At 43.7% G+C, this 144,179-nt stretch overlaps 1 protein-coding gene across 1 annotated transcript; it reads right to left on the bottom strand.

The window, feature by feature from the left end:
• Positions 1 to 89,801: 89,801 nt before the first annotated feature.
• LOC123404564 (pectinesterase inhibitor 8-like) lies at positions 89,802 to 90,636 on the bottom strand. Its single transcript, XM_045098501.1, has one exon. The coding sequence runs from the start codon at positions 90,567 to 90,569 to the stop codon at positions 90,027 to 90,029; it is 543 nt and encodes a 180-aa protein (XP_044954436.1). The 5' UTR covers positions 90,570 to 90,636; the 3' UTR covers positions 89,802 to 90,026.
• Between the last annotated feature and the right edge of the window lie 53,543 nt (positions 90,637 to 144,179).

Below are 144,179 nucleotides of genomic sequence, written 5' to 3'. Positions count from 1 at the left end.
GGGGAGCTCGAGTTCGAGCTCGACTCTAATGGTGGCCGAGAGAAGGGGCGCAGGAGAGCGAATGGAGACGGGGAGAGCACGGGAGGAGGTCGCGAGAGGCTTATCCCTTCCTCGCCAGCGCGAAGCAGCGACCAGGCAGGCACGCAGGTGCATGGCCGCGCCGGAGGAGGCGGCGGCCACCTCCTGCTGCCGACTGGTAGAAGGTAGACGACAGGGGAGGCTGGGCCTGGGCCAAGGTAAGCGTTAGATAGGTATTTTCTATTTTCTTCCCTTTCCAATTTCTGTTAATTCCTTTCTAACTTTGTTTTATTTTCTTTTTGGCTCCAAACTATTTCTAAAATAGTTTGAAACATGCTGAAATGTTATTTGGAATATTTCCAAACATATATAAAAGTTTTAGTATTTTTGAAAACTTTGAATTATTTGAAATCAATTATATAATTGATTTCAGTAGCTTTTAACTTAAATTTAAAATACCAAAAGCACTTTGAAAATATATTTCACCCCTGATATTTTGTTTTCAACATTTATGAGAAATGATGAACATTTCTATTGTCCATTTTGGAATTTCTAATTTGCCACAAAAATTGAAAAGCTTTTGCATATAGAGTTGCTAGGTTTTGCTTTGGTTTTCTTTGCTTTGCTTTTGGATTTCATTTCATTTTCTTGGATGCAAAGAAGAAGACATGAGCACAACTTGCCAAACTCTAATAGGGATCAGGGATGTGACACATTATAAGGTGATCCCTCACTAAAATTTCAAGATAAAATTGTGTTCTCCCCGAGGTGCACCGTTGCGACAGTTCGTCATTTCGAGACACCACGTGATGATCGGGTGTGATAGACTCAATGTTCACATACAATGGGTGCAAAACAGTTGCACACGCGGAACACTCGGGTTAAACTTGATGAGCCTAGCATGTATAGACATGGCCTCGGAACACAAGAGACCGAAAGGTCGAGCATTAGTCGTATGGTTGATATGATTAGCATAGAGATGTTTACCACTGGAACTACATTCATCTCACGTGATGATCGGACTTGAGTTAGTGAATTTGGATCACGCCACACTCAAATAACTAGAGGGATGTCTATTTGAGTGGGAGTTTATTAGTAATATGATTAGCTAAACTCTAATTGTCTTGAACATAGTCTAAGTAAACTTTACAATATTTTTATGTTGTAGATCAATTGCTCTCGCAGTAGCAACCCTGAATTTCAATACGTTCCTAGAGAAAGCTAAGCTGAAAGATGATGGTAGCAACTTTGTAGACTGGGCTCGTAATCAGAGGCTTATCCTACAAGATGGGCAAAACAATTATGTCCTTGATGCAGCGCTAGGAGATGAACCACCCGCTACGGCTGATCAAGATGTTTTGAACGCTTGGCAAGCACGTAAGGAGGACTACTCAATAGTTCAATGTGCAGTCTTGTATGGCTTAGAACCGGGACTTCAACAACACTTTGAACGTCATGGAGCATATGAGATGTTCCAGGAGTTGAAGTTTATCTTTGAGAAGAATGTCGGGATCGAGAGGTATGAGACCTCCAGTAAATTCTATGCTTCCAAAATGGAGGAGAATTCGTCTGTCAGTGAACATGCGGTCAAAATGTCTGGGTACTCAAACCGTCTGGCTGAGCTGGGGATTGAACTCCCGCAAGAGGCTATCACTGACAGAATTCTTCAATCATTGTCACGTAGCTACAAGAGCTTTGTGTTGAACTATAACATGTAAGGGATGGATAAGTCACCCTACGAGTTATTTGCGATGCTAAAAGTCGCGGAGTCAGAAATCCGAAAAGAACATCAAGTGTTGATGGTCAATAAGACCACTGGTTTCATGAAGAGCGGCAAAGGCAAGAAGGGTAACTCCAAGAAGAGCGGCAAAACTGTTGCCCCTTCGACGAAGAAACCCAAGATTGGACCTAAGACAGAAACTGAGTGCTATTATTACAAGGGGGTGGGTCACTGGAAGCGCAACTGTCCCAAGTATTTGGCCGAGAAGAAGGCGGCCAACGCCAAACCAGGTATATGTGATATACATGTTATTGATGTGTACCTAACCAACTCTCATAGTAGTGCCTGGGTATTTTATACCGGTTCTATTGCTCACATTTGCAACTCGAAGCAGGAACTACGGAATAAACGAAGGCTGGCGAAGGATGAAGTGATGATGCGCGTGGGAAATGGTTCCAAGGTTGATGCAATCGCCGTCGGCATGGTCGCTCTTCAGTTACCATTGGGATTAGTTATGAACTTAAATAATTGTTATTTAGTGCCCGCGTTAAGCATGAACATTATATCTGGATCTTGTTTATTGCGAGACAGTTACTCTTTTAAGTCCGAGAATAATGTTTGTTCTATTTACATGAGTAATATCTTTTATGGTCATGCACCCAATGTGAAGGGTTTGTTCATATTGAATCTTGATTGTGATGACACACGTATCCATAACATTGAGACCAAAAGATGTAGAGTTAACAATGATAGCGCCACCTTTTTGTGGTAGTGTCGCTTAGGTCATATTGGTGTAAAGCGCATGAAGAAACTCCATGCTGAAGGGCTTTTGGAGTCACTTGATTTTGAATCACTTGACACATGTGAACCATGCCTCATGGGCAAGATGACTAAGACTTCGTTCTCTGGAACAATGGAGCGTGCAAGTGACTTGTTGGAAATCATACATACTGATGTGTGCGGACCAATGAGTGTGGAGGCGCGCATCGAATATCGTTATTTTCTCACCTTCATTGATGATTTGAGTAGGTATGGATATATCTATTTGATGAAGCACAAGTCTGAAAGATTTGAAAAGTTCAAACAATTTCAGAGTGAAGTTGAAAATCATCGTAGCAAGAAGATCAAGTTCCTACGATCTGATCGAGGAGGCAAATATCTGAGTTTCAAGTTTGGTGGTCACTTAAGAAAATGTGGAATCGTTTCACAGTTCAAATCTCCTGGAACACCACAGTGTAATGTTGTGTCCGAACATCGTAATCGTACTTTGTTAGATATGGTGCGATTTATGATGTCTCTTACCGATTTGCCATTATCGTTTTGGGGTTATGCATTAGAGACAGTTGCATTCACTTTAAATAGGGCACCATAAAAATCCGCTGAGACGACACCATATGAGCTATGGCATGGCAAGAGGCCAAAGTTGTCGTTTCTTAAAGTTTGGGGATGTGATGCTTATGTCAAAAAGCTTCAGCCTGAAAAGCTGGAACCCAAAGCGGAAAAGTGCATCTTCATAGGTTACCCAAAAGAGACAGTTGGGTACACCTTCTATCTCAGATCCGAGGGCAAAGTGTTTGTTGCTAAGAACCGAGCTTTTCTTGAGAAAGAGTTTCTCTCGAAAGAATTGAGTGGGAGGAAGAAATAACTTGATGAGGTTGTGGAACCTCTGCTCCAACAGGATGGTGGCGCACGACAGAGGGAAATCTCTGTCGAGGCAACACCAGTTGAGGAGGAAGCTAATGATGATGATCATGAATCTTCAGATCAAGTTACTATCGGACCTCGCAGGTCGACAAGATCACGTATTGCTCCTGAGTGGTACGGGAATCCTGTCTTGTCTGTCATGTTGTTAGACAACAATGAGCCTACGGATTATGAAGAAGCAATGGTGGGCCTAGATTCCAACAAATGGTTAGAGGCCATGAAATCCGAGATAGGATCTATGTATGAAAACAAAGTGTGGACTTTGGAAGTATTACCTGAAGGTCGCAAGGCTATTCAGAACAAATGGATCTTTAAGAAGAAGACGTACGCGGTTGGTAATGTGACCGTTTATAAAGCTCGACTTGTGGCAAAGAGTTTTTCACAAGTTCAAGGAGTTGACTACGATGAGACATTCTCACCGGTAGCGATGCTTAAATCTGTCTGAATCATGTGAGCAATAGCTGCATTTTTCAATTATGAAATCTGGAAGATGGATGTCAAAACGGCATTCCTTAATGGGTTTCTTAAGGAAGAATTGTATACGATGCAACCCAAAGGTTTTGTCGATCCAAAGAATGCTAACAAAGTATGCAAGCTCCAGCGATGCATTTATGGACTGGTGCAAGCATCTCGGAGTTGGAATAAGCGCTTTGATGAGGTGATCACGGCGTTTGGGTTTATACAAGTTGTTGGAGAATCTTGTATATACAAGAAAGTGAGTGGGATCTCTGTAGCGTTTCTAATATTATATGTGGATGACATATTGCTGATTGGAAACAATGTGGAGTTTTTGGAGAGCGTAAAGGATTACTTGAACAAAAGTTTTTCAATGAAAGACCTAGGAGAAGCTGCTTACATATTAGGTATTAAGATCTATAGAGATAGATCGAGACGCCTGATAGGACTTTCACAAAGCACATACCTTGAGAAAGTTTTGAAGAAATTCAAAATGGAACAATCCAAGAAAGGGTTCTTGCCTGTGTTACAATGTATAAAGTTGAGTAAGACTCAATGTTCAGTAACTGTAGAAGATAGAGAAAAGATGAGTACTGTCCCCTATGCTTCAGTCGTAGGGTCTATCATGTATGTAATGTTGTGCACAAGACCGGATGTCAGCCTGGCCATAAGTATGGCAGGAAAGTTTCAAAGTGATCCAGGAGTGGAACACTAGGCGGCCGTCAAGAATATTCGAAAGTACCTGAAAAGGACTAAAGAAATGTTTCTCGTTTATGGAGGTGATGAAGGTGACGAAGAGCTCGTCGTAAAGGGTTACGTCGATGCAAGCTTTGGCACTGATCCGGATGACTCTAAGTCTCAAACCGAACACGTATTTATTCTTAATGGGGGTGCGGTAAGTTGGTGCAGTTCCAAGCAAAGCGTCATAGCAGATTCTACATGTGAAGCAGTGTACATGGCTGCCTCGGAGGAGGCTAAGGAGGGTGTTTGGATGAAGCGGTTCATGACGGATCTTGGAGTTGTGCCGAGCGCACTTAATCCAATAAGTCTATTCTGTGACAACACTAGTGCCATTGCTCTAGCCAAGGAACCAAGGTTTCACAAGAAGACCAGACACATCAAATGACGCTTCAACCTCATCCGCGACTATGTCGAAGGAGAGAACGTAAATATTTGCAATCACACGGATCTGAATGTTGCAGATCCGTTGACTAAACCTCTTCCACGAGTGAAGCATGATCAACACCAGAACTGTATGGGTGTTAGATTCATTCCAATGTAAATCACATAGCGATGTGAGACTAGATTATTGACTCTAGTGCAAGTGGGAGACTATTGGAAATATGCCCTAGAGGCAATGATAAAATAGTTATTATTATATTTACTATTTCAAGATAATCGTTTATTATCCATCCTATAATTGTATTGAATGAAAACATAAATGAATGTGTGGATATATAGACAAAAGTATGTCCCTAGTAAGCCTCTAGTTTACTAGCCAGTTGATCAAGGATGGTTAAGGTTTTCTGACCATATACAAGTGTTGTCACTTGATGACTGGATCACATCATTGGGAGAATGATGTGATGGACAAGACCCAAACTATAAATGTAGCATGTGATCGTGTCATTTTGTTGCTATTGTTTTCTGCGTGTCAAGTATTCATTCCTATGACCATGAGATCATGTAACTCACTGACACCGGAGGAATACCTTGGGTGTATAAAATGTCACAACATTACTGGGTGACTATAAAGGTGCTCTACAGGTATCTTCAAAGGTGTCCATTGAATTAGCATTGATCAAGACTGGGATTTGTCACTCCGTGTGACGAAGAGGTATCTCTGGGCCCACTCGGTAATACAACATCACATATAAGCCTTGCAAGCAATGTGACTAAAGTGTCAGTCACGGGATCTTGTATTACGGAACGAGTAAAGAGACTTGCCGGTAACGAGATTGAAATAGGTATAGGGATACCGACGATCAAATCTCGGGCAAGTAACATACCGAAGGACAAAGGGAATGGTATACGGGATTATATGAATCCTTGGCACAGAGGTTCAACCGATAAGATCTTCATAGAATATGTAGGATCTAACATGGACATCCATGTCCCGCTGTTGGATATTGGTCGGGGAGTGTCTCAGGTCATGTCTGCATAGTTCTTGCACCCGCAGGGTCTGCACACTTAAGGTTCGGTGACGTTTCAGTATAGTTGAGTTATAGGTGCTGGTGACCGAAGTTTTGTTCGAAGTCCCGAATGAGATCATGGACATCACGAGGGTTTCCGGAATGGTCCGGAAATGAAGATTGATATATAGGATTGTTTCATTTGCCTTCCGAAAAGATTTCTGGCATTACCGGCAGTGTATGAGGAGTGACAAATGGGTTCCGGATTTTTACCAGGAGGGGCCACCCACCCGGGAGAGAACCTAATAGACCATAGGTGGCGCACCAGCCCTTGGTGGGCTGGTTAGGCTAGCCCAATAGGTCTATTTCGGGTAAGAGAAAAAAATCAAAGGAGAAAAAAAAGAGGAGGTGGGAAGGAAGGAAGGGACTCCTTCCTCCAAACCGACTTGGAGGAGGATGCCTCCTCCCTCTCGGTCGGCACCCTAGGGCAAGGACCACCCCTTGGCTCCTCATATATATACTTTAGGTTTAGGGCTTTTTGAGACACAACTTTGCCACGTGCAACCCTAAACCTCTACTTCATAGTTCTTCCTCTAGATCGGTTTTTTGCGGAGCTCGGGCGGAGCCCTGCAGGAATAGATCTTCACCATCACCGGCGCGCCATCACGCTGCCGGAGAACTCATCTACTTCCACGTCTCTCTTGCTGGATCAAAAAGGCGGAGATCGTCATCGAGCTGTACGTGCGCTGAACGCGGCGGTGCCGTCCGTTCGGTGCTAGATCAGGACAGATCGTGGGACGACGGTGATTTGAATCACGAAGCTGTTCCACTACATCAACCGCATTTCTTAATGCTTCCCTCTTAGAAATCTAAAAGTGTATGTGGATCTGATCTCCCTCTCGTAGATGAACATCACCATGATAGGTCTTCGTGTGCGTAGGAAATTTTTTGTTTCCCATGCAACGTTCCCCAACAGATGCCCCCGTGCAGCCCCAAAGTTTCAAAGTGATCCAGGAGTGGAACACTAGGATCACTGAAAAGGACTAAAGAAATGTTTCTCGTTTATGGAGGTGATGAAGGTGACGAAGAGCTCGTCGTAAAGGGTTACGTCGATGCAAGCTTTGGCACTGATCCGGATGACTCTAAGTCTCAAACCGAACACGTATTTATTCTTAATGGGGGTGCGGTAAGTTGGTGCAGTTCCAAGCAAAGCGTCATAGCAGATTCTACATGTGAAGCAGTGTACATGGCTGCCTCGGAGGAGGCTAAGGAGGGTGTTTGGATGAAGCGGTTCATGACGGATCTTGGAGTTGTGCCGAGCGCACTTAATCCAATAAGTCTATTCTGTGACAACACTAGTGCCATTGCTCTAGCCAAGGAACCAAGGTTTCACAAGAAGACCAGACACATCAAATGACGCTTCAACCTCATCCGCGACTATGTCGAAGGAGAGAACGTAAATATTTGCAATCACACGGATCTGAATGTTGCAGATCCGTTGACTAAACCTCTTCCACGAGTGAAGCATGATCAACACCAGAACTGTATGGGTGTTAGATTCATTCCAATGTAAATCACATAGCGATGTGAGACTAGATTATTGACTCTAGTGCAAGTGGGAGACTATTGGAAATATGCCCTAGAGGCAATGATAAAATAGTTATTATTATATTTACTATTTCAAGATAATCGTTTATTATCCATCCTATAATTGTATTGAATGAAAACATAAATGAATGTGTGGATATATAGACAAAAGTATGTCCCTAGTAAGCCTCTAGTTTACTAGCCAGTTGATCAAGGATGGTTAAGGTTTTCTGACCATATACAAGTGTTGTCACTTGATGACTGGATCACATCATTGGGAGAATGATGTGATGGACAAGACCCAAACTATAAATGTAGCATGTGATCGTGTCATTTTGTTGCTATTGTTTTCTGCGTGTCAAGTATTCATTCCTATGACCATGAGATCATGTAACTCACTGACACCGGAGGAATACCTTGGGTGTATAAAATGTCACAACATTACTGGGTGACTATAAAGGTGCTCTACAGGTATCTTCAAAGGTGTCCATTGAATTAGCATTGATCAAGACTGGGATTTGTCACTCCGTGTGACGAAGAGGTATCTCTGGGCCCACTCGGTAATACAACATCACATATAAGCCTTGCAAGCAATGTGACTAAAGTGTCAGTCACGGGATCTTGTATTACGGAACGAGTAAAGAGACTTGCCGGTAACGAGATTGAAATAGGTATAGGGATACCGACGATCAAATCTCGGGCAAGTAACATACCGAAGGACAAAGGGAATGGTATACGGGATTATATGAATCCTTGGCACAGAGGTTCAACCGATAAGATCTTCATAGAATATGTAGGATCTAACATGGACATCCATGTCCCGCTGTTGGATATTGGTCGGGGAGTGTCTCAGGTCATGTCTGCATAGTTCTTGCACCCGCAGGGTCTGCACACTTAAGGTTCGGTGACGTTTCAGTATAGTTGAGTTATAGGTGCTGGTGACCGAAGTTTTGTTCGAAGTCCCGAATGAGATCATGGACATCACGAGGGTTTCCGGAATGGTCCGGAAATGAAGATTGATATATAGGATTGTTTCATTTGCCTTCCGAAAAGATTTCTGGCATTACCGGCAGTGTATGAGGAGTGACAAATGGGTTCCGGATTTTTACCAGGAGGGGCCACCCACCCGGGAGAGAACCTAATAGACCATAGGTGGCGCACCAGCCCTTGGTGGGCTGGTTAGGCTAGCCCAATAGGTCTATTTCGGGTAAGAGAAAAAAATCAAAGGAGAAAAAAAAGAGGAGGTGGGAAGGAAGGAAGGGACTCCTTCCTCCAAACCGACTTGGAGGAGGATGCCTCCTCCCTCTCGGTCGGCACCCTAGGGCAAGGACCACCCCTTGGCTCCTCATATATATACTTTAGGTTTAGGGCTTTTTGAGACACAACTTTGCCACGTGCAACCCTAAACCTCTACTTCATAGTTCTTCCTCTAGATCGGTTTTTTGCGGAGCTCGGGCGGAGCCCTGCAGGAATAGATCTTCACCATCACCGGCGCGCCATCACGCTGCCGGAGAACTCATCTACTTCCACGTCTCTCTTGCTGGATCAAAAAGGCGGAGATCGTCATCGAGCTGTACGTGCGCTGAACGCGGCGGTGCCGTCCGTTCGGTGCTAGATCAGGACAGATCGTGGGACGACGGTGATTTGAATCACGAAGCTGTTCCACTACATCAACCGCATTTCTTAATGCTTCCCTCTTAGAAATCTAAAAGTGTATGTGGATCTGATCTCCCTCTCGTAGATGAACATCACCATGATAGGTCTTCGTGTGCGTAGGAAATTTTTTGTTTCCCATGCAACGTTCCCCAACAGATGCCCCCGTGCAGCCCCTTCTCAATCAACAATCACCAGTTCGTCCATGTCCATGCTATATTTTTATCACTTCATATGTTATGTGCTATGCTTGGAGTGTCCCGCTCTTTACTTTTTTAGTTTGGTTTAGTTTTGCTTGCTGTTCATAACAAGTCAGAACCTAGCCTACTTTGTTTGGGAGAGAGACACGCTTCATTCCACTCTAGAACACAACATAGGTTTTCATGATTATGTTTTTTTAGTGTGTGTTCTTCATCTTTCCATAGCTACTGTCATGCTTAGCTCTTAGCTTTCATGCTTATATTTTAAGAGCTTTTATTTAGGTTGCTTTTGGAACTCTCTTGAGTTATCATGCTTGTCTTGTTTAGAGAGTTGGCTCGTTGCACTGAGTTGTGTGTCTTGCATGAGTAGGTAATTGAGGTTGCTATTTAAGTATAGTAGTAACTTGCAATAGTTTTGAGGTATTGATTTGAGTAATGTTTGGAATATTGGTGCCAAGAGCTTAAGCCTATTAGTGATAGGTGTCATATTTTGGGAAATTAGTGTATTTTTTGAAAACTAAAAATTAGTTGAGAACTCTAGCTACTAAATTGATCGCTAACCTCTGGAGGGGTTGGAATATATAGAGTAACCTCACGTTACCATGAGTCGAGGATGCGCAAGGATAACCAAACCCCCAAACACTCCTCCTCGGGGTACTTGTCTCTTTGTGAATTTCCTTACTAGATAGAGAGTTACCGATAATAAGTGTATGAGTTCTTCGGACTAATGTGAGTATTCGATTGTTGGCACTTCCACCATCCATATTTTGCTAGCCTCTTTGGTACCGTGCATTTCCCTTTCTCACATTGAGAGTTGGTGCAAACTCCGCCGGTGCATCCAAACCCATGACATGATACGCTCTGTCATACATAAGCCTCATTATATCTTTCCTCAAAACAGCCACCATACCTACCTATTAAGGCATTTCCATAGCCTTTCCGAGATACATTGCCATGCAACATCCACCATCTCATGACTTGATCTTCATGTCATACATGCTTTTGCCTTGGCCCAATTATTGCTACATGACGTGCTAGTATCATTGCATATCCTGCTACACTCGTAGAGTCATACATTTGCATACATCATGATAGTTTTCACTTGTCTTTATGTTGAGTACTTCTTATAAAGTGTGATGATCTTCTTTTTATTCACGTAAAACATAGAGTGTTGCCCTTAAGTGAGGAAAAGATCCCAAAGAGGAAAAAACAAAAGATCCCAAAGATGACAAATGAGAGATAAAAAGAAAGAGCCAAAGAGGCCACAAAAAATAAATAAAAAGATAAAAAGAAAAAGAAAAAAAAGAGAGAAGGGGGCAACACTACTATTCCTTTTGAAAGATCCACACTCGCATTCCATTGCTATATTTGTACTACATAGAGATTATCACTCTGCATGACTATGTGGGGATCCTTACACTATAGAACTTGGTTTGCATATTCCAATGATGAGCCTCCTCAAATGAGCTCTAGTTATTCATGAGCAAACAAGTTGGATGCACCCCCACTAATTCCATTGAAGAGCTTACCTTAGCTCGTATGTGCATCCGTGTGGGGACCCCGACTTACGAGTCGAGATCGCCGAATGAACGCAGTCAGTGATCCCAGAGATCAATGCTCACCGAACACACAGATACTAAATAATAAGAGTCTTACATCCAAGTACCGAATTATTACATCACATGACCGAATGGTCAACTTCACAAGGTAGGGCCTATAAGGTCAAATCACACTGATACAACTAGTAGATGTATTCATAGGGCTAAGAGGGTACCCATGCCATCAGCCTACACCAACATGCATTCTAACTGCGAAGCGTCCTAGTTCGCAGGGGCGTCTCCGAAGACGTACTCATCTCCAAACTCCGGTCCTTCCATGTCTGGTCAATAATATAACCAGTGGCAAGCCAATGAGTACTTTGAATGTACTCGCAAACAGCCCATGATATGATCAATGAAAGTGAAGGATAACAATAACATGCATCTTTGGTGGAATTCTTCTTGGTGGTAAATGATCATGAATATGCATCAAGTTAAAGAATTACTTTTGAAGAACAAGTTAGAGATATTAATATATCTGACACGGGCTGAACCTTTCGGGTTCTCCCAATATGCCAAGTCACCAAACTTGGTCATATCCACTATTTCATAAAACATGATGTAACACACACTCACACGCACTTGGTTTACGCGGAAACGACTGGACGTAGTTTAAGCAGGATTACACAACTGTCCTTGACCGTGGACACGGCTATTTGAATAGTTTTACACTCTGGAGAGGTAGTACGCTGGACCCACGAGATCCGGGAAACTTCCGTGTTATCCACGACTCGCGGTATATAACATACCCGAGGTAAGTGCCTGATCAATGCCTTTCCCCTGACGATACTAGCCAAAGAGGTCCACTAGATTGGTACCCAACCCACATGTTGTACGTGTTACGAGCACCGACTCTGGACAGTACCAACCATGTGGGGACCAACGGTGTGCCTGGAACACGTAAAAACGGCCTCATCACGAGAGTGATCACACATCACTCCCGCCACTAGTAATGTGGCTCTTTGCTAGCATCGACAAAAGTAATCAACACGGCCCCATCCCATAAGGGGTAACGTGTTTGTACATGTAAGGTTGGGACGGTCGACACATCATAAATCTAATCCCATCTCCAAAACCATACTCACACAAATACCCGGTGCACCACTTCACCAAAAGTGGCCACCTAACTCATCATCACCCTCGGGCATTAGTGGCACCCGACGGGGTTTTCATAAATCTTTGATTTATTCCAACAACATGCTCATGCTAATATTACTCTAACTTTACTTGTCAACATGATACTAGCATGATCCTCACAGGTGGTATGATCATGCTCAATGCATGTGCTCCGGAGGAGCCATCGGTAACATCACTTCAATAATTTACCGACACTTATGATCATATGCAACGGAATACACTATCATGCAATATAACATATGCTCAGTCATGGTCAAAGGGCTGCTTGACTTTGCTCTCATAAGTTCTCGGGGTCTTCTAGGTCTTCCGCTCCAACTCTGAGTACTCTGTCTATCCGTCAACTATCGTCAGAAACAACCACGGTAAGCCACACATCAAGCAAAATAAAAGTGCTACAGAAATAGGATTATATTTTTCTTGGACCTCTCTGGTCATAAGAAAAATACCTAAAGCTTGCCATAGGAGAGTTGAATCATCAAGGATTTTTGAATGGATGAGAAGAGGAATAGGGGATCCTTTATGAATCCCACAGAAAATATTATGATAAAAATGAGTGGAGGCACTCACTTAATAAAGAATAATTGTAGAAATATTTAGGAACTTGTTTCACTGGATTTGGAGTTGAAATGAATATTCTATGGATTTCTAACACTATATAAATAGCAATAGGAAGCTATTTATTTGATGCAACAGAATAAAGCCTGATAAAAATGTTGACCAGGGCTTCAAAAATAAGGCGTGACCTAATAAGTCTCTCGAAATTGGAATCACTCCACTTGGAGCCGATTTGGATTCTCTAGGAATTTCACATGGTGGGGTTTAAATTATCCAGATTTGGATTTAAATAAAAACACCACGGAAAGGCTGCTTGGAAAAATGTGCGAAGCACATATTCGGATAGCCCTTGATTTTAGGAACATGCGGGAATTTGAATCAAGCAAATTGGAGTTAAAATGAATTTGCTATTGATTTTTGAAGTTGCTGATAAAAGAAAAACAACAGAGAAAGGCCACCAAGAATGCTATCAAGCGCTGAGGGCGACTGATAGGAAGGTGGGCCGGCAATGCTGCGCTAGGTGCCAGCAAAGTGGCGACGCCAAAGGTGCACAGTGTCCTTTATGCTATCTAGCGCGGGGAGGCGCATGTGGAGGAACCCGCCTCCACTTATGTGTCTTGGGCCCGGCTGGGAGAGGCTTACAAGGGGCCCCCTTGCGAGGCCTTCTTCTAGCTCCTGCTTGACCTGGTACGCACAGGGTCCGGCTGGTCGATGCACGGGCCGGCATTGGGCGGCTCTAGCCCCTCTCCGGTGGTGCCCCGGCCATCAGGGCTCGGGGCAAGACCTCCCGCGCCTGAGGACGAGCCTAGCCCCGCAAGGGGATCCTCGCGGCGACGTAGCTCCTGCCATGGCGGAGGCCGACAGCGATCTCAGCTGGGGCACGGCGGCTCGGCCAAACAGAGGGGAATTGGGGGCACTGGGAGGATGCGGAGGGGATGCACGGCCTTCGGGACACTCCTACGCAACTGGATGGGGAGAGGGAAGGAGCTGGAAAGCCCGGCTACAGGGGCCACAGCGGCTCTACGACGCCAATGGGAGGGATGAGGAATCCTTGGACGAGAGGGGAGCTCAAGGGGAAGCTCTACATATGCTCTGGGGAAGGGACAAGTGAGAGAGGCTCGCGGGAGTGGAGAGAAGAGAGGAGGAGGGAGAGAGAGAGCTCAGGGCTCTCTGGGGCTCCGTGTGCATGGATGACACGCACCCCAGAAGATGTTTGGAAGTTAGCTGGTGATGGGGGGTGGTTTGAACGGTCAAAAGAAGGCTCTGAGACATACTGAGACAACTTGGTTCGATTATAAATGGACAGGAGAAAATAAACAAGATGCAGAGCACCATTTCTGCACTCCACGGAGGTGGTCGCCACCCCACTTGGTGTCCCGGGCCACCCCTTGGCCAGGCTAAGGTGTCAAGCATGCAAGGCATGTGTGACACAATGCACTGGTGGAGCTTGGACCAATTTGGAGCTGGTTAGGTGGGGTTTTGACTAGGATTAAATTTGCAACAGGAAACTAGGGGCTGACAAAAGTGGTTTTTAGAGGGGGAGTCTTGGGGAAACATTATGTCTGGTAGTGTTAGCTATGCAGGAACTACAATACTGCCAAATATGAGATCAGGCAGAGGTGTATAGCTAGTACTTGCTGTAGAAAGCTACATTTCAGCCACAATTCAACTTCAGGATGTGCTGCTTATTTTCTCCACATGAGCATGCCATCTTTTGGCTTGAAACAAGGATTTGGGTTGCTAGGAACCCTCTGGCAAGAGGTGGGGGCTTTGGCTTAAACAGAAGTGGGGCAAGAGGGGTTAAAATGGTGATTCCAAGGGTAAATGAGGACTAGTTACATGGAGCCTCTTTCCAATAATTGACCAGTGGCCATGGAAAGGTTACTGGAGGTAGATGTAACTATATGAATTTGTGGTAAAAAGTTGAGCTCAAGGGTTAAAGTGGAAAGGGCCAAAGTAGCCAATAAAGTGAATGTACACAAGGTGTTTGATGGGTGGCAGAGCAACCAGATGGATTTCAATAGATTTGAAACTTTGCATGATCAAATAATAGATGAAAATAAGCTTGGACACCAAATTTGGGATTTGATGGGCAAGGTTTCCGATGTACACTTGGAAAACCCATGAAATGGGCAGAAATGGCGTTCTGCTTACAAAACTATTCAAATCAATTCCCACAAATCCAATATTTGGTGTGGGGGCATTATTTGAGCATTAAATCATGCCCAAAAATTTTGGGCTCAATTGGAGAAACTTTATAATGTAAAGTTTCCCAAAGTCAGAAATCAACACAAAGGGTTTTGAGGGGCTTTGGACAAGTTTTTCTATTCTCCTTGATGCACCACTTGATGTGGATGCATTATTGGAGCTTCAGAACATGTCCACCAAATTTGAGCACAAAAGGAGATACTTGACAATGTAGAGCTGCTCAAATTTGGATCTAGACAGATAGGGTTTTAGAATAATTAGGGGAGTCAAATCAACTTGGATTGAGATGAAACTTGGCAAGATCATCAAACATATCATATGTGACATGCTCGAATTTTACAGGAATTTGTGGAGAGTATTTCCAATAGAAATATTTCAAAAGCTTGAAATAGGCAGGAATGGTTTTGAAGGGGTTTGCCCAATAATTTGAACATGACCATGTGTTGAAACTCATATATATGGAATATATATGTCCAGTGAGTTTCCCTAAATTTTCTTAAATATTTTGAAAGCAATAAAAATAACTTTCCTTCATAAGAGACCATTTCTTGCCTCAAAGAAAGGCATTTAAATAAAATAATAAAATAACTTTTAAAATAATAATATTGTGGTTTTGGGAAGACATTTTGATAATAGGTTTTAAATAAAATACTTGGTGCAAAATAAATTCCCTAATTTGAGGACTTGTAGTACAAACCTCATCTCAGGGGTTTTGAAAGCTTAATTCAAAAGAAATGCATTTTGGTGAAAATAACATTTGGTAAAAATAGTTTCTGGTCCTATACACATGGCATGATCATTAGGCAGGAGTTTTGGGCTAAGGAGGTGAGTTTGGAGAATAGCAAGAATTATTGAGAACCAACACAAGCATACCAGCAAGCAAGCAAACAACAGTCACATCAAGCATCTCAGGCATTCACAAATTTTTTTAATTGGCCCTAATTTTTGAAATAAGTTAATTAGTCGGGAAAGTCAAACATAGGGTGTTACAGACCTTACCCCTTAAGAAAATCTCGTCCCCGAGATTTGTTAAGGTGTATACAAGGGCCTGCTCCTGCTATACTGCTGAACACATTGATATCAATTTCTAAACACATGGTCCGGTGTGGTCACCTCAAGAATGCCACTTATTGGTGCATCTGCGTTCCATGAAGATGTTGGAGGAAGGAAAATTGCAATACCTGATTGCTAATCGTACCCGGTGCTTGGCACCCACTCCGGTCGACAGGTGGGCCCAGGGGCCGCCGTCAGCCTCTTCTTCTTCCTCTGATTCTTCTTTCCTAGGTGAGTCCCATGTGCTGCCTCCACTTACGGTGTCTAGGGCGTAGGGTGTCCGGGGCCGCCCTGCGGTGGTGTGGGGTGAGCCAACTGCCGGCGCAACGAGCACTCACCTTGCGGGCCTGGGCATGTCGGCACTGCTCTGGGTTTCCCAGCGAGCACCGACGGTCGAGCGGAAAGCGGGGCTGGTGGCCTTGTTAGTGGCTCACCGAACCTGGCTATAAATTGGCCAGGGGTCCTTCTCGTTCTCCCACACGGCCTCGTTCGTTGCTGCGGCCCCGGTCCTCTTCCTCCTTCTTCTCCTTGCAGGTGCTCCAGGAGGGATGCCAATGGCGGACGAGCCCCCGGGGTGGATCATAATCTTCCTGTCCGGAGTGGTGGCGTTGCTGGTCGGGGTCTCAACGATGTACTGCGCGATCGTCCATGATGATCGTCATGATGCCGTTGCCCGCACGGCGGCTCTCCGTGGTCGCAGGGTTCATGACGATTAGGCAACTGCTCAGTGTACGTGTTGTGTTAGTGTGTTGGTGGTGTCCCCACGAATAAATACATGTGCAGTTTCTTCTTACGAAGGAACCGAGGTGTGCCATTGTGGCAAGTGGTTAGGTGTTGAGGTGTGTGTGGCTGTGAACCTAGTCGTAGTCTGGGTGAAGGTTGCTCTCGGTGCGTCTGTCCTTGCTGGTCTTATTGCCTTGCATGTCGTAGTCGGCGTAGTTGACGTAGAAGCTGCAATAAAATGCGGTGTTTCTTCTTCGTCGTCGTGGCTCCTTGGTCATGTTGATGCTTCACCATGCTTGCGGAAATTGTCTTCGGTTGCCGAAGGGTTGCAGTCTGCGGAGTCTGTGGCTCATCTAAATAAGACTGAGGCGTTCATCCTCTTACTAGGCGAATATGTATGGCATCCGCTAGGACAACAACATATTGTCCCCCAAGCATCACATCAGCATAGTGTTCAAGGTGAGGGGGATCGGGATCTCGCTACGGGCGGGGTACTGGCCATATTCCAATGACTTAGAGCCATCTTCCATGGTCGTAATCCATTGATCTTGTGGCTTGGTGAAGCTTAGGGTCTCAAGGAACTTAGGATGTGGATGAACAGTTATCATCTTATCGCTAAGCACAATCCATAGATGCCAATAGTTTGACCTCTAACTCGGGACGACATCATCCTATCTCACCAAAGATACCATCTCACATGGGTCAACTCCATACTGCTCATGCTAGTCAACTCCGGGGTTGAGGGAAGAACTAAACCTAAACACTACAAGTATGGTGTAGCTATTATGCACATGCATTCCTATGCAAGAAGCTCGGGGAGACATACAAGCTCCTAGGCTTGAATTTAAGACACCACAAATCCAGATGTCCCGCCAGATCATCAATTGACAGGGTACTGCATTACCATACCAAGGAAACAAGTAGTTTTCCAATCCAAGATTTGGTCTCCTTTCTACCAATCCGATCAAGTGGTCCACCAATCCGATCGATCACCACTGGACCCATCACTCCTACAGTCCGATACTGATGGGGTTCTATAGGATCACTTGGAGTCTTCATAATTCACATATTATTGCAAGGATTACGTCATAGTACATCTACCAACTTCAGTACCATGGCCATCTAATCTCCAATGTCAATTCACATAGGCTCGAAAACCAATTCGACAACTCCAAGCATACACCCTTATCATCCACCGAGAAACATGGTATCACGATTAAGATCATCGGGCTAAATCCAATTCACTTTGAACCATGTGGCCTCATATATCATTAATAGTCTTTCAGGTCTACCTATTTAAATCCAAACTCAAGTCCAATAAGTATTCTTTCTCGATACTCCAAGTCATTATGGCAAAATCATCAAACCATGTGAGCTACTTGATAAAGTCGATTATACCACCAAGAATTTTTGCTCGTGATTATAATCACCCTACTAAATCCAATCTTACTCTAGGAACATGTAGGTTATGCTACTATATCAACTTGTTCCACCAAGTTCATCTACCTTTATAAGGGTCTTATGATCCACCAAGATAATCTAGTTATATCTTCAAGACAACTATCATCATCACAACAATCTTTAGTCTAATACTCTTATATCAGAGAACGGACCTCCTATGGCATCAGGGTTATGGTGCTAGATTAATAATGAGGGATACTCGTTCACCGTGATCACTTGTTCCATAAGGAACCCGGTGCTATGTGGGGTTTTATCGGGGATCTACGGGTGTTCTCGCAAGTCCGTGTACTTGACACGTGACCAGAAAATTTGAGTCGGAAAGGCTTGTGGGGTTTAGTCTGGTCTAGAGTGGTTTCCCAATCTTGAAGGAAAGGAATAACTCCTACGGGTTGCGTGGTTAAACATGGCATAATCAGTGTCTTCAGCGTCAGTTGCCCGTCGAAGTGGATTCCCGATGCATCCCATCTTGTTGCTCTTCAGTTGTCGAGTGGGGTGTGTGGTGTGAGAGAGAGAGAGAGAGCGAGAGAGAGAGAGTAGCACAGAGGGGAGTGTCTAAGGGTTTTTGTGCAATCAAACAAGCGTTGGAAGGTCAACTCAAACAAGTGCCAAAAATCATTTCGAACATCAAAATAAAACAGATGATATAACCGCATGCTTGTTGCTTAAGCAAAGGTGCGACATATATCAAAGCACAAACAACAAAAACAAAAAACACACAACATGGTCCATCCGAACCATTTCACGGACTCGACTTCGCATTGGGGATTTATGACACATCCTACCCTAGGATTCTCGGACTTGACATTCATGCTTGCTTCGTGCTCCGGGGAGGAGTCCGCTAAGTCTTCTCGACCTTCTCATGGCGTTGTCACGCCTCTTGTTGTTGCTAGCCGAAGCAACTCGGTTAAGTTGTAAAGAGTTCTCGATGTCTTCTCGTCTCGGGAGTTGCTGACGAAGGTGGTTCTTCATGGCTGTCATTGACAGGGTTTTCCTTGTCTTCATAATCTTGTCATTGTCTTCTTGTCTTCCGAGGCTTCGAGAGTGTCAAGTAGACGACCATTACGCAATGACGTCAGGAAGGCACGATAGAGTTCCGACCTGTCAGTCATAATGATCGCGATATCGACACCTAGAGCGGGAGATGAAGAGAACCATTTTCCTGCTCACTAGGGTGAGGCAGACCAAATGGCGAGGTTCTCATGCACCGGCGGTGGTCGACACAATCCTTATTGTTCACAGGGTCGCTCTATTGGTGATGTAGATCATGGCTTGCATATATTATGTCCAGATTATTGATGACCCACAAGTATAGGGGATCTATCGTAGTCCTTTTGATAAGTAAGAGTGTCAAACCCAACGAGGAGCAGAAGGAAATGACAAGTGGTTCTCAGCAAGGTATTCTCTGCACGCATTGAAATTATCGGTAACAGATAGTTGTGTGATAAGATAATTCGTAACGGGTAGCAAGTAACAATAGTAACAAAGTTGCAGCAATATGGCCCAATCCCTTTTGTAGCAAGGGACAAGCCTGGACGAACTCTTATATAAGGTAAAGCGCTCCCGAGGACACATGGGAATTTCTGCCAAGCTAGTTTTCATCATGTTCATATGATTCGCGTTCGCTACTTTGATAGTTTGATATGTGGGTGGACCGGTGCTTGGGTGCTGTCCTTACTTGGACAAACATCCCACTTATGATTAACCCCTCTCGCAAGCATCCGCAACTACGAAAGAATAATTAAGACAAGGTCTAACCATAGCATTAAACTAGTGGATCCAAATCAGCCCCTTACGAAGCAACACATAAACTAGGGTTTAAGCTTCTGTCACTCTAGAAACCCATCATCTAGTTATTACTTCCCAATGCCTTCCTCTAGGCCCAAATAATGGTGAAGTGTAATGTAGTCGACATTCACATAACACCACTAGAGGAAACACAACTGTAACATCCCAATTTTCCTAATTGGGAATGTTTTACATTGTAGCTAAGCATCTATGCATATTTATTGAAATAATATTTAGCACGTGAAATTCTTTCGCCTTTTTGTTTTGCATTCCCATTTTTCCTCGCACGAAAAGCCCGGAGAAAATACTCTCTTGCACGCAAGAGAGAGAGCGGAGGAAAATGACCCTCCAAAGTGCGGGCAAATTTCTGAAATATTTGAGCCAAGAAATACAAAGTTCGTTTGCAAAAATAATTGCAAAAAGAAATAAAGCAAATTGGGACTTTCTCAAAAAAACATTTTTTTAAAGTTTTTATTTTTGCTTTGGAAAAATGTTATTCGGGTAGAGGATATTTTTCTGATTTTTTTGGTATATAATACCCTATGTTAATATTTTGATTTACTTTCCTTTTATTCGCTTTTATTTTCTGATTCGGAAAAAGTTAGAAATTAGGAAGGTATTCTTTTTTTTCTTTAGAACCGCCCCCGAGCGCATTATAGGCTGGGCCGAGATCCCACCGCCAGGGAAACAAATCCCTTAACATCAGGCCGACCGACCGAGCCCTTCCCCGCCTCCACTCTATGACGCTGGGCCCCACTGGCCAATTTTTTTCCTAGCCCTCGGCCACCTTTCTTCTTCCTCCCCTTCCTTTCTTCTACCGAGACCGAGCCCGAGCAGTACTCGGGATTTCCTTCTCCGTTTACTCTCTCCCCTTTCCTTTCCTCACCGCCCCCATGGCCTATAAATACTGCCACCCTCGCCGCAGCCCCGTTCCCACCCCTACCCCGACGAGCCGTCGCCCCGTCCCCTCGCCACTGCCGCAGCCGCCGGAGCAGTCTTGCTGCCACCTTCGGCCCTCCTGGAGCAGCGCCACCCGAGCCCCTCTTTGCTCCGCCGCCGCCTCCCCTCGGAGGAGGACCACCGCCGCCGCCTCCTCGACATCTCCACCGCCCCCCGGAGCTCTCCCCTCGCCGGCGACGCCCCACCTTGCCGGAGCTACCCCTCCCAGCACGGTAGCTTCTTCTCCCTTCTCTGTTATTCTCTTTTTTGTTTTATAGCCATTAGATCTTTACTCAATGGCCTAGATTAGATCCCGGAGTACCTCTTCGGTCTATATTAGAAAACCAGCGGTTTTTATTCACTTAACGTTTAACCAGCAAGTTTTGCTTAGCTTCGGCCGTTTGCTCCTAGCCTTGCAACAAACGCCCTCCGCAGCCAATAGTAGCATGCCACGTGTACCCCTCTGTTAGTTACTAGTTAGTTTTATTTTTTCTGCCTGTTTGCAAAAAACAGAAAGTTTCTGTTTTGTTTTGGCCACAACTGTTTATCCTGAAGTCCAATGACATTGATTCTTTTCCGAGTAGCTCACAAATTTCCTGTAGTTTTTAAAAACATATAATTTGTCTATGTTTGAAATTTTCAAATATAAGTTAGAGCAGATTTAGTGTAAACCTGGTTTTTCCTATTCCAGGAGTTTCAAAAATGATTTTGAGTTGATTCTTTTTGCTACTGCTTCCTAGTGATAAAATCTTACTGTGGTAGAAGTTTCAAAATTTTTAAAGTATTTTTACTGGTGTTTTGAACAGAAACAAGTTTCTGCCATACCGGCGCGTGATGAATTCTTTTGCTTAGGCTTAAGCAAATCCTTACTCGTGATGTTATTTCTACTTGTGGATTGATTGAAGTCCTTATGGTGTGCTTTGTGTTTGTATCGGTAGATCATCCGGAGTGCGAAGCGTGTTACTTAGAAGCACTCGAGCAAGACAACTATCATCAAGGCAAGTCATGTTGATCATGTTATTTTACCTATGTTTTCGATGCATGGTAGATCACCTTCTTTGCCCAATTGCATGCTGCCTAGGTACTTGGAAACTTTAGTATAAGTTGTAGTATCATGTGGTAGGAACACAACAACCCCGATACTTGGCCCCCGGAAGACAATTTCTTAATGCTATGCTTGAGTAGACGGGTTATCGGTTGAGTGTATATCACGAGTGATGCGAGGTTGATATAATAATCAAGACCGGACTAAGACAAGATTTTCAAGACCTCGGACGCAATGCAACTCTGGGTGAAGGACGGTTGATCGGCTCCCTGGAGAACCCAGTGGATGCCCGAGATGCTGGAGAGGCCATGTCATCCTGCGGAAAGCTTCACCCAGGCTCGAAGAGACGGACGGAGACTTCAAGACTCAAGGCTTACCTGCACAGCCACAAGTCATTATGGGCTCTGGCTTGGTTGGACAACGCGGTGACTCTGGACAGGCGGTGCTAGCAGATGTAGAAGAACGGTAGGAATGGATGGGCACCGACAGGGATTCAGAGGGACCCGTTGAAAGACCATGTTTTGATCATCCGGTCTTCAAACACCCTGAAGTAAGAAGACAAACCCGGAGGCGATCAAATCTTGTGGGGAACGTGTGCAAAACTCTGCAGAGTGCCCAACCTAATCGATTAGCCGTGTCCACGGTCATGGACAACTTGAGCCGAAGGCATTGAATTTCCCCTGAACTCTCGACACAACTTAATAATGATGTGGGTATCAACAACTATTCGGGTACGAGAACCGGTTGGCGGAACCATCTCGTTAACAACAAACAATGTAATAATATTTTGCTTTCAACCCCTCTTGGTGTAGGATAAAACTGGCTTTATGCAAAACTTAGCCCCACCGGCCAAATATGCATGTAGAGATAGTTGATTATTATTTTACTCCTCTCTTTGATGACTTGCCGGCATATTCAATATGCTGACCTACACGGCTGCAACGTATCATGTTGCAGAGTACTTTTCCGACCAGGAGTGAGGCTACGATCTACGCTCAGCGACATGCCCTTGGAGTCGGATGGACTCATCTACCTGATGCTTCCTCTAGTCTTCGTTAGATATCTCATGAGATGGCCTTCAGCCACTTTATTGTAATCCTTTATTGTAATAAAGTACTCTTTATGAGATTTCGATTAATAAAGCTGTGTGATTGAACTCTTGAATATATACATTATGTACTGTGTGTGTACCAGCATGATCTTGGGATGGTACGGAAACACCAGAGGCTTGACTCGTCTTGAGTCGGGTCGCTACAGAAATGGTATTCAGAGCACACGCTGACCTTAGGACGTAACCTCTAGGAATGGAAAATCCTTAGGAAGAAAACTATTTTCTCTTATGTCTATAAATCTTCTATTTCCTCTTCTGATCATTTCTGACTTCTCTCCGATTTTCCAATGTTTAGATGGCCACCTTCATCCCTGTTAAGTTCACGGAGTTTTGCCAGCCCGACACCACTATGTCGTTCGGAAAGGAGCTGGTGCAGATCACCAAGGACTTGAGGATTGCTGTGCCGACTATCACAGGGAAGCCAACTTTCATCTTACCCGGAGGATTCACGCTACAGGATCGAGGTGCACATTCCCAGAAGGACATTCCAGCCGCGCACTGAGCCGATGGATTTCAAGTTCATCGCACCCAACTGGATTCTCGGAAGGGACATGGCGATCCATTGTGCACTCGGACGTATCAAGGAAGAATACAAAGGCTGCCCTATTTCTCCAGACCTATTCACCGTATCCCGGAGAAACGAAGACGGAGGTATCATCCAAGCAAGACCAAGGACGCTCTCTTGTCTTATGCCCAGACCTTGGAGAAGCACAGCGGGACTCTGGAGTATCACGTGATCAAGGACGCCAGGAAGATCAAGCAACTGTCACTCCGCGAGCTTGAACTTGAAGATGCAGCCCAGGAAGCCCACTATGAGCATGAGCTGGAAGTGAAGGACTTTCTGGAGCGGATCGAGAAGCTGAAGACTCGAGTTTCATACCTGGAGGAGGAACTGGACATGGGCGAGAACCTTCATCCCGAAGGAGACGTAGCCCCCTTGATCAGCAACGACGAGGACTATGAAGGAAGCTCCACCGAAGGACCCATCACCATGCTTTTCTGAGGAGGACACTTAGACTAGACCACCAAATTTACTTTATCGTTATACGTTTTAGGCCGATGTTTAGGATTATCGAATTTTGTATCCCCGTGTGAACCTTTGTGATGGTATTGAATAAATGTGTGGTGTGATACTTGTGTGCTGCATTCATATGGGTAGTGTAATTACTCTTAGACCATTGTTCTATGCTAAATCTCACCCCTCTACAAACATCAGATGCCTGTGAGACGCGCCCCTGAGTCCAACTTTCCACCGGAACTCCACCAGTTGATCCAGCAACAAAACACCCTGATGCAGCTGATCATCCAGAACCAGAACAACAACAACCATCATCCACCCCAGGCTGACAATCTCACCCGTTTTCTGAGGTTGAACCCTCCAACTTTCTCCAGCAGCATTGAGCCCATTGTGGCAGATGATTGGTTCCGCAAGATGGAGCGTGAACTTATCACTGCTGGTTGTTCTCAAGCTGAGAAGGTGCGTTTTGCCGCGCATCAACTTGAAGGCCCTGCAGCTGCTTGGTGGGAGAACTACACCACCACTTATCCCATTGCTGGGGTCACTTGGGAGCAATTCAAGCAAGCCTTCCGCACCGCGCATGTCTCAGCTGGTGCAATGAATCTGAAGAAGCGTGAGTTTCACAACTTACGCCAAGGGAATCGCTCTGTGGCCCAGTACGTTGATGAATTCAGCATACTTGCCCGTTATGCACCTGGAGATGTGGCCGATGATGCGGCCAAGAAGGAAAAGTTGTTGGAAGGACTGAATGATGAGCTGAGCATTCAGTTGACTGTAGCCACTTCAACAACTACCAGGAGCTGGTTGATAAGGCCCTCATCTTGGAGGGGAAACACCAGCAGATGGAGAACCGCAAGCGAAAGTATGGGGTTGGAAAGTTCAACTCCGACACTCAGCAGAAGCCTCGCTACACCCCTTATTCAGGGAATACCGGGACTGGATCCGGTAAGTTTGGAGGACACGTTCAGCATAACCACCCGGTGCACAACCATGGAGGCCACAACCATGGAGGAAATGGGAACCACCGCAACAACAACAACTTCAAGAATGGCGGTACTGGCACTCAGCAGCATTCAGCTCCAGCTCAGAAGGATCTGACTCACATCACTTGCTTCAAGTGTCAGAAGACGGGACACTATGCCACTGAATGTCCCCAGAACAAGCAGGGAAATGGAAACGGCAATGGCAACTCTGCAGCAAAGAAGCCCAATCCTTTTCCACGAGCTCAGGTGAACCACATTGATGTTGAAGAGGTCTATGATCACCCCGATACTGTGGTTGGTAAGTTTTTGCTAAATTCACATCCAGTATTGGTACTTTTTGATTCTGGTGCAACACATTCATTCATATCAAGGGTAGTTGTGGAAAGGTATAGTTTGCCAACTAGAACCCTCAGCCAGCCTATTAAGGTCAGTTCCCCAGGAGGCATGATGACAGCCGGGATAGGATGCCATGCTTTGAGTCTCAACATCGGGAACCATAATTTTCCCACCGACCTCATCGTATTAGAGTCCCAGGGATTGGATGTAATCCTAGGCATGGATTGGTTGGCCAAGTATGAAGGGAATATCGATTGTGCCCTTAAGTCTATTTTGCTCACCACCCCCGAGCAGAAGCGGATTAAGTACGTGTCTCAGCGCCCGACACGGAGTAAGCGAGTAAACTCTCTCACGGGAGTAGTCCAGGAGGAAGTACCAATTGTACAGGAGTACCCAGATGTATTTCCGGAGGAATTGCCGGGCATGCCACCCGATAGAGAGATTGAGTTCTTGATTGAGCTATTGCCCGGAACAGCCCCGATATCCAAGAGACCCTATCGGATGCCCGCAAATGACTTGATAGAAATCAAGAAGCAAATTAAGGAGTTATTGGACAAAGGGTATATTCACCCAAGTTCTGCACCTTGGGGAGCCCCAGTGCTCTTGGTTGAAAAGAAGGACAAGTCCTTGAGAATGGTTGTCGATTATCGTGCATTGAACGATGTGACCATCAAGAACAAGTACCCCTTGCCGATGATCAATGATCTGTTCGATCAGTTAGTTGGAGCTCGCGTATTCTCAAAGATCGATCTTCGATCCGGGTATCATCAGTTGAAGATTCGTGAACAGGATATACCCAAGACAGCCTTTACCACTCGGTACGGCTTGTATGAGTACACGGTCATGTCATTTGGACTGACTAATGCTCCGACATATTTTATGAATCTGATGAACAATGTATTTATGGAATACTTGGACAAGTTTCTCGTGGTGTTCATTGATGACATACTGATATTCTCCAAGAACGAAGAGGAACACAAGGAACATCTGCGTCTAGTTCTGGAGAAGCTTCGAGAGCATAAGATATATGCAAAGTTCAGCAAATGTGAGTTTTGGTTGAAGGAAGTCGGATTCCTCGGACACGTCATCTTAGGAAAAGGAATAGCAGTGGACCCTGCCAAGGTCGCAACAGTCACCGAATGGGTAGCACCCACTTCAGTCAAGGAGATCCGCAGTTTCGTCGGACTTGCCGGATATTACCGGAGGTTCATTGAGAATTTCTCAAAGATTGCCAAGCCCATGACAGAGTTATTGAAGAAGGAATCCAAGTATATTTGGACTGAGGAATGTGAAACCAGTTTTCAAGAGCTGAAGAAACGTCTTGTTACAGCCCCAGTGCTGATATTGCCGAACATTCGGAAGGATTTCCAGGTTTACTATGACGCTTCTTGTCAAGGACTCGGAGGAGTGCTCATGCAAGAAGGCAAAGTTGTAGCCTATGCGTCCAGACAGCTCAGACCTCATGAGTTGAATTATGCCACACATGACTTGGAACTAGCAGCCGTAGTGCACGCTCTCAAGACCTGGAGACATTTCCTGATCGGAAATAGTGGTGATGTTTACACTGATCACAAGAGCCTGAAATATATCTTCACGCAGAAGGAGTTGAACCTCAAACAGAGGCGATGGCTAGAGTTGATCAAGGACTATGACATGAGATTGCATTATCACCAAGGCAAGGCAAATGTTGTAGCCGATGCATTGAGCCGCAAGAGTTATGTGAACACGCTCACAGCTGGAGAATTACCCCAAGAGTTAGTCGATGACCTCCGAGAGCTCAAATTGGAGATAGTTCCAAGAGGATTTGTTGCCACTCTGGAAATTCAGTCAACTTTGACGGAAAAGATCCGCGAAGCACAGAAAGCAGACAAGGAGATAGCTGAGATTAAGCAGAAAATGGAAGACATGAAGGCTAAAGGTTTTCGTGAGGATGAACACGGAACTTTATGGTTTGAGGATCGCATCTATGTGCCGAATGATCCCGAACTCAAGAAGTTGATACTTCAGGAGGCCCATGATTCCCCGTACTCGATACACCCCGGCAACACCAAGATGTATCTGGATCTGAAAGAAAGTTTCTGGTGGACAGGATTGAAGAAATACATTGCCGAGTTTGTAGCAATATGCGATGTTTGTCAGCGAGTAAAAGCCGAGCATCAGAAGCCAGCAGGTTTGCTCCAACCTCTGCCAATAGCCGAGTGGAAATGGGAAAAGCTCGGTATGGACTTCATCACAGGATTACCCAGGACCCGTTTTGGCTATGATTCTATTTGGGTTGTGGTCGATCGTTTGACCAAGGTAGCTCACTTCATTCCGGTGAAGACTACTTACACGAGTGCCAAGCTGGCCAAGATATATATGACGAGGACCGTATGTCTGCACGGAGTGCCGAAGCGCATTGTGTCCGATAGAGGGACTCAGTTCACATCAAAATTTTGGCACCAACTGCATGAAACCTTGGGAACAAGATTGAAGTTCAGTACAGCTTTTCACCCGCAAACAGATGGACAGACCGAGAGAGTTAATCAGATTCTGGAGGACATGTTGAGAGCTTGCGCACTAGACTATGGGTCTAGTTGGAACGACAATTTACCTTACGCCGAGTTCTCATACTACAACAGCTACCAGACCAGTTTGAAGATGGCCCCTTTCGAAGCTCTATACGGAAGGAGGTGCAGAACACCGTTGATGTGGGATGGAGTTGAAGACCGACAACTTTTTGGTCCCGACCGTATCCGAGATTCTGAAGAGAAGGTCAAGCTAATTCGTGACCGACTCAAGATAGCCCAGTCCAGGCAGAAGAGTTATGCCGACAGCAAATGCAAGGAAGTAATGTACGAAGTGGGAGACCGAGCATATCTTCGGGTGTCTCCACTTCGAGGAATCAAGAGATTCGGTGTGAAAGGAAAATTAGCACCTCGTTTCATTGGCCCCTACAAAATTCTTGAACGTAGAGGCGAAGTGGCATACAAACTGTAACTGCCGGAAGGATTGTCCGGAGTTCATGATGTCTTCCATGTTTCCGAGTTGAAGAAATGCCACGCTGAGATGGCCAATGTTCCGTTGAGAGATACAGTGCCCCTAGAGGCCATACAGCTTGACAGTGATCTGACGTATGAGGAGAAACCCGTCAGGATTCTCGAGACTGCCAACAGAGTTACCCGCAGCAAGATCATCAAGTTCTACAAGGTGTTGTGGAGCCACCACAAAGAGGAAGAAGCCACCTGGGAACGAGAAGAGGATCTTCGTCGAGACCACCCGCACCTGTTTTCTAGCCAACCCGAATCTCGAGGGCGAGATTCATCTTAAGGTGGGTAGGTTTGTAACATCCCAATTTTCCTAATTGGGAATGTTTTACATTGTAGCTAAGCATCTATGCATATTGATTGAAATAAAATTTAGCACGTGAAATTCTTTCGCCTTTTTGTTTTGCATTCCCATTTTTCCTCGCACGAAAAGCCCGGAGAAAATACTCTCTTGCACGCAAGAGAGAGAGCGGAGGAAAATGACCCTCCAAAGTGCGGGCAAATTTCTGAAATATTTGAGCCAAGAAATACAAAGTTCATTTGCAAAAATAATTGCAAAAAGAAATAAAGCAAATTGGGAATTTCTGAAAAAAACATTTTTTTTAAGTTTTTATTTTTGCTTTGGAAAAAATGTTATTCGGGTAGAGGATATTTTTCTGATTTTTTTGGTATATAATACCCTATGTTAATATTGTGATTTACTTTCCTTTTATTCGCTTTTATTTTCTGATTCGGAAAAAGTTAGAAATTAGGAAGGTATTCTTTTTTTTTCTTTAGAACCGCCCCCGAGCGCATTATAGGCTGGGCCGAGATCCCACCGCCAGGGAAACAAATCCCTTAACCTCAGGCCGACCGACCGAGCCCTTCCCCGCCTCCACTCTATGACGCTGGGCCCCACTGGCCAATTTTTTTCCTAGCCCTCGGCCACCTTTCTTCTTCCTCCCCTTCCTTTCTTCTACCGAGACCGAGCCCGAGCAGTACTCGGGATTTCCTTCTCTGTTTCCTCTCTCCCCTTTCCTTTCCTCACCGCCCCCATGGCCTATAAATACTGCCACCCTCGCCGCAGCCCCGTTCCCACCCCTACCCCGACAAGCCGCCGCCCCGTCCCCTCGCCACTGCCGCAGCCGCCGGAGCAGTCCTGCTGCCACCTTCGGCCCTCCTGGAGCAGCGCGACCCGAGCCCCTCTTCGCTCCGCCGCCGCCTCCCCTCGGAGGAGGACCACCGCCGCCGCCTCCTCGACATCTCCACCGCCCCCCGGAGCTCTCCCCTCGCCGGCGACGCCCCACCTCGCCGGAGCTACCCCTCCCAGCACGGTAGCTTCTTCTCCCTTCTCTGTTATTCTCTTTTTTGTTTTATAGCCATTAGATCTTTACTCAATGGCCTAGATTAGATCCCGGAGTACCTCTTCGGTCTATATTAGAAAACCAGCGGTTTTTATTTCACTTAACGTTTAACCAACAAGTTTTGCTTAGCTTCGGCCGTTTGCTCCTAGCCTTGCAACAAACGCCCTCCGCGGCCAATAGTTGCATGCCACGTGTACCCCTCGGTCAGTTACTAGTTAGTTTTATTTTTTCTGCCTATTTGCAAAAAACAGAAAGTTTCTGTTTTGGTTTGGCCACAACGTTTTATCCCGAAGTCCAATGACATTGATTCTTTTTCCAGTAGCTCACAAATTTCCTGTAGTTTTTGAAAACATATAATTGGTCTATGTTTGAAATTTTCAAATATAAGTTAGAGCAGATTTAGTTTAAACCTTGTTTTGCCTATTCCAGGAGTTTAAAAAATGATTTTGAGTTGATTCTTTTTGCTACTGCTTCCTAGTGATAAAATCTTACTGTGGTAGAAGTTTCAAAAAATTTAAAGTATTGTTACTGGTGTTTTCAACAGAAACAAGTTTCTGCCATACCGGCGCGTGATAAATTCTTTTGCTTAGGCTTTAGCAAATCCTTACTCGTGATGTTATTTCTACTTGTGGCTTGATTGAAGTGATTATGGTGTGCTTTGTGTTTGTATCGGTAGATCATCCGGAGTGCGAAGCGTGTTACTTAGAAGCACTCGAGCAAGACAACTATCATCAAGGCAAGTCATGTTGATCATGTTATTTTACCTATGTTTTCGATGCATGGTAGATCACCTTCTTTGCCCAATTGCATGCTGCCTAGGTACTTGGAAACTTTAGTATAAGTTGTAGTATCATGTGGTAGGAACACAACAACCCCGATACTTGGCCCCGGGAAGACAATTTCTTAATGCTATGCTTGAGTAGACGGGTTATCGGTTGAGTGTATATCACGAGTGATGCGAGGTTGATATAATAATCAAGACCGGACTAAGACAAGATTTTCAAGACCTCGGACGCAATGCAACTCTGGGTGAAGGACGGTTGATCGGCTCCCTGGAGAACCCAGTGGATGCCCGGGATGCTGGAGAGGCCATGTCATCCTGCGGAAAGCTTCACCCAGGCTCGAAGAGACGGACGGAGACTTCAAGACTCAAGGCTTACCTGCACAGCCACAAGTCATTATGGGCTCTGGCTTGGTTGGACAACGCGGCGACTCTGGAAAGGCGGTGCTAGCAGATGTAGAAGAACGGTAGGAATGGATGGGCACCGACCGGGATTCAGAGGGACCCGTTGAAAGACCATGTTTTGATCATCCGGTCTTCAAACACCCTGAAGTGCGAGGACAAACCCGGAGGCGATCAAATCTTGTGGGGAATGTGTGCAAAACTCTGCAGAGTGCCCAACCTAATCGATTTGCCGTCTCCACGGTCATGGACAACTTGAGCCGAAGGCATTGAATTTCCCCTGAACTCTCGACACAACTTAATAATGATGTGGGTGTCAACAACTATTCGGGTACGAGAACCGGTTGGCGGAACCATCTCGTTAACAACAAACAATGTAGTAATATTTTGCTTTCAACCCCTCTTGGTGTAGGATAAAACTGGCTTTATGCAAAACTTAGCCCCACCGGCCAAATATGCATGTAGAGATAGTTGATTATTATTTTACTCCTCTCTTTGATGACTTGCCGGCATATTCAATATGCTGACCTACACGGCTGCAACGTATCATGTTGCAGAGTACTTTTCCTACCAGGAGTGAGGCTACGATCTACGCTCAGCAACATGCCCTTGGAGTCGGATGGACTCGTCTACCTGATGCTTCCGCTAGTCTTCGTTAGATATCTCATGAGATGGCCTTCAGCCACTTTATTGTAATCCTTTATTGTAATAAAGTAGTCTTTATGAGATTTCGATTAATAAAGTTGTGTGATTGAACTCTTGAATATATACATTATGTATTGTGTGTGTACCAGCATGATCTTGGGATGGTACGGAAACACCAGAGGCTTGACTCGTCTTGAGTCGGGTAGCTACAACAACATACAACACATCAAAATATCGAACGAATACCAAATTCACATGACTACTTATAGCAAGACTTATCCCATGTCCTCAGGAACAAACGTAACTACTCACAAAGCATAATTATGTTCATGATCAGAGAGGTATTGAATAGCATTAAGGATCTGAACATATGATCTTCCACCGAGTAATCCAACTTGCATCAACTACAAGGAGTAATTAACACTACTAGCAACCTTACAAGTACCAATTATAGTCGCGAGACGGAGACTGGGTACAAGAGATGAACTCGGGTTTGGAGATGAGATGGTGCTGATGAAGATGTTTATGGAGATGAGTCCCCTCCAATGAGAAGAGTGTTGGTGATGACGATGGCGACAATTTCCCCCTCCGGGAGGGAAGTTTCCCCGGCAGGACTGCTCTGCCGGAGCTCTAGATTTGTTCTGCTCAAGTTCCACCTCGTGGCGGCAGCGTTTCTTCCCGAAAGCTCTCCCTCGATTTTTTTTGTGGGACGAAACCCTCCTTATAGCAGAAGATGGGAGCCGGAGGGGTAACAGGGGGGCCACGAGCCACTTAGGCGCGCCCAGAGGGGTAGGGCGCGCCTGGCAGGCTTGTGACCTCCTGGTGGCTCCCCTCCAATATTTCTTCCACCCAGTATTTTTTATATATTCCAAAATAATTCCTCGCTGATTTTCATGGATTTTGGAGTTGTGAAGAATAGGTATCTCAAACTTGCTCCTTTTCCATCCTAGAATTCCACCTGCCGGCATTCTCCCTCTTCATGTAAACCTTATAAAATAAGAGAGAAAAGGTATAAGTATTGTACCATAATGTGTAATAACAGCCGATAATGCGATAAATATCAATATAAAAGCATGATGCAAAATGGACGTATCAACTCCCCCAAGCTTAGACCTCGCTTGTCCTCAAGCGGAAGCCGAGATCAATAAATATGCCCACATGTTTCGACATAGAGGTGTCGATAAAATAAAATACGGACATGTAGGCATCATGATCATATTTAGAACAGCAATATCGTCATATAATCTCTTATGCTAAAGTGACAATTCCTTCACAATGTAAAGTATGGATCAAGAACCTTATTGAGAATTATCAACCAATATTCTTTAGTCGTTGAAGCAATTGCAATTTATCATAACATCGGAAAGAGTCAAAATAAGAGCTTGTAAAGCAAATCCACATACTCAATCATCTTTTAGTCTTCTACAATTGATAAAACTCACGCGGTACTCATGAGATTAAAGTTTGAGTTTGACACAGAGAAAGATGGGGACTTATAGTTTTGCCTCCCAGCTATTTACCTCAAGGGTAATGTCAACAATAATAATTCATGATTACTTACTTCCAAGTTTATATATGAATATAGATCTTTCCCTAGCACATGACGCTAGCCAAGATAATGGCAAAATAAGGAATTGGTGTCGATCACTATTGACGGACAACTATTCCTGACTTGATGCCTCCCCGGCAACGGAGTCAGAAAATTGCCATGATACCCCACAAGTATAGGGGATCCCAACAGTTTTTGAGGGTAGAGTATTCAACCCAAATTTATTGATTCGACTCAAGGGGAAGCGAAAGGATATTCTCAAGTATTAGTAGCTGAGTTGTCAGTTCAATCACACTTGAAAGATTTAGTGTCTGCAGCAAAGTTTCAGTAGCAAGGTAGTATGATAGCAGCAGTAGCAACACTAACCAGTAGCAGCAAAGTAACAGCAGTAGCACCAGAGTAACAGCAGCAGCAGTGACAGCAGTAGCGGCAAAGTAACATAGCAAGGACCAGTAGTAAAAGACTCGAAGGCATTGGATCGGTGATGGATGATTATGCCGGATGTGATTCATCATGTAACAGCTATAACACGAAGAGATAAGTAACTAGCTCCCGTTCGTCAATCTAATGTAGGCATGTATTCCGTATGTAGTCATACGTGCTTAGGGAAAAGAACTTGCATGACATCTATTGTCCATCCCTCCCGTGGCAGCGGGGTCCTAATTGAAACTACGGGATATTAGGGTTCTCCTTTTAATAAAGAAGCGGACCAACGCATTAACACTTGGTGAATACATGAACTCCTCATACTATGGTCATCTCCGGGAGTGGTTCCGACTATTGTCACTCCGGGGTTGCCGGGTCATAACACATAGTAGGTGACTACAACTTGCAAGATAGGATCTAAAACTCACATATATTGGTGACAACATAATACGTTCAGATCTGAAATCATGGCACTCGGGCCCTAGTGACAAGCATTAAGCATAGCCAAGTAGTAGCAACATCAATCTCAGAACATAGTGGATACTAGGGATCAATCCCCGTCAAAACTAACTGGATTACATGATAGATCTCATCAAACTCATCACCGTCCAGCAAGCCTACGATGATATTACTCTTGAACGGTGAAGAGCATCATGGAATTGGCGATGAAGGAAGGTTGATGATGATGATGGCGACGATTTCCCCTCTCCGGAGCCTAGAACGGACTCCAGATCTGCCCTCCAGATGAAGAACAGGAGGTGGTGGCGCCTCCGTATTGTAAAACGCGATGAATCCTTCTCCTTGATTTTTTTTCCTGGGCAAAACGGAATATATAGAGCTGATATTCGAGGCGGTGGAGCCTCGTGGGCCTCACAAGCCCTCACGGCGCGGCGAGGGGGGGTGGCCGCGCCCCCTGGGCTTGTGGCCCACTGGCTCAGCTCCTCCGGTGGATCTATGCGCATGTATTTTTCACTAATTCCAGAAAAATGCTCTGTAAATTTTTAGGTCATTCCGAGAACTTTTATTTCTGCACAAAAACAACACCATGGCAATTCTGTTGAAAACAGCGTTAGTCCGGGTTAGTTCCATTCAAATCATGCAAATTAGAGTCCAAAACAAGGGCAAAAGAGTTCGGAAAAATAGATATGACGGAGACGTATCAACTCCCCCAAGCTTAAAGCCTTGCTTGTCCTCAAGCAATTCAGTTGACAAACTGAAAGAGACAAAAGAAAAACTTTGACGAACTCTGTTTGATCTTGTTGTTCTAACTATGTCTAACTCATAACCAGAATTTCAGCAAGATCACAAGCAAACCACATAAGCAAATGATATCTAGGTCTCACGGTAAACTCATATCAATGGCATAATCAGCTAGCGAGCAAATAATAATAAGCCTCAAATGTCAACACTTCAATCAAAACAACATCAAGCAGTATGAACAGATGGTATCTCGCTAGCTCCTTTTGAGACCACAAAACATAAATGCAGAGCACCTTCAAAGACCAAGGGCTGACTAAACATTGTAATTCAAGGCAATGAAGATCCAGTCACAGTCATACTCAACACAGTTAAAAGCAAAGCATAAAAACGATAGAGGTGCTCTCTAATTGGTGCTTTTATAAGAGGAGGATGACTCGACAGGAACATAAATAGACAGGCCCTTCGCAGAGGGATGCATTGATTTGCAGAGGTGCGAGAGCTCAAGCTTTTAAAACAGAGGTAATAATTTTGGGTGGCATGCTCTCATTGTCAACGCAATGACTAAGAGTTCTCAACATCTTCCACGCTACACATGCTATAGGCGGTTCCCAAACAAAAAAGTAAAGTTTGACTCCTCAACCACCAATCAATCACACTCCACGGCTAGCGGAATCCTCGGGTACTGTCCATACCAACATCAATCCTGGGGGAGTTTTGTTTGCAATTATCTTTTCGATTTGAGCATGGAACTGGGAATTCCAATTAACGCCCCCTTTCTCGTGAATGATCGTGAATAAAATCATATCGAGGATAACGCGCCTAGAATGGAAGATACTGATAGCCCCCTGTCACCACATGAGCGGTTCGGGCACGCAAAACAGATTATTTCTTGAAGATTTAGAGAGTGGCACATGTAAATTTACTTGGAACGGCAGGTAGATACCGCATATAGGTAGGTATGGTGGACTCATATGGAACAACTTTGGGTTTATGGGAGTGGATGCACAAGCAATATTCCCGCTTAGTACAAGTGAAGGCTAGCAAAAGACTAGGAAGCGACCAACTAGAGAGCGACAACAACCATCAAAATGCATTGAGATTAACTAGCATTGAGTGCAAGCATGAGTAGGACATAAATCACCATGAACATGAACATCATAGAGGCCATGTTGATTTTGTTTCAACTACATGCGTGAACATGCGCCAAGTCAAGACACTTGAATCATTCAAAGGAGGATACCATCCTATCATACTACAACACAGTCATCTCAACATTCATGTGGGCATCCAAGACAAACCAATATAAGCTACTAGCTAAGTAAGCATGGCATAAGCAACTATGATCTCTAAGTTGTCATTGCAAACATGTTTCTCTCACAACAAAGCTGAATCAGGCATGATGAGCTAGTCATATTTACAAAAACAAAACAGATCGAGTTCATACCAGCTTTTCCACGCTCAGTCACTTCATCATATATCGTCATTATTTCCTTTCACTTGCACGACCGAACGATGTGAACAATAATAAGTGTGCTCGTGCATTGGACTAAAGCTGGAATCTACAGGCAAACACAAAGGAGAAGACAAAGTAATATGGCTCTATGACAGCTAAACAGGTATGCATGCGGGAGCCACTAAACATTGTAACCATGGTCTTCTACCTTGACCCAAAGGAAAAGAAAACTATTTACACGGGAAAGCTCCCAACAAACATAAGAAGAAAAAGAAAATCTTTTGTGTTTTCTCAAACTAGACAGACACACGAAAAGAAAACGAGAAAAGGAAAATAAACTAGCATGGATGATACAGTGGCAAAGTGTGAACACCGACGAACAAAGTGAAAGCATAAGCAAGAATGTAAAGTCGGTGAGAACACGTACTCCCCCTAGCTTAGGCTTCTGGCCTAAGTTGGTCTACTCCCATGGAGGGAAATAACCAGCTCCGGGGTACTCCAGAGTGGACCGAGGATGCCACTGCTGTGTGAGATCCTCTGGCTCCCACTGATAAACCGGCGTGTGGTACTCGACTGGTGGCTCGGGCACGGGCACCTGTGGTTGGGCTAAGCCCCAATATGCGTAGATGTCCGAGGGCATAATAATGTACCTGCCTGCATGAAGATTGAACAAAGAAGGAGCAGGCAAAGTAATAGTCTCACGAGTACCCTCACTAAATACCAGGTTATAAATCATCCTTCTATTTATATCTCTATCAAGAAAGTCATGGCGAACCATGCTATGGTAATCTAGATATCTCTCGAGAAGAAGAATCTCTTCTTCCTCTTCTAGTGTAATAGGTATCTCAAAGTGTCTCGCAAGACGAGTAGCATAGATACCTCCATAGACAATGCCCTTAGAACAGTTCGTGTTCAACCGTTGAGCTACTATGGCGCCCAAGCTATACGTTTTATCATTATAAAGGGCTTCTCGCAAGACCGCAAGATCTGGGGAGCTAAGTGACCCAGCCTTCCCATGGCCAATCAAACATTTTCCCACAAATAATGAGAAGTACCTAAGCACGGTAAAATGAATGCTAGTAGCTCTACCGCAAGACACTCCTCTCCCCTCTCCTACAACAATTGTGTCGGTGAAAGCTTCCAAGTCCCGTGGACGAGGTTCATGAATATCCCCAACGTAAGGTAATTTGCAAACATTGCAAAAATCCTGGAGTGACATGCGCTGGGGAATATCATAAAGTTTGAACTCAACCATAGGAGGATTCTTCCTCAGATAGAAGTTAAAGCTTTGTACGAAGATATTAGTGAGGAGGAGGTATTGCGGACACTTATCTTCAACGAAGGCAGTAAGGCTTGCGTTTTCCACCAAGTGATAAAAGTCCTCATAAATTCCAGTGACGCGTAAGAACACGTCGCTTGGCCACTCGCATGCTCGAACTTCTGCGAGTCGAGGGACCAAATACTTGGGCATCTTCTCACTTCCATCATCTTTGGGGTCACGGCTTGAAGAGCCTCTTAAGAACCTCCTCATCTTTTCCCTTTTCTATCTCTGAAATTTTCTTAAATTTTTAGTGACTCTAAGGAAAAGTGAACAAGGCTCAACAAAACTTGTAGCAACTACTCCCACAAGTGCGTAGAGGCCATATTACGCATCAAAACTACTTGGGACCAGCTAAAATCAGCATGCAAAGCTCAAGAACATGGTCACCAAGGCAGCAAAAATATGCGGAGTATAAGGCACTAGAGCAAAAACTAGTTGGACCAATGGAGGAGTCACTTACCAAGGGGTAATTTCCCCAAAATAGTTCGGAGAATGGTGATTTGAGCAAAGAGATCAAAAATCCCAGCAAGAGGAGCAAGATCACGGGTTTGAGCTGCGAAACAATTTTTTTTGGAGGTAGGTGAACCAAATGAGAGCAAGAATGAGTGCAGGTGGTGCCTGTGGGCCCCACATGCCTGGGTGGCGTGGCCAGGGGGGTGCCCGCGCCATCAGGGCTTGTGGCCCACTGGTACAGCCCCCAGACAAGCTCTTCGTCTCAGTATTTTTCAAAAAATCCAGAAAAAATCATACTTGATTTTCCGGACGTTCGGAGAACTTTTATTTTCAGGGTACTTTTCTACCGGACGCTAAAACAGAAAACAGGGAAAACTAAACTAAACCTATCATTTTTCTTCTAAGAAATCGAAGGTGAAAGCTTGGAACAGAGGTTTGTGACTCCTCGGTTCATCCTTGTCATGGTCATCGAAAGAAATCCGTCAATTAGGTTGATCAAGTCTCCTTGACAAACCTTTTCGAATCGCAAAAGAGAACGGAGAATTTTCGAATAGTCACTAGGTCATCTCAATGGGGATATGTATCTCGCCAACAAGCAAATCATACTTCATCTTGACACGAGGTATAGGGAATTCAAAGCTCCCAATAAGATTCGATGAAGTTTTTTCGATAGCATTGATGCAATGTACTCGATATTGTTTCTTCGGAAAGTGCACCGTATGCTCATTACCGTTGACATAGAAAGTGACATTGCCTTTGTTGCAATCTATAAGAGCCCTTGCAGTGTTTAAATAGGGTTTTCCAAGGATGACCGCCATGGCATCGTCCTCAGGAATATCCAAAATAACAAAGTCTGGTAAGATGGTGACGTTAGCAACCACAACACGCACATCCTCGCAAATGCCGATAGGGAAAGCAGTTGATTTGTCGGCCATTTACAGAGATATTTCAGTGGGTGTCAATTGTTGCGGCAACACAAGTCCTTCCCTGGCGCGTAGGAATTCTTCTTGTTACTTCTCTGGTTTGCATCGGTTTTTCCCTTGAAGAGGAAAGGGTGATGCAGCACAATAGCAGTAAGTATTTCCCTCAGTTTGAGAACCAAGGTATCGATCCAGAAGGAGGGCCTCGTCAAGTCCAAAGTACCTGCGCAAACACATACAAGCTTGCACCCAACGCTTCAAAGGGGTTGTCAATCCCTTCAAGATTGTTTGCAAAGTGAGATCTGAAGGCGGAAAGTGCAACGAAATAAAAAGTGTAAGGCTGAAAATGTGGTGTGGAGTAGACCCTGGGGGCCATAGTGTTCACTAGAGGCTTCTCTCATAATAGCAAATATCACGGTGGGTGAACAAATTATTGTCGAGCAATTGATAGAACCGCGCAAAGTCATCACGATATCTAAGGCAATGATATAACATATAGGCATCACGTCCGAGACAAGTAGACCGATACTTTCTGCATCTACTACTATTACTCCACACATCGACCACTATCCAGCATGCATCTAGTGTATTGAGTTCATGACGAACAGAGTAACGCTTTAAGCAAGATGACATGATGTAGAGGGATAATCTCAAACCAATGATGAAAACCCCATCTTTTTACCCTTGATGGCAACAACACGATACGTGCCTCGCTACCCCTTCCGTCACTGGGTGAGGTCACCGCACGGTATGAACCCAAAACCAAGCACTTCTCCCATTGCAAGAATCATAGATCTAGTTGGCCAAAAAAACCACAACTCGAAGAGAATTACAAGGATATTAAATCATGCATAAGAGAGATCAGAAGAAACTCAAATAAGATTCATAGATAATCTGATCATAAATTCACAATTCATCGGATCTCGACAAACACACCGCCAAAGAAGATTACATCGGATAGATCTCCATGAAGATCATGGAGAACTTTGTATTGAAGATCCAAGAGAGAGAAGAAGCCATCTAGTTACTAGTTATGGACCCGTAGGTCTATGGTGAACTACTCACGCATCATCGGAGAGGTCATGGTGTTGATGAAGCAGCCCTCGTTTCCGAATCCCCCCTCCGGTGGGGCACCAGGACGTGCCCCAGATGGGATCTTGCGGAGACAAAAGCTTGCGGCGGCGGAAAAGTAATTGCGACCGTCTCTTGATTTTTTGGGAATATTTGGGAATATATAGGCGCAATATCTAGGTCAGGGGACCTCCAGGGGGCCCACAAGCCTGGATGGCGTGGGCCCCCTGGCCGCGGGGTGGGGGCTTGTGGGGCCACTGGGGCTCTTCTGGCTTGGCTCCCAAGTCCTCCGATCTTCTTCCATTCCACAAAAAATCTTTTCAGGGATTTTCTTCCGTTTGGACTCCGTTTCGAAATCTCCTCTGAAAGGGGTCAAAAACATGGAAAAAACAGGAACTGGTACTTGGCACCGAGTTAATAAGTTAGTCCCAGAAAAAATATAAAAGGTATGCAAAACATCTGAAGTTTGACAATATAATAGCATGAAACCATGAAAAATTATAGATACGTTGGAGACTTATCAAGCATCCCCAAGCTTAACTCCTGCTCGTCCTCGAGTAGGGAAGTGATAAAGAATGAATTTTTGTTGTGGAATGCAACCTAGAATATTTGTCCTTTGCAACTTCTTTCACGTGGCATGAACGTCAGATCCGTAAGATTCAAAACAATAGTTTGCTATTGACATGAAAACAATAATACTTCAAGTAAACTAGCAAGGTAATCATGAACTTTCAAAATAACAAGGCCAAAGAAAGTTATCCCTACAAAATCATATAGTCTGGCTATGCTCCATCACCCTCACACAACTAATGTAAATCATGCACAACCCCGGAATTGGCCAAGTAATTGTTTTCTCACTCTTACTTTCTCAAACTTTTTATAACCATCACGCAATACATGAGCGCGAGCCATGGATATAGCACTATAGGTGGAATAGAGTGTGGTGGTGGTTGTGAGACAAAAAGGAGGAGATGGTCACATTGACTTGGCGTATCAATATCAGTAGTAACAGAGTAACACCAGCAGAAGTGACAGCAGTAGCGGCAAAGTAACATAGCAAGGACCAGTAGTAAAAGACTCGTAGGCATTGGATCGGTGATGGATGATTATGTCGGATGTGATTCATCATGTAACATCCATAACACGGAGAGATAATTAACTAGCTCCCGTTCGTCAATCTAATGTAGGCATGTATTCCGTATGTAGTCATACGTGCTTAGGGAAAAGGACTTGCACGACATCTATTGTCCATCCCTCCCATGGCAGCGGGGTCCTAATGGAAACTACGGGATATTAAGGTTCTCCTTTTAATAAAGAAGCGGACCAACGCATTAACACTTGGTGAATACATGAACTCCTCATACTATGGTCATCTCCGGGAGTGGTTCCGGCTATTGTCACTCCGGGGTTGCCGGGTCATAACACATAGTAGGTGCCTACAACTTGCAAGATAGGATCTAAAACTAACATATATTGGCGACAACATAATAGGTTCAGATCAGAAATCATGGCACTCAGGCCCTAGTGAAAAGCATTAAGCATAGCCAAGTAGTAGCAACATCAATCTGAGAACATAGTGGATACTAGGGATCAATCCCCGTCAAAACTAACTCAATTACTTGATAGATCTCATCCAACTCATCACCGTCCAACAAGCCTACGATGAGATTACTCACGAACGGTGAAGAGCATCATGGAATTGGTGATGAAGGAAGGTTGATGATGATGATGGCGACGATTTCGCCTCTCCGGAGCCCAGAACAGACTCCAGATCTGCCCTCCAGATGAAGAACAGGAGGTGGCGGCGCCTCCGTATCGTAAAACGCGATGAATCCTTCTCCTTGATTTTTTTCCGGGCGAAACGGGATATATAGAGCTGAGATTGGAGGCGGTGGAGCCTCGTGGGCCCCACAAGCCCTCACGGCGCGGCTAGGGGGGTGGCCGCGCCCCCTGGTCTTGTGGCCCACTGGCTCACCTCCTGTGGTGGATCTTTGCGCTCGTATTTTTCATTAATTCCAGAAAAAATCTCCGTAAATTTTCAGGTTATTCCGAGAACTTCTATTTCTGCACAAAAACAACACCATGATAATTCTGTTGAAAACAGCGTTAGTCCGGGTTAGTTCCATTCAAATCATGCAAATTAGAGTCCAAAACAAGGGCAAAAGAGTTCGGAAAAGTAGATACGACGGAGACGTATCAATCACCATGACTCTTTTTTAAAGATAAAAAAGTAAAGGTACAAGATAGGCCCTTCGCAGAGGGAAGCAGAGGTTGTCATGCGCTTTTGAGGTTGGGATGTGTGATCTTTTAGTGTGAAGGAACGTCACTTTATATTGCCTACTGTGATAAAGAACTTTATTATGTAGTCTATCGCTTTTATGTCTTCCTCATCACATGTTCATACAAAGCTTATTTTCCACACACTAATAGACCATACATATTTAGGGAGCAATTTTTTTTATTGCTTGCATCGATGATAACTTACTTGAGGGATCTTATTCAATCCATAGGTAAGTATGGTGGACTCTCATGGCAAAACTGGGTTGAGGGTTTATGGATGCACAAGTACTATCTCTACTTAGTGCGGAAGTTTTGGCTGATATGAGGTGGAAGCAAGCATCACATGCTAAGGGATCTCTAGTCATATAACATTGTTCGGAACCAAGCAAACATAATTCATTACGTTGTCTTCCTTGTCCAACATCTACTTCTTAGCATGTAATAGTTTAATGAGTGTTCACAATCACAGACGGTGTCAAAGATAATGTATTTATATGTGAACCTCTCTTTCTTTATTACTTCCTATTAATTGCAACAATCACCAAGGTCTACGTTTGTCCACCCACAACAAGTTTCAATCAACATTCTTTCATATGTGATGCCATCACTTCCCATAAGATCATTACATGATCTTTCAAGCTTTTGTTCTTTTATTATTCTTTTTCTTTAGATCATGGCATGAAGCAAGGCCCTTAACTACAACACTCCTTATTATATAACTCACGAGCTCGATTACATTGGGGGTAACACAAAGCAAAACTCAAGCCTATATCATACTAAGAACTTTATTCTACAAGAAAATATATTACCAAAAAGGATCGAACTAAGAAAAAGGTAAAGGCAAAAGATGTGATGGTGATATGATACCGGGGCAACTCCCCCAAGCTTGGCACAAGCCAAGGGGAGTGCCCATACCCGTGTTTAATTGTCTTCCTTCGAGGGTGATGGTGATGAAGCAATCCTGTCTTTTAGTTCCAAGAGGGCCATCAATCTTTGATTTATACTTTGGAGCTCTGTGATTCGTTTCTCCAGCAAAATAACTTCACGGGTGAGATAAGTATTGCTAACATGAGTTATTTCACATAACCTCAAGAGTTCGATCAAGAATGGAGATAGCAGGTGGAGGTAGGGTTGGAGGAAATCCTCTTCCTCAGCTTCTTCCTTGTTGAGCACAGATTGCCCTTCGTCCGACGCCGGATTCTCCTCCTTAGTTTTGGCCTTGGTTTCTTCCACCAGCCCTTCTTTGGCCTCCGTGACTTCCACCCTTTTCAAATCAGCATTTACTTCTTCATATACTTGAGGGAAATCATTCTCCCCGACAGATTCCTGAGACGACATCCTTGCCTTAAATCCGCTACTGAAACAGCCTCGAAACAGAAACAGAGGATATTTGCGTGATACGAGGGTCAGACCTTTCGGGAGATTATATAATGAATTTTTACCGACCAAAAGGAGTATTCCACCAGAAAACGGAGTTCGGGAGGCACACGAGGTGCTCACGAGTCCCCCACGCGTGCCTAGGGGGGTGGGGCGCGCCTGGCAGGCTCGTCACCTCCTCGTGCGCTTTCCGGACTACTTTAAATTTTTCTATTTTTCTAAATATTCCAAAATAGAGAAAAATTGCTATTGGAAAAGTTTTGGAGTCATTTTACTTACCGAATCACATACCTCTTCATTTTTGGAGTCTCAAACAAGCTGGTAAATATCCCTTATGTACTCCTCCGGAGTTATGATATTAATAATATTGCTTTCAACATTTATGGGAGTACGTGAGATATAATGCTTGATTATTTGCTCATTCACAACTCTCGTAAAATTACCTGGGCGTTGTTGAATTTGATGGCACCGGAACGATACACTTCTTCGACAATGTAAGGACCTTCCCATTTAGAAAGAACTCGCCTGCAAAAAATCTTAAACAGGAATTGTATAGTAAGACATAATCACATACATTGAACTCACGTTTTTGTATCCTTTTATCATGCCACCTCTTAACTTTTTATTTAACCAAATTGGTATTTTCATATGCTTGAGTTCTCCATTCATCAAGTGAGCTAATATCAAATAACCTCTTCTCACCAGCAAGTTTGAAATCAAAGTTGAGCTCTTCGATTGCCCAATAAGCCTTATGCTCTAGCTCAAGAGGTAAATGACATGCTTTACCGTAAACCATTTTGTACGGAGATATGCCCATGGGATTCTTATAAGCAGTTCTATAAGCCCACAGTGCATCATCAAGTTTCTTAGACCAATTCTTTCTAGACCTATTGATAGTCTTTTGCAGAACAATTCTTTCTAGACCTATTAACAGTCTTTTGCAGAATTAATTTAATTTCTCTATTACTTAACTCTACTTGACCACTGGACTGAGGATGATAACGAGATGCAATTCTATGGTTGACATCATACTTAGCAAGCATTTTACGGAAAGCACCATGAATAAAATGTGAACCACCATCAGTCATTAAATATCTAGGGACTCCAAATCTTGGAAAAATGACTTCTTTAAGCATCTTAATAGAGGTGTTATGATCAGCACTACTAGTTGGGATAGCTTCTACCCACTTAGTAACGTAATCAACATCAACTAGAATATGAGTATACCCGTTAGATTTTGGAAAAGGCCCCGTATAGTCAAAACCCCAAACATCAAATGGTTCAATAACAAGTGAATAATTCATAGGCATTTCCTGATGTTTACTGATATTACCTATTCTTTGGCATTCATTACAAGACAAGACAAACTTACGAGCATCCTTGAAGAGAGTAGGCCAATAAAACCGGATTGCAATACCTTGTGTGCAGTTCTATCTCCCGCATGGTGTCCTCCGTAAGCCTCGGAGTGACACTTCTATAGGATGTGTCTCTATTCATGCTTAGGTACACAACATCTAATAACGCCATCTACTCCTTTATAAAGGTGAGGATCATCCCAAAAGTAATGTCTCGGATCATAAAAGAACCTTTTCTTTTGTTGGTATGTGAAACTAGGTGGTATATATTTAGCAAACATATAATTAGCATAATCAGCATACCAAGGTGTACTACATGAAGCATTGATGACATTCAGTTGTTCATCAGGAAAGCTATCATCAATAGGTTGTGGGTCATCAAGAACATTCTCTAACCTAGACAAGTTATCTGCTACGGGGTTCTCAGCACCCTTCCTATCAACAACATGCAAATCAAATTCTTGTAGCAAGAGAACCCATCTAATAAGTCTAGGTTTAGCATATTTATTTTCCATGAGGTATTTAATAGCAGCATGATCAGTGTGACTAGTAACTTTGGAGTCAACAATATAAGATCTGAACTTATCACATGCAAACACAACTGCTAAAAATTCTTTTTCAGTAGTAGCATAGTTTCTTTGGGCACTGTATAGAGTTTTACTAGAATAATGAATAACATTTAATTTCTTATTAATTCTTTGTCCTAGAACAGCACCAACAACATAATCACTAGCATCACACACAATTTCAAAAGGTAGGTTCCAATCAGGTGGTTGAACAATAGGTGCAGTTATCAAGGCCTTCTTAAGTATTTCAAATGCTTCTTCACAATCATCATCAAAAATAAATGGAATATATTTTTGCAAGAAATTCATGAGAGGCCTAGAAATCTTAGAGAAGTCTTTAATGAACCTTCTATAGAAACCAGCATGACGAAGGAAACTTCTTATACCTTTAATGTTGTAGGGCATGGCATTTTCTCGATCGCATCAACTTTAGCCTTATCAACTTCAATACCTCTTTCAGAAATTTGATGTCCTAAGACGATGCCTTCATTAACCGTAAAGTGGCACTTCTCCCAATTTAAGACAAGGTTAGTATCTTTACATCTCTGCAAAACTCGATCAAGGTTGCTCAAGCAATCATCAAAAGAAGATCTGTAAACACAGAAATCATCCATGAAAACCTCAACAATCTTTTCACAAAAGTCAGAGAATATAGCCATCATACATCTTTGAAAGGTAGCAGGTGCATTACATAAACCAAAAGGCATACGTCTATAAGCAAAGGTACTGATGGGGTTATAGTCCCAGGGTAGGGTCATAGGTCTGCCCTATAGGTCCTACCCAAGGACTACCCTTCATAGAAGACAAGGCCCTGAGACAGTTCCAACTAAACTAAAGACGCCCCCATCATCCAGTCAGCGACGATCCACTCGGTGCATATCTAACGTACCAACTGGAATTCACTCTGTACATCGTAACCTCCCAGGAGGGCAATGGTCACACGTTTTCATACACCATTATTAGCATTTAAAGCTTAGGTTACCTGTAACATAGGCATTTATTCGCCACTATTCCAACCTTGTCCACCGGGCCATTATGAAGGGCAGCGCACTCTATATAAGCCGCCCTTCCCCACTCGTGCAAGGGTTGGCACTTGCTGTAATCCTATAATCCACTCGACACGAAGCTCCCAAGAGAACTAAGACGTAGGGCTTTTACCTCCACCGTAGAGGGGCCTGAACTCATACATCCTCGCCGTAGCTAAGGCTGTGCCCATACTTTCGTACCCCATACTTCTACTATCAGACTTATACCCACGACAGTTGGCGCCCACCTTGGGGCGGGCGTCTAAGCGACTTCCGGCGAGTTTGCAATTTCATCTTTTCGTCATGTCGTCCGGCAGAGATCTGTGCATGGGTCATGAGATCCTCTTCGGTGCCCTCTCCTTCATCATCGACGATTCGGCATGGCTTTGGGATGCGCCCCTCGACGTCGAGGTGCTTCCCAGTCGCGGGGCTACGCACTTCCGTGCCAGTTCCTGTGGTGTTCTTCTTCTCCAGCCATCGACCCTGGTGTCAATCTTCGCCCCCGTCACTCGCCGCAACAAGCGATCCCGTCGTCCGCGGCTCCAGCGTTGGGTGCGACACGCCCAGGCGCGACAGAGTGCGTCCTCTCAAGTGGCGGTGCTCGAATCGGTTGTGGTCCCACCGCCGTCCTAGTGCTTGGAGTCAGTTCCGACTGAGCTACCTTCCGAGTATCCGAGTCACGGGCCTGCAGCCGAAGTTCTCATGGCCGATTCCCATGAAAGTCCCCTCGGTACTGGTCGGAATAAGCGTGAGTTTGGAGAATCATCCGGCGCTCGTCGTCAACACCATCGTTCCTCCAGTCGATGCACTCGCCAGAGCAACGTCGAGGTGTTCCGCACACCCATCCTCAACTTGGCTGCAGCCGCCAGGATAGCCGATTCTCTCCAGCCGACTGATTCAGAGGTTGGTAGAGGAATCGAGCAGATCCGTGCCCTGTTGCATATGGCGCAGCAGCAAAATTCGGCGGTCTCCCAGTCGCACAACAGGATCCACAACAGTTCTGTTCAAGCGAACACGCATCGGTCGGTTTTCAGTCCCGACTCTCATCAGCGACGTAGAGGGGGCAGCCGTTCCAGGGACCCGAGTCGGAATCCGCTTCCCATTCGGTCTCATCCAGAAGATCGTCACCGTTCACGTACTCCTCCGCGGGGTGGGCCTTACGGGCCCCGGCATCACGACAATCGTCGTTCGGGCGGTGACGCGCATGATCCAAGGCCCGATGCAAGAGGGTACATCGCCCAAAAGAAGGTCGACAGAAGTCAAGCCCACTGTGATGGTCACGACAGAGACCGTCCGAGTGGAAGCAGGACCGTTGTTTCCGGCCCCGAGTGCTTCAGTCGGGCCATCCGCTCAGCTGACATCCCTCCCAACTTCCGATTGGTGATGGGAATCAGCAAGTTCACAGGAGAGTCCAAACCAGAAACTTGGTTGGACGACTACAGAGTGGCGGTCCAGATCGGTGGCGGAGATGACCATGTCCCCATGAAACATCTCCCACTGATGCTCGACGGTTTGGCGCGAGCCTGGCTGAACCAGTTAGCTCCGTCAAGCATCTACAGTTGGGCAGATTTGGCCCGAGTCTTCATCACGACCTTCGAGGGTACGTGCAAACGCCCTACTGGTCTCGTAGAGCTCCAGCACTGTGCCCAGAAGCAGAACGAGCCCTTGCGCGATTTCATCCAGCGCTAGACGACCCTCTACCACACGGTGGAGGACGTCACGGAGCACCAAGCAGTCTGTGCCTTCAAGGCAGGCGTGCGGTATAGAGATTTGTACCTGAAGTTTGGTCAGACAGGCGACATCTTCATGAGCAAGATGATGGAGATAGCCGCGCGCTATGCAAATGGAGAAGAGGAGGACCGCATACGTAGCGGCAAGCATAAGTCAGTCGCCGATGGAGATGGGAACAACAACTGGAAGCAGAAGCAGAAAGCTCAATCCACTCCGCAGGCAGAGGCAGCAGCCGTTACGAATACCAAGTTCAAAGGCAAGGGGAAAGCTCAGTACAGCCCCAAGAAGAGGCAGTCAGGAAATTCCATCCTGGATCAACCGTGTCCAATCCACACGAAAACGGATGAAGAAGGCAATGTCATAGTGCCGAAGCATACCACTCGGCAGTGTCGCCTCCTGATCCAAGGATTCGGCGAAGGACAGCCATGTGAGAAGGACACCAAGCAGGATGATGAGGACAAGGAGGATCCGTTCCCCCAAGTCCATGCAACGTTGATGATTTTTGCTGATGTGGAAAGAAAAAGTCGACTGAAGCTGGTCAACAGGGAGGTAAACATGGCAACCCCATCCACTCCCACGTTCCTCAAGTGGTCACAGACTGCGATCACCTTTGATCAGTCAGACCACCCGGCACACGTACCCACTCCAGGCAGGCAGGCTCTGGTCGTCGACCCGGTGGTGGAAGGAGTTAGGCTGCGCAAAGTCCTCATGGACGGCCAGAGTGGCTTGAATATCATGTACGCCGACGCTCTCAAGGGAATGGGCATTCCGATGTTCAAACTTAGTGAGAGAAGTATGCAGTTCCACGGAGTCGTCCCAGGAAGAAAGGCCAAATCACTCGGCCAGATTGCGTTGGATGTCGTCTTCGGCTCTGACAAGAACTTCCGCAAGGAGAAGCTGACATTCGAGGTGGTGGACTTCCAGAGTGCATACCATGCGATTCTGGGCCCTCCGGCGTATGCGCGTTTCATGGCCTGTCCATGTTACGTCTATTTGAAGCTGAAGATGCCAGGTCTCAAAGGTGTGATTACGGTCACAGGAAATCGGCAGCGGGCCGAGGAGTGTCTGCAGCCGGGGTCGAGGATTGCTGATCAGCAGATGGCTATTCTCGAGCTGGATGAGTACAAGAAGACCGCCGACCCTGCTGACCTGATGCGTTCAAAGAAGCCAGCTTCCGAGTCCGCATTCCAGTCGGCGGGAGACACGAAGAAAGTCAGCATCCATCCGACAGACGACACCGCCGCCCCGACAAACATCTCCACCACCCTTGATCCAAAATAGGAAGCCGAGCTCATCCAATTCCTCCGTGAGAACTGGGACATTTTTGCATGGAAGCCTGCTGACATGCCAGGTGTACCCATGGAGTTGGCTGAGCACCGACTGCATGTGGATCCTGCTGTTCGGCTTGTCCGAGAACGCCTGCGTCGGTCCGCCGCGCACAAGAGGAAAGCAATCGGAGAGGAGGTGGCTAAACTTTTGGCAGCCAACTTCATTCGCGAGGTACACCACTCCGAGTGGCTCGCTAATGTTGTCATGGTGCCCAAGAAGGACAAGTCTCTCCGTATGTGCATCGATTTCAAGCATCTCAATAAGGTCTGTCCGAAAGATCACTTCCCGCTCCCCCGCATTGATCAAATTGTTGATTCGACTCCGGGTTGCGAGCGCTTATCCTTCCTTGATGCCTATTCGGGCTATCATCAGATCCGTCTGTATGGTCCAGATGAATTAAAAGCAGCCTTCATCACCCCATTCGGGTGTTTCTGTTACATCACTATGCCATTCGGTTTGAAGAATGCAGGAGCAACTTTTATGCGCATGATCCAAAAATGCCTCCTAGACCAGATCGGTCGAAATGTGGAGGCATATATGGATGATATCATTGTCAAGTTATGCAAAGGTTCTGACCTGCTAACTGACTTGGCAGAAACATTCGCCAACCTACGTACGTACGATATCAAGCTCAACCCAGCCAAGTGTTCATTCGGCGTTCCTAGCGGGAAGCTACTCGGTTTCTTTGTTTCTGAACAAGGGATCGATGTCAACCCCGAAAAGATCGGGACCCTTGTCCGAATGGAGCGGCCGGTAAGAGTACATGATGTTCAAAGGCCCACAGGTTGCCTAGCGGCTTTGAGCAGGTTTATCGCTCGACTCGGCGAGAAGGCGTTACCTTTGTACCGACTCATGAAGAAATCAGATACCTTCGAGTGGACAGACGAAGCCCAAATCGCATTCGACGATCTCAAAGCCCTGCTTTCCACCCAGTCGGTTCTTACTGTCCCGCTCAGTAAAGAACCCCTTCTTCTGTACATCGCGGCTACAAATCAAGTCGTCAGCACCGTTCTGACAGTCGAACGCGAAGAAGAAGGCAAGGCGTACAAGGTTCAGCGGCCAGTCTATTATGTTTCCGAAGTCCTGACTCCTTCCAAGCAGAGGTATCCCCATTATCAGAAGCTTATTTATGGGATCTACATGACTGCAAAGAAGGTGGCTCATTATTTCCAAGACCACTCGGTATCTGTCATATCTGATGCTCCGTTGTCGGAAATTCTCCACAATCGGGACGCCTTAGGCCGAGTGGCAAAGTGGGCAATGGAGATGCTATACTGCGACATCAAGTTCGAAGCCAAGAAAGCTATAAAGTCTCAAGCTCTTGCTGACTTCATAGCAGAATGGGTAGAACAACAGCAACCGACTCACATCTACTCGGCTCATTGGACCATGTTCTTCGATGGGTCCAAGATGTTGAATGGCTCCGGCGCCGGCGTAATGCTCATATCCCCGGAAGGTTATAAACTCAAGTATGTGTTGCAGATCCATTTTGATTCCTCCAACAATGAAGCAGAGTATGAAGCTCTCCTTTACGGGTTGCGCATGGCCATCTCACTCGGCGTCCGTCGCCTGATGGTCTATGGCGACTCAGATCTAGTGGTTAATCAAGTAATGAAGGAGTGGGATGTAAGGAACCCCACCATGACTGCATACTGCAACGCAATAAGGAAGCTCGAGAAGAAGTTCGAAGGCCTGGAACTTCATCATGTTCCCCGACTGAAAAACCAAGCAGCAGATGAATTGGCAAAGCTTGGATCCACTCGGAGACCGGTCGCGAGTGATGTCTGCCTCGAGCACCTATACCTCCCCTCGGTAAAAGAAGATCCTTTTACAAAGGAACCAGTACAACCGAAGAGCTCAACAGATCCGACTGAAGTCAAGGTCCCCGCTGTGGTTGATTTGATCATGGAGATTCTAGCTGTCATTCCCGAATGGACTGTGTCGTTCATTGCATACATCATGAGGCAAGAGTTACCAGAAGACGAAGTCCAAGCTAGGCAGATTGTTCTCAGGTCAAAGTCCTTCACCGTCATTGATGACCAGCTATACAGGGAAAGTGTTTCAGGAGTCCTTCGGCGGTGTATCTCTCCTGAGGAGGGGCAGTTAATCTTGGAAGAAATTCACTCGGGAACCTGCGGTCATCATGCCTCCTCAAGAGCAATCGTCGCCAAAGCATTCAGAACTGGTTTGTTCTGGTTGCAGGCGAATGAAATGGCAAAAGATATGGTCGACCGTTGTGAAGGTTGTCAGTTCTATTCAAACAAGTCTCACAAGCCAACGTCTGCGCTGAAGACAATTCCTCTTGCTTGGCCATTCGCCATGTGTGGATTAGATACAGTCGAACCATTCAGAACAGGCCAAGGAGGATTCACTCATATGCTGGTAGCAGTTGACAAGTTTACCAAGTGGATCGAAGCCAAGCCCATCAAAAATCTTGATGCCCTTACGGCCATCAAATTTATCAGAGACATCATAGCCAGATACGGGGTTCCGCACAGCATAATCACCGACAATGGCACAAACTTTGACTCGGACCGGTTCAAAGGTTTTTGCATAGGCCAAGGTATCCGAGTGGATTTTGCATCCGTGGCGCACCCCCAAACAAACGGGCAAGCAGAGCAGGCGAATGGACTTATTCTTCAAGGGTTGAAGCCTCGACTCCTGCGAGAAGTTGGACATGCCGCCGGCGCATGGGTCGCCGAGCTGCCTTCGGTGCTGTGGGGCCTCCGCACAACTCCGAATAGATCGACAGGGCGATCTCCGTTTTTCCTCGTTTATGGAGCAGAGGCAGTCCTTCCGAGTGACTTGCTTCACAACTCTCCACGAGTCAAACTCTTCTGCGAAGCCGAAGCAGAGCAAGCCAGGCAAGATGGAGTGGATCTTCTAGAAGAAGAGCGTGAGATGGCACTGATCCGTTCAACAATTTATCAACAAGATCTGCGGTGATTTCACGCGCGGCACGTCAGGAGCCGCACATTCCAAGCAGGCGACCTGGTGCTCCGAGTGGATCAGCAGAGACCACACAAGTTGGCTCCCGCCTGGGAAGGACCGTTCATCATCTCTAAGGTGCTGAACAACGAAGCATATTGACTCTACAACCTCAACAGGGAAATGGACGAGCCGCGAGCATGGAATGGAGATCAACTCAAGCGCTTCTACACATAACCGCCGACGGAGACGATGTAAAGAACAAGTATCATTGAAGTAATACAAAGTAGATTGATTTCTTGCCGATTCAAAATTCTTCCGCGTTTGCAGACTCCGGTCTAAAAAACTAACTCCGAGTGTGCACTAAAAGTCACACTCGGGGACTTAGCTGCGACCCAGAGTCGCCTAAGTACCAACTCGCTCCGAGTGTGCACTAAAAGTCACACTCGGAGACTTAGCTGCGACCCAGAGTCGCCTAAGTACAAACACGCTCCGAGTGTGCACTAAAAGTCACACTCGGGGACTTAGCTCCGACCCAGAGTCGCCTAAGTAACAACTCGCTCCGAGTGTGCACTAAAAGTCACACTCGGAGACTTAGCTGCGACTCAGAGTCGCCTAAGTAACAACTCGCTCCGAGTGCGCACGAAAAGTCACACTCGGAGACTTAGCTGTGACCCAGAGTCGCCTAAGTACAAACACGCTCCGAGTGTGCACTAAAACTCACACTCGGGGACTTAGCTGCGACCCAGAGTCGCCTAAGTAACAACTCGCTCCGAGTGTGCACTAAAAGTCACACTCGGAGACTTAGCTGCGACTCAGGGTCGCCTAAGTAACAACTTGCTCCGTGTGCGCACGAAACGTCACACTCGGAGACTTAGCTGCGACCCAGAGTCGCCTAAGTACAAACTCGCTCCGAGTGTGCACTAAAAGTCACACTCGGAGACAAGCTGCGACCCAGAGTCGCCTAAGTACAAACTCGCTCCGAGTGTGCACTAAAAGTCACACTCGGAGACTTAGCTGCAACCTAGAGTCGCCTAAGTACAAACCCGCTCCGAGTGTGCGCTAAAAGTCACACTCGGGGACTTAGCTGCGACCCAGAGTCGCCTAAGTAACAACTCGCTCCGAGTGTGCACCAAAAGTCACACTCGGAGACTCAGCTGCGACCCAGAATCGCCTAAGTAAACAACTCACTCCGAGTGTGCACGAAAAGTCACACTCGGGGACTTAGCTGCGACTCAGAGTCGCCTAAGTAAAAAGCTTCCTCCGAGTGTATACTCGAGATACACTCGGAGGCTTAGCAGACCCTCATTGAGGCTCATGTGGATGTGAAGACAACTCACAACTACATGAGTAACAACTCACTCCGAGTGTGCACGAAAAGTCACACTCGGGGACTTAGCTGCGACTCAGAGTCGCCTAAGTAAAAAAGCTTCCTCCGAGTGTATACTCGAGATACACTCGGAGGCTTAGCACACCCTCATCGAGGCTCATGTGGATGTGAAGACAACTGACAACTACATGGGTAACAACTCGCTCCGAGTGTGCACCAAAAGTCACACTTGGGGACTTAGCCGTGACCCAGAGTCGCCTAAGTAAAAACTCGCTCCGAGTGTACACCAAAAGTCACACTCGGAGACTTAGCTGCGAACCAGAGTCGCCTAAGTAAAAAGCTTCCTCCGAGTGGGCACTCGAGATACACTCGGAGGCTAAGCAGACCCTCATTGAGGCTCATGTCGATGTGAAGACAACTGACAATTACATGCTTTGCATGCTTTGCCATTGACTTCACCAAGAGACACCCAAACAAAAACCACGAGCCAAAATCGTGTAAAAAGACTCAGCGAAAGAAGAGCAAAAGATCCGATTCGAATTCAAGTTGGATCTACGATCAGTCGGCTCGGTGTGAATCAAGTTTATCCACACCGAACCACGAATGTACCGGCCAACAGCAGTGGACAAAGTTTAATACAGATTCCACTCAGCATACCGAGGTAAATGTGCGTTCAACATAAAGTTTATCAAGCGTCGTCGGGACTGGCAGGCTCCACAAAGGTGCCCAGGTCGATTCCGTCTGCAATCCGAGTGGCTGTGTCGAGGAAGGTCTCCATGAAATCTTCGAATCGAAGCTTCTTGGTGTTGGGGACCTGCAACGTCTTCAGCTTGTCTTCGCGGGCTTCCTTGCAGTGCACTCGAACCAGAGACAGCGCCACGTCCGCACCACACCGAGCAGCAGACTTCTTCCATGCCTGCACTCTACTTGGAACATCCTCCAGCCGAGTCATCAACCCATCTATTTCGCTCCGGGAGTCGTCTTCAGGCCACAGCTCCTTGTCGATTCGGCCGACAACTTTTCTCAGGCGACCAATGAAAGGGCCCACCCTGTTAAGGCGAGAATGCGCTTGGAGCATGTCCCAGTTAGCTTCATCGCCGAGTGTAACATGTGGAACAAGCGACCGTTCAATTTCGGCTGCTTCAGCCTCAACGTCCCGACAGAAATCTGCAAAGAAAAGACAAGCAGAAAATAAGCGTGGAGTGAACTCCAAAGTCAAAAAGCACTCGGCAAGAAGTTACCACCAAGCAGTGCGACCATCTTCCTCGCCCAGTTGCTGACGTAGTTCTCCTACACTCTGCACCGAGTGTTCATCACCTTCAGCTGGGCCATCCAGTCAGATCTCTCCTTCTTCATCTTTTCTACCTCGTCCACCAGTGCCTTGTTGGTCTCCAAAGATTCCTCCAAAGAATTCTCTCGGTCAGCGAGAGCCTTCTTCACGCCAGCCAGGTCATTCACAGCCACCTCCAAGTCCGCAGCAAGCTAAGTCTTCTCAGCCTTCAAAGCATTGTACGCAGATCCCATTTCACAAGTCTTCTGCCAAAGAGACACAAAGGGAGGATCGGCCACAATCAACAAGGAAAAAGTCTCCACAGATATGGCAAAACAATCAAAGCTCAAAATTCTTCAGACCCCTACCGACGCAAGCAATCGACAGCGGTCTCGGGGACTACACCCAGTGGGTTCACTGAGAGTGACCCCACTGGTATGAAGCTCGAACAGGTTGGCTCTATTAAGCTCCATAGTAAACCAACAACACTATGAGATTACTATTACTCGACCCAAGTAACACTACTCTCGGGGACTACACCCAATGGGTGCACTCGGAGTGCCCCCACTAGTACCATTCGGGCAGATCAGCTCTGATCTGTTCAGATTACAGAAAATACATATAAAGACAACTGCCGGTGCAAGCACTCAGCAGAAGTCTCGGGGACTACACCTACACCCAGTGGGTGCACTCGGAGTGCCCCCACTGGTACCATTCGGGCAGATCAGCTCTGGTCTGTTCAGATTATGGAAAATACATATAAAGACAACTACCGGTGCAAGCACTCGGCAGAAGTCTTGGGGACTACACCCACTAGGTTCACTCAGAGTGAACCCACTGCAAAATCATCCTACTTTATCCGAGTATATCACTGAAACCCCCAGTGGGTACCAAGAGGAATGTAAACACTTACTAGCGCACTTACTCGGATATCGTCCCGAAGCTCCAAGCTCTTCTTGTACAGGGACGCGATAGAGTCGTACGCTCCCTTGGCGTCGCCCACCATCAGCTCCACCTGCACCATGGCGTCCTTGGCGGCTCCTACCTGGTCTTCCGGGAGGCGTCGGACGTCATATTGAACAGCCGACGGACCCGACGTGGCAGAAGACTCCATGGGCATCCCGAGCTCCGCTCCAGTCGGTTCCGCTGTGAGGGCCACCGTCTCAGTCGGCGGCACCGTCTCAGTCGGCGGCACGTTCGTGGCGGGATTGGTAGAAGATGGGATAACCTCAAGGATAGGCGCCAAAGCTGGCTCCGACCTCCTTTGGTCGTCGTCGTCCAGATGGATCACCTCCAAAGGAAGCCTGACTGAACATGGTGAAGTTCCAGAAAAATGTCAAGATCAAAGACAGCACTCGCGAAATAGTAATAGAGCTCTCGGAGTCGTGACAACATACCTTGCTGGGATGTGGCGACTTTATCCGTGTCCATGGGGTCATCGTCCTGGCGCGGCAGAGAGGTGGCGGAGGTAGCAGCTCTGTTGAGTGAAATCCACTCGACGGATAAACATGAGTTCCCAAAAAGAGGAGTTCAATCGGATATTGAAGGAAGATGAAAGAGTAAAGATACTTACGCTGAGGCGACCGGAACAGCGATCCTCATCCGAGGCAAGGCTTTCCGAGGTTTAGGCCCACTAGGTTTGGCCACCTTGGACGGCTGGTTCACGGGTTCGGCAGAAGCACCCCTGGTTCTCTTCACGCTCCGAGCACTCGGAGCCACGGGAGGAGCTGGCGGAGCACTCGGGGGCGCGGGAGGAGCCGGCGGAGCAGCGGGGTCATGACGGCGCTTGGTTTGGTGCTCTAGAGGTGAGGGTGGCGAGCTCTGCTCTCCATCCTCCTCCTCCTCCTCTTCCGTCTCCTCCTCCGTCTCCCCACAGTCAGAGACGTACTCGGTGCTATCCGCGCTGCCCTCCTGGATACCCTCCTCTTCCTCGGCTAGATTCCCGTTCGAGACTGCAGAATTCTAGTTAGTTGACTCCTGCACAAAACACAGTCGGCAATGTCAGTCAGCGGGACAAGAAAAGCAATAAAGCTGAGAAGATTAAAAGCACTCGACAACATGTACTCACCTCATTCGGAGGAGGATTTTCTGCGCGGAAGGGCTTCACCCGCCAGGCTCCAACGGGGTTATCACACGCGCCTGTGATGCTGCGGACCCACACACTCACAGTCTCCCCGCTCACGTCCTCTGGATGAGACCGAGTGGAATACGAAGGCCCCGCATAGTGCCACATGACGTGGTCTCGGGCCTGCAGCGGCTGGATGCGTCGACCCAGAAAAGTCTCCAGCAGGTCTGTGCCGGTGACTCCCTTACGGACGACGGCTATCAGCACGTCGACCAAAGGCTGGATCTGGGTTCTTTCTCCCTTAGAGAGCGCAAGCTTCCTGGGAGGGCCCAGACGGTCTAAACTGAAAGGTGGCAACCCACTCGAAGCATTCAGACAAGCAATGTCCTGGCAATAGAACTAGGACGATTGCCAGTTCTTAACTGACTCGGATAGCTGGAGGGAGGGATAGCTATTCTTTGTTTTCTTCTGGAAGCCTAAACCCCCGAAGAGCTGGAGGATGTGTGTCTTATCGTCCGACTGGCTAAGCTTTTTGACAGTTTGGGATCTAGCGGAGAAGACATACTTAAAGAGCCCCTAGTGGGGCGGACATCCTATGAAGCACTCGCAGAGGGTGACGAATGCAGCAAGGTGAGCTATTGCGTTCGGAGGAAAGTGATGGAGCTGCGCCCCAAAGTAAGTCATGATACCTCGGAAGAAAGGATGGGGAGGCAAGGAGAAACCTCGGGCCACGTGGCTGAGCAGCAGAACGCGCTCCCCCTCCTTCGGCGCCGGCTCCGTCTCGCCCTCCGACAGCCTCCAGGACTTGTTGGCGACCATGCCGTGCTCCACCAGCTCCAGGACGTCGTTCTCCGTCACCGAGGAGGGGAGGAAGTCCCCCTGGATCCAGCCCGCCGGCAGCGCCCGCTGCCGCCGCTGAGTGGAGGCTCCCCCCTTCTTCTTCTTCTGCGCCTCGAGCTTGCTGGTCTGCCCCTTCGTCATGGCGAGGGCGACGGATCCGCAGAGGAGGAGGAGAAGGAGGTGGCTGGAGGTGTGCAGAGAGCTGCGGGAGGAGCGAGATTAATGCAAGGAGGATGAGCAGCGCAACAGGAAACCCCGCCAGGGAGGCTTTAATAGGCTTCCGACTGGGTCACTTGCACGTGGGCCCAGGATCTTATCCCCCCAACCGGCCGCTGCAAGATTAGTGGAGAAGATAATGGCGCGGTAATCGAGAAGGAAAAACCTACTCGATGGCGATGTCGTCATCCCCGCTTGGCGCACGGCAACCGAAATTTGAGGATCCCGGAAAATCCGGCGCTGTCAGTTTGACCAGTCGCATCGAAAGATTCCGCGGAAGCACTCGGTCCCTGACGGTTCGTTTCACTGGCTTTTTCACTCGGATCAATGGCTGAAAGGATAAAATGGATCGAGGCAAACAACGCTAAAGTCATCTCGATACCAGTCGGTTCCAAACTCCAGACATCACTTCATCGTTCCAACCCCGATCCATTCGGGGACTAATGATGGGGTTATAGTCCCAGGGTAGGGTCATAGGTCTGCCCTATAGGTCCTACCCAAGGACTACCATTCATAGAAGACAAGGCCCTTAGACAGTTCCGACTGAACTAAAGACGCCCCCATCATCCAGTCGGCGACGATCCACTCGGTGCATATCTAACGTACCGACTGGAATTCACTCTGTACATTGTAACCTCCCAGGAGGGCAACGGTCATACGTTTTCATACACCATTATTAGCATTTAAAGCTTATGTTACCTGTAACGTAGGCATTTATTCGCCACTATTCCACCCTTGTCCACCGGGCCATTATGAAGGGCAGCGCACTCTATATAAGCCGCCCTTCCCCACTGGTGCAATGGTTGGCACTTGTTGTAATCCTATAATCCACTCGACACAAAGCTCCCAAGAGCACTGAGACGTAGGGCTTTTACCTCCACCATAGAGGGGCATGAACTCATACATCCTCGCCATAGCTAAGGCTCTGCCCATACTTTCGTACCCCATACTTCTACTGTCAGACTTATACCCACGACAGGTACCAAAAGGGCAAGTAAAAGTGGTTTTCTCCTGATCAGATTGTGCAACAGGTATTTGGGAGAAACCAGAATAACTATCTAGAAAGCAAAAGTGTGTATGCTTAGACAATCTTTCTAGCATTTTATCAATAAAAGGCAAAGGGTAATGATCTTTCTTAGTAGCTTTATTTAATTTCCTAAAATCAATTACCATCCTATAGCCACTAACAATTCTATGTGGGATCAATTCATCTTTATCATTAGGGACAACGGTAATACCTCCCTTCTTAGGGACACAATGCATCGGACTTACCCAATCACTATGAGCAACAGGATAGATAACACCTGCTTCCAGGAGCTTTAGTATTTCTTTTATTACCACTTCTTTCATCTTAGGATTTAATCTTCGTTGATGATCGGCAACTGGTTTGGAATCAGGATCAGTTTTAATTTTATGTTGGCATAGAGTGGGACTAATGCCCTTAAGATCATCAAGAGTATATCCAATAGCAGCACGGTGCTTCCTCAGAGTTTTCAATAGTTTCTTATCTTCATGCTCTGAAAGGTTAGCACTAATAATAATAGGATATATCTATTTTTCATCAAGATAAGAATACTTAAGAGTATCTGGTAATTGTTTAAGCTCAAACACAGGATCACCCTTTGGTGGAGGTGGATCTGCAAGTAATTCAACAGGCAAATTATTCTTAAGGATAGGATGTTGTTCAAAGGTAACTCTATCTGTCTCATTCGTTTCATCCATATGCATATCATTTTCATGTTCAAGCAAGTATTGCTCCAAAGGATCAGTAGGAGGCACAGCAATAGCAGCTAGAGCAATAATTTCATCCTTACTAGACAATTCCTTTTCATGAGGTTGTCTACCAAACTTGGAAAAATTAAATTCATGTGACACACCTTCAAACCCAACAGTAACAGTTTGTTTCTCACAATCAATCTAAGCATTAACAGTATTGAGAAAAGGTCTACGAAATATGATGGGACAAAAGCTATCTTGTGTGGTAGCAAGAACGAGAAAATCAGTAGGATATTTAGTTTTACCACACAAGACTTCAACATCTCTAACAATTCCCACAGGGCAGATAGTATCTCTATTAGCAAGTTGAATAGTCACATCAATAAATTCCATCTCGACAGGTGCAATCTCATCTTTAATTTCATTATATAAACATCGAGGTATTGCACTAACAATAGCACCCATGTCACATAAACCATGATAACAATGATCTCCTATCTTAATAGAAACAACAGGCATGCCAACAACAGGTTTATGTTTGTCTCTCGCATGAGGTTTAGCAATTCTAGCAGCATCTTCACAGAAGTGAATAACATGCACATCAACATTATCGCCCAAGAGATCTTTAATAATAGAAATGCTAGGTTCAACTTTAATTTTCTCAGGGGGTGTAGGTGTTCTAATGTAGCCCTTACGTATCACAGTTGAAGCTTTAGCATGATCCTTTATTCTAACAGGGAAAGGTGGTTTCTCAATGTAAGCACTAGGAACAAATAGAATCATTATAAGGAATGACTTTCTCTTCAACTGGATTGGGTTTTACTACATTGACTTCTATGGGAGGATGATATTTAAACCACTTCTCCTTAGGGAGATTAATATGAGAAGCAAATGATTCACATAATGAAGCTACTATCTCAGAGTCAAGTCCATGTTTAGCGCTAAAATCAAGAAAAGAATTTGTTTCAGCGAAGGATTTAACGCAATCGAACTTAAGATTCATACCTGACTCCTTACGTTCATCAACTCCCAATCTTCAGAGTTGCGTTTAATTCTTTCCAATAAATCCCATTTGAAGTCAATATCTCTCTTCATAAAAGAACCGGTACAAGAAGTGTCAAGCATGGTGCGATTATCATGAGAAAGCCGAGCATAGAAGTTCTGAATAATAATTTCTCTCGAGAGCTCATGGTTGGGGCATGAATATAACATTAAATTAAGCCTCCCAGAAGCTTGAGCGATACTTTCTCTATCATGAGGCCAAAAATTATAGATATAATTCTGATCACGATGTACCAAATGCATAGGATAAAACTTTTGATGAAATTCCAATTTCAATCGGTTGTAGTTCCATGATCCAGTATCATCACATAGCCTATACCATGCCAATGCTTTATCCCTCAAAGATAAGGGAAAGACCTTCTTCTTGACCTCATCCTCGGGCAAACCTGCAAGCTTAAATAAACCACAAACTTCATCTACATATATTAGATGCAAGTCGGGATGTGATGTTCCATCTCCTGTAAAAGGATTAGCCAACAGATTCTCTAGAATACCCGAAGGAATTTCATAATAAATATTTTCAGTAGGTTCAGAAGCATCTATTTGTGCTTCCGGTCGAGGTGAAGATACCCCGAACAAGCTCCTCAAAGGATTAGTTTCCATAGTGACAAGTGACAATAAATTTCAGCACACTATATAAATGTTTCCTTACCAAATTCCAATCACCAAAGGTGCTTCACTCCCCGGCAACGGCGCCAGAAAAGAGTCTTGATGACCCACAATTATAGGGGATCTATCATAGTCCTTTCGATAAGTAAGAGTGTCGAACCCAACAAGGAGCAGAAGGAAATGACAAGTGGTTTTTAGCAAGGTATTCTCTGTAGGCACTGAAATTATCAGTAACAGATAGTTGTGTGATAAGATAATTCGTAATGGGTAGCAAGTAGCAATAGTAATAAAGGTGCAGAAAGATGGCCCAATCCATTTTGTAGCAAGGGACAAGCCTGGACGAACTCTTATATAAGGTAAAGTTCTCCGAGGACACATGGAAATTTCTGTCAAGCTAGTTTTCATCATGTTCATATGATTCGCGTTCGCTACTTTGATAGTTTGATATGTGGGTGGACCGGTGCTTGGGTGCTGTCCTTACTTGGACAAACATCCCACTTATGATTAACCCCTGTGGCAAGCATCCGCAACTACGAAAGAAGAATTAATACAAGGTCTAACCATAGCATTAAACTAGTGGGTCCAAATCAGCCCCTTACGAAGCAACGCATAAACTAGGTTTTAAGCTTCTGTCACTCTAGCAACCCATCATCTACTTACTACTTCCCAATTCCTTCCTCTAGGCCCAAATAATGGTGAAGTATCATGTAGTCGACATTCACATAACACCACTAGAGGAAAGACAACATACAACACATCAAAAGATCGAACGAATACCAAATTCACATGACTACTTATAGCAAGACTTATCCCATGTCCTCAGGAACAAAAGTAACTACTCACAGAGCATAATTATGTTCATGATCAGAGAGGTATTGAATAGCATTAAGGATCTGAACATATGATCTTCCACCGAGTAATCCAACTAGCATCAACTACAAGGAGTAATTAACACTACTAGCAGCCTTACAAGTACCAATCGGAGTCGCGAGACGGAGATTGGGTACAAGAGATGAACTAGGGTTTGGAGATGAGATGGTGTTGATGAAGATGTTGATGGAGATGAGTCCCCTCCGATGAGAGGAGTGTTGGTGATGACGATGGCGACGATTTCCCCCTCCGGAAGGGAAGCTTCCCCGACAGGACTGCCTTGCCGGAGCTCTAGATTGGTTCTGCTCAAGTTGCGCCTCGTGGCGGCGGCGTTTCTTCCCGAAAGCTCTCCCTTGATTTTTTTTTCTGGGACGAAACCCTCCTTATAGCAGAAGATGGGAGCCGGAGGGGTAACAGGGGGCCCACAAGCCACCCAGGCGCACCCAGGGGGGTAGGGCACGCCTAGCAGGCTTCTCACCTCCTGGTGGCTCCCCTCCAGTATTTCTTCCACCCAGTATTTTTTATATATTCCAAAATAATTCATCGCTGATTTTCACGGCTTTTGGAGTTGTGCAGAATAGGTATCTCAAACTTGCTCCTTTTCCAGCCCAGTATTCCACCTGCCGGCATTCTCCCTCTTCATGTCAACCTTATAAAATAAGAGAGAAAAGGCATAAGTATTGTACCATAATGTGTAATAACAGCCCATAATGCGATAAATATCAATATAAAAGCATGATGCAAAATGGACGTATCAATTATCATAGGTGAAAGTGGCATCACTCTGGATAAGTGCCGAGGGTGTTGCCATCTTCTAAGCCTCGATGTCCTTGTTCCTCATGGAGGTACTTCTGTTGGTGTCGTCTGATCGTAGCTTGTCATCCTGGCCCTTTAGCACAAGGGTGGTCGCTTGGAAAGATTGCTTCCTTCTGAGTTGCCCACGAGGATTTCAAGTAATCCCGCTGTCAGAGAGAATAAGGTGCTAGCAACCATTTGCAAGTTTTGAAAGAGTAGGCGATGAGTGTCAGAGAATAAGAGTGGGAGTGCTAAGGAAAAACCTTGCTTCTTTTGAAATTTAGGAGAGGTGAGAAATATATACAGGTTTGTAAATACTTTTGAAGAGTCTGGAAAGTAGTTTCATCCTATTTAACGTCCGTGCTAACTAAGGGCTTCCTGCAGTCAGGATGCCTCTGATACCAGCTCTGTGGGGACCCCGACTTATGAGTTGAGATCGACGAATGAACGCGCTCAGTGATCCCAGAGATCAATGCTCACCGAACACACAGGTACTGAATAATAAGAGTCTTACATCCAAGTACCGAATTATTACATCACATAACCGAATGGTCAAGTTCACAAGGTAGGGACTATAAGGCCAAATCACACGGATACAACTAGTAGCAGAATTCATTGGGCTAAGCGGGTGCCCATGCCATCAGCCTACACCAATAGGCATTCTGACTGGGAAGCGTCCTAGATCGTAGGGGCGTCTCCGAAGACGTACTCATGTCCAAACTCCGGTCCTTCCATGTCTGGTCAACAATATAACCAGTGGCAAGCCAATGAGTACTTTGAATGTACTCGCAAACATCCCATGATATGAACAATGAAAGTGAAGGATAACAATAACATGCATCTTTGGTGGAATTCTTCTTGGTGGTAAATGATCATGAATATGCATCAAGTTAAAGAATTACTTTTGAAGAACAGGTTACAGATATTAATATATCTAACACGGGCTGAACCTTCCAGGTTCTCCCAATATGCCAAATCACCAAACTTGGTCATATCCACTGTTTCATAAAACATGATGTAACACACACTCACACACACTTGGTTTACACGGAAATGACTGGACGTAGTTTAAGCAGGATTACCCAACTGTCCTTGACCATGGACACGACCATACAGAGGTAGTACGCTGGACCCACGAGATCCGGGAAACTTCCTTGTCATCCACGACTCGCGGTATATAACATACCCGAGGTAAGTACCCGATCAATGCCTTTCCCCTGACGATACTAGCCAAAGAGGTCCACTCGATTGGTACCCAGCCCACATGTTGTACGTCTTACGAGCACCGACTCTGGAAAGTACCAACCATGCGGGGACCAACAGTGTGCCTGGAACACGTAAAAATGGCATAGTCGCCCTACCTCGCACGACTCATCACGAGAGTGATCACACATCACTCCCACCACTAGTAATGTGGCTCTTTGCTAGCATCGACCAGAGTAATCAACACATCCCCGTCCCATAAGGGGTAACATGGTTGTACATGTAAGGTTGGGACGGTCGACACATCATAAATCTAATCCCATTTCTGAAACCATACTCACACAAATACCCGGTGCACCACTTCACCAAAAGTGGCCACCTAACTCATCATCACCCTCGGGCATTAGTGGCACCCGACGGGGTTTTCATAAACCTTTGATTTATTCCAACAACATGCTCATGCTAATATTACTCTAACTTTACTTGTCAACATGATACTAGCATGATCCTCACAGGTGGTAGGATCATGCTCAATGCATGTGCTCCTGAGGAGCCATCTATAACATCACTTCAATGATTTACCGACACTTATGATCATATGCAACGGAAATATTTGCTACACTATCATGCAATATAACATATGCTCAGTCATGGTCAAAGGGCTGCTTGCCTTTGCTCCCATAAGTTCTCGGGGTCTTTGAGGTCTTCCGCTCCAACTCCGAGTACTATGTCTATCCATCAACTATCTGCCAGCGAAGTGGCGACACCAAAGGCGCACATCGTCCTTTACGCTTTCTAGCGCAGGGAGGCGCATGTGGAGTAACCCGCCTCCACTTATGGGGCTTGGGCCCTGCTGGGAGAGGCTTACAAGGGGCCACCTTGACAGGCCTTCTCCTACCTCCTGCTTGAACTGGGTACGCACAGGGTCTGGCTGGTCGATGCAGGGGCCGGCATCCGACAGCTCTAGCCCCTCTCCGGTGGCGCACCGGCCACCAGGGCTCGGGGCAAGGCCTCCCGCGCCCGAGGAGGAGCCTAGCCCCGCAAGGGGAGCCTCGGGGCGAGGTAGCTCCTGCCATGGCGGAGGCCGACAACGATCTTAGCCGGGGCACGATAGCTCCGCCAAACGGAGGGGGAAATGGGGCACTGGGAGGATGCGGAGGGGATGCAGGGCCTCCGGGACACTCATACACAGCCGGAGAGGGAAGGAGGGAAGGAGGTGGCAAGCCCATGGGAGGGAGGAGGAATCTTTGGAGGAGAGGGGAGCTCAAGGGGAAGCTCTGCAGATGCTCTCGGGAAGGGAGAAACAAGAGAGGCTCTGGGGAGTGGAGATAAGAGAGGAGGAGGGAGAGAGAGAGATCTCGGTGCTCTCTGGGGCTCCCTGTGCATGGATGCCACGCACCCAGAAGATGTTTGGAAGTTAGCTGGTGAAGGGGAGTGGTTTGAACGGTCAAAAGAAGGCTCCGAGACATACTAAGACAACTTGGTTCGGTTAGAAACGGACTGGAGGAAAGAATCAAGATGCAGAGCACCATTTCGGCACTCCAGGGAGGTGGTCACCACCACACTTGGTGTCCTGGGCCACCCCTTGGTCAGGCCAAGGTGTCAAGCATGCAAGGCATGTGTGACACAATGCACTGGTGGAGCTTGGACCAATTTGGAGCTGGCTAGGTGGGGTTTTGACAAGGATTAAATTTGCAACAGGAACCTAGGGGCTGGCAAAAGTGGTTTTCAGAGGGGGGGTCTTGGGGAAACATTATGTCTGGGAGTGTGAGCTATGCAAGAACTACAACACTGCCAAGTTTGAGATCAGGCAGAGGTGTGTAGCTAGTACTTGTTGTACAAAGCTACATTTCAGCCACAATTCAACTTGAGGATGTGCTGCTCATTTTCTCCACATGAGCATGCCATCTCTTGGCTTGAAACAAGGCTTTGGGTTGCTAGGAACCCTCTGGCGAGAAGTGGGGGCTTTGGCTTAAACAGAATTGGGGCAAGAGGGCTAAAAATGGTGATTCCAAGGGTAAAATGAGAAATGGTTACATGGAGCCTATCTCCAATAATTGAACAGTGGCCATGGAAAGGTTACTGGAGGTACAATGTAACTATATGAAGTTGTGGTAGAAAGTTGAGCTCAACGGTTAAAGTGGAAAGAGCCAAAGTAGCCAATAAAGTGAATGCACACAAGGTGTTTGATGAGTGGGAGAGAAACCAGATGGATTTTAATGGATTTGAAACTTAACAGGATCAAATAATAGATGAAAATAAGCTTGGACACCAAATTTGGGATTTGATGGGCAAGGTTTCCGATGTAGACTTGGAAAACCCATGAAATGGGCAGAAATGGCTTTCTGCTTACAAAACTATTCAAATCAATTCACACGAATCCAATATTTGGTGTGGGGGCATTATTTGAGCATTAAAGCATGGCCAAAAAATTTGGGGTTAATTGGAGAAACTTTATAATGTAAAGTTTCCCAAAGTGAGAAATCAACAGAGAGGGTTTTGAGGGGCTTTGGATAAGTTCTTCTATTCTCCTTGATGCACCACTTGGTGTGGATGCATTATTGGAGTATCAGAACATGTCCACCAAATTTGAGCACAAATTGAGATACTTGACAATGTAGAGTTGCTCAAATTGGGATCTAGACAGATAGGGTTTTAGAATAATTAGGGGAGTCAAATCAACTTGGATTGAGATGAAACTTGGCAAGATCATCAAACATATCATAGGTGACATGCTGGAATTTTACAGGAATTTATGGAGAATATTTCTAATAGAAATATTTCAAAATCTTGAAATAGGCATGAATGGTTTTGAAGGGTGAAAAGGACGTGGATGTCGCCTAGGGGGGGGGTGAATAGGCGCTTTAAAATAGTTAAGGTTTAGGCTTGAACAAATGCAGAATAAAACTAATCGTTTAATATGTCAAGCACAAAACCTACAAACAACTAGGCTCACCTATGTGCACCAACAACTTATGCTAAGCAAGATAAACAACTAAGTGATAGCAAGATATATTACAATAAAGAATATGTCTATCACAAAGTAAAGTGCATAAGTAAAGGGTTCGGGTAGAGATAACCGAGGCACGGGGAGACGATGATGTATCCCGAAGTTCACACCCTTGCGGATGCTAATCTCCGTTAGAGCGGTGTGGAGGCACAATGCTCCCCAAGATGCCACTAAGGCCACCGTAATCTCCTCACGCCCTCGCACAATGCAAGATGCCATGATTCCACTAAGGGACCCTTGAGGGCGGTCACCGAACCCGTACAAATGGCAACCCTTGGGGGCGGTCACCGAACCCGTACACGTGGCAACCCTTGGGGGCGGTTACCGGTACCCGTACAAATTGCTCGGGCAAATCTCCACAACCTAATTGGAGACCCCGACGCTTCCCGGAGCTTCACACCACAATGATTGAGCTCTAAGACACCACCAAGCTTCTAGGACGCCAAAGCATCCACGAAGAACAATATCAAGGGTACTAAGTACCAAAGGTAGTAAGCTTCTCAACTTCTCACTTCCACGTATCACCGTGGAGAACTCAAACCGATGCAACTAATGCAATGGCAAGAACACACGAAGTGGTCAAGTCCCCTCACACTCAAATCCCTCCACAACAATAAAAGCTATGGAGAAATATGAGAGGAAGAACAAGGAGCTCACAAAGAACTCCAAGATCAAGATCCAAGGGGTTCCCCTCACATAGAGGAGAAAGTGATTGGTGGAGATGTGGATCTAGATCTCCTCTCTCTTTTCCCTCAAGAACAAGCAATAATCATTGGAGGGATTGAGAGTAATCAAGCTCTAAGAATGTCAACAATGGAGGTAGAACAAGAGCTCAACGGATGGATAAGGCCAAGGGGGAAGAAGACCCCTTTATATAGTGGGGGAAAGAATCAGACTGTTACCCCCACTCTCTGCCCGAGCTCCAACGGTACTACCGCTGGCTGCAGCGGTACTACCGCTGGCACTCCAGCGGTACTACCGCTGGCCCCTGGTAGTGCAAAGGCACTACCACCGCCAAGAAAGTCTTCGCAAAAAGGTCCGTCCACGAACAACCGCTAGGCAGGCGGTACTAAGCTCCTGGAGCGGTACTACCGCTGACCAGGGGCGGTACTACCGCGAGCCAGCGGTACTACCGCTAGGGCCAGCGGTACTACTGCCAACTCTAGCGGTACTACCGCTAGGTCCAGCGGTACTACCGCTCGCCAGTGAAACAGCCATAACTTTCGCATACGAGCTCCGAATCGAGCAAACCCAAGCTTGTTGGAAATCTTAAAACCATGCGGTTATGAATATGCCAAAGATATAGAGATGTGAGATCTCTATGAATGAAGAACCGGCAAAAACTCCAACATCGAAAACATCATAGTAGATGCATATGGACTCCGTTTTCGATGAACTCGAGCTTGTCACGAAGATGACCATAAGCTCTAAAGCTCACAAAGAGAAACACCAAACAAGAACCAAGAAGTATGATGCAAGGATGCAAATGGTTTGAGCTCTCAACGAATGATATGATCAAGCTACTCACTTGAGAGCCCCCCTTGATAGAACAGCAATCTATCCTAACCAGAAAACCTATCAAGGGCAAACCTATACCTTGCACCTCGTCCTCTTGAGCTAGATGATGATGATCTTGGCTTCCTCAAGATGGAACACCTTTCTTGATTGTGTTGGCTTGATGAAGACTAGTTGATTGCTCCCCCATACTCACTATGGGTGAGCCACTCTTCAGCATATCTTCACAAGTCCATTGCCACCACAATGGACGGCAAGCTTCAAGCATGCTATCTTCGTGCTGATCCACTTGAACTTGCACATCGCAATCTTGATGACGATCACAACTTGACGTCATACTCCATGGGTTGTATGAGATCTTCCCTTTGACGCAAGCCCATGGAAACACACCTAACCCCCACATAGAACTCTCACGAAGACCATGGGTTAGTACACAAACACGTAATGGACAATGCTTACCATACCATGGGATCACTTGATCCCTCTCGATACATCTTGTACGCTTTGTGTGTTGATCATCTTGATTTACTCTTTGTCTGAGATCTTGATCAACCATTGATGATGATCACAACTTGACGTCATACTCCATGGGTTGTATGAGATCTTCCCTTTGACGCAAGCCCATGTAAACACACCTAACCCCCACATAGAACTCTCACGAAGACCATGGGTTAGTACACAAACACGTAATGGACAATGCTTACCATACCATGGGATCACTTGATCCCTCTCGGTACATCTTGTACGCTTTGTGTGTTGATCATCTTGATTTACTCTTTGTCTGAGATCTTGATCAACCATGTGTCTCTATGACCATTCTTTGGATAATACCTTGAATACCATCTTGGTCATCATATAAACTCCTTGAACCCAACAGATGGACTTCAAGAAGTGCCTATGGACAAATCCTATAAATGTAACTTAAGGCAACCATTAGTCCATAGGAATTGTCATCAAGTACCAAAACCACATATGGAGATATATGCTCCAACAAAGGGGTTTGCCCAATAATTTGAAAATGACCATGTGTTTAAATTCATATATACGGAATATATTTGTCCACTCAGTTTCCCTAAATATTCTTAAATTTTTTGAAAGCAATAAAAATAACTTTCCTTCATAATAGACCATTTCTGGCCTCACAGAAGGGCATTTAAATAAAATTATAAAATAACTTTGAAAATAATACTATTGTGGTTTTTGGAAGACATTTTGATAATAGGTTTTAAATAAAATACTTGGTGCAAAATAAATTCCCTAATTTGAGGACTTGTAGTACAAACCTCATCTCAGGGGTTTTGAAGGCTTAATTCAAAAGAAATGCATTTTGGTGAAAATAACATTTGGTAAAAATAGTTTCTCGTCCTAAACACATGGCATGATCATTAGGCAGGAGTTTTGGGCTAAGGAGGTGAGTCTGGAGAATAGCAAGAATTATTGAGAACCAACACAAGCATACCAACAAGCAAGCAAACAACAGTCACATCAAGCATCTCAAGCATTCACAAAAAATTTAAATTGGCCCTAATTTTTGAAATAAGTTAATTAGTCAGAAAAGCTAAACACACGGTGTTACAATCCATTACATGGCAATCACTGCTCCTCACATCATATATATCATTTGGCTTTTTCTCGCCTATGGTTGTCCTCATTGATGTGAGCCTTTCACACCCTTTTTGTCTTCCTTCCCCATCATTATTCTATTTTCCATATGAAGTGCCAACATATTTGCTTACGCTCCTCCATTGCATGAGTGCTCAAAGTCGAAAGGGAGAGGATCATTTTAACTTGTGCCTGACTAGTGTTCTGGGGATGAGTCAAAATAAGATTCCGAAGGAGACCAAGTGTGAAATTTTAGTAGATTGAGTTCTCAATTAAAAAGTATTTTATGATCTCAACCCATCTCCCACTTCTTGCACGCAAACACCATTTGGAGACATTTGAGTCACGGACAGCGAGAGCTCTTACACCTTTATGTTCTTACTTTGCTAATTTCAATACTAGATATAAACTCTTGCTTGTTATTGTCTTGACTTGAATTGCATATCTTACTTGCTTTACTTTGAAGTTCTTATATGTGTGTTAGCATGTCACCACAGTAATTATTGTGTTATCATTTATCTACTCGAGGACAAGCAGAAATTAAGCTTGGGGATGTTGATACGTCCCAAACGTATCTATAATTTCTGCTTGTTCCATGATCTTTTGGGTGACATTGTTATATGTTTTGCTACACTTTCATATCATTTTACACATATTGGGACTAACCTACTAACTCAGTGCACCCAGTGCCAGTTTCTGTCTGCTGATGTCTATTTTGCAGGGGCTTTTACCCAATTTTCCGTAGCCCAAAAAATTCCAGCAAAATATATAAAAATCAGCGTAATGGAAGCTTACAAATCACCGAAGATGGGCCAGAGGGGGCCAGGGGCCGTCCAAGCGTCCTCCCGACGCGGCCTACCCCCTGGCCCCGCCACGAAGCCGCCTGGGTGGGTTCCGCCTCCTCCGGTGCCCTCCTTCGGCCTATATTTAGTCCTCCTAGAGAAAACCCTTCCACAACTTCCAGAATCGCGAATTTCTCCATCGTTCTGCCGCCACAGCGCTTCTGAGATCAGGAGCGTCAGAAGACCTCTTCCCAGCACCTGCCAGAGGGAGGATTGACCTCCAGGAGCTTCTCCACCGCCATGGATGCTTCCCGGACCTACCGTGAGTAGTCCTCCTTGGACCATGGGTCCATGACCAATAGCTATGTGATGTCGTCTCTCCAATCTTGTGCTTCAATGGTTAGTCCTTGTGAGCTGCCCTGCATGATCAAGGCATCTATGTAATTCTCTTGCTATTGCTATGATCGGTTTGTTGGGATCCGATGGATTATGAGATTATGTTCAGATTGTTATGATTTATATATTTTATTATCCTTTTATATTATGTTCCTTAGCGATTCATGCATGTTATCCGTTGCTATTTATTGCTTTGGCCGAGTAGTAGATTGTAACTCCAAGAGGGAGCGTTATGCATGATTGTGGGTTCATGCCCCTCGATTTCTAGATTGAGTGATAGAAACATGAGACTAGGGGATGTGTTATTGCCACCAGGGAGAAAACAACGGTGCTTGTGACCATGGTTGCAAGGATTGTTTACCTTACGCATAGTTCGTTAATGCAATTGTCCGTTGCTTTGAGTTTACACTTGGGTGGGCTCGCAACTTAATACCGAAGAGATGTTCTGGATAGATACCTCAAGGTGGATGATTAGTAAGTAGATGCTGATGAATAAAAAATCTACTTGTCTTGGCGTACTTCCCATTGCTATTGAACCTCCAACTATCAAGTAGCATAATTAGCATTGCGGTGTGTTCATAATTCCATCAATTGCCCAACTGTGATTTGTTTACCCAAGCATAGTTGTTTATCGTCTTTTGGGAGAGAGACACCACTAGTGAACATCATGTGACTTCGGTCCATATCACCATCATTATTTACACCTCCATCATTTAACGTTTTCATTTACTTTCCCGTTGCAATGACTATTACCATTCCCGCTTGTGTTTTGATCCTTTGCAAACTACAAGGCCGGAGAGATTGACAACCTCTTTGTACTCGTTGCGAGCAAAGTTATTTGTTGTGTGTGCAGGTCCACGTCTTTTACTGACCAGGACAGGAGACACCTACTTGTTGGTCCTAGGATTCCTCCTGGTTCGATAAACCTTACAGTCTTCGGGTAAGGGAAAACTTGTTGCTCACTACATCTCAACCTTCCACTTGGGGTAACCAACAAGGTGCGAGAAGTATATACATCATCTCTTCATCAAGTACCCCCCCTAGGACGCTCCCTAATGGCTTGTGGGGCCCTCGTGTGCTTCCAGAACTCCAAATTCTTCCCGAGCACGTATTCTGACCTAGAACAAATCATTATATATATTTGTGTGTGTTTTGACCACCGCATCGTGAGTTTCTCCTCTGTTCTTGTTTCGAGCTATTTTTCCAACACATTTAGATCGCCATGACTTCACCAAGCCCATCCAAAGACAAGTTCTTCGAGAAGGTCATCAACCTCATTTGGCCTCCCCCATTTTTATTTCCTCACTCGAACAATGCTCTAATAATGATTATCATCACACTTTTATTTACTTACAACTCAATATGAAAACTGGTAGGACTATACGACTCTGTATGAATGCCTCTGGCAGTGTACCAGGATGTGCAAAGATCTATTGTGACATGTATCAAAATATGATGAACGGTGGCTTTGCCACAAATACAACGTCAGCTATATATGATCATGCAAAGCATTATGGTGATGAACGAACTAGTCTTGTTAAGTGATGATGGAATTTGCATGGCAATATATCTCTGAATGGCTATGGAAATGCTATGATAGGTAGGTATGGTGGCTGTTTTAAGGAAGATATAATAAGGCTTATGTTCAACGAAGCATGTCATGTCACGGGGTTTGGACGCACCGGCAAAATTTGCACCGATCCTCGAGGTGGGAACGGGCAATGCACGATATCGAAGAGGATAGCAAATATGAGGAGGTGAGACTACGTATGTGCATTGTGTCATATTAGTCATAAAGAACTCAGATACTTACTGCAAAGTTTTATTAGTTTTTTCACAATTCAAAGTACTACTCGCATGCCCCTAGGGAGAGGGTTAGGAGGAATTAACCATCGCGCGACTCTGATTCGAAACAACACTAGGATTTGAACGAGGAATAGAAATGCTCACACATCATCACCATGCCCTTTTAATTTTTAGATGAACCAGAAGTCTATCATCTCTTAATATCGACACCTCTCTGAGTTAATAATGATGAACTCACACCTTTTTCATATCACCACATCAATATCATTAACCCATAATTTCTCTATATGTGCTACATGATGGTTTTAATTATCATTCATTGAACACCTATTATTTTGATCTAGTCTTATGTCCCATGAAAATTACCATCACTATTTATTTAACTCTCAAACAAATATAAGTTAAGAGCGAGAGCATAATATTTCTATAAAATCTATGCGCCACCGTGCTAAAAAGATATAAGTGAAGTACCGGAGCAACTACTAAGCTCAAAAGATATAAGTCAAGCACATGGAGTATTCTAACAAATTATGATGATGGTGTATCTCTCTCAAATAGGTGTGTCCAGAAAATGACGATTGTGGCAAACTGAAAGTAAAAGTAAACAAAAGCAAAGGACGCTCCAAGCAAAACTCATATCATGTGATGAATAAAAATGCAGCTCCAAGTGACATACTAATGGATTGAGATGAAAGAGAGAATGCCTTCCGGGCCATCCCCAAGCATAAACGCTTGAGTCTTCCTAGAATGTTACCTTGGGGTGCCTTGGGCATGCCTAATCTTATGATTTTGATGCTCGTCATTCCTTTGTCCATCCGGATAATACCGAAAACTTTAAAACTTCAATCATATAAAACTCAATAAAAACTTCATGAGATCCGTTAGTATAAGCAACATATCAAACACTTTAGGTACTGTTATAAGTTGATTCTTATTTTATTTTAGCATAAGGTACTGTATTCTAATTTCTCCCTGGCTTATACCCCCTCATACTAGCAAACTGTGCAAGCAAAAACAGAATCTAACTAAAACAAAATAGTTTGTAGTAACCTGTAATGAACCTATACTTCTGTAACTCCAAAAATTCTGGACAATTTGGATGATCCGAGGAATTTGTATAGCAATATTGTGTAAACATTCAGCTTGAAAATATGTTCTAGTAAAATCAGAGAAATTCTGCACTCGGCGTCAAAGTTTATATTTCTACACCGTATCAATTCTACTCATCATACAAATCATCCCAAAGGCTTTACATGGTACAAACACTAACTAAAACATAAAAACATAATCATTACATAGGCAATAATCATGTTATCACAAACAAACATAGAGTATTGGGTTGTCTCCCAACAAGCTCTTTCTTTATAGCCGTTAAGATAGGCTTGAAATTTCAATGATGCTCACATAATACACGAGAATTGAAGCACATAGAGAGCATAATAAAGCATGTGAAAACAAATCTAAGTCTAACATGCTTCCTATGCATAGGTATTTTATAGGAAAACAAATTCTCAAGACAAGTGAAATTTAGCATATGCTAATAGGAAGAGTGAAGTAATAATTTCAACACAAGGAGGGATAATTGAGTAACATGCAAATTCCTATAACCGTATTTGCCTCTCTCATAACAATTACATGTAGGATGACAATCAAACTTAACAATATAGTTATCATGTAAAACATTCTATTTATGATCCATATGCATGCAAGTCTTATAACTTTTCAAGGTAGTGGGATCATTATTACCTAAAGTTGATGCTCTTCCAAACCCAATTTTAGTAGTGTTGCAAATATAATAATCAATAATAGATTCATCATGAACCATGGAATTGTCAAGATCACAAGAAACATCATGCTTATCACCCCAATCATGATCATTAGCACAATTAATAATCATTGAATTTATACTAACAACATGGCAATCAGGCTTTACATTTAAGGAACTATAATGAATCACTTTATGAATTTCACAATTTTCAGATTCACAATTTTCAAGCAAGACCTCATAAAGATAATCTAGAGCACTCAACTCACTAGAAATTGGTTCAACATAATCGGGTCTTTTTAAAAGATTGGCAAGTGGATGAGGACCCATTTATCTTAAATTTTTGCATTTACTTTGTGTTTTGGTGTGACAAAGGTAAAGATAACATAACTAGTAAAGCAAGCAAATATAAATATTTTTCATTTTTTGATTTTTATGAAGCAAGAAAAATATAAAAATAAATAAAAATAACACGTGAATGATAATTTGTCTGAATTTACTTGGTAGTTGGTGATGATAATCCTCGGCAACTGCGCTAGAAATCCTTGCTGGTACTTGTGATGTGCGTTGGGTTTTTCGTAAAGAGGAACGGGTCATTACAACACAATGTGGGTAAGTATTTCCCTCAGTTATGAAACCAAGTTTTATCAAACCAATAGGAATATCAACCACAACCGTCTTCAGTGACAGCACACAAAATAACAAACAACTTGCACCCAACGCGGGCAAGAGGGTTGTCAATCCCCTTGATCTTGTTATTTGCAAGCAAGTGAGGTGTGTAGATAATTGTAGATAATAGTAAACTGCAAAATAAAATGAAAACAAGTAAATGGCACAAGGTATTGAAGGTTTTGTAAATATATGGTGAATATACTTGGGGGCCATAGTTTTCCCTAATGGCATCTCTCTTGAAATATAGCATATGGTGCGTAAACAAATTAACGTTGGGCAATTGACAGAAAAGTGGATAGTTATGCAATATTCATGGAAATGATCATGTGTATATAGGCATCATGTACATAAACAAATAGATTGAGTCCTACCTGCACCAATTACTATTACTCCACTCATCAACCGGTGTCCAGCACGCATCTATAGTATTAAGTAAAACAGGGTAATGCATGGAGAACGATGACATGATGTAGATAAAGTAAAATCAAGCAATATGAATAAACCCCATTGTATTATCCTTGGTAGCAGCAACACAAAGACGCATCTTGTCCCCTTATGTCACTGGGATATAGAAATTTGTCAGGTTGAACCTACTACAAGTCTACAACGCACCACTCTCACCGAAGGAATATCAATCTAGTTGGCCAAACTATTTCAATAGATAGGAGAGAATTACGAAGCTATCATAATCATGCACATAATAATCATATTAGTATTTAGAGAAGACTCAAATAATTATCATGAATAATCTAAATATAACCTACAATTCATTCGATCCCAACAAACATACCGCACAAAAGGAACTACATTATATGGATCAAAGAGAAGATGTGATAATCGTTGTATGGAAGATCAAGAGAGAGAGAGATTTCCATCTAGGTACTACCTATGGACCTGTAGGTCTATGGTGAACTACTCACACATAATCATGAGGACGACAAGGTTGATCAAGAGGCCCTCCATGATTAATCCCCCCTCCGGTAGGGTGCCGGAACGGAGCTCCAGATGGCCTCCCGTCAGAAGAAAGACTTCAGCGGGGTAGAAAGCGTTTTAGTACTGCCTCCATGTTTTTAGGTTATTTGAGAATTGATAAGCGAGAGAACGGAATCAGAAGGTCCTCGAGGGGCCCACAAGCCCTCATGATGCACCCCTAGGCTACGCTGGGTTGGCTTGTGGGACCCTCGGGTGGCCTCGAGCCTTCTTCCGATGCTTGTTGGTCTTCTTTTTATCTAGAAAAAATTCTCCAAAAAGTTTAAGGTAAATTGAACTTTGTTTGAATGAAAAACATGCAGAAAACAAGAACTGGCAGTGGGTCAATAGGTTAGTGCTAAAAAATAACAGAAATTGGTAAACAAATACCCAAAAAGTATTCTTGAATGTTAATATATCAGCATGGAACAATAAAAAAATATAGATATGTTGGAGACATATCAAGAGAATAAGCCATCTAGGTACTAGGTATGGCCCCATAGTTTTGTGTTGGACTACTCACACATCATCATGGAGGCAACAAGGTTAATGTAGATGGCCTCAATTATTGATTCCCCCTCAAGCAGGGCACTGGAAAAGGTCTCCAGATGGGATCATGGTGAAACAAAGACTTGCGGTGGCGGAAAAATCATTTCTAGTGGATCTCTGTTGGTTTCCCGATTTTAGAGAATTTATGGAGGTGGAATTAGGTCAGATGGAGCCACAAGGGCCTCACAAGACATCAGGGCGCGCCCACCCCCTGGGCGCGCCCTGTTGCCTTACCGTCTCGTCGCTTCACGCCGGGTCTCCTCCCGAAGGTCCTAGGGTCTTTTTAGTCCAAAAAAATCATCAAAAAGTTTCATGGCGTTTGCACTCCGTTTGGTACTGATTTCCCGGAAAACCAAAAACAAGCAAAAAAACAACAACTCGCACTAGGCACTGGATTAATATGTTAGTTCCCAAAAATTTAATAAAATAGCATATTGTTACATATAAAGTATCCAATATTGATAATGTAATAGCATGGAATAATAAAATCGATACGTTGGAGACATATCAACATCCCCAAGCTTAATTCCCGCTCGTCATCAAGTTGGTAAATGATAAAAACAGAATTTTTGATGCATTCTCTTTTAGGTATTATTTTTGAGAAGTGATGAAATAATAGATATCAACATAATAATAATCATAAACATAAGAAACATGAGCACCTCGGTGTCAAGTTAGGCAATTAGATCATACCTCTAACGTGCTTCAACATTGTCAACTTCAATCAATACATGAGCGTAAACCATGGAAATAGCATATGGGTGGTATAGATTATAGTGGTAGAGATCAAAAGGAGTCAAAGTGGAAAGAAAGTCTCGCATCAACTGGGCAGACCAATGGGCCATGGAGATGCACATCAATCGATATCAATGCGAGGAGTAGGAATTTTTCATGCAATGGATGCACTAAAACTACAAGTGTATGAAATCACAAATGAAGCTAAGTGGGTGTGCATCCAACTTTATTGCTCATGACGGCCTCAGAAATTTGACGAAGCCCGTCATCAGAATATACAAGCCAAGTTCTATAACAAAAAATCCCCACTAACATATGAAAATGACAACATAGGAGACTCTCGATATGAAGAACATGGGGCTCCCTCTAAGCACAAGTTGCCCCTTCTCTCTTTTATCTCATTTTCATTTTATTTCCTTTTTTCATGGTGGGGTTTCTCTTTATTCGGCCTCCCCCTTTTCTTTTTTTCTTTTTATTTTTTCTTTTTCTTTTATTTTTTGTCTGGAGTCTCATGCTGAGCTGTGGGGGAATCATAGTCTCCATTATCCTTTCCTCACTAGGACAGTCCTCTAATAACGACGATCATCACACTTTTATTTACTTACAACTTGATACCAAAAAATGTACAAGATGACTCCATATGAATGCCTCTGGCACTGTACTAGTATGTGCAATGATCTAGCATAGAAAAGTGTAAAAAAAAATGGACAATCTATGGAAATATCATGCTTGCCATCTTACGATCATGCAAAGCAATATGATTATGAACACATAAGTCATGTGACGGAATGATGGAGTTGCATGGCAATATATCTCGGAATGGCTATGGAAATGCCATGATAGGTAGGTATGGTGGTTGTTTTGAGAAAGATAAAGGGTGGTTTATGTGCAACATAGAGTATCATATCACGGGGTTTGGTTGCACCAGTAAAGACCGCACCAACTCTCAAGGTGAGAATGGGCAATGTTTGGTACCGATGAGGCTAGCAAAATATGGAGAGGTGAGAGTGAGTATATGCATGGATTCACATTAGACATAAAGAACTCACATACTTATTGTAAAGACTTATTATCTCTCTTGAATCAAAGTACTACCGCAGGCCCCTAGGGATGAGGTTGGTATGAGTTAACTATCGCGTGCCTCCAACCCAAACAACACATTAGGATTTCAAACGGGTATAAGAACGCTCACACCTCATCACCATGCCATAACCACTATTTATATGAGTAAGAAATAACAAGCTTTAATACCGATATTTCTACTAACCAATGATCATGTACCCATGCCCTTTCATATTACCACATCAACTTAATTAACCCACACTTCTCTTTTATGATGAGCTACATGAAAGTTTTTATTATACCCCCCTTGAAAACCTATACCTTTTGGACTAGTCTTATAACACATGTAGATTACCATTCCTATTTCTTAGACCCTCAAAAATATTTGAGTGAAACATGAGAGTATAATTATTTCTTTAAAATCTGAACATTGTCGTGCTCTAAAACATATAAGTGAAACACTAGAGCAACTACCTAGCTCTAAAGATATAAGTGAAGCGTTTAGAGTATTCTAACAATGTATTATGAACATCTGTCTCTATGAAATATGTGTGTCCATCAAATTATTATTGTGGCAAATTAAAATAAAATAAAATTGTAATACACGATGCTCCAAGCGAAACTCATATCATGTGATGAATAAAAAGATAAGTCCAAGTAACATACCGATAGAATGGGGATGGAAGAGGGATGCCATCCGGGGCATCCCCAAGCTTAGACGCTTGGGTATTCCTTGAATATTACCTTGGGGTTCCTTGTGCATCCCCAATCTTAGGGTTTTGCTGCTCCTTATTCCTTCATCCATCGTTGTCTTACCCAAAACTTGAAAATTTCAGCACACAAAACTCAACAGAAACCTCTTGAGATCCATTAATATAATAGGCAAATCATAAAATTTAGGTATTATTGTAATTAGATTCATATTTAATTACTGTATAAGGTACTATATTATAACTTCTCCATGACTTATACCCCCGATATAATCCATAGTATCATCAAAACAAGCAAACCACGCAAGTAAAAATAGAATCTGTCTAAAACAGAACAGTTTGTAATGGCGAACACTAAGACTATACTTCTGTAACTCCAAAAATTCTGAAAAAAATAGTACATCCTGGTAAATTTGTATACAATATTGTATAAAAACTTTAGATTGAAAAGGCCCTCCAGTAAAATCAGATAAATTCAACACTCGACATAAACATTTCTATTTTTCGCACATGATCAATTCTACTATTATCCAAATCTTCCCAAAGGCTTTACTTAGTACAAACACCAATTGAAATAAAAACACAATCACTACAGTACCAATAATCATGTTAACACACCAATACAGAAAGTAAAACAAAAAAGTTAAGATAACTACTGGATTGCCTCCCAACAAGCGCTATTTTTTATGCCCCTGGCTAGGCATAATGCAGAGTATCAAGCATTGTCGCCCTTCATGTCAGGTCTATAGGTGGATCTCATGATATATATGGTTTTATTCTCTTCCTAGGGAAGTGTTCCATCCCTTTCTTTCATGCGAATAGGAATATTATGTTTCCTCTCCTTATCAATAATTGAACCTATACTTTGTATGAAAGGTCTACCAAGTATTATTGGACAACACGGATTCCATTGAATATCTAGCATAATGAAATCTAAAGGAACATAATTCATATTAGAAATAATAATCACATCATTTATTCTACCCAAAGGTTTCTTAATAGTGGATTCTATAAGATGCAAGTTAAGGGAACATTCATTTATACCAGTAAGACCTAGCACATCAGATGGAGATTTAGGTATAGTAGAAACACTAGCACCAAGGTCACACAAAGTATTGCGTTCATAATCTTTAAACTTAATTTTAATAGTAGGTTCCCATTCATCATGTAGTTTTCTAGGTATTGAAACCTCTAGTTGAAGTTTCTACTCATGAGCTTTTACCATAGCTTCTACAATATGTTTAGTAAAAGCTTTATTTTGTTCATAAGCTTTAGGTGAGATAATCATGCATTGCAACAAGGAAATACATTCAACTAAAGAACAACTTTCCTATTTAAAGTCCCTATAATCCAAAGTGGTGGGTACATCAATATGTAAAGTTTTTACCTCTTCAAACCCACTTTATTCATTTTTGTCATTAGGATCATCACCCTTCAAACAAGAGAGATGCCTTCTAGCTAAAGTTGACTCGTGTCCAGTCCCTTTTTCATCATTTTTCAGATTAATAAATAAATATTTAATAGGAGAAACATTGATCATTTTAATATGTTCATCATGATACGCAAGAGGATGTGATTCAGGTTTAGCTTCCATCCTATTCATTAGCGTAGTTTGCTTGCAAGAAACCTTTCCTATCAAGTCTTCAGTTTGAGAAAATTGTAATTGGAGATTAGCTACTTCTAGATTAACCTCATCATGTTTTTTTATGAATAGAATCAAGTAAAGAAGAAAGTTCCTTAATCTCCTAAGCAAAAAATTTATTATGCTCATACTGTCTACTCATGAAGCTTTTTGTGGAACTCTCAATTTCACTCATCTTTGGTAATAAGAACTATTGTAGAATATATCTTGAGACATAGCGACAAAGCAAGTAAACTAACAAGCAAAACAAGTAAACTAGCAAAGGTAAAAAATTGTGTTTTTGATACTTTTGAGCAACTAAAAATAAAAGCAAATAAAAAGTAGAACAAGTGAATGAAAATTTGTATGAATGGACCTGATGAGAATTTGTTGATGTCTCCTAGGCAACGACACTAGAAATTCTTCCCGCTACTTGTAAACAGCATTGGGTTTTTACCGGCAGAGGGGGGAGATGCAATATAGTAGAGATAAGTATCTTCCTCACTCAAAACCGAGGTTATCAAACCATCAGGAGAACCAAGAAAATTCTCGTCGTCAGCACCTACACACACACAACCAAACACTGGCATCGAACGCGGACAAGAGGGTTGTCAAGCCCCTTGAACTCGTTACTTGCAATGATTAACTCTGATAAACAAATAATATAAATAACAACAGTAAATAAAGTGCAACAAGGTAAACTGAGTTTTTAACAATAGGATTAAGTAGACCTGGGGGCATAGTTTTCGCTGGAGGCTTCTCTCTCGAACATAGCACACGGTGGGTAAACCAATTACTGTTTGTCAATTAAGAGAATAGTGCATAGTTATGGCATGTTATTCATGGAAATGGTTATCTGTATATAGGCATCATGTCCATAAACAAGTAGACTGACTCCTGCTTGCATCTACTACTATTACTCCACTTCGAGAGCGCTTCCATGCTTGCCTCTCTAGGTATTAAGTTCATGAAAAATAGAGTAATGCTTGGAGCAAGATGACATGATGTAGACAAAGTAAGACAAGCAATATGTTCAGACCCCATCGATTTATCCTTAGTAGAAACAATACAAATATGTGTCTTGTCCCCTTCTTTCGTTGGAATATAGAGCACCGCAAGATTGAACCCATTACAACACACCACTCCCCCTAAAAATAAATAAATCTAGATGGCCAAACCAAATGGGTAGATGGGAGAGAAATACGATGCTGTAATAACCATGCATAATAGAATTCAGAAAAGACTCAATTACTTTTAATGAATAACCAGATCATAAACCCACAATTCATCCAATCCCAACAAACACACCGCAAAAGAGGATTACATCAGAGAGATCAGAGCGGTAATCATGGAAAACATTGTATTGAAGATCATAGAGAGAGAGAAGAAGTCATCTATGTACTAGCTATGGACCCGTAGGTTTGTGGTGGACTACTCACACATCATCATGGATGCAGCAAGGTGGATGTAGATTGCCTCCATGATCGATTCCCCCTTCGGTATGGCACTGGAAAAGGTCTCCAATTGGGATCACGGGTGAAGAGAGACTTGTGGAAATGGAAAAAGTGTTTCTGGTGACTCTCTGTTGGTTACCTGATTTTAGAGAATTCATGGACGTGGAATTAGGTTAGATGGAGCCACGAGGGGCCTACAAGGCATCAGGGCGTGCCAAACCACTTGGGCACGCCATGTTGCCTTGTTGTCTGCTCGTTTCATGTCTGGTCTCCTCTCAAAGCTCCTAGGGTCTCTATTGTCCGGAAAAAAATCGTCAAAAGTTTCGTAGCATTTGGACTTTGTTTGGTACTTATTTCCTGGAAAACCAAAATCAAGCAAAAAACAACAACTCGAGGCACTGAGTTAATAGGTTAGTGACCAAAAATGATGTAAAATAGCATATTAATGCATATAAAATATCCAATATTGATAATATAATAGCATGAAAGAATTAAAAAGTATCGATATGTTAGAGACGTATGATACTCACACATCATCATGGAGGCAACAAGGTTGATGTAGACGGCCTCCATGATCAATTCCCCTCAGACACGGTATCACAAAAGGTCTCCAGATCGGATCACAACAGAACAAAGACTTACGGTGGTGGAAAAGGTGTTCCGGGTGGCTCTCCGATGTTTTCAAAATATTTCAGAAATTATCGAAGCGGAATTAGGCCAAGAGGACCAACAAGGGGGCCACAAGCCCTAGGGGCTCCCTACCCTCGAGGGCGTGCCCTCTGGGCTTGTCACCACCTCATGTGGCGGCTGGACTCCTCAAGAAGCTTTGTGGGCCCAAAATCTTCCAAAAAAATTGAACAAAAAGTTTCATCATGTTTGGACTCTTTTTGATATTGATTTCTACAAAAGTCAAAAACGCGCAAAAAAACTGGCACTCGACATTGGGTTATTAGGTTTGTTCCAAAGAATGATATAAAATAGCATATTATTTTAGTTCCCAAAAATGTTATAAAATAGCATATTATTGCATATAAAGTATCCAAGATTGATAACATATTGCATGGAACAATTAAAAATTATCGATACGTTGGAGACGTATCAGACGATATATCTATGGACTATGTTTTAGGTTTACCTCGAACAAAGAAGGGGACGGATAGAATATTTGTTGTCATGGATAGATTTTTGAAAATGCACACTTTATACCATGTCATAAAAGTTTTTTTTTAAACGAGGCAAAAGATTTGCCAATTTCATTAATTAAGGAGAAGGTTTAGACAAAAGCCGGCAAGCGGCGAAAAAGAAAAGAACTACTCCCGCGACATTAGGCGACTCAAGTGCTTGGCTCCTGCCAAAGCCCAGAGATGGGCCTCAGCTTTAATCCTGTTGATGACGATGGAGGTTGTTGCCGCCGTGTTCCTGAAAATTCTAGCGTTACGCTCCTTCCAGATTTCCCATGAGACAAGCATCATAACCGATGCGATGGCCTTCCGGTTTGGACCTCCAGCAGTCGTCGCCTTCTGCCAGCAGGCACTGACTAATTCTTCATGCCTCCATATCATTGGTGAATGGTCTTGGATGCCCAGCCAGGCAGTGATCGCGTTCCAGACCCGTTCAGAGAAACGGCATTGGAATAGTAGATGAACGGCGGATTCATGCACTTGCTTGCAAAGCGGGCAGAGCCCGCAGTTTGGCCACCCCCGCCGTATCAGGCGGTCAGCCGTCCAAACACGGTTCTGAACAATTAACCAGGAAAAGAATTTGCACTTTGGGGGCGCCCAGTTCTTCCAAATCATGGCCACATTTGGGCTGAACGTTAGCCCCGCAAATTGGGCCATGTACGCCGACTTGGCGGAGTATTCCCTGCTGGTTGTGAATTTCCCCGCTAATGTTGTTGATTTTGTGCTTGCATGGTGTGCCAAATACTATTCTTTCAGATCATGATACTAAATTTCCTAGCCACTTTTGGAGATGTTTATGGGCTAAGCTGGGACTAAACTGCTTTTAGTACTACATGTCACTCCTAAACTGGTGGACAAACTGAAGTAGCCAATAGAACATTGTGTATTATGCTTAGAGCTATTTTGAAGAATAAGCAGAAAATATGAGGAAAATGCTTGCCTCATATTGAATTTGCTTATATTGATTCATGCATTCTACTACTAAGATGTTCCCTTTTAAAATTATGTATGGTTTTCTATCCCGTGCACCTATTAATTTTTTGCTTCTTCCATCTTTAATATGCATGTGGACTGAAAAGTGATATTACAGTGTCTAACAAGGCAGCAGACGAAAAAGAACAAATTAAATACTGCCACTGTTAAAAAATTGCAGCTAGTTCAGCTCCCTCACTTAGCAAAATACTATTATTATTAAAGGAATGAAACACAACATAGTTGAGCACTGTAGCACATCGAACACATGTGTTTACATGACTTTTGTAATGATTAGCAAAAGTATTATAGCCATAACAGCGACATGCAGAAGTATAGTAACCACGATGCCCGATGTGTGCGCCCCCGCACGGGATGTTTGTTGTGCGGCATTTCAAATTAGATTTTCTCATGAATGTATGGGTATATCAGCTTTGGTACACGTCTTCCGTAGGCCCCCCTACGCGGGAAAAGTCTTTCTAAAAATAGACCATTGTGCCCTTTTTATGAAGGAGTAGGGAGGGATCTCGGTCGTCATTGTGCTGGGTGATATACCGTGGCAGAAATGTTTGTTAGTCTACGCAATTTCAGTTTTATGTTTCATCATTTTGTAGGAATTATAGAAACACTCATCACTCTCTCGAGAAATGGATGTGAGCGGCAAGCCGGCAGCGTATATTATTTTTTTCTAGGAGCATGTCTAGTAGAGCCCTTAAATCCTAAAAAAACAGAAATAACCATTTTTTTACGGGTTGGGCGAAAAAAACGCGTAGACTAGAGCCCTTAAACCCTTAAACCCTCAATCTTTTTTAAGGATCGGACCTGCAAACCTTCTCTCAGCCTGTAAAAGTGAGGATTGCGGGGCAAAATCTACCCCAACCCTCACTTCGATCCGGCCACGCGCGGGAGGGAAATATGCCGCCCCAACCTCCTCCCGCGCCTCCTCCCGCGCCTCCCCTGAGCCGCCGCCGGCCGCATCTCATGTCGTCGCCGCCGGCCCGAGCTCCTCCAGCGCCTCCCCGCCCCCGAGCTCCTCCACCGCCTCCGGCCGCATCTCGGGCCCGAGCTCCTCCACCGCTGCTGTCCCGAGCTCCTCCACCGCCGCCCCGAGCTCCTCCACCACCGTCGGCCCCGAGCTCCGGCACCGCCGCCCCCGATCTCCTCCACCGCCCTGAGCTCCTCGCCCCCGAGCTCCATCCACATCTCCGGCCTCCTCCACCGCGGGCTGTCGAAGGTGAGCTCCCCTGCTCCGAATCCCTCTGATTCCTCCACCACCGGCCTCCACACCGCCGGCCTCCTCCACAGCGAGCTCCGACCGGCCCTGTTTCCTGTATTTTTTTTACAGAGCAACACTATATTTTTTTTACAGAGCAACACTAGATGGATGCGTTGTCAGATGATTCCGGTTGGTCATCATCGGACGATTTGGACATTGAGGACTTGCTTCAAGACGATGACGTCGAGATGATGGGCCTGCTCCTCGACGTGAAAGAATTTGAAGATCGCGTGAAGCTGATGGATTAGAGGAGAGGGTCGAAGATGGGGCGAGTCACCATCTACCGGAACCGCTGTCTCGGACACGAACATTTGATGCGAGACTACTTCACGGAGGTACCGACATACCCACCTCGCTTCTTTCGGAGAAGGTACTGAATGCGCCGTAGTTTGTTTGTGAAAATTGTCACCGATTGTGAGGCCGCCTCAGATTACTTCAAGCATCGTAGATCCGTCGCCGGTATCATGGGGTTTAGTGCATACCAAAAGATATCGGCTGCAATGCGGGTGCTAGCCTATGGCATACCCGCGGACTATACAGACGAGTATCTTCGCATTGGACAAGATACAACCACGGCTCAAAACATTGTTGTAATAAATTGATTCGAACAATTATTATAATTTGCTTCAAAACATTGTTGTAATAAATTGAATGATTATTATGTGTTTGAAAGTACAATTCGGTGTTATTGAGATGATGAAAATTATGATATGTCAAGTGACAGTTTTAAGAGTTGGGTTGGGGCGAAGACTAGAACCCTCAAACTCAATCCTTATAACGGAATATTTTGTTATAAGGGTTGGGTTTGAGGGTTCTAGTCTTTGCCTCTATTTTTCAATTTTTAAAAGTGTCAAAAATGATCAATTTTTAACCCTTAAAACTGATTTTAGATTTAAGGGTTTGAATACACTGCTAGACATGCTCTAAAGCTGGTCAAATCTAGCATTCGTCGCTAACGATCCCGACCACTCACACTATGTCTCTCCGACTAGTAAGTGCAACCCCCCATGTGTCGAACGACGAGTGATCCTACGAAAGGAAGTACGTGAAAAAGCAGGCGCGGATGGGTGCGATGCTCCATCAGGACTCCTGGCATATCTTTGAGCTCGGGAGAGCCGCAAAGTTTGTGTTCAACTCTGCGAGAGCAGGTCGAAACCCAATTTGGCTAGCACGGTGCCTACCTGCACTATTAATCTCGGAAGTGTAAAATACTGCTGCTCTTTGAATCGGTTATGACTAATGATCCCCCGTGTCTTCTGCTTGAAGGCACAGCCGATCACACCTAAACCATACAGGGTAAAGGGGGCTGCAGGTGTTTGACACTTCACAAGAGAGAAGGTCTTCTTGCCGTGTGGTCTTCAGGCTGGTGGTCTTGCCAGCTGCTGTGTCCGGCTGTGGGAATCAATCTTTCCCCGTGGTAAAGACGCCTGGCGGGCTCGGCTCTATAGCTAGCGGTATCTGTGATCGTAGTGGAAAGTATCATATAGTAAAAAATATCATATACCTGTATCATATATATAATACTATATCTATAGTGCATAGTATTATATATTACATATTAACGTATCAATTAATGTGATACGATATCATAATATGATATATTTTTTTCTTCATTTAATTTTACGTTATCTCATAAAAATTTACTTAGTTGGCATGCATAATCTATGATACTCCCATTAGGAGCAGACTTAGGACTCTTTTTCCTGGAAAATCAATCTTCAATTGTTTTCCTTCACGAGCTGTCCTCTTTTTTCTCATCAGTTCTCTCCATGGTTAAGCACAGAGCTTGAAAAAAAATGCTACTAGTTATTTTAGAGATTTGCTTAATATTCCTCACAACTTTTGGCTTAATAGTCTTGTTTAAGCCTCTTCTACATTTCTTTTTAATAACCTTGTACACGTTGTTATAAATACTCAGTTTTAGCTTTCCTACCTCCGTCACAGTTTAAAAGGCACGCACGTGTACCTAGATCGTCAATTTAACTTATATAATATTGTTTAATATAAAAAATATATTATTAAAAAATAAAGCATCTAAAGTTTTTAATGATATATTTTTTATAATATATGTTTATCATTAAGTTGATCAAATTGACGATCTAGGTACACGTGCCGGACTTATAAACTGAGATGGAGCGATTTCCTCGTTGTTTCGCCTAGAAAAACAATGGAGGTGCTTTAAGTCATTTATTGACATTGACTTGACACCCATAAGCATAACTAGGCGAAATGTCTTATTGCCAAATTTTAATTGAAAAATATTATGGTGATGTGGCACTACTTTTGTATCAGTATAAAATCTTCAGATTTTGCCAATAGGGTATTAAGAAAAATGCATCGTCTCGTCTTACCGGCAAAAAGAAAAACCATATCTCCCAGGACGTGTTGGGCTGAGTAGATTAGAAGAAGTAGGTGGTCGGAATTTGCATAGCAAATCCTAGCCTATGGGAAGAAAATGTTGGAGAGGGCATTTAGAACGCCTCAGCTCCTAGGTCCGGCTAGATGGAGTTAGAGAACATAAATCTCACGCACTCGCGCTACTTCCTTCGTATCGGTGTACAAGTCATCTTAGATTATACACCGTGATCAAGACGTATTAATTTACTAATTAATATCATTGCATGTAATGAATTAACCACTGCTTGTCATGCTAGTTAGTCTCAAGTCATTACAAACATATACGTTCCACGTCCCTTATTTGTTGATTCCTTTATTCATAAAAAACAAACAAAAAAGTAAAAAAAAAATACATCACGTCTAAGTGTTTTATGATTATTCGGTTTCGTAAAATGATTTATACACCGGAATGAAGGGAGTGTGAGATGAAGGTTGGCACAACCACTTTGTCCGCTCCACAAAACAAGAGCACGGAGACAGACCTGATCACGAAAAAGCCGGATGAGACACACCATCTTCAACACACCTCATAATGATATGAAGAAACACACTAAAACTAGTCCAAAGCGGAAAGACCTCCTTCCACGTTGACGACGACACCATCTTTGTTGCTAATAATAAACCAACTTTGTTGCTAACCCTAGGGTATACGGGCCACCATCTTTACTCGGCTAGGTCATAGGGACATAGAAGGGGAAGAAGAAGATTCGACGCCCCTGATAAGCTTTCATCAACTATTGAGACAAGATTACATGATTAATGCGCTTTATATTCTCACAAACGAGGAATCACATTAGTACAATGATATTGCTCATGATGCGAACAGGAAAAAAAAGAGGAGACTCAAAATTTGCGAATACCCTAATAAGACGTTGATATTAAAGTAAACCACACTCTTTTCATGAAGGTAAACCACACTCTTTCAGTAGCACGTAGTACTATTTATCCATTTATCCCAAGTTTTGGACGTTGTTCACTGGATGAGGTTGGTAATAGCCGTACAGACAACCGCTATCTGCACGGAGTAGGAGCTGTGCTGCGTGACCGGCGACGGGACACCGGCCTGGGCGAAGGCGTCATCGCACCGGTGCGCCAAGGACGCGGCTTCCCCGGCCTTCTCCTTCCCGGCGGCGTAGTCGCGGTTGTTTATGTCGTCCTGCGCTTCGGCGAAGGCGAGCCCCATGCTGTCGTACAGCTCCTGGCACTGCCCCAGCGCCGCCTGCGCCCTGGCGTCCGTGCCGTGCTTGGCCAGCAGGTCCTTGATGTCGTAGACCGCGTTGTCGGCGTCGACGACGCCGGTGAGGGCTGCCACCTTGGCCAGGCCCCAGGTGTCCGCGCTGGGGCTGTCGTGGTGCTTGCCCAGCTCCGACACGCAGAAGTTGAAGTCCACGCGACCGTCGCTGCCGGCCGCCGCCTTGCAAGTCGTCACCACCGTTGCGTCGACGACCCCGCTCGCCAGCGCGAGGACGGTAGCCAGCGCTGCGGCGGCGAGAAGACGAGCCGTGGGTGGCTTCATGCTTCTTGTTGCTTTTGTTTCCGAAGGAAGCGACAAATCGATAAGTTCGTAGAGATGCTTCTTGTTTGCTCGGACAGAATTGATATGAGCTAGGATTAGGACCGTCGGACTTGCATTTATAGGCGCGGCTGGCAGGAATGCTGAATAGTAGTGCTGCGAATTGATTGATTATTAATGGGCTTCGGTTGTTAGACCCAGACCTATTTAGCCCAGCTGCGCCTACAGTAGAAAGGCGCTTCTCAGGAAATTACTAAGAGCATATACAATAAGTTTATATAAACATATTATAAACCCCTAAAAAAATATAAACAGGTTATAAAAGTTAAAATATTATTTTTGTGATGATATGGAGGGGGAAAAAGGATAGAGAAGATGAGTCGGCTACAGAATAAGAGCCAGCTGCAACATGTATCTTTAGGCATTATGTGAGAATGGAAGGTGAGCCATGTATTAATAAAATGAAACATTTTAATAGCTAACTATTGTACTTGTTGGCTATAATCTTGATTATAGATGACATGGCAACATCATATAGCCAACAACTGGCTATACTATTAACCATGCTCTAATTAAGTACTTCTTTCAAAGACCATTTTCACCATCTCAGGTTGCGACAAGTGGCATACTGTATGTGTGTCACTTGCCGCAACCTGGGAGTTTTTTTTTTCTTTTTCCATATATTCGTATTTTCAAAATATTTTATCTCCTAAACCATGCGTCCAAATTTCGAATCGTTCTCACAATTCAATTTCTCACGTCGAGGTATTCAAAACTAGATCCCATGTGAATAGATTTTGAGAAAAAAAAATTCATGAAAAAACCGGACCCAAAAACCATGCCTTTCATGATAGAAAAAAAACAGAAAACACGCTTTTTCCCGCGTTATTTTTCCTTTTCCGAGAGTCACGGATGTGCCTCTCACGAAGGCAAAACCGTGTCTCTCGTGAAAAAAAACGCGTTATTTTTTTCCTTTTCGAGAGGCACGGTCGTGCCTTTCGCGGAGGCAAAACCACGCCTCTCGCGCAATCAAAACCGTGCCTCTCACGAAAAAACAGAAAACATGTTTTTTTCCCTTTCTGAAAGGTACGACCGTGCTTCTCGCGAAGGCAAAACTGTACCTGTCGCGAAAGGAAAACCGTGTCTGTCGAAAAAACACGGTTTTTTCGTTTTCGAGAGGAACGGTCGTGCCTCTCGCAAAGGCAAAATTGTGCCTCTCACAAAAGCAAAACCGTGCCTCTTTCGAAAAAAACAGAAAATGTGTTTTTCCTCAAAGTAATAATTTTTTTTGTCAAAAGACCAAAGAAAGACCGGTGAAAACCCGAAACACAAAAAAATCGAAAACAACAATCTAAAAAGCCGAACACACGCGCAGAAAAATAAAAAAAATCCAAAAAAAGTTCAGAGCGTGACACATGGCGATTGAAAACCGCCATGTGACGAAGCGTGAGAGTGCTTGCTGCGAGGCTTTCGAAGGAGCGCTCGCTAACTAGTGACTCCCTATGTCTCGCTTATAGCTATAACGAAACCCTAACGTCAAGCAGATAGCGAAATAGGCTGGGCTAGGTGCAAAAAAGATCAAAGACTCTTTTTTACATTTATTAATTTGTTTTTTGATTTTTCACTTTCGTTTATATTTACAAATCTCCTAAATAAATATACAAAACACTTTACATAATAATTTTTATAAAAATATTAATCAACCATTATAAAAAGGTCAAATATGCTTAGAGAAAAAGTTTCCCGTGTATGCAAAAAATATACAGTGTGTGTGAAAAAATTTGATCATGTATTTAAAGAATGTTAATCCAAGAATTTGCAAAAAATATTAAACAAGTATTGAAAAATATTAACAAAGCATTTATAAAATGTTATAATAATGTTGACCATGTATTAATAAACTTTAAACCTGTATATGAAAAATGTTAATCAAATATTTTTTAAAGATGATCATGTATTAAAAAAATGTGAGTTAGATGTTTGGAAAATGTAATCAAGCATTTAAAAAATGTAAAATGTGTAGAGAAAAATATTGATTATGTATTTAAAACTTGTATTTGAAAATTATTAATCAAGAATTTGAAAAAATGTATAGAAACATGTTGACCATGTATTCAAAAATGTTAATCTGTTTAAAAAAATGCTAAATGTGTATAAAAGATGTTGACCATGTATTAAAAAATGTTAATATTGTATCTTAAAAAATTCTACAAATAATGTATTAAATATATATATATATATATATAAATATGTATACAGAAACATAGAAAACAAAAGAAAATCTATGGAAAATGAGAAAATAAATAAACAAAATCAAGGAAAAAGTAAAGAAAAGAAAAAAAGCAGTGAAAACAATAAAGGAACAAAGAAAAACAAAGAAAAACAAAAACAAAATAATCCAGTAAATATAGAGAAATAAGCAAAGAAAAACCGATGATAAAACAAACAAAACGAAAAACTAGTCAAAACCAACTCTTTTCCTTCAACTTGGTGACCCCCTACTAACTAAACACGAACAAGCGGGTGACTAGGTGGCTAGGAGCTCAACGCTGCAACTAGAAAATCCTTGGACCAAACCTCGGGTGTGTCATGCATGACGAAACTTCTTCACGGCTAGAGTTCTCACAATGGATGAAGGCGCTTCCGGTTCTGGCGTTAATATGGGCATTGTGGAAGCCACGATGAAGGAGTTGAGTCTGTCGAAAGAGGACCTTGTTGATGTGGTGGTGAAGGAAGCACACGTGATCCCGCTGGATGGCCATAGCTTGACTACATGTGGAGAAACCTTATTCTCAACTAGTAGAACACTCGTGTGTTGCTATGGGCTGCAATCATATAAATGAATCAAACTAATGATTAAGGTCATCTCCAAGGTCGAAGCTCATTTCTCCCTCCTACGTTTGGGCGTGTTCGGGCATCAAATAGGCTCCCACCGGGCTCTCTAAAATCCAACCATCTACATAATCAGGGCTCCCCAAATCCAGCCCATATGTGAGGAAGAAATGTGGTTGCCGGGACTATCCGCCATGTTATCTTCAACACTAGGTCCCACAACAACCCCATCCAATGACAAATCCTTCCCTTTTCCTACCGAACTCCCCCCATTCCCGCTCGATTTCCCATCATAGTTTGAAGTTTCTCGATGGAGCCCTCTTTTCTAAAACCGTATGAAGTTCACCTTACCTTCACCATGGCACCCTCTATCGGTTCTGAATCCGGCATATCTCGCAGTAGTGGTCCTAAGCTAGGCGTAGAGTGATGGTAACATGGACACAAGATTTTATCCAGGTTTGGGCTCTCTCAAGGAGATAATACCATATGTCCTGCTTTTGATTGTATTGCGATGGGATAGTACATAGTATAAATATCTACCACGAGATTGTTGTGATGAGTATGAGATTGTTTATTCTGTAGCCTGGCTCCGGTTTATATAATGTGTGAGAGGCCTAGGGTTAGAGGAATCCTTCTCTTGTGCGATAAGTCTTGTGGAATCTCCTTTGTATGCGTCATGGGTTATCCGAAGTGGCCCATTAGTGAATCATCATGGGGGTCCTCGGCCCGACCCACTGGTGGGGAGACAACGTGGTGAGTACCCCCTAGTCCAAGACACTATTAGTAGCCCCCTGAACCGGTCTTCAAGTTGGGTCCGCTCCTCGGTTCTTCCGAATAGTCTGTTTTCTTCGGTCATCAGTCTTGAAAACTGGTTCAAACAATCTTCCCATCTTCGATCTTGAGTATCACCGAAGTGTATCTGAAGAGTTCATACGTCGGGCATCCGAGGAGCCCCTTTATGTTTTTGGCCTCTATGTATGCCTTGTTATTTTGTATGCCACACCTCGGGTTTGAAGTATTTCCCGTGTGGCGGTGTCCTCTTGCATCAAAGGTCCAACACCGAACTGCATCCGAGGTGCCTTTTTGCAGCCGAGCTCTAACGGTGGTCGACATCCGAGGTGTCATAAATTACCACGGCCTCTACAAATTTGAAGGAGTTCATCTGAGCTTAAATGCCGGAATAGTGTTTTATGGAGCCAGCTATTCACATCCGAGCTTTATGCCGGACTGCTTCCGAGGTGGTGCACCACCTCGGTCTCGTGCTGTTTTTTACGGAATTTATTTCCGATCGATGGAATTTTATTTACTACCAAGATGTATAGCCAGTAGCCCTCAAGGTATGTGTCAGCCAAAATTCCGAGATGCACGCGAAGTAAAACATAAAGCTGTTGATCCCACTAGCCCCTTAGGCTCAGGTCGATTCACAAAATCAACATGTCAATAAAGTCCTTGCCCGTCAGGGTACTTTAGAAATAAAAGCACGGTGTGTTGTAGCCCCTAGGATCGAATCTTCTCGGAAATCGTATTGCACTTCGAATTTGTTGCATTGAATAGGCAATGGAGTAGCCCCCAAGCCTTAATTTTGGCATGTGTGGTCGAATTAAGGATCGATATTTGTCTGACACAAACTTTCTTATGTTTGACACAATTTATGTGTACTGATTCTATGTATCCAAGTACTTTACATCATTAATGCTTGGATCCGCATTGTACAAGACTTTGTTGACTGAGCATCAGCTTCAACCTCCTCCGCTAGTAGCTGCGGAGTGTTCTTCCTACTTTATAAAGCCTTAATAAGGGAAAAGATTATGACAAGTAAGGAAATCCGGCCACACGGTTTCATAAAAAAAGGGTATGCGGAGAGATATGTTATGTTACTATTTAACGTAAGAAACATCTTTTGGAAAAAATAGTTCATTTATAAGTTCCTTTTTCGAGGATATCACGACCGTGAAAACCTCAACTCCGACCAATGTGGAAGTAAAATATTGAGGATTTAATTTGGGGAATGTTCTGGAACTCTGTATTCTTTAATGAACCAAAATTTTCACTTCCATCGTTGCCAACCAATTATATTCTTAAAATGGCTAGCTTTCGGCTTTACCTAGTCTGCGGTGCTAACCCGGATGACCCAGAAATAACAATCACATAGGTGCTCCCTTTATGCCCTAGCCAAACAATCGGGAACATAGGGGTTAAGCACAAGAGCTAGGCAACCCAGCTTGGCCAAAGTCTTAAGTCAAATTGATGCATATTTATGGCTTTATAACGATGATTATGGAAGGCAACACTCACATATTGAATGCACACTATAGGAATCAGCTTCTTTGTCGTGTGACATAGTGGATGGCAAAGGGCCACTCCACGGACGACAAAATTTCTATGGCTGCTTGCGTTGATAAAGGGCCTTCTTTACCTTGTGCCAGCAGGCAGGGGACGACAAAGGGCTTTGCCATCCATGTGCCATGGCAAGCACACGGCAAAGTATTTAGATGGCACCCGACACACACCTACTCCGTTGGGTGGCTAATGGAATATTTGTAATCTGCCAGGGCCCTCCCTTTGTCGTTTGCCGGGGCCCTCCCTTTGCCGTCTGCCGGGGACCTCCCTTTGTCGTTTGTCAGGGCCTTCTCTTTGTCGTCTGTCAGGTCCCTCCCTTTGTCATCTGCCGGGGCGGTAGCATACGGCAAAGTGACCATATGGACCAGCCGGCTGCCCCAGGTTGCACAGGTGGGTGACACGTGGCACCTTTGCCGTCCGGTGGCCGACGACAAAGTTGACCATATGGGCTAGCCGGCTGCCCAGAAAGAAATTGCTTCCTGTCACAGTTGGGTGGGTCGACGAGGATGAGACGTCGCCTACGGAGCTAGCAGTTTGGCCTAGATGCAGTCCGTCTAGGGCACGGTCAGGCAGCCCGAGCAATAGAAGGACCCGTGCACGGGCAGATGGGCGTGGACTCGATCTGTTGGTGCAGATTTTTTGACGATATATCTCGTGTCAAAAGCAATCAGACATAGCAAGATAATCGGGTTTGTTTGGAAACAAAAGTGAACAGGACCGAGTCCTGGAATACCTCGTGTTGGACATGAACCTGGAGGTGTGCTATTATATATAGCCGGAAGGGCCGGGCACCAGATGTGACGAGGCAAGAGCAGATCCAATAGGGAAGAGAAAAACCCATCATATTTTGAACATGAACTACGCATACATCGGAAAGCTTCAGGCTTTGGCAAAGCAATTAGCATCAAACGTCCAGATTTGTGCCTAGGAGTAGACCACGTGGAAGGCCAATTTATTTTGGTGGATTGCTACTAGTGCACGGAGGCAAGACCACGTGGGTTTTGCTCGTGTACTTCAGCGTCGTGGGAATAACTCAGGTATTTTTTTCACATAGTCAGCTGTACGAAGAATCATGGCGCCATTGGGTGCCAGATTTGAGGTGGAGAAGTTCGATGGGACTGGAAGCTTTGGGTTATGGCAGACAAGGGTGAAAGATTTGTTGGCACAACAGGGATGCTTGAAGGCGTTGTTGCAGGAAGCCAAGCCAGCTAAGATGGAGGCTGAGGATTGGGAGGAGTTACAGTTGAGGACAGCCGGAACTATACGGTTGTGTCTCTCGGACCAGGTTATTTATCATGTGATGGATGAGAATTCGCCGAAGAAGATCTGGGAGAAGCTGGAGAGTCAATTTATGTCCAATACTGCGACGGCCAAGGTGTATCTGAAGTGAAAGTTGTATGGGATGAAGATGCAGGAAGGGTCAGATCTTGTGGAGTATATGAACGCCTTTAATCAAGTCGTGACAGATCTAGCACGCTTGGGTGCGACGATTGACGACAAGGATAGGGCAATTCTACTCCTTTGTTCATTGCCATCGTTCTATGACCATTTGATCACTACTTTGACACACGACAATGAGACCGTCAAGAATGAGGATATTATTGTGGCCTTGCTATCTTATCACACAACATGGATGCTTGAAGGTGTTGTTGCAGGAAGCTAAGCCAGCTAAGATGGAGGCTGAGGACTGGAAGGAGTTACAGTTAAGGACAGCCGGAACTGTACGGTTGTGTCTCTCGAACCAGGTTATTTATCATGTGATGGATGAGAATTCGCAGAAGAAGATGTGGGAGAAGCTGGAGAGTCAATTTATGTCCAAGACTACGACGACCAAGGTGTATCTAAAGCAAAAGTTGTATGGGATGAAGATGCAGGAAGGGTCGGATCTTGTGGATTATATGAATGCCTTTAATCAAGTCGTGATGGATCTAGCACGCTTGGGTGCGACGATTGACGACGAGGATAGGGCAATTCTGCTTCTTTGTTCATTGCCATCGTCCTATGACCATTTGATCACTACTTTGATGCACGGCAAGGAGACCGTCAAGAATGAGGATATTACTACGGCCTTGCTATATTATCATATGAGAAAGAAGAATGCGGTGGAAGTCTCTCATGATGAAGGTTTGCTAGTCAAGGGTGAAGAGTCGCGGAAGGGATATGAGGCAGGGAAGAACAAGAAAAAGAAAAAGAAAAAAAATACAGTGTCACAAGTGTAAGGAGAGGGGACATATTAAAAAGTACTGTCAAGAGCTCAATGGTGGGTCAAGTGCTAATATGGCAATTCATAGTGATGTCTCAGACAGCAGTAGTGATGCCCACGTAGTATCACACAGGCGGTCAACCAAAAGTGAAGCGTGGATGTTGGATTCAACTTGCTCTTTTCATGCGATATCCAACAAGGAGTGGTTCTCTTCATACAAGTCTAGTGATTTTGGTTTAGCCTATATGGGCGATGACACTGGTTATCGTGTTGCTGGAGTAGGTGACATCAAAATCAAGATGTTTGACGGAGTTGAGCGGATGCTTCGGGGAGTCATGCATGTGTCGGGGCTAAGGAGGAATCTAATTTCGCTTTGAGTTCTTCATGATGGTGATATGGTATTCCGTTGTAATCGGGATAAGAAGACCATGGAAATCATGGAAGATGAGGTGACCGTGATGATTGGAGCGAGGATGGCTTAGCATCTTTACAAGTTGCAAGGAAGCACTATTGCAGGTGGAGTCATGGAGACTAGAGTAGCAGGAGTAGCAGCGGGATCCCACGGAGGCGGCGGATCTGGGGCAGACTCGTCGGGTAGCTCTCGGTAAGGTACGAAGAAGACAACACAAGTCCGGAGTACATAGAAGTTTGACGCATGAACAAATTCAAAGTATGAAAGTATTCGTCAAGGTGGAGTTTGTTAGAGTTGTGTCGAATATTGTGTACGAGTTGGGTTACATATGGACTTGGTGTTGTAGTGTGGGTAGGATACATGTAGTGTCGTAGTCGGACAGGTTGTATCCTTGGCCTCTTATACATGAGGAGGCACCCCACGTTGTAATCTATGACGACTAGATAGCGACAGGCTCGCAAGGGAGAGCCGGGGGCTTGTGCCGGCACCCGGGTGGCCGGTGTTGCGGTATCTTGGGGAGGAGCGTCCGTAGTCATTGCCCCGGGGAGTAGGCAAGTTTGCCGAACCTCGTTAACAAATCTCGGTGTCGTCATCATGCTGTGATTGCTTGTTTCTCGATGGATCGACCGTGTACCACGAATTTATTCTAACACACCTAGTCTTGCAGCTTCTCATAGTGTTAGTTTCTATTAGAGGGCATTGTGAGGTCAACCTTGTCTTGCTTTTATCTCCTGCCACAAAATTTGTCACAATAAGTGCACTACGATTAGATATGGTTTCTAAATCAAATTTTGTACAATAAATATACAACATCCACTCACCCAGAAGGGCGTGTTTCACACTGGTTTCACATAATTCTCGATGAATACTACATAGATATCCACTCAATGAATTAAGAGCTTATGACATCTACATCTACTAATAGATTGAAAAAATATAAAAGGCATCACACTATCTGGTTGTGGTATAAATAAAAAATAAATAAACCATGATCTTAATTCCACAAGAGCTTTGGCATCCCCAATTCAATATGTAGACCACAATCAGCAAACATCCAAGTATGGAAAATCAATAATCAACAACCCAAGGGGAATATTTATGTTGCAGTGCATATATGAAGCGGAGTTTTAATGCATAAAAGGATGAAAATGGACAATACTGACACAAGAGGGTAAACAGAGTTTGCAGGGCACTAATTATGTTGTAGCAAAAATTACTAATAAATAGTAACTCCAAAGATCAGTTAGGAGATGAGAAGGAACTGTAAATAGCACACCCTAGCAAACTAAGCAAAGAGGCACTCAGATTATACAGAAAAGAGGGACTCCAATACGAAGATATGATGAAACTAAATATCAGTCCATCGTACAGTTGACTGTAACACACACACACACACACACGCCCCCCCCCCCCCCCCCCCCCCACAAAAGCATGGGATGTTTGACCTTTAAATCCTTACCTTACATATGACGGAAATATCAAAGAAAGCACCTTCGCAAGGCACATCACAAGACACGAGATTTTGGTCAAGTGCCTTTCAGGTCACCTCCATTGTATAAAATAGTAAGGAATTGAGCTTGACATTTGGGAGAGAGGGACAGAATGACGTGTAGATCATCGATAGTCAGTATGACGACGTCCTTGATTGCACCATCTGGTACCTGGTGGTGGCATCTTGCGCTCTTCCTAGCAGTACCTCACCACGTAAGGCAAGCCATGACCTTGTTCGTCTCAATCAGCTACCCTGCAAGCCAAGAAGATGGAAAGAGTAGTGGTCACACACACAGACACAATGACTTTGTAATGGTTATTGATTAGAGTTATTTCTAATTACGCATAACACAGAACTAGTCTAATTTTTTTCTTCGAAGTGATACTTTTAAGTGGTTCCATTTATAGGGCCATGTCACACATTGTGGCTTTTCTTTTGTGCAATATTAAATCAGTTTCCTACACCCCATGATTAGAGCATCAATTGTCAAATGAGGAAGCCACACATGTTTGGTCATATGTGTGACGTCCTCATTTTGATCGTACGTTAATCATATACGCAAATGTGTATGATCAAGACTAGAGACTCACGGGAAGACATCACAACACAACTCTAGACATAAATTAAATTCATACAAGCTTCATATTATAAGGCAGGGGCCTCGAGGGATCGAATATAAAAGCTCGATTAGAAACGAGTCAGCGGAAGCAAACAATATCTAAGTACAAACATAAGTCAACCAGTTTTGCCTTAAGAAGTCTAGCACAAACATAAACAACAGATCGAAAAGGCCAGGCCTCCTGCATGGGAGCCTCCTAACTACTCCTCGTCGTCAGTGGCCTCTACGTAGTAGTACGCTCCGCCGGGGGTAGTAGTAGTCGTCGGCAGGTTCAACCATCTCCTCGGCTTCGTCATGTGGTCGCGGTAATCGTATCAAAAGGAAAAGGGGGATCAAAGCAACGGTGAGTACTCATCCAAAGTATTCGCAAGACTGACATCAGAACTATGCTAAGGTATCCATCAGTATCAAAGGAGTGGAGATATATCTTTGCGCTGACTCCAGAAATGTCCGAATAGAGAGAAGGCCTAGTCCTTCCAAAGACTACCATCTTGAGTGTCTTGCGACATTAGAAGAGTGTAGATTAGTAACACATATGTAATAATTGTGTTGCAACAAATTTATTAAGTATGCCCAGAGATCCTTCCTTTAAGTCCGTGCAACTAAGCAATCTCGGAGCAAACATTACAATTTAAGTCACATTTCTAGTTGTATTAGCTAGATCGGATACAACTCCAACTCGTCATGTTACCGTGGACACAATTATTCGAATAGTTTAATCATCCATGTAGGGGTGCACCACATTTCGCAACACGCTCGATACCTCTAGCCGGACACACTTTCCTGGGTCATGAACAGCCTCGGGACATCAACATGTTGTAGCCGTACTAATTCCTATGCGTGCATGGGTCTTGGGCCCATCGCCCTTTGCACTCCTGCACATTGCATGGGCGGCCGAGATCAATCCTCGCACCTCTTATACAAGATCAATGCTTACGCGGACCATTCGGGCACGTGCCGCTCCAATGAGAACTTCGGTTGATACGACAACGCCGAATACCCATAACTATTTCCGCGTGAAGGTTAGTACGTATAGGTCAATCGACCAACTCAGATCAAATACCCAAACCAATTAATGTTTCATTAATTGCGGTGATGATCAATGATCCACGATATGTGGTCTCTTTGCCCCGTCTCGAGGATGTGTGTCAAGGTCCAAGAATGCTCGGCCACGCCTCGTCACAATCATGCGGGAATCCACCCACTCCACACATATCATCATGTTCCAGTAGTAAAGTTAAAGTAACCGTGAGTCTATAACATTAGAGGAATCTGAGGTGTCACCCTCGACGGATTCCAACTGATGTAACCGTCAAGGTGACCAGGGAGGAATCACCCTCGATGGCTCACGCTTGAGGGGTTGCACGACAGACTCGTTATCGGAAGTGGTGAAGGAGGAATCACCCTCCATAATCCATGTCCGGTTAACCACACTACAGAGTTAGCATCAGGAGTACATTACGAGGTATCACCCATGGTACTCGATAGTAGTTGTGCAGAGTCATACAACTAAGGGGTGTGAGGTGATGTGACGAGTCATGGCTTGTCGATCAGTTGATCGAGTCTTTGATTCTCCGAGTCTTCAAGTCGTCGAGTCTTTAATGATGAAGCAGGGGCGACTGGGGCTAAGTGGGGTCACTCGGGATCAGTAATCAACCTATACTAAGCATTTAATATACAATGGAGTACAATAGCACTTTATCAAAAATAGGTATGCATCAGAATAGGAGCTATCTATAACATTAGCAAAATCTAATGCAAGCATGAGGGGAAAGAATGGAGGATATAGGGATGATTAAGGGGGATTTGCTTGCCTTGTTGCTCTGGTAAAAAATGATGATCGTCACTCGCGTAGTTGTACCCGACAACAATGTCAATCTCGGCGTCTAGCAGAGAGAAAAGGGGGAAGAAACAATAAATAAAAGTGAACAAATGCATAACGATGCATAACATGGCAAAATGCAATGCTAGGGATGAGCTAACGTAATACTACAAGTCACAGACGGAGCGGGAGAATATCTGACGATATTTCCCGGGTATTTGACTATTATTTCACACATGATCCTAATGCCAAATGTCCATGTTCATCATGCTAGAGGCATGTGACAAATGAACAGATAACATATTCGAAATACTTCAATTTTTCTGATCAACTTTCATGCATAAAATATTTTTATCCAAGTTATAAATTATTTTATATGATTTTTGAAAGGTTTACAAAAAAATTGGAATTTATTTAATTTCAAAATAAATAGTCAAAATGCCAAGGGCACCCAGAAATATACCTAGTCACACGACACAGTGGCTGACTCGTGGGCCTTGTTGACTGGGTCAACAGCCTAGCGAGCAGTGGCTCGCTCATGGGGCGAGTGAGCTCCCTAATCAGAACTTGACTCGTCCACGTTGACTGGTCAGCGGGTCGAGCAGGCCCCGCATGTCAGCGACTCTGGACAGTTAACCATTTTATTTAAAACTAAACCAATTACTTAGTGGCCTCGGGCACGCATGCGAGTGTGGGTTAGTTGGGTGGTTAATTGGTGGCTAATGATGCCAAACCAGCAGCGTCATCGGCAGCAAATCCGAGCACCGGCGACACGTTCGATCGATTCTGGCGACCATTTGGGATGCGGTTTGGTCCTATGGGGCCATGGGGCTGCGCCACGTCGATGGGTGGCGACGGCAGACATCGTGGTGGTCGGGACCGAGCACACCATTGACAACGGTGGCAGTGCACCCACTGGCAGAGCGTGCATCGCGATTCCGCATGAACTAAATAAAACAAAAGGACGTGACAACTTCCTAGCACGGTCACAGACTCGTTGGCGTGCGCGACATCGACGAGCGCTGGGTATAGCCAGTGCTAGTGAGAGGAGCACCAGCACGCGGTGACCGGAACTAGCAGAGAACAGAGCCGATGCTAGGGACGGTTAAAGAGAAAGGTAAGGAGTGCATCTCACGCGACGACTCACCGTGAAGGCACACGAAGGCCCGGCGAGAGGTTAGTAGCAACAGCGACGTCGAATTCGTCCGAGAGGCGCCGACGACCGAAAACGGAGAAGCGATCGACCCTGGCGTCACGGTTATCTCTAGCTCGAGCTACTCCTTGGATCGATCCAGACGACCTCGTCGGAGCTTCTTGGAAACCTTGCAGGGCATGGTGATGGCGGTGGTCGCGAACTTCATTGGATCCCGGTCATGGCGGCGCTGTGGGAGAGGTGGGAGAGAGGGAGGGGAGTGGGCGAGGAGGGAACTCAGGGCGTCTAGAGTTAGGGTTGGTGACACAGATGTCGCCGGCGATTTGAGGTTGCCAAAAAGTGTCGGATGGCCGACACGTGGTCATCCAGGGCCACAGACGTGCCTCGGTCACCCACTGCATGAGGGGTGAACAAAGGGGAGGAAGGGGAAGGCCCGGCTGGGACAGCTGGGGTGGCACTATGCACTAGGCCGAGTGCAAAGTGTCCCTTCCCCGCCTTTCTATTTTTGTTTTTGTGTTTCCATTTCCTTTTTCAGTTTATTTCATTCTTTTTCTACTTTGCATTTACTTTGAAACCAATTGACCTTTGAAAAATATGTGGCCAGACCTATTATTCACACTGTAAATTTAGGCACTGCCACAAATTGTTTGGGGGGCATTTGAAATAAATTTAGATTTTCATAAATTATAATAGGCATTATAATTAATGTTTGTCGTGTGTTTTCATTGTTTTGAGGCACTAACATACTTTTTAAAATGTTGGTTTAGATTTTATAAATACTTAAGGAATATTTGAAAACCAATCATGATTTTAGATTCATGTTTGCCAAAATATTTAATCCACTTATTAATTGAATTTTTAAAATCAATAGGAATTTGAAATGAGGTATGATTCAAATGTGGTCATGCGCTATTTAGCAAAAGGCATTAGCTTAATCTTGTGATCACTCTTGCTTGATCACCTAGGTTACTGTAGCTGAAAAACCATGCGTGTTAAAACTCTCCCCTACTAAAAGAAATTCTCGTCCGGAGAATTAAGAGGTAGAATAAGGGAAAAGTCGAATAAGGGAAAAGTCTGGTTACAAAATTCTAACGAGTCTTCTTGTTCTTGGTTGCTCTTCTAGAGAAGTTGATCCCTTTCGTTGATGTATTTAATTCTCTATTTTAGGTCATCCTGATGAAGTCGTCATCCTTCCTTCGGGGTCTTCATTGTCCTACGAATGCGATAAGAGGGAAAAACTCTAGAAGAACTTAGCTACACAAAGTTAGGCACGTGATGATGAATTCATGGAAGAAGACATGAATGATTTCCCAAGTTGTATCTTAGGGACTCCATTGGGAGAAATAGGTGAGGGTACAAAAGTTTCAACAGGTAGGAAATCATTTGACGTGTGATCACAAGGTGAAAGGGGTTTAGAGCAACGAGAATGAATATTGTGTCGGATAATAGAATAGATCATCCCTTGGATAGTGGTTCGGGAATTACATACGAAGCCAAGTGCAAAGGATACTTTGGAATCAAAGATGTACACGAGATTCACGTTGCGATCCTCTGGAACTATGGGTTATGGGCCCACCATGTGAGTAAGAAAAGGAAGAGTGGTGGCATCTTGCACGGTCATGGTAGCAACAAAATTCAGAGGATAGCGTGGCATTTATGGTGGCAACAACATTGGTACCAAGGACGGGGGACGAATAGAACCATTTTTCTGCTTGTTAAAATGAGGCGGACCAATAGCCAGAGTTCTCGTCCACCAGCAACTACCAGAATGTTATCCACAATAGTAACAGTGTCTTAGTGACAGAGTTATAGACCGAGGTTTTTACCTAAGCAGGGAATTACCACTCCTCTGATAAGTTAGATTACAAGAAAGGTTAAACAAACCAATGGGAAGGAAAATGTGGTTATCATATCAAACACACAAATGGAAAGGACAATGCGTTCACACACAAGTATTAGAGTATACCTTTCCCAAGGAAAACAGAGCATGGTATACATGATAGGTCACCAAGTACATGACCATTTATATAAAGGGGCAAGGAGAATCATGATGTTTACCCATACAATATTGTTTGGATAATTGATCAAGAACACTTTAGCATTGCGCTTCCAATGTTCGTGTTGACATTTGAATGACCACATTTGTGCTTCGGGGGAGGATCGACATGGTCAACAGGTAAAGGTCGGATTTTGGGTACACAAAGGATCCATCGGGAACAACTTATAAAATAAGTCATACAATTTCCTTAGGGGAGAATGGCTAACCTTACTAAGGAAGGTAATATAACAATACATCCTCCAGATAGGTGAGCTAGACAAGACATCACCATACCGGGTTACATAAAGACCAAAGTTATAATTAGTGGAAAATGTTCCAACCATCATATCGACCCGAGATTCAAATATGATTTGTGTGAGGATACGTTAGACTCAGGATGCCTGAGAATAACGGGGCAACAAAAATTGACGAGATGATGATGCAAGATTCTTGAGATATGAACTACGAAAGCAAGTCTTGAATCATGAATTGGATTGTAAGACACATGAACACAATGTCAAGACATTCGTGCCCAAATGCAATTCCTACAACAAAATGCAACTGAGTTCTGATTTGGGAACCATCATCGAGGATATCAAGGTCTTTGTGTAAGACTGGATTAGCTCTTATGAAGGAACTTCTTTTCCTTGATCAAATCAATCAGCGAATTGGGGTGCTAAGAAAGTTATATGAAGTGAAGATAGCAACTATTCAAAACGTATAACACTTCGCACATGCGTCAATGATTTGGGATGATCCTAGAGGAAGCTAAACATAACTTTCTCACATTCACGGCGACAAGAATGTACATGAACATTGGGAAAAATACTTCTCCTCTCAAACATATTCTTCATGAGCTAGGCACAAACTTCATCACTCGACATGGAGAAGTTGAGGGTGTGCCCGATGGGCTCAGGAACAATCCCTCAAGATTTTGATAGGGATGAATTTACAAATTTATAAGGACAAGGAGATAGGATTTTTCAGATCAAATGATATAATGACGTATGGTTGAGGAATCATCAACAATTAAACATTGATCAAAGGGTGCACTCGGAAATACGGACCAAGTAGCACGACCAATGCTAAAATTTTGAGTCAACAACCAACACACTAAGAATGAACCTATCAGTCGTTAAGTTCAAAGCAATAGGGTTGCCACAAGTGTCGGAATCACACATTAAGGTTCACTTGTCGGTATTCCGGTTAGAAAAAGCACGGGGATCAAGAAACAAATGGTGATGGTGAGAAGTATCACTATACCAAGGATTCTTAAGAGGTGCAACAATTCTCGCAACATTCTTGACATAAAAGATGGTAATACTCCAAGGTAGAACATAACATAAGCTGGATACAAGGAACTCAAGGGACAACACAAAACATGATCAAGTTTGTGTTGGAGGGAAGGCAATAAGGTTGTCGATGATAACACAAATCATCAAGGGAAATGACGGTATTTCTCATCATGGATTCGATTGATATCCTAGAAGAGCTCAGAATGCTGATTATGATCATGACACATTTGTCGAGAAGTTTCATGAAGATGTAATCGTTCAGCAATGGCATCAAGCAAATGAATGGTGCAGCGACAGGTTATCGGATCCATAGATAAGATTGCTAGCTCAGAATCGTAATTTCCTTTCAAGACAACCAACCTGACGCTGAAAGCTCGATGTAAGCTTAACACATAGTTGGAAATGTTTGTTGGAAATATGCACTAGAGGCAATAATAAATTGGTTTTTATTATATTTCCTTGTCCATGATAATCGTTTATTGTCCATTCTAGAATTGTACTGATTGGAAACTCAAATACATAGACAACACACTGTCCGTAGTGAGCCTCTAGTTGACTAGATCGTTGATCAAATATGGTCAAGGTTTCCTAGCCATAGGCAAGTATTGTCACTTGATAACGGGATCACATCATTAGGAGAATGACGTGATTGACAAGACCCAAACTATAAACGTAGCATATGATTGTGTCAGTTTATTGCTACTGTTTTTCTGCATGTCAATGTATCTATTCCTATGACCATGAGATCATCCAACTCCGAACACCAGAGGAATACCATGTGTGTATCAAACGTCGCAACGTTGCTGGGTGACTATAAAGGTGCTCTACAGGTATCTCCAAAGATGTCTGTTGGGTTGGCATGGATCAAGACTGGGATTTGTCACTCCGTGTGACGGAGAGGTATCTCGGGGCCCACTCGGTAATACAACATCACAACAAGCCTTGCAAGCAATGTGACTAAGGAGTTAGTTATGGGATCTCGTATTACGGAACGAGTAAAGAGACTTGACAATAACGAGATTGAACTAGGTATAGAGATACCGACGATTGAATCTCGGGCAAGTAAGATACCGAAGGATAAAGGGAAAAACATACGGGATAAACTGAATCCTTGACATAGAGGTTCAAACGATAAAGATCTTCGTAGAATATGTAGGATTCAATATGGGCATCCAGGTCCCGCTATTGGTTATTGACCGTAGAGGTGTCTCGGTCATGTCTGCATAGTTCTCGAACCTGCAGGATCTGCACACTTAAGGTTCGGTGACGTTTCTGTATAGTTGAGTTATAGGTGTTGGTAACCAAAATTTGTTCGGAGTCCTGGATGAGATCCCGGACATCACGAGGAGCTCCGGAATGGTCTGGAGGTAAAGATTGATATATAGGAAGTCCTGTTTTGGTCACCGGAAAAGTTTCGGGCTCATCGGTAGTGTACCTAGAGTGCTGGGAGGGTACCGGGGACCATCAAGAGGGGTGTCACGCCCCGAGGGGCCTTATGGGCTGTGGGAGGATACAAACCATCCTATAGTGGGCTTACATAAGCTCCCACTAAGGCCCATGAGGTTTGAGAGGCAAAAAACCCAAAGGTGGAAAAGGTGGAAAGGGTTTCCAAGTGGAAGGGAGGAATCCTACTCCTCGTAGGATTGGAGTAGGACTGCTCCACCTCCAATTTCGCCCAAACCTTGAGGGTTTGAGGCTGCCTCCTCCCCTCCCTCCCTCCCTCCTATATATACTAGAGGTATTGAGGGTTTTTGAGACACAGAAAAACAGCCACGTGCTGCCCTCTCTCTCTAGATTTGTTTATCCTCTAGTCTAGTTTTAGCGGTGCTTAGGCGAAGCCATGCTGGAATAGCTCAACACCACCACCACCATGCCGCCGTTATGGAGAACTCATCTACCTCTTCGCCCCTCTTGTTGGATCAAGAAGGTGGAGATCGTCATCGAGCTGTACGTGTGCTGACCGCGGAGGTGCCGTCCGTTCGGCACTAGATTGGGATGGATCGTGATGGGATCGCGGGACGAATCGTGATGAGATCGCGGGACGAGCTGCGATTTGGATCGCAAAGATGTTCCACTACATCAACCACGTTATATATGCTTCCACTTAGCGATCTATAAGTGTATGTAGATTCACTCTCCCCTCTCATAGATGATCATCACCACAGATAGGTATTGCGTGTGTGTAGGATTTTTTTTTTGTTTCCCATGCTACGTTCCTCAACAATATGTTCTCGGAATGAAGGACATGAATAGCATGGTCAAACTCTAGAATGACGATAATGATGTAGCCTAACAGCCTGGAATGACATGATCGAGTACAAACTCATAAGCAAAGAAGATTACTAAGAGTTGTTGAATCACAATGCATACCTGATTTATATATCGGTGTCCTTGAGTGTCCAACAACTCAGAACACGAGGAAAATGGAATCAGTGAAATATCATAGTTGATTAGGATCTCATAAGAAGTTATATAGGTCTGTGATATTCTCAAGATACGAGGGATAATACTCGAAGGTAGATCGGAATAGAGGTTAGACTAGTGTATTGATCAATGGAAGACAAGCCCTATACATTGTCTCACAATGAAATCAAAGCAGAACAACATGGTCGGAACCACGATTGCAAAGGACAAGATCACACATACCACATCAAATTATACCAAGGGAATTTTATTGTTACGAGAAGCTTCCGTGATAAGACATACATCGGGTCCATGGGCATGAACATAAAGTTCAAGGTCGACTCCCACTTCATCAATGCATCACATGCCATTTACTCCTTGCCTTTGATGAAGTTGTAGCTTTTAAAGATTATCTGGCAAAACACCAGAAGAGTAAGACTCGTGAAAACTCTCGGGGTCACACTGGTTAGGGAAGGCATAGGTTCCGCCCATCGGGGCACCTTAGGAACATATACCACAAACGTTAAGTGTAATTAAAACATGCTTGAAGAGCATGGCTGACAAACGCATATGATACAACATATCAGAGGGGGAATACACAATTTACCAATGACATCATGTATCAGGGAAAGAATAACACAAGAATTTGAATGAGAAGGACACTGCCAGATAATAACCCAACAATGGTTTTGGCATCCCACAAAGGGATCTGATGTGAGTATCGATACTCAATCAGAAGAAGAAAGAATGCAAGTCATCGGATTATAGAACATGTGAATAATTTTGATACTTAAATACCAAAGGAATTATGATTTCCAGGTTGGTGTATCAAAATCAGATGCTCTGATCAAATACAAGTAAGTTGAATGGACTTAGATGGACAATCAAACAAGGTTGATTTGCCGAGAACCAACTCGTGTTTGGAAAGTTGTCTGAGTTGGACTCATAATTTATGAGGCTCAACTCATGATTGTGTGCATTCACACACAGGTTGAACCAACAAGATCAAAGGACAATCACAAAGGATTATAATGAATAATGTTGGACATATGGAATCAACCATAATGCAAACATGTGAGGAAGGTCAAGAGCAATAGGTTACTGAGGATTTCGGAAGATCGAATAGCAATTTGAAGGATTTGGTGAAAGACATGAACAACTGGGAATGAACGAATTCCTCAACAAGGGGAGAAGAGTTATCCATAGGGGTTGGTGGTGGAAGGAAATTGCAAGAGCGATGAGCACAAGTTCTCAAGAGAACATCAGAGAGTATCTTCAGAGTGTTCTGATGAATCAATCCAGCGTCTGGAATGAGGGGCTCTCCGGGAGGAAGTAGTTACTTGAACCTAAGTCAGAGTTAGCAAATGGTTTAACCCGAAAGACAAGAGAGATCAGAATCCCACAGTATAGAACAGGAGTAAAAGATCCTAATACCACCCATTTGAGATGTGGGCCTATAAGACACACAACAACGTTAGTAAATGTTTTTCAAGTACTAGACTCGACTTCGACCAAGGAGTTCGAAACGGGGCTACCTACAGGTAGTCATCTCTGATACCAACTTGTGACGCCCCCATTTTGGCCGTACACTAATCATACACGCAAATGTGTACGACCAAGGTTAGGGACTCAAGGGAAGATATCACAACACAACTCTAGACACAAATTAAAGTCATACCAGCTTCATATTACAAGAAAAGGGCCTCAAGGGCTCGAATACATAAGCTAGAACAAACGTGTCACGGGAAGCAAACAATATATGAGTACATACATAACTCAACCAGTTTTGCCTTAAGAAGGCTAGCGCAAACATAAACAACACATCGAAAAGGCTAGGCCTCCTTCCTGGGAGCCTCCTAACTACTCATGGTCGTCAACGGCCTCCATGTAGTAGTAGGCTCCACCGGGGGTAGTAGTAGTCGTCGGTATCAACCATCTCCTAGGCTTCATCGTCTGGTCACGGCAATCGTATCAAGAGGAAAAGGGGGAGCAAATTAACGGTGAGTACTCATCCAAAGTACTCTCAAGATTGACATCAGAACTATGCTAAGGTATGCATCGGTATCAAAGGAATGGGGCTATATCTTTGGATTGACTACAGAAATGCCAAAATAGAGAGAAGGCCTAGTCCTATCTAAGACTAGCATCTTTAGTGTCTTGCAACATTAGAAGAGTGTAGATTAGTAAAACATATGTAATAGTTATGTTGCAACAAATTTATTAAGTACGCCCAGAGATCCTTCCTTGACTCCCCGCAAGAAAGAAATTTCGGAACTAACATTTCAATTTAAGTCACATTTCTAGTTGTATTAGATCGGGATACAACTCCAAGTCTGTAACAACCCGGAACTGATGCTCCACAAGATTCCCCTTTCATTCTCATGTCGCTCTTTGATTTATTAGGTTGTTGCATTCATCATCGCATCATTAGCATCATCCTCATTGCATCGACACTCCGTTGTAGTCAGTTTTCAAAACTTGCATTCGTTATTAGTTGTGGTTCTCTCCTTTTTTGTAGTTGACCATTTTGGGAAAAACCACACAAGTCTGCGCCCGCGTCATTGTTCAGATATATTGTTTTTAAAAGTGTGTGTAAAACTTTCTTCGATTTGGGTTGAAAGTTGGTGTGCGGTCTTTTTATCATGTACGTAGACCGCATGCCAAATTTCATCGCAATCGGAGTCCGTTTGATACCCGAACTGTTAAATGTATAGCGGCACTAGTTGGTGAATCGTCACACGTTTTTTCGGTGTTTCAAATTTTTACCGGGATGCTCGTTTCTCCCTATCTTCTCATCCCAACCCTTCATGCACATACCACTAACCGATCCTAGCCAAACCCCGTGACCGGAGCCATCCAATCGTGATCGCACGGTCGAAATCGGGCTAAAAATCCTCTAACCTAACCCCCTAAATCAGTCCCTTCCTATAAAAGGAGGGGAAAGCCCTCCAAATTTGGCCTTCTCTGTTCCACCTCGGGATCTGCGACATCCCCTATCCAACCACCGCCACCCGAGCCACCACACCGCCACCAAGTGGCCCAACAACCTCTCCCAAACACAGCAGGCCCGCTCGGGCCCCGGGGCAAGCCTGCAAGAGCCCATCGGGACCCAGACAAGCAAACGCATGCGCCGCCGCGTGAAGGCTCCCGTGCCCGAGAACCTCACTCCACCGACCGTCTCCTCTGCACCTCCGCCCCCATCCCCAGGACCTCGTCGACAGCTTCTCGCCGCCGCACTCCACCGCGGGACGCCGGTGACACCGTGCCGCACTATATCTTCTTCTCGTTCTCCCTAACCCCCGGCCACCTCCATGACCCTCGCAACACGCACCCATGGCTGCCGTCGGTGATCTACTTTGGCCGATGACTGATACGTCTCCAATGTATCTATAAATTTTGATGGTTTCATGCTATTATTTTGTCAACTTTGGATGTTTTGTATGCATGAATATGCTATTTTATATCTTTTTGGGACTAACCTATTAACTCAGTGCCAAGTGCCAGTTTTTGTTTTTCCGTGTTTTTGACCTTTTTCAGAGAATAATATTAAACAGAGTCCAAACGGAATAAAACCTGCGGGATGATTTTTGCCATAACAGAAGATATGCAAGGGACTTGAGAACCAAGGCAAAAGACCCCGGGGGAGGTCACAAGCCCCCTAGCCGCGGCCTGGGGGGGGGGGCGCCTAGCAGGCTTGTGGGCCCCCCGTGGCTCCTTTGCCCTACTTATTTCGCCTATAAATTCTCTAAAAATCCAGAACCACCAGAGAGAGCCACGAAAATACTTTTCCGCCGCCTCAAGCTTCTGTCTCCTCAAGATCCCATCTGGGGACCGTTCTAGTGCCCTGTCGGATGGGGATTCGGACACAGAGGGCTTCTTCGTCAACACCATTACCTCTCCGATGATGCGTGAGTAGTTCACCACAGACCTTCGGGTCCATAGCTAGTTGCTAGATGGCTTCTTCTCTCTCTTGGATCTTCAATACAAAGTTCTCCATGATCTTCATGGAGATCTATCCGATGTAACCTTCTTTTGCGGTGTGTTTGTCGAGATCTGATGAATTGCGGATTTATGATCAGATTATCTATGAATATTATTTGAGTCACCTCTGATCTCTTATATGCATGATTTCGTATCCTTGTAATTCTCTTCGAGTTGTGGGTTTCATTTGGCCAACTTGATCTATAATTCTTGTAATGGGAGAAGTGCTTGGTTTTGGGTTCATACCGTGCGGTGTCCTCACCTAGTGACAGAAGGGGTAGCGAGTCACGCATCGTGTTGTTGCCATCAAGGGTAAAAAGATGGGGTTTATATCTATTGCATGAATCTATCCCTCTTCATCATGTCATCTTGCTTAAGGCATTACTCTGTTTGTTATGAACTCAATACACTAGATGCATGCTGGATAGCGGTCAATGTGTGGAGTAATAGTAGTAGATGCAGAAAGTATCGGTCTACTTGCCTCGGACGCGATGCCTATATGTATGATCATTGCCTTAGATATCATCATGACTTTGCGCGATTCTATCAATTGCTCGACAGTAATTCGTTCACCCACCGTAATACTTGCTATCATGATAGAAGCCTCTAGTGAACACTATGGTCCCCGGGTCTACTTCACATCCTATATTCAGATCCACAAAATTACTTTGTTGCACTTTTCACCTTCAGATCTCACCTTGCAAATAATCGTGAAGGGATTGACAACCCCTTTATAGCGTTGGGTGCAAGTTTGTTTGTTTTTGCGCACGTACATTGGTGCCTCATCTTGATACTCCTACTGGATTGATACCTTGGTTCTCAAACTGAGGGAAATACTTACTGCTGCTGTGCTGCATCACCCTTTCCTCTTTAAGGGAAAAACCAATGCAAGCTCAAGAGGTAGCAATGACCTCTAAGCACGCAACCACCCAGATCCGTTCACTGGTGAGCCTCCCGTGCCAGTTCCTCGTGACTCGCACCTCGCCGGAGCGTGTTGTGTTGCGCCGCCACTGGTCAACCCTCCATGCTCGCTGTCCAGGAGGGAGACGACGGGATCGAGCTTGCCGAGGCTCTCCACATGGGCCGCATCCAGCGCCCCGGCATAGCCGCTGGCTTGAGCCAACCCGGTTGTGCCTTGCCCGCAGGCAGGCCTCACCCGCCAAGCGCCTCACATCGTCTCGAACACCAACGCGGCCCAGCGCTAGATCCATCGGTCCTCGGCCTAAGGTGAGGACCCCCAGCCCAACCACTTTGCTCTATTAGCCTCCGTAGGCACAACATACTATCCAACACTCACATGTTCGACCCATTGCATTTTTTTCGTTGCTGCGAATTTGTCTATTTATCAGGACCTTTAAGAATGAAAGAAAAATGCATGATTTTAAAATGCTCACAATTAATTAACCGTGCATCGGATCAAAATTATTTATATATGTAAAATGATTAGAATTTTGTGTAGATTAATAATATGTCACTTCTGTGCATGCTAAAAATATTTAAACTTTTTGTTTGCCTTGTTTTGCGTGCTGCCATATTAAAATGATTTAGTTCATAGCAAAATAACCATGCATAATATTTAAAAGCTTTATACATGAAAATTCTTAGAATTTTGTGTAGATTCACAATATCCAACTTTCAACCATGTTTAAAATGTTTAAACTTGCTGTTTGCATCAATTTGCATAAATGCCATGTTAAAATGGTTTAATTCATAGATATTAAACTATAACTCCGATTAAAATGTTTTATATGTGTAACTTGACTAAAAAAATGTGTAGAATAATATGGTGGCATTTATTTTGCTATTTAACAATTCTAAAATTGTGTTGTTGGCACAACATTACCAAAATCTTAATTTGCATATGGGGGCTTTTTAGAATTGTTATTCGTTGTTCCGGCCTCATTTAAACTTGCCTAGAATTTCATGTAGTTTCATAATATATTGTTGCATCCATGATTAACATGCTTGTGGTTGTAATTTGCATGCATTTTGCATTCCATGTCACATTATCTTTTGTTGGTCATATCTTTTAGACCGTAGCTCCGTTTTAGATGATCTATATATGTAAATCGTCTAGAATGATGAGTAGAGTCACATGGTCCACTTTCTTTTTCTATTTAGTAAATAGAAAATATGTTTAGTCAAGATCTGAACCAATTTCCAAAATTAACATTCTGGGTTATTCGAAAATGCTATATGTTGTTTCCGACCTCATTTAAAATGCCTAGATAGTGTAGTTTATTTATGCTTCACCTCTTCCCATGTTTAACAACATTTAACATTGTCATGTACATGATAGGGAATGAACTAAGTAATTCAAATGTTGAGTTTGTCAATATGCAACTCGTTGCATATTGAGCTTCATTTAATGTGCAGGAGTTGATTGTTGTGCTTTGCCATACCATGCATAATTAATTGAACATGCATCATATTTGTTTGCGTGTCATGTCTTTCATATGTTGTGGTGTTTATCGTGTGTTGATTATTGTCACTGGATTGTTTCTTCTCGATAGAGTTTTGAAACGCTTCGGAGTGTGAGGATTCGTTCGACTACGTTGGTTCGTCCACTTCACGGATTCGTTCTTCTTCCTAGCGAGATCAGATGTAAGATGCTCATTTCCCTAGAGGACGTTACTATCATTGCCATGCTAGTTGTCTCATTTATATCGCTATGTCTCTCTGCCTACCACATGTTATGTCAAGCCTCCCATCATTGCCATGAAAAGCCTTTAACCCCCTTCACATCCCAACAAACCTTTGTTTGGCTATGTTACCGCTTGCTCAGCCCTTCTTATAACATTCCTAATTGCAGGTGCAGATGCTTCCATGTGAAAACATGGGTTCCTTGATATATCACCATATTATTGCTATTTAATTTAATGCACCTATATACTTGGTAATAGGTGGAAGGCTTGGTCTTCTAGCCCGGTGTTTTGTTCTAACTTTGCCGCCCTAGTTACTTCTGTACTGATGTTATGTTCCATATTGAGGGCTCCTAACATGCTTGAGGTTGTTATGAGGACACCCTTGGTTTTCCTTTTGCGATAAAACTCTTCTGGCAAGGCCCAACATTGGTACTACATTTGCCTAATAACTAATAAAAATAATAGGGACCCGTCAGCACCCGCGGATAATTCATCAACTCCCGGGCCAGTGCTCCTCATCAGTGTTGGTCCAAATCGAGCGATGTTCGGTGCCTCTTGGTCACCCGTGGTCCCAGCCAACCCGACGTCTAGCTCATCCGGTCGTGCCTTGAGAATGAGATACGCAGCTCCTATCCGATGTGTTGGCACGCCGGGCAGCCTTGCTGGATTTGTTTAACCTTTCTCGAACGTCTTGTGCATGGGATTCCAAGGATACTGTGGGCAATCTCGAGGTTAAGGTTTTTCTTTGGAATTTCCAAGGAAACTACGGGTATTCTGTGGTTGAGGTCATTCCATGCAGCTTGTGGTAGTTTGTGATGAACTATTTGGAGCATCCCTGTAGGGTTAAATCTTTCTAAGAGTCATGCCCATGCTTATGTGGCAACTTGGAAACTTTGTATAACACCCGGTCATACCAAACTTGAAGTAAACTCAAATAAAATATGCCAACTATGTGTGTACCTGTGATTGTCTCTTCTCGTGAGTCCTTATCCAAGAGAGAACATGGTGGGGTTATGTATGACTCGTAAGTAGGTGTTCAATCACTTCATGATTATTGTTAGCTCACGCCCGATTATGCGTAGATCACCCCCCTCTTTTTCTTGTACTCGTAAGTTAGTCACCCAAATAAATGCTTAGCCCTTGTTGTAGCATCACCACTTAAACATGCCTCATCCATTAAGGCCAACTCCACTGCACGACCCCAAATGGACGTCCGGTTTGGCCGGATTTTGTCCGTTTGGGACGACAATGGGTTTGCCCATATCCGCTTCTGTCCGTTGGGTCGTGCGAGCGCCCACCGCGCGGCCGCACCCAAAATCTTGTCCGTGTTGGACCTTATTAAAAAAATAGAAAAACTCAACTAAAAAGTAAACACAGTTAAAAGACTTAAAAGATAATAACATTAACATAAAAAATGGCCCAGTTTTCATGGCCACAAAACGGCCCAGTTTGACATAATTAACATAAAAAAAGAAGTCCGTCGATGCCATGGCCGTCGCCGTCTTCACTGGCCGCCGGTGTCATCGTCGTCACCATCGCTGACGAGGTCGACGTAGGCCGGCGGCGTTCAGAGGTGGGCCGGCGGTCCCTGGTCCGCGGGGGCGGGCTGCAAGCTGGCAGGTGCCTACAACACCTCCTCCAGTGGCGAGGCCTCCCGCTCCGGTGACCGCGGCGGCATGAGGCACCAGTTCACGGCCCCCACTGCCTGTGCCATCTTCAGCATGGTGCACGACCAGCTCCATGACGCGCCCACCAGATCCGGAGGGAACGCGGCCACCTCCTCCTCCTCCATCTGCTCGGGGATGGCGACGTCGCCGGCCACAGAGAGGGCCATCGCACGGTCTAGGCCCGGCCATTAGCGCTCATCATCCGTCATCATGGAGTCCTCCATGACGCGCTGCATGAGCCGGGCCTCCTCCTCCTCCATCATGCGAGGAGGTGGAGGTGGTGACGGAGACGGGGAAGGCAATGGTGTGAGCGTGAGGCCGCGCACCTCCCGTGCCCGTCGCGGCCCCGAGGCCGTGTCGGCGAAGTAGGAGGCGCGGCGGACGTCGTGCTCGTCCCTGAGCCACATGTCCCAGAGGGTGGAGTCGGCGGTGTACCTGTTGTCCTAGTACAGGTCGTCGAGGAGGACGCGGCGACGGCGCTCGATCTTGTCGCGGCGCGCACGACCGCTTGTCGGCACCGGCGGGATAGGGACTCGGTCGGCGGAGAGATGACACACGTTGGGGAGGTGGACGTTGCTCCACGGGACCTCTGTCCTTGTCTCCCAGTAGCGCCGGCATACCTCAGCGTTGAGGTATTGACGGTCGTGATGGACAGCGGGCCTACGGGCGATGGTGAAGGGAGCCGCGGCGGAGGCACGGCACGGTGGCGATGCGGCCTCCTCCTTCACGGAGCCGCAACGGCGTCCCGACGAGGAGCTAGCTCGCGGTCATGGTTCCCCCTCTGGCTGTAGTTCCACAGGCCCATGGCTGTTGCAAGGTGGGCGGCTAGCGAGTTCGAGGAGTCTACTAGGGTTCGAGGCTGTCAGGTTTCGAGGAGGCCGCGGGCTGGCGATGGGAACCGCGGACGACGATCGGTCCACTGCTTCCCCATTTAAGAAGGACCGCGACCATTCCCTGGGCGGATGACAGGCGGGGGCCAGCCGCTCATGCACATTGATGTGGGCGGGTGGGAGGTAGGTGGTCGCCTACCACGCGTCCCCGACGCGGAATAGCGCGTCCGTTTGATGTCCGCCGTGACCCAAATCCCGTGCAAGTTTGCGCTCGAAATGAGTCGTGCCGGACACAAAACGGACAAGATGGGTCCGAGCCGTCTCGCGCTGGGCCGACAGGTTTGTCCCTTTTACCCCAAATGGATGGGGCCGGACATGATGGGGTCGCGCGGTGGAGTTGGCCTAAGCTTTTCTAGTCTTGATACCTTTGGAAATGAGATTGCTAAGTCCCTGCGGCTCATAGATTACTACAACAATAGTTGCAGGTACAAGTAAAGCAATACTTCGATGTGAGCGTGATAGTTTTTCTATTTGGAGTTTCTTCTTCTTCTTCTTCATCATCGATCTAGGATGGGTTCCAGGCCGATAACCTCAGATAGCAAGGATGGACGTTGTTTTATTAGTTTGATTTCATCCGTAGTCGGACTCTGCTGTTCTACTTGGCGATTGAATGTGTTGTTGTATTTGAGATGATCTTGTTGTAGCTTGTGGATAGTGTAAGCCAATTCCATACACTCATCTCTTCTGTACATGTACTTGTAATGCTATCCACTCTTGTGAAACGATGAGATGCGTTTCTATCCTGATTGAGTCCCTCATGCCAAAATAAGGATAGGATTGCATCTTGGGCATTACTAGTTGGTATCAGATCCTTACTGATCTAGGAGCTCCCTTGATTGATCGAACTTGGCTGACTCGAATCTATTCAAAAACTACTTTGAGTCTAGTTATATATCGAAGAGTAGAATTATTTTTACTCCTCTTCTATGCTCTGGTGAGGAATCTTGACGTAGGAATTTTAATTCTACTCCTCTTCTCACTCAAATTGTTTTAGGATCACATGGGAATTTTGGAAACTTTATGATGTCATTGTGACCGAGATTTTGTTCCTCGTGCCTCCTTTCAATTTGGGGTAGAAGTGTCCCAGGGAGTTGAGCTCCAGGGGATTCTTTTCACACTCACTATCATTCAGTTTCCTTAGTATCTCAGGACGAAGGATGTTTGAAAATTCTTCAATACTATTTGTGGCGAGAGGAGTGTGGCGTCACCCAGTATTGGGGAGAGCTGCCAGATGTATTGCCATAATTAGTATCATTGTGATTACGAGGGTGTGAGGTAGATGAGTTTCCGAGACCTGTGGTTATGTGTTGACGGATGTGATACATTTGGAGCGTAGTATCATGCTAGGAGTTGAGTGATCGATTTTACTCCTTCTATCCGTGGACCCGATTGCATAACCGGAAAAATTCAAAAGATCTTAGGTGGGAATTCAAGTAGTTACCTAGGATTATCTTCCAAGAGATGCATGATGTGAGGTTGGGGTTCGACATCTAGTGGATTCGTTTGTTCATGGTCTTTCTTACAGAGGATGGTCTCGATATGTTTCATTAAATATGCTCCGTCAAGCCTTGTAGTTCACTATGCCTAGGGAGCATATTCAAGCGCCATTTCAATATGAAAATAGAGTGTACGATCGAGCCCGTGCGAACCTTACCACGAAAATATCAGACGTAATCTCTGTCATGAATTTGCTCCTGGCTTAATTTGCAAGCCTCTCCTGTGTTTTGTTGGAGTATGGTAATTCGAGTTGCTTCAATGTCGAGTAATGATTTCATATATTTTCTAAGTGGTGTTCTCATATTTCTATGTCAGTGTTAGTCAGGTTGCTCAATCAAATTGTCATGTCCATTCTTTTCCAACCGGAGTGCTTCCCTTCAAGATAATTCAATCTCCCCAATATTTGCAAGATCAATCATCTTATTTCTTTTCATAGTTTGCCTCATCTGTCCCAAGTTGTCTTTGTTTTTCCCGACCCTCCTGCCCTTTTTATTCAATTATATAATTATCATCCAGGTGCCTTTCTTTTCATTGATGCTTACGCTATCTTTTCGTCCATATTGTATCCAATGATTCTTATGAAGATGCTCATGTGTTAATTTCATCATTCTTCATTCTTGTTTTCTTCTCCGGTGGATTCAATTCAAGATTTCAAGCTTCATCATTTTCGTTTCATCCTTTAAATTGTTTTTTCATCTTGGAAATTCTTATCCAAACCTCTCTTAATTATTCATCCCTCTCTTTCTATCCGGAGTGGAGAATATATCTCGGAAGATTCGTGTTTGCATCCAATCCTTTCAATTAATTCAAGCTCTCTCCTCATCAAGTTTCATTTGTACCGGTGCAATCTCTCTTCATAAGCAATCATTTCAACAATTGTTTCTTTGAGTGGGCCCATGACCCACAGGTTTTCTCCCAGGATCTTACATGGCTTTCGTAATATTTTTTGGAGGTCTCAAGTTCTTTTCAGATATGGCGCAAGAATGAACTCCATCAGTCAGATTCCTTCTCCGGGATCGCTTTGAATTATTTTTGCATCATTGGCTCAACCTTTCCTTATTCATTGTTCCGGAGTGTCGCGTTAATTTTGGTGGTGTTTTGTCTCATCATGCTTGGCTTAGAATTCGAAGGAGAGTTTCTCTTGAATCTTGGTCCATTCTCTTGAACATTAATGGTTTCAGATTCGTGCTATCCTCTCAATTATTTTTTATTATGAGAAATTATTTTCATATCTATCCAGTGCACTTCAGAGTTCCTTTCATTTCTCGATCCTTTGAAGGCCATCATCTCAGAAGATTTCTTCGTTATCAGCATACAACTTTCAATCTCAACTTCTTCTCAATTGTTGTCTCTTCGTTCGCTTCTCATTATTCCGGTGCCTCATTCAAGTTTGTGCTAGGCGGCTCATGATCTCTTTGTTCTCGTGTATTCTATTCATTCGTTCCAATTCTTATCGGTGTTGTTGTTCAGGATTTCTTCAAGTTCGTGCAATCTCTCTTCAATCTTTCAAGAATAATAAGTGGTATGCTAAATTCATTGCTTGTCATCAATTTAACTTGGTGAAGGATAATCATAACATAATTCTTATTCTTGTTTCATCAAGGTTATTTCAATCCTTCTTCCAGAATGACTCGTGATATCAATTCTCGATTCTAAGTTGTTCATCTTTTTTTTTGGAGTTCCAAGTTGTTCTCCAGTATCTATTCGTGAAGTTCCATCTAAATCTTTGCAAGGTCATAATCTTATTATTTTCATCCTTCATTCCTTTTGATCATTCTTTGTATACGGAGGTTCTTCATGGTGGTTCTTCAAGGTTTCAATTCTCTCTCGAAGTGTTCTTATAGATTCTTGTTGGAGAGGCTCAAGTATCATTCGTCTTGGATTCATAGGTGCAATTCTTCCTCCTTTTTCCATTGAGGTGGTGTTATAACATGCTTAATTCATGAGGAGTCACGAAGAGAAGTTGTTTCAAGTATGAGATATGCAAACCCATTTGTCTTCCTTGGAGCTATCTTGGATTAGATTTGACCTAAAGCATTTCCTAAGGATTGTTGCTATTATGGTGTTTATCATGATCCAAGTTCTCTATGTATCCTCTTGGTGTAAGAAGTTTGGCATATCATGTTTCTTCCAAGCAATCATCTGTTTCCGTTAGTGGCTGGTTGTCACCTCATAATTTTGAAATGGTTTGCATAAGCCCACAACAAGCTTGTCCTTTTCGTTGTTAATTTCTGATGACCCACAAGTATAGGGGATCAATCACAGTCCTTTCGATAAGTAAGAGTGTCAAACCCAACGAGGATCAGAAGGAAATCACAAGCGGTTTTCAGCAAGATAATTTCTACAAGCACTGAAATAGGAGTAACAAGTTTTTTGATAGCAAGATAGTTGTAACAAGTGACAAGTAGCAATAGTAACAATAGTAACAATAGGTGCACCAAGGTAGTCCTTTCAATAAGTAAGAGTGACGAACCCAACGAGGAGCGGAAAAAAATGACAAGCGATTTTCATCAAGGTAATTTCCGCAAACACTAAAATAGCGGTAACAAGTTGTTTGACAGCAAGATAATCGTAACAAGTGACAAGTAGCAATAGTAACAATAGGTGCAGCAAGGTAGCCCAATCCTTTTGTGGCAAAGGACATACCAGAACAGTTTCCTATAATAAGCAAAGCGTTCTTGAGGGCACACACGGGAATTTCATCTAGTCACTTTCGTCATGTTGGGTTAATTTGCGTTTGGTACTTTGATAATTTGATATGTGGGTGGACTAGTGCTTGGGTGTTGTTCTTAATTTAACAAACCTCCCACTTATGATTGACCCTCCCGCAAGCATCCGCAACTAAGAGAAAATTATTAAGAATAAATTCTAACCATAGCATTAAACATAGGGATCCAAATCAGCCCCTTATGGAGTAGTGCATAAACTGGGGTTTAAGTTTCTGTCACTCTTGCAGCCCACCCTCTAATTACTACTCCACAATGCATTCCCTTAGGCCCAAAGATAGTGAAGTGTTATGTAGTCGACGTGACTTCTCTCATGGCCTCAAGAACATAAGTAACTACTTACAAGTGATAAACAATGTCATGATAAGAGAGGTATTAAAAAGCATATTGGATCTAAACATATGGTCTTCCACCAAATAAACCATAAAGCATCATCTACAAGATGTAATCAATACTACTAGTCACACCAATCTGACGTTCCGGTACAAGATCGAGTACAAGAGATGAACTAGGCTTTTGAGAGGAGATGGTTCTGATGAAGATGTTGATGAAGATTAGCCTCCCCAAGATGAGAGGGTTGTTGGTGATGATGATGGCCTCGATTACCCCCTCTTGGAAGGGAAGTTCCTCCGGCAGAGTCGCTCCACCAGAAGGCAAAAGAGCTCCTGCCTAGGTTCCGCCTCGATACAGCGGACTTCGTCCCAAAACTCCTCCTCTAATTTTTTTCAGGGTAAAAGGGAATTTATACCACAAGATGATCGCCAGAGGTGGGCTAGGGGGCCCCCTAGACATCAGGCCACGCCAGGGGGGCTGGCGTGCCCTGGTGTCTAGTGGGTACCTCGTAGCCCCCCATCCGGTACTTCTTCTGTATAGTATTTTTCATTTATTCCAAAATAAATCTATGTAAAGCTTCAGCCCGATTGGAGATGTGCAGAATAGGTATCTTTGAGTAGATTTTGTAGGTCCATAATTCCATCTGCCGCATTCTCCCACTTGATGTAAACCTTGCATATTATGAGAGAAAAGGCATTAGGATTACTCCACCAAGTGGCAAAATGCATAAAAACACTATAAATAACAGTAACGAAACATGATGCAAAATGGACATACCAACTCCCCCAAGCTTAGACCTTGCTTATCCTCAAGCGAAAGCCGATAACGAAAATCATGACCATGTGCTTTTATAGAGAGGTGTCGATAAAAACAAAAATACGGACATAGCAGCATCATGCACATTATTATAACAGCAAATAAAACTTTATAAAATTCTTCATCACAACATTTTCATCATATAACTTTTATCATAAAGGCTTCTTATAATAGAGTAGCAATTCATCACAACATCGAAGTATGTAGAATAAAATCTATTGAACACTAACAAACTATGTTCTAAGTGAACTTTGTAACACAATTTATCATACTTTCAGTAAGGGTTACATAGCGGAGCTTTTAAGCAAGTCTACATGCTCTACCATCATTTAGTCTTCTATGATTGCTATCATTCACCGCATATATATGAGCAAAAGGTTTCAACTGGACACATAGAAATATAGGGGCTTATAGTGTTGCCTCCCAACATATTCACCTCAAGGGTGATGTCAACAATAATAACTCATGAACACCCACATTCAGCTGGATATATATGTCTAGATCTTTCCCCACCACATGATGCTTGCCAAAGAGAAGATAAAGCAAGTAGAGGAAAATACTTTTTATCTTGGACAAAAGTAAATACATAAAGGTAAAAGATAGGCCCTTCAGAGAGGGAAGCACAGGTTGTCATGTGCTTTTTGGTTGTATGCTAAATCTCTTAGTGCAAAGGAACGTTACGTTATATTGCCCCTTGTGATGGCAACCTTTATTATGAAGTATGTCATTTTTATTATCGCCATCACAAGTTTGTACAACGCTTAATTTCCCATACACTAAATGATTAAACGTGTTTGGAATCAATTTTTATTCCTGTGTGCACCGATGAAAACTTACTTGAAGGATCTTACTCAATCCATAGGTAGGTATGGCGAACTCTTGAAACATGGATTTGGGTTTAAGGTTTTGGATGCACAAGTAGTATGTCTACTTAGTGCAGAGTTTTGGCTAGCAAAGGTATTGGGCAAGCACCATATGTTGGAGGATCTATAACAATATAACTTCTATGTGAATGTGAACAAGCATAAATCATTACATTGTCTTCCTTGTCCAATGTCAACAGTTTTGGCATATTATAATCAATGAGTGCTCACAATCATAAAAGATGTCAAGGATAGTGTATTTGCATGTATATCTTCTCTTCCCTTATTAAGTTTTTCATGTGTTGCATCACCAACCAATGCTATGTTTGTCAACCTTCAATAAATTTTAGCACTTATACTTTTTATTATGTGATGTCACTACTTACTATAAGATTGACATATGATATTTTTCATTATTTTCCTTTATTTTGATTGCAGCAAGAAAGTAAAGAAGCTAAACTCAACCTAAACTTAATTATATAACTCTCACTCAATTACATAGATAGATAGATAGGTCATGAAACTAGCACTCCAAAGGACGAACCAAACTAAAATCTTATTTGACTAAATTACGAAATAACTAAAGATCAAACTAAGATGGATAAATAAAATAAGAGTGGTGGTGATACAATACCGGGGCACCTCCCCCAACATTGGCACAACCAAGGGGAGTGCCCATACCCGTGTACTCAAGTCTCGTTCTTTGGTGGTGAAGATGGTGGTGGTAATGGTGTAGATGATGAAGTAGCATCACAGTGTAACCTCAGGAGGTTCTCCAGATGTTGAATAACGCTCCAAATATTGATGACTTGGTCCTTTAAAAATATATTTTCATGGGTAAGATATTTTTTCAAAACATGAACCATTTTGAAGGCTCTAAAGGCTTTGGTTTAAATAGACGTGAGATGCTCATAGTAGGGTTGGAGGTAATCTTCTTCTTCCTATTCTTTTGGTGGCATGGCCCTTCTTCTCGAGCTTGATTCCCCTTGACTTCCTTTCCCTTGTTCTCCTTAGTGGCTCCTACTGATTCCTCCTCCTTCAGTTACATCTTCATCAACCAAGCATCTTCTTCTACGTGGTTGGAGGAAGGAGAAGACATGATGCCCAGCTTGATAGTTCTGACAGAAAAACAACATGAAACAACAACAAAGGATTTCTCCGTGGTACAGGGGTCAAATCATCGGGAGATATATATAGAGAATTTTTACACAAGGAAATATGTGTCCCACAAGAAAACGGAACCAGGAAGGTGCCTGAGGGCCCCACTAGACATCACGACGCGGCAGGGGGGCTGGAGCGCCCTGGTGCCTAGTGTGCACCTCGGTTGCCTTCCCGTGTGTTTTCAATTTCCTATTTTTTTATATTGCAAAACTAATGGAAATTTTTTTTGTGGATTTTTCTGAGTCCATTTACTTACCATATCACATACCACTTCCTTTTAAGGGTACTCGAGTGTTCTCGAAGGTCTCATTAATGTGCTCCTCCCGTGTCATGGTTTGGATAATATTTGTTTCAACACTAGTTGGTGTACTTGAAATATAACGCTCTATTCTATGTCCATTAACCACCTTCGGACTAGTTCCTTCGGGGTTGTCTTAATAGCTCCAGACGTATAAACTTCTTCGATGATATATGGTCCTTCCATTTGGACACAAGTTTTCCTCGAAAAATCTAAGACGAGAATTGTAAAATAGAACACATTCACCAACTTCAAATTCTCACTTTTGGATTCTTTTTTCATGCCATCTTTTAACCTTTTCTTTGAATAATTTGCCATTTTCATAGGCTTGGTTTCTCGATTCATCTAGTGATCTAATATCAAATAACCTCTTTCCACGAGAAAGTTTGAAATCATAGTTGAGTTCTTTAATTGCCCAATAAGCTTTATGTCATAACTCAAGAGGTAAATGACATGCTTTCCCATAAACCATTTTAGAAGGAGACATGCCCTTAGGATTTTTATAAGCTGCTTTTGTTGGAAATATGCCCTAGAGGGAATAATAAATTAGTTATTATTATATTTCTTAGTTCATGATAATCGTTTATTATCCATGCTATAATTGTATTAATTGGAAACACAATACTTGTGTGGATACATAGACAAAACACTGTCCCTAGTAAGCCTCTAGTTGACTAGCTCGTTGATCAAAGATGGTCAAGGTTTCCTGGCCGTAGGCAAGTGTTGTCACTTGATAACGGGATCACGTCATTAGGAGAATCACGTGATGGACTAGACCCAAACTAATAGACGTAGCATGTTGATCGTGTCATTTTGTTGCTACTGTTTTCTGTGTGTCAAGTATTTGTTCCTATGACCATGAGATCATATAACTCACGGACACCGGAGGAATGCTTTGTGTGTATCAAACGTCGCAACGTAACTGGGTGACTATAAAGATGCTCTACAGGTATCTCCGAAGGTGTTCGTTGAGTTAGTATGGATCGAGACTGGGATTTGTCACTCCGTGTGACGGAGAGGTATCTCGGGGCCCACTCGGTAATACAACATCACAAACAAGCCTTGCAAGCAATGTAACTTAATGTAAGTTGCGGGATCTTGTATTACGGAACGAGTAAAGAGACTTGCCGGTAAACGAGATTGAAATAGGTATGCGGATACTGACGATCGAATCTCGGGCAAGTAACATACCGAAGGACAAAGGGAATGACATACGGGATTATATGAATCCTTGGCACTGAGGTTCAAACGATAAGATCTTCGTAGAATATGTAGGATCCAATATGGGCATCCAGGTCCCGCTATTGGATATTGACCGAGGAGTCTCTCGGGTCATGTCTACATAGTTCTCGAACCCACAGGGTCTGCACACTTAAGGTTCGACGTTGTTTTATGCGTATTTGAGTTATATGGTTGGTTACCGAATGTTGTTCGGAGTCCCGGATGAGATCACGGACATCACGAGGGTTTCCGGAATGGTCCGGAAACGAAGATTGATATATAGGATGACCTCATTTGATTACCGGAAGGTTTTTCGGAGTTACCGGGAATGTACCGGGAATGACGAATGGGTTCCGGGAGTTCACCGGGGGGGGGGGGGGGCAACCCACCCCGGGGAAGCCCATAGGCTTTGGGGAGACACACTAGCCCTTAGTGGGCTGGTGGGACAGCCCCAAGGGGGCCTATGCGCCAAGAAAAAGAAATCAAAGGAAAAGAAAAAAAAGAGGGAGGAAGTGGGAAGGGAGGGGGACTCCTCCCACCAAACCAAGTCCAACTCGGTTTGTGGGGGGGGAGTCCTCCCCCCCTTGGCTCGGCCGACCCCTTGAGGGTCCCTTGGACCCCAAGGCAAGGTCCCCCTCCCTCCTCCTATATATATGGGGCTTTTAGGGCAGATTTGAGACGACTTTCTCACGGCTGCCCGACCACATACCTCCATAGTTTTTCCTCTAGATCGCGTTTCTGCGGAGCTCAGGCGGAGCCCTGCTGAGACGAGATCATCACCAACCTCCGAAGCATCGTCACCCTGCCGGAGAACTCTTCTACCTCTCCATCTCTCTTGCTGGATCAAGAAGGCCGAGATCATCGTCGAGCTGTACGTGTGCTGAACGCGGAGGTGCCGTCCGTTCGGTACTAGATCGTGGGACTGATCGTGGGATTGTTCGCGGGGCGGATCGAGGGACGTGAGGACGTTCCACTACATCAACCGCGTTCACTAACACTTCTGCTGTACGATCTACAAGGGTACGTAGATCAGTCATCCCCTCTCGTAGATGGACATCACCATGATAGGTCTTCGTGCGCGTAGGAAAATTTTTGTTTCCCATGCGACGTTCCCCAACAGCTTTGTAGGCCCACAATGCATCATCTAATTTCTTAGAGCAATTCTTTCAGGACCTATTGACAGTCTTTCGCAATGTTAATTTTATTTCCCTATAGGTTAATTGTAATTGACCACTAGATTGACGGTGATAGGTTAACATCATATCTAGCAAGCAACTTACGAAAAGCACCATGAATAAAGCGTGAACCACCATCGGTCATGAAGTCTCTAGGGACTCCAAAACATGGGAAAATAACTTCCTTAAGCATTTTAATATAGGTATTGTGATCAGCACTATTGGTTGGAATAGCTTCTATCCATTTTATGGCATAATCAAGAGCAACCAAAATATGTGTGTACCCATTAGAGGAAGGAAAAGGTCCTATATAATCAAATGCCCACAGATCAAATGGTTCAGTAATAAGCGAATAATTCATAGGCATTTCTTGACGTCTACTAATATTACCAATTCTTTGACATTCATCACAAGAAAGGACAAACTTATGAGCATCTTTGAAAAGAGTAGGCCAATAAAATCGAGACTGTAATACCTTGTGTGCAGTTCCATCTCCCGCATGGTGTCCTCCATAAGCCTTGGAGTGACACTTCCGAAGGATTTGTTCTTGTTCATGATCAGGTATACAACGTCTAATAATACCATCTACCCCCTCTTTATAAAGATGTGCGTCATCTCAAAAGTAATGTCTTAAATTGAAGAAGAATTATGTTTTCTTTTGTTGATAGGTGAAACTAGTTGGTATGTATTTAGGAACAATGTAATTAGCATAATCAGCAAACCACAGTGTGTTATGAGAAACATTGACCATAGCTAGTTGTTCATCAAGGAAGCTATCATCCATAGGTAGTGGGTCATCAAGAACATTTTCTAACCTAGACAAGTTATCATCTACAGGGTTCTCAGCTCCTTTCATATTAATGATATGCAAATCAAATTCTTGTAGTAAGAGAACCCACCTAATAAGTCTAGTCTTAGCATCTTTATTTTCCATAAGATAGTTAATAGAAGCATTATCAGTTGAACAATTACTTTGGAATCAATAATGTAAGATCTGAATTTATCAAAAGCAAATACAACTGCTAAGAATTCTTTTTAGTGGTAGCATAATTTCCTCGGCATTGTCTAGAGTTTTACTTGCATAATGAATACCATTTAATTTATTATCAACTCTTTGTCCTAGAACAACACCAACATCATAATCACTAGCATCATATAATTTCAAAAGGCAAGTTCCAATGAGGTGGTTGAACAATAGGTCTAGAAGTTAAGGCTTTCTTAAGTGTTTCAAAGGCTTCTACACAATCATCATCAAAAACGAAAGGAAAATACTTTTGTAATAAATTAGTAAGAGGCCTAGAAATTTAGAGAAGTCTTTAATAAACCTCCTATAGAAACAACATGAACAAGGAAACTATAGATACCTATACTATCTTTAGGACATGGCATCTTCTCAGTTGCATCAACTTTAGCCTTATCCACGTCAATACCTTGTTCGGAAATTTTATGGCCCAAGACAATACCTTCTTTACCATAAAGTGGCTCTTCTCCCATTTCAAGACAAGGTTAATTTTCTCACATCTCTGCAAAACTCGATCAAGGTTTCTTAAGCAATCATCAAAAGAAGTTCTCTAAATGAAAAAATCATCCATGAAGACCTCGACAATCTTTTCACAAAAATCAGAGATTATAGGAGTCATACATCATTTAAAGGTAGCACGTGCATTACATAATCCAAAAGGCACACATTTGTAAGGATAGGTTCCAAAAGGACAAGTAAAGGTGCCTTTCTCTTAATCACGTTGTAACCATTTGAGAGAAACCAGAGTAACCATCTTGAAAGAAAAAAATGTGTGTGCTTCGATAATCTTTCTAGCATTTGGTCTATGAAAGGTAAAGGATAATGATATTTTCTAGTAGCTTTGTTTAATTTTCTAAAATCAATTACCGTTCTATAACCAATCCCAATTCTTTATGGAATGAGTTCATTTTTATCATTAGGAACAAAAGTAACAACTACTTTCTTAGGAACACAATGAACGGGACTTACCCATCTACTATCAGCTATGGGATAAATTATACCTGCTTCGAGAAGCTTTAATATTTCATTTTTTTTCTTACCACTTCTTTCATTTTGGGATTCAGTCTTTGTTGGTGATCAACAGTGGGTTTAGCATCAGGTTCCATATTAATCTTATGCTAACAGAGAGTGGGACTAATGCCCTTAATATCATCGAGAGTATAACCAATAGCAGCTCGTTGCTTCCTTAGAGTTTTCAATAATCTTTATTCTTCATGCTCTGTAAGGTTAGCACTGATAATAACAGGACATGTCTTCTTTTCATCAAGATAAGCATATTTTAAAGTGTCAGGTAACTGCTTTTGTTCTAACACAGGATCACCCTTGGGTGGAGGAGAACCTCCTATAGTTTCAACAGGCAAGTTGTGTTTAAGGATAGGCTTTTGCTCAAAGAACATATTATCTAGTTCATTTCTTTCACTCATATGCCTATCATTTTCCTGGTCTAGCAAATATTGTTCTAATGGATCTCTAGGAGTAATGGAAATAGAAGCAAGACCAATTACTTCATCTTTAGTAGGCAATTCTTTGTCATGGGGTTGCTTACTAAACTTGGAGAAATGAAACTCATGATACATACCACCAAAATTAACACTGACAGATTCCTTTTTGCAATCTATTTGAGCATTGACACTGTTTAAGAAGGATCTACCAAATATTATGGGACAAAAGTTATCTTGTGGTGAGCCAGGTACTAGAAAATCAGTAGGGTATTTTATTTTATCACACGAGACATCAACATCTCTAACAATCCCAAGTGGTGCTATGGTGTCTCTATTGGCTAGTTTAATAGTAACATCTATGTCTTCTATTTCAGCGGGTGCTATCTCATGCATAATTTACTTATATAAGGTGAAAGGGATAGAACTAACACTAGCACCCATATCACATAAACCGTGATAGAAATGATCTCCTATTTTGACCGAAATGACAAGCATGCGAATAACAGGTCTATTCTTATCTTTAGTATCAGGTTTGGCAATTCTAGCAGCTTGATTACATAAATAAATAACATGCCAATCAATATTGTCTACCAAGAGATCTTTAACCATAGGAGTAGGAGGTTCTACCTTGATTTGCTTAGAGGGTTTGGTTGTTCTAACATAAATTTTGTTAACCACGGTTGAAGCTTTAGCATGTTCCTTTATCCTAACACGGAAAGGTGGTTTCTCAATACAAGCAATATGCACAACTAGGTCAACATAGTAAATGATAGTTTCATCCTCAACTTTAAATGGTTCTTCAATTTTTTCTTTAATTGGTGGATGGTATTTAAACCATTTCTCTTTAGGGAGACCAACATGAGTAGCAAAGGTTTCACAGAATGAGGCTACTATCTGAGAGTCAAGTCCATATTTGGTGCTAAACTCATTGAAAGCATTGACATTCGTAAAAGATTTAACACAATCAAACTTAAGTTTTATACCTGACTCTTTACCTTCTCGAGTTCCCAATCTTCAAAGTTGCGTTTAATTCTTTCCATAAGGTCCCACCTTAATTCAATAGTCTTCTTCATCAAAGAACCAGAACAAGAAGTATCGAGCATGGTTTTATCATTACGTGAAAGCCGAGCATAAAAATTATGAATATTAATTTCTCTTGAGAGCTCTTGATTGGGGCATGGATATAACACTGACTTCAACCTCCCCCGAGCTAGAGCGATACATTCTCCTTCACGAGGTGTGGGGACGCTGACTTACAAGTCGAGATCGCCGAGTGAACGTGCTCAGTGATCCCAGAGATCAATGCTCACCGAACACACATATACTGAATAATAAGAGTCTTACATCCAAGTACCGAATTATTACATCCACGTGACCGAATGGTTAAGTTCACAAGGTAGGGCCTTGAAAGTCAAATCACACTGATACAACTAGTAGGAGAAATCGTAGGGCTAAGCGGGTGCCCATGCCATCAGCCTACACCAACAGGCATTCTGACTGGGAAGCGTCCTAGTTTGCAGGGGCGTCTCTGAAGACATACTCATCTCCAAACTCCGGTCCTTCCATGTCTGGTCAATAATATAACCAGTGGCAAGCCAATGAGTACTTTTGAATGTACTCGCAAACAACCATGATATGAACAATGCAAGTGAAGGATAACAATAACATGCTTGTTTGGTGGATATCTACTTGGTGGTAAATAAACATGATCATAGGTATGCATCACGAGTAAACTACTTTTGAAGAACATGTTACAGATATCAATATATCTGTCGAGGGCAGAACCATCCGGGTTCACCCTATATGCCAAGTCACCACCAAACTTGGTCATATCATTACTTTCATAATAACACCATATAACACATACGCACACACACTTGGTTTATGCGGAAACAACTCGGTGTAGTTTAAGCAGGATTACCCAACTGTCCTTGACCCTGGACATGGATATTCGAATAGTTTTACACTCTGCAGAGGTAGTGCGCAGGACCCACGAGAACCGGGAAATTTCCATGCCATCCACGACTCGCGGTATATAACATACCCGAGGTAAGTACCCGATCAATGCCTTCCCCCTAACGATACTAGCCAAAGAGGTCTACTCGATTGGTACCCAGCCCACGTGTTGTACGTCTTACGAGCACCGACTCTGGACAGTATCAACCATGCGGGGACCAACGGTGTGTCTGGAACACGTAAAAACGACATAATCGCCCTACCTGGCACGACCCCATCACGAGAGTGACCACACATCACTCCCGCCACTAGTAATGTGGCTCTTTTCTAGCACCAACCAGAGTAATCAACACAGCCCCGTCCCATAAGGGGTAACGTGGTCATACATGTAAGGTTGGGACAGTCTACACATCATAAATCTAATCCCATTTCCGAAACCATACTCACACAAATACCCGGTGCACCACTTCACCAAAAGTGGCCACCTAACTCCTCATCACCCTCGGGCATTAGTGGCACCCGACGGGGTTTTCATAAACCATTGATTTATGTCATCAACATGCTCATGCTAATATTATTCTAACTTTACTTGTCAACATGATAATAGCATGACCCTCATAGGTGGTAGGATCAAGCTTCAATGCATGTGCTCCGGAGGAGCCATCGGTAACATCACTTCAATGATTTACCGGCACTTATGATCATATGCAACGGAAATATTTGCTACACTAGCATGCAATATAACATATGCTCAGTCATGGTCAAAGGGCTGCTTGCCTTGATCAGCTAGGTATCCGTGGTCTTCGAGGTCTTGCGCTCTGATTCCTTCGTCACACGGGTTTTCTATCGTCGTATAAAGATAAAATAATACGTAGCTCACTCTCAAACAAATCACAAAGTCATTTTAAAAATGTTGGTTATTTCTGATAAATCTAGGTTGTTATTTTAAAAATATTTGCTTCTGTTTCTAATGAAGGAATATTTTCAAAATCAACTAAATAGAAGCAAAACTATTCCAAATTAATCCTTTTTATTTTTTTGAAACAGAATAGTTGTTGCAAAAATTCAACCAGTGATTTTATTAAATACTACACATTTTTAGAAGATTAACAATGGAAGAATCATATTTTTACACTTGTTAAATCTTTTTACAAAAATCTTTGAAAAATCAGGTTTTTAAATAAAATAAAAAGGGCTACATCCCCTGGCCTGGCTTGGCCTGGGACTGGGCCGGCCCAAAGGCCAGCCAGCTAGCCTGCCCAGGCGCGCACGCCGTCAGGTTTGAACCTGACGCGCGGGGCCCTACGGTCAACGGCTGCGGGGCAGCGAGGGAGAGAGATGGGCCACCGACAGGTGGGGCACACCTGTCGGGGTCGTCTCCTACCTCTCTCCAGAGAGGAGGAGGAGCACGCCGGCGTGGCTACTGACGTTCTCGGGCCCCAACAAAGATGGAAATGGGTCCGGCTCGTCGTCGCCTACCTGATGGTGGTCGAGACAACGACGAAGAGGCTCAGGTTCACCGGCGACGAGGAGGCCGCGGCGGAGGAGTTTCGAGCGAAGCTGGAGTGGGTAGCTAGGGGCACGGATTAGCTTGGGAAAGTTGGGGGAAAGATCCCTAGGGTCAAGGTGAGTGGTTTGGTGGGCAGGGGGGCGCAGGAGCCGTCGTGTAGCCGGATATCGACCGGAGCTCCGAGGCGGAGGGGCCTCGGTCGATCTCGAGCACCGGGGCTCTGCTGGTTTGCTAGGTGGCTAGGGAGGTACTAGGGGTTGCTGCGATGCTGTCTGAGGGGTGCGGGAGCAAGGGGGAGGGCTATTTATAGGCCCGCGACGGTGAGCCGACTCGGGAGCGCCGGTAACTCACCGTGGCGTGCATGGGAGTGCAGAGAGGAGCTGGGGTCGAAACCACGGTCTCAGAACGTGGTTTTGGAGTGCCAGAACCTACTGCGAGGAAGGGAGAGAGAGGGGAGATGGGCATCAGTGGCCGCGCAACTCTGGCCGGTACTGTTGCGTGCGGGGCACGCGTCGCACTAGCTCTAGCGCGGGAGAGGAGGGGCCCTGATGGTCGCCTGATGCAGAGGGGCTGTCGAGGAAGAAGTTGAACACCTCGGGGGAGGCTGCAACTGGCCGAGGGCGTTGCCCCCACCTTGGAGTTCTCTGTAGCGCGCCCAGAGCATAGTTTTGGCATGCCACGGCTTGCTGGCGCGCTCTGGGGTGCTTTGGACGTGTCTAGCATGTCCCGTGCATTGACTCGGATGAGGCTAGCCGTTGAAGGCTCGTGGGAGCTTTGGCTGGTCAAGGGAGACAAGAGAAACAGGTGCTGTCAGCTTTGAGCTGAATCTTAGAATGGAGATTTTGTCATTTCTACATTGAACCAGTGAGGGGCCAGATGAGTGGGGCTGTGCATTGATACTGGCCTCCTAATATGAGATTTTGGGGAGAAGGGGTTGGGTTTAGCTAGAGTTAAAGGGGCTTTTACCCATCTGTCAAAAGGTGCTCGATAGTGGTTTGGGGTGGTTGCACCCCACGAGTGGTTTTGCAACTTAACATGATTGGGTTTGGTGCTAAAACATGGGGTTTCACCAAGTGTGAGCTCCATTGGATATGTTTAGCTTTGTAAACTTGAAAACTTCACGATTTGACCAGATCTGTTCCTTCCAAAGAGAGTGTGGGAAAATTAAGTCCCACAAATCCCTTTTTTGGTGCGGAACCCTCATTTGAGGTATTAGGCAATCCTGCAAAGTTTCAACTCCATTGGACAAACTATGCTATGTAGAGTTGCTCTAACTTCAATCTGGACACATGAGGTTTTGCACTTATTTGGGGTCCTTAATCACCTTGGATCAAGGTGAAACTTTATGCGGACACCAAATATGGCTTAGGGATAACACTAGAATTTTCTAGGATTTTATTGAGAATATTTACTTTGGAAATATTTCAAAAGGGAAAAACACACAGAAATGGTTTTCAGGGTTTTACTCAAATAATAATAATATAAAAGGGGTTAAAAATCTTATGTATGGAAAATATATGTCCTTCTGATCATCTCCAAATTTAATCAGATTTTTCTAAGGCACAAAAGCATTTTTCCCTATAGGATTACCATTTCTCGCCTCGAAAATGGACATACAAATAAATTAGAAAAATAATTCACAAAATAATTATTTTGTGGTTTTCGTGCACTAAAATAGTTCTAGAATCAAATCACTAACTTTGCATAAGAACACTCCTTGCCATCAAGGGCATGTAGTGTAACTCAAAGTAAGGTTTTACCATAATCACAAATCAGTAAAGGGTTTTGGAATAATTTCATCTTGAGAAATGTGGTTTTTATCATCACATCATCAAGCACTCAAGCATACAGTGACAATCATGGCACTCACAACATTAGTTTTGAAATTTTTTTAATAAGCTCAGATTTTTGAATTACGGAAAAAGTGGTAGTGAAAACAGGGTGTGACACGAGGTGAAATAATATAGGTAAAATTCCGATCACGGTGAACAATATGCATACGTTAAATTTTTTGGTGAAATTCCAATCGCAATCGATTCTAGTTCCAAGATCCTATATCATCATGTAGCCTACACCATTTCAATGCTTTTACCCCTAAAGATAAAGGGAAAACCTTCTTCTTGACTTCATCTCCGAATAAACCTGCATGCTTACATAATCCACAAACTTTGCATCCACATAGATTAGGTGCATATGAGGATGTTTTATTCCATCTCCTACATAAAGATTAGCTAGCAGTTTCTCTATCATACTCGAAGGAATTTCATAGTAAACATTTTAAGTAGGTCCAGTGGGTTGAGGGACAACTCTTGGTGTTTCCAATCGAGGTGAAGATACCCCAAACAAACCCCACAAAGGATTACTTTCCATACTGAAAAGTAACAATAATTTTTAGCACATAATATAAATCTTCCCTTACCAAATTCTGCTTACCAAAGGAGCTTCACCCCCCGACAACGGCACCAGAAAAGAGTCTTGATGACCCATAAGTATATGGGGTCAATCATAGTCCTTTCGATAAGTAAGTGTGTCGAACCCAACGAGGAGCGCAAGGAAATGACAAGCGGTTTTGAGCAAGGTAATTTCTCCAAGCACCAAAATAGCGGTAACAAGTTCTTTGATAGAAAGATAATTGTAACAAGTGACAAGTAGCAATAGTAACGATAGGTGCAGCAACATAGTCCAATACTTTTGTGGCAAAGGACAGACCGGAACAGTTTCTTATAATAGGCAAAGCGTTCTTGAGGGCACACTGGAATTTCATCTATTCACTTTGTCATGTTGGGTTAATTTGCGTTCGGTAATTTGATAATTTGATATGTGGGTGGACATGTGCTTGGGTGTTGTTCTTACTTTAACAAACCTCCCACTTATGATTAACCCTCCCGCAAGCATCCGCAAGTACGGGAAAATTATTAAGAATAAATTCTAACCATAGCATTAAACATAAAGATCCAAATCAGCCCCTTATGGAGTAGTGCATAAATTGGGGTTTAAGTTTCTGTCACTCTCACAACCCACCCTCTAATTACTACTCCATAATGCATTCCCTTAGGCCCAAAGATGGTGAAGTGTTATGTAGTCGATGTTCACATAACACCGCTAAGGGAATCACAACATTCATATCATCAAGATATCGAACGAATATCAACAACACATGACTACTTGCAACATGACTCCTCCCATGGCCAAGAACAAAAGTAACTACTGACAAGTGATAAACATGTTCATGATCAGATAGGTATTAAATAGCATATTGGATCTCAACATATGATCTTCCACCAAATAAACCATAAAGCATCAACTACAAGATGTAATCAATACTACTAGTCACACCCGAGGTACCAATCCGAGGTTCTGGTACAAGACTGAGCACAAGAGATGAACTAGGGTTTTGAGAGGAGATGGTGCTGATGAAGATGTTGATGAAGATAGGCCTCCCCAAGATGACAGGCTTGTTGGTGATGAGGATGGCCTCGATTTCCATCTCCGGGAGGGAAGATCCTCCGGCGGAATCTCTCTGCCGTAGGGCAAAAGTGCTCCTGGCTCCTGCCCAGGTTCCCCCTTGAGACGGTGGTGCTTCGTCTTGAAAGTCCTCCTCTGATTTTTTTCAGGGTAAAAGGGAGTTTATACCAAAAGATGATTGCCAGAGGTGGGCCAGGGGCCCACTAGACATCACGTCGCACTAGGGGGTTGGCATGCCCTGGTGTCTAGTGGTCGCGTGGTAGCCCCCTCGGGTACTTCTTCGCTCCAGTATTTTTTATTTTTTCAAAATAAAACTCCGTAAAGTTTTAGCCCAATTGGAGATGTGCATAATAGGTAACACTGATGTAGCTTTTTCAGGTCCTGAATTCCATCTCCGAGCATTCTCCAACTTGATGTAAACCTTGCATATTATGAGAGGAGGGCATTATAATTACTCCACGAAGTGGGAAAATGCATAAAAACACTATAAATAACAGTAACAAAACATGATGCAAAATGGACGTATCATAGCCCTATCCTTTTATGGCAAAGGACAGGCCGGAATAGTTTTTTATAATAGGCAAAGCTTTCTTGAGGACACACAAGAATTTCATCTGATCATTTTCGTCATGTTGGGTTAATTCGTGTTCGGTACTTTGAGAATTTGATATGTGGGTGGACTGGTGCTTGGGTGTTGTTATTACTTGAACAAGCCGCCCACTTATGATTAATCATCCCGCAAGCATCCGCAACTACGAGAATAGTATTAAGAATAAATTCTAACCACACCATTAACATAGGGATCCAAATTAGCCCCTTAGGGAGTAGCGCATAAACTGGGGTTTAAGTTTCTGTCATTCTTGCAACCCACCATCTAATTACTACTCCACAATGCATTCCCTTAGTGTCGAAATCGGGGCTCCGCATACACAAAAGGTTCAAATTCTCGGGTGCGCTCCCTCTCCTACCCTGTTCTACCTCTCAACTTCACGGCGACTCTCCGGTGGATCGATCTAAGGGAAGCGAACTAGGACATACGACAGTTTAACCAGGTTCGGGCCACCTTGTGGTGTCAAACCCTACTCCTTCTTCTATAGATTGCTTGAGGTGGAATACAAGTACAAAGGCGGGTTCTTGCCCTGGTCTGACATAGTGAGACTCGGATCCCCTATTGAGGAGGTCGGGCATCTCATTTATAGTGGCCTTGGTCCTCTTCCTTGAAAGCACAATTGGCGAGAAGGGCAGCCACAACGGCCAGTTTGTAATATGCATACTCTAAGGAGAAACTCATTGTCTTCGAGATTTGTCCCATTTTGGCATTTGTTGCTAATCGGGGAGAAGTTTAGAGGATTTAAGATAATCTAAATATGCCTATGGCTTCTTGTTTATTTCATGAATGAATATATATAGAGACAAAAGTCCACGTAGTGTATGTGAACCAATATATGCAAGGATATTCATAGTTGGTTCACACATGCATATATTGTGGGGAGCTTGCTCTATATATTGTGGTTCTACCAACATAAAATCCTTGTGTAGTATTTTGATGTGAGTACATCGAGTGTGATAAACTCAAGTATCTTTGTGGCACTTGACACTATCAAAACCATCCCAAGTATTCAATATATCCTTGGGTAAATTGCATACTTGTGTCAAAATTCGTTATATAAATCCTCTTGTTGATATTGTCATCAACTACCAAAACGGGGGAGATTTAAAGTGCATGTAGTCCCCATGTGTGGTTTTGGTAATTGATGACAATCCTAATTGACTAATGTTTGCATTGCGTTATATATTTGAAGGAATGTTCTATTTGCAATGCATGAAGAATATTGGATGAATTGAAGTATGTTTTTCCCATGAAGATGCAAGAAGGAGCTTGAATGACCTTGTGCTTATTTAGAATCTATCACTGAATGATAATTCCAAATACCATTGTGTTCTCTTACACATGGTATTCCTTGTATGGTAGAGTTTCATGGTCATATTTATATCGGCTTTGCTTCTACTTGCATTTTATAACTAGCCGAGAAATTCATTTTCCTCCCGATAATCTCCCATGCTTTCGTTTGAGTTCATATTACTAGTTTTATGGTATTGTGGGAGTTATTATCTTATTTCTTGTACTATAATATATCTACTTAAGTGACATATGCATGTAAGAATATGTGTTATTCATATCTTATATGCTCATTGTTTTTGCTTGGTTCATATGTTGAACTTGGTGTGCTATCATATGTTGATTTGTAACTTTGATTTATTTTGGACAACATGAATGATTGGTGAGGTTATTGGAAGTATTAACAGTTACATGTTCATTTGTCCAATTTGTATCTCTTTGGATTTTGGTAGGCTTGTGTAGGCATATTTACTACGTGTAAATTCTCATGACTTGTTTACTTTTTTTATCCAATATATATACATATGGTAAATCTGTTATATCCTTCAAAGCTAAGATGTGCATGAAATTTAAATTAATATTTAAAAGCACATAATTGAGTGTTTTTTGCCCAATATATTGTAGTTAGACTACTTTAGACCCCATAAGTTTGGGAACCATAGTGTACTTAAAAGTGATCTAGGTACATTGGAGAAGCATTGTTGTCTTGGCTTATTCATAAAGAAGGTGGTGTCAGCACGAGGGAATTAGAGCCAAGAGTATATATATGACTCAGTCATTACTACTCCATACCAATGCTTTCTCGGTAACAAGTATTTACTTCATGCATGTATATAAGTAGAGTCAACCTTGTGTAGGTTGCATCATAGCATGTAATAGTACTTATTCTATTTGTGTTTTCCTGCATGTTCTTGAAAACACTCTATTGCAATGGTTAGACAATTGAGTAGAATCATCTAATGGGGATCTACAGAATCATATTCATGGTTCTCCTATCCCAAGACATGCCAATTAAGCTATTCATTGCATATAAATTCCTAAAATGTTCTCTCATGTGCAATTTTTACGAAAATTCCAAAAACACTATAATTGCTCGTAGTATTCTGTATCTTCTTAGGAATTCATGGTTATACAAATGAGATCAATTTGTGACATGGTCTTTGTGACATGTGCCATGGTCTTTAAGCATCACAAGTGTATAATAATGGATTCAGTTGTGCACATCATGTTCTTATCTATTGTTACTATTTTATGTATGCAAGTTTCTTTGTGGATACATAGACTACTATTGTCCTCTTAGAAATTTTTGCACATATGTAAGTTCCCAGCTTTGCGATGTCACTTGATCCTTGCTGATCACTTGGTTTCTTCCTTATTGATTCATTGGTGGTATCGGTAAGAGAGTTTGAAGTGAGTGCTTGTATGTTTTGCATATAATCTTATGCACTCATGCATTTCGATATATTTTGGACCCATGCTTATCATGATGATCGATTTGGATATTCACATTATATCTTGTCCAAAATATGTTGTTTGGATCTTTGAATGTTTTCCTCACATGTCGAATGCTTATTTTCATATCATACCTATTGCAATCTCTAGATCCCGAGCTCCTCAAATTTCCTATCATTGAACATGTGTATTTAATTTCTCTCACATCTTGTAGTATGCATACTCTAAGGAGGAACTCATTATCTTCGAGATTTGTCCCATTTTGGCATTTGTTGCCAATGGGCGAGAAGATTAGAGGATTTAAGATAAACTAAATGTGCATATGGCTTATTGTTTATTGCATGAATGAATATATATAGAGAAAACTCCACCAAGTGTTTTTCAACCAACATATGCAACGAAATTCATAGTTCGTTCACACATTCATATATTATGGGGAGTTTGCTCTATATATTGTGGTTCTACCAACATAAAATCCTTGTATAGTATTTTCATGTGAGTACACCGAGTGTGATAAATTCAAGTATCTTTGTGGCACTTGACGCTATCTAAACCATCCCAAGTATTCAATATATCCTTTGGTAAACTGCATACTTGTGTCAAAATTCATTATGTAAATCCTCTTGTTGAGATTGTCATCAACTACCAAAATGGGGGAGATTGAAAGTGCATGTAGTCCCCATGTGTGGTTTTGGTAATTGTTGACAATCCTAATGGACTAATGTTTGCATTGAGTTATACATTTTACGGAATGTTCTATTTGCAATGGATGAAGAATATTGAATGAATTGAAGTATGTTTGGCCCATGAAAATGCAAGAAGGAGCTCGAATGAATTCTAAATGAACACCATATACATATTGTTGTGCATGCATCAAGGATGAGCTCAATGATTGAATAAAATATGATACGATCAAGACGAATTCCATGTGATGAACAACATGTGATCTAAGTGGAGTTCATTGAGGATCTCAGACATTCTCATGCTTTAGCTTATGGTTTGAACCATGATGGATCAAGATCTTGAGAGAATAGTTAAAGAGAAGAATTCTACATATGACTTGGAATTAGGATCATGATGATCTCATATGTTGAGTCATGGATCATTATGCCTTCAATCAAGTAATTCAAGTGAATAATTCATTGTTCCTCTCAAGATACTATGTTGTATCATGAAGACGAGCAAGTTATAGCCAATATGAGATTCATGGAGAAACTTGATATGGTCATTGTGAATTGAGATATTGGCAATGATTTCTTAAAGCAATGAAGCCTAATAAGAAATCAATAGGGCCTTCAAGACATCATTATTAATCATGGATCAAAGATAAATGTTGACCAAGATGAATATCGAGGAGTTAACTCAAAGTTGGTCATCACACAAGCGCAAATGATGTACCACATGGGATCTTCTTGTATGGTAAGTAATTGTAATTTGCACTTTGTGTACTAACCCATACTATGTGATGTCTTTGTTTATGAGGATTAGGTAATTCTCATGGGCTCGCATCATGAGAGAGATTCCAAGTGTACATGAGAGGATGACATCAAGTGTTCATGAACATGTTTGACAAGGGCAAGTTCAAGATAACCATCCCTAAGGATTAAATGCTTGAAGCTTGTGCATGTTCACATGATGGACAAGTGAAGATGAATACAAAGCGAGGCTTTGCACATTGTGTATGGAAGAGTTACTTGAAGACTTCATCATGTCTTACCTTCAGCTTGAGCCAAGAAGAAACAATAACAACAAGCTCAAGTGAAAGGCTCGACTCAAAGGTATTAGTTCCTTTGACATTAATGGTGTGGAGTGATGATCACCGAATAAACATATACACTCAAGGATGGCTTATCGGTAGCTATGTATGGTAGATATTTTATGATTCGCGAGTTATAGGAATCCTGCACTATTAAGAGGGTATCAAAGCGTTTCGTAATGGACTTTCTCAAGTCAACATCTTATATACACAATTCCACTCTTATCATATATCCCATAGTAAAATCGTTAGCCAAAAAGGTTCCCCAAATTCTATACTCCAACATTTAAATTGATTGCATCATCCATTTTATTTGATATTGGGTGGTTCTCTATGTTCGACCTGCAACATTTCAATAGCTACAAAACGAGTCCAAGGTCATAAAAATCGGAGCTTGTATGTAAAACTTGTGCATCTTTTACTATTGGTATGCTAGCTGTTTATTGTGTGTGGGGGGGGGCGGAATTTCCAAGAAGGTTCCGGGAAAAGTTCCATGCTAAACACAAAGGTTGCAAAAATCTGGCCCAAAGGGAGCCCTAATGTTCCGGGCCTCCTCGAAGTTTGAGGCCTCCCAGAAGTTCTCGGGGCCAGAAGTTTCGGGCCTCCCAGAAGTTCTGAGGAGGTTCCGGGGCAAGTTTTGGGCTAACCAGAAACATTACATTGTCTTCATCAATAGGAAGCCCGGAAGTTCTGGGCAAGCCAGAAGTTACGGTATACATTTTTCTGTGCATAACGGGGAGATTTTGCGGGGCACTTTATAAGGTACCCCTTCTTCCCCAACGAGAAAGAGCTTATGGATCTGACATTTCTCCATTGTTTTGAGCTCTCCCCTCCTCCCCAAGCCTCAAAACTCCAATCCATTTGTGGGAAAACTATCCCATGGATCTAGGGTTCATTTGTTGACCTCCTCCATTGTTCCTCTCCTCTTCCATCTCTCCATAGCATTAGTTGCTTTTGGTGGGACTTGAGTGAGAGGGATTTGAGAATTCTTGTGGTAAATCTCGAAGAGATTTCTGAGAGTTCTTGAGAGATATTTCATCCAAGCATACATCCATCCTCCTCTCTGTTTTGACCGAAGCAATTTGTAATTTGAGAAAGTCTTGAGCATTTCCCTTTGATCTTGTTACTCTTGTAGGTTGTAGAAGGCGGTAGGAGTGCTGAGGTGAGGAATCAACTTGTCATTTGTCCACCGAAAAGTTTGTGAAGGTTTGGAGGCTGCCTCATGGTCT

Source organism: Hordeum vulgare, chromosome 6H (assembly GCF_904849725.1).
Source record: "Hordeum vulgare subsp. vulgare chromosome 6H, MorexV3_pseudomolecules_assembly, whole genome shotgun sequence".
In the NCBI taxonomy this organism is placed as follows: domain Eukaryota; kingdom Viridiplantae; phylum Streptophyta; class Magnoliopsida; order Poales; family Poaceae; genus Hordeum; species Hordeum vulgare.
This window is presented reverse-complemented; position numbering and strand designations above follow the sequence as displayed.

Excerpts from the sequence above, each read along its gene's own strand:
- LOC123404564 (XM_045098501.1), bottom strand. The coding sequence starts at position 90,569 with ATGAAGCCACCCACGGCTCGTCTTCTCGCCGCCGCAGCGCTGGCTACC.